A 144,179-nucleotide genomic window follows, 5' to 3' on the forward strand; every position below is an offset into this window, starting at 1 on the left:
TACAGTTATTACCTATAATTTATTATTTTTAATTAATATTAAAGTACTATATATATATATATATATATATATATATATATATATATATATATATTAGTTTCTTAGTGTTGATGTAGTTAAACAACAGCTAGCACCCAACATCCAATTTACCAAACACTACAACTCTAGTCAAACAGCCAACTCAAAAACCAATCTAAACAGCTAGCCAAACTAGTCAACTAAAATAGCTGACAACCAACAGTCAATTGCCAAACATGGCCATAATATTTTTAATGTAGCTTTTTGCCAAAAAAAGAAGTGTAAAATTTATTAAAATATGGTCGGATTTGGTAAGTGTAACACTATTAAAACACGGAAGGAGTATATACCATGTTCACCTACACTTCATACCCTTGGTAAATTTTAAATGCAATAGTTTAACTGATACGAAATTACGAAGTACTCTCTCCGTTTTTTAATACTTACTCCATTTCTTTATACACGGAGCTTTAGGAGAAATTAGAGAAAGTAATAAAATATGGAGATAGTGGGGTAGTTAAAAAGATTAAAAAAAAATGTAAAATATAAAAGTAGTTAAGAGAATTGGAGGAGAGAGAATATGAAATTTATAAAGTACTCCCTCCGTTTTTAAATACTTGCTCAATTTATCTTGGACACACATGCCGATGCTAATCTTTGATCACTAATATCTTGAATAATCAATAAGTATAAATTCTAACAATTGAAATTTAATAATCTAATCATTGAGATGATTCCAACAAATACCCATAAGACTATATTTTTTCTTATGTATAAATCACAAACATTGTAAAAGTAGGACAAATAAATAGTGCAAAAAATAGAAATAGAGCAAGTATTTAAAAACGGAGGGAGTATGATTTATGTTGGGTTCATTAGGTGAGAAAATGAATTAAATATTGTAAAACCTTTCCAAATAAGGAAATCGAGCAAGTATTTAAAAACGGCCAAAAGTGGAAAATTGAGCAAGTATTTAAAGACAAAGGGAGTACAAATTAAGTGATTGAATTACATTTGTGAAAATATTATTGTTAGCTTAGAGATATGAGATCAAATTATATAGCCATTAATAAATATTATTGTTAGCTTAGAGATATGAGATCAAATTAGAGATATGAGATCAAATATTATGTGAATATATTATATGAGATCAAATTATGAGATCAAAAAAACAAGAAGAAAAGGAATTTCATTAATAAAATATAGCCAAACAGCACTTACATATAATTCCTAAAAAAACAAGAATTCCAATAGAAGTTCACACCTTAAAACTAGATATATCGTAGATTTGATTAACAATTGTCTTAATAAAAAAGTTCATCTAAAGCAATACAATCTATGAGTTTGCACTAATTCGGCTTGAAATCCACTAATGCATAGTCGTTTGAGTAAAAATACTCATGTGCTCCTCCGGATTCTTGTAGAGATTATGAAACCCTAAATCTTCAATTCTCATCAAACAAACACAAAAAGAAAATAAACTCAAGAGAAAAACCATCATCACGGATGAAATCTATTTATTGAAAGCAATTGAAAGGTTTTTGGGGCTTACTTCCGGTAAAATAAGCAGTGGAAGCCCCCTATAAAGATTCACAACTGAAAACAAGAGGAAAAAAGATGGTAGAGATGGAGAGAAAAGGGTAAAGAGAAAAGGAAAACCTTCAAAGAAATTGAAAAAACCTAGGAATGAAGGCTAGGAAAACCCATACGAGAAAAACCTTGGAGGGAACAAAAAAAACTCTCCCAAGGAGCCTAGAGGGAAAGATTTGGTTAAGATAAAATATTCAAATCTCTAACAATTTTACTCTACATATGTAAGGTTTGTTGAGGAACGAGGAGTGGAAGGATGGTTAGTCCTTCAATCTCTCTCTTATAGTCTTATGTGATAGGGGTTTAATTCCTCATCCCCTCTCATGTGATAGGATAAGAAAATGATGCATTTAAAAAAATTGTCGTTTGAAAAAAAAAATTGTATTATAAAATAAAAGACCAAAGTGAGTATTTTATAATAATTAAGGCCATATTTATTATTTTTTTTTTATATTTTTTACAATTGGTAATTAATATATTAACGATTGAAATACCTAGCGTTAGGAAATGATTTTGACACACCACAATTGATTTTGGCACACTTTGTATATGAGAGCAAAATTTTCTATGCTCTCTCACATAGAGTGTGCCATAATTAATTAGTGGTGTGCTAAAATCAATCTCCATGTGAAATAAAAAGGGTTGCAAATTAAAAAAAAAAAAGAAAACATATATTAAAATAAACTTAACAACATATTAATACTTACATAATTTTTTTTTTAATTTATTTATTTATTTATTTATTTATTTATTTATTTTTTGTGTTTTTATATCATCAAGATGGTCATGTGAATCGTACAATAATGATGATATGAGTAATTAATTTTTACATCATATGTGGAACAGTACAACCACGTATTAAGTATTTAAGTTCACTAAATTACTCATAGGAGTTTTTATTAGCTTCAATATTACATACAAAGATTACAAATAAACTACAAAACAACCGGCTATGAAAGTACAAGTGTTTGCCTTCAAGAATACTTCAAGAGATACTAAATACTACAATACTTGTGTTGGTTTTATATTCCATTTTTCGGTTAAGCAGCCTAGGGAATGGACATAAATACAGGGAGCAAAGAGATTTTGGAATACACTAATTCAAGCTCAAAAAAGACACCAAAAGTCTTGAACGATAGGTACGTAAGAGGGGTGTAGAATATAAGGCGATAAAAACTTGACAACACAATTTGAGTCACTTTCACTATCTCATTTTCCATTGAGTTTGGGAAATGATCAGAAGTATAATTGACTTTGTGCCGTTAACTATAGGCACCTTAACCCTTTATAAAGAAGAGACCATTAACATACTAACCCTTGAAAATTTCTATACATGTAATTTGTTGTACGTTGAGAGTGTAGATAAAGTTAGCAAATGATGAATATTACCTCAAATAAATCTTTACATTCTCGCCTTATCCAAATACTTATTCCAATCCAAATTTTAGTTTTATTTCATATATATCTATTTTTATTGAATTAGCCAGACTTAATATTTTTACTCCACATTTATTAATACTAGATGAAGTCCGTGCAATGCACGATTTTTTTTTTTTTTTTGTAGTAATGTGCTAAAATTTGTCATCTATTTAGATAAAATTTCTAATATTAAAAGATAATACGTAGTATATAATATTTAATTAGTTTAAACTAAAAAGTTCATTCGCCTATTTTGCTTACGTGGTATTTGAATTACTTAATTCTAAAAGAAATTAATAATCTCTTATTTAATTGGCTACAACAAAAATTTATAATCCTATGAGGCGCACTAAGAAAATTAGATCCTACATGGCTCTCTAAAAACTCGGGAAAAAACTCCGCTTTATATATATAATATATATTAGATTACCACCTCCACTATCTCTTTATCGCAAGTAATGTGAAGTAGAGGTAGTATTAAGAATGAGGAAAATTGTAATTAGTGATAATAAAAGAGCAAGTGATAATTAAGCAAGGTAGAAGAATGCAAATCCGCAGCCGCGTAGCCGACATGATGAATAGATATTGCGTCAAGAAAAAGCTAAGATTTGACAGCTGAGTGGGAGCATCATTAGAAGATAACAGCAGCATCAGCTGTAATATTTGACCGTTGATTTAGGGGGTGAAGATGGTGAAATCGTAGCCGTCCATTTGTATGATTAATACGACTTTAATTGTTTTCGTAGCGTTGAGTTGCAGCAACACTCTTAGCCAATGTCATCCTCGACGCGTGGCATTACCCCATCAGTGCTCCTACTAACTGTTGCATATACTTGCATTATGCATATGCTCTGTACCCTCTCTGTTACGTTTAAATTGTTTCTCCACTTAAGTTTTTAGAAGTGGGCATGTCCGCATGTGGCAATGGATGATTGTCATCTGTTTGGTTTGGATTGGGTCATGTTCGGGTAATGGAGTATTGAGTTGGTTTCGTTACATATTCATGTTATATGAGCATTATATGCCGGTGTAATATTTTTTGTTATTAGTTTCATAACAACATTACTTATTTTTGTCAAAGATTTAAAGAAGACTAATACGAAGTACATTATAAAATGAGGTTAAGGATAACTTACCTAGTCGATAGAAAATATAAAGTAAAAGAAATACACTAGAAACCGTGAAATATAAAGATATAAAGTGGTAGTGTAACTTTCATGAATGAACAAAAGAAATACTTTGTTTTTTTTTTCCTTCCTATGTAGTAATATAAAGATCAAACAAACAAACCTACCTTTGTTCCTTGCTACGATTCTATGAACTAAACAAACAAAAAAACTTTGAGAGAGAACAAAAATAAAATAAGTTATTCCAATGCCGACATACTAGCAATGTTTAACATTATTATTAGATAAATATTTAAATAGATAAACAGATATATCAGATATCCCAACAGGCCAACATTTTTCTTAAATACATATAATGGAGTATATTAATTATTATACAAACTTGCAACAGCCTAAATGCTCTTATATAAGTATACAACAACAATATTATATCCAACATTCACAGTGATAGTGTTAGTGTATCCTTCTATGGAGAGTCTCTTAATTGTTATTTATTTTATTTTATTAATAATAATTAATATTATATCATTCATTAATAACTAATTATAAGAAACTTATTACTTGTATGTTATTCAATTATCTCTACAGCTCTACTCCGTATTGGCGTATTGCATAAGTAAAGTAATAATATAGTGGCAAGTCCATCCCAATCTTAACGGCCTAACGGGGCCCTGTGCTACGACAAAAAAAATGGGCCTCGACCTATTCATAAATGAAAATAATCTTATGTAACTACATTTTTTTTTTGGCTTTTTAATATACGTAATTACATTTTGTTTTTGAGGTATAAGATTTCTTCCAAAAAAAAAAACTAATATACGTAGTATATATTTAGGGCCTGTTCAATTTACTTAATTTCAGTTCAGTTCAGCTCCAATCAGTTCAGTTCAGTTCAGTCCAGTTCAACTCCAATCAGTTCAGTTCAGCTCTAATCAGTTTAGTTTAGTTCAATTCAGCTCTAATCAGTTCAGTTCAACTCAGTTTAGTAAATGTGAACAGGCCCTTAAAGGGGAGTTTTTTCCCGAGTTTTTAGAGCGCCATGTAGGATTTTTATTTTAAAAAAATTATTAGAGGGCCACATATATAAATATTTTTAAAACGCTACAATAGGATTATGCCACCTAAGATTAATTAACGTGCCACAGATTATAAATTATAGTTATATCCATTAAATAATTCAAGGGGAGTTTTTTCCCGAGTTTTTAGAGCGCCAAGTAGGATTTTTATTTTAAAAAAATTATTAGAGCGCCACATATGATAAATATTTTTAACACGTTACAATAGGATTATGCTACGTAAGATTAATTAACGTGCCACGTAGGATTATAAATTATAGTTATATCCATTAAATAATTCAAGTGCCACATAAGCTTAATTGACCAATGAGATATTAATGGTTACATTAATTAAATACAAAATATTATCTTATAAGATTAGTAATTTTATCTAATATTTTAAACAAATACGAAAAAATGATATATTGCGTACAACTAATAAAATACGGAGTAACAAATGTAATCACATAAATATAAAAAATATTTTTGTCAAATATATATATATATATATATATATATATATATATATATATATATATATATATATATATATATATATATATATATATATATATATATATATAATATTTTTTTTTAAAAAAATATAAACGATCCGTGCATCGCACGGGCTTCATCTAGTACTAGTATTAACTAGGTCCTTGATCTATTATTCACCTATAAAAATGTAAATAACAGTATTAACATATTTTCAACAAATATTAAAACTTCACCTATAAAAACGAATAACAAATTAACATATTTTCGTAAAATATTGAAATTTGAAATAAAAAAGAATTCACAAATTTTTGTATGCGGCTGGCCACATGGTGCGGCAGGGGTTACTTGTATGGTGTTATTGTAGGTGTTACTTGTATTTTAGGGTTACTTGCATGGGTGTTACTGGTTTTGTCAGGGGTTACTTGTAGGTGTTACCTGTATTCTGGGATACTTGTATGAGTGTTACTGGTTTTGGTCAGAGGTTACTTGTAGGTGTTACTTGTATTATGGGGTTACTTGTATGAGTGTTACTAGTTTTGGTCAGTGGTTATTTGTAGGTTGTTATTGGTTTGGTACGAGGTTTTGGTCTAGTGTTACTTGTAGGTGTTACTCAACCCATTCAAGTAATCCATACAAGTAACCGTAGAATACAAGTAACCCACACAAGTATCCCCAGAATACAAGTAACTCCAGAAACAAGTAACCCAGAATACAAGTAACTCTACCGTACTAGAATTAGGTAGAATTATAATATTTTGTATTCCATAGGGCATACTGAATTAAAACTTTCATCATTCTCGTCAAAAAAAAAAACTTTCATCATTCTCTTACAAAAAAAAAAAAAAAAAAAAACGCAAAAAATAGAATCATCATTCATTATAATGGGCCGATGGCAAGCCATACAACATAAAATACATGCCAATAAAGAGTAACGAGCCATAACGCTCCAAGTGGAATTAATTTGGGCTGAGATGCTACACTACTCATATTTTCATCAAACTTCTAAGATTATTTTTTTATTTTTATTTATTTATTTATTATTTGAAATCTATTAAAGGCCTGTTCACTTCAGCTTAATTTCAGTTTTGTAAATCGTGTTATTTGTGTTCAATAATTTTTTTTTTTTGAGTTTGCGCCACCCGGTTCACAAGAGTTTAGCTCCAACTACTTCCGGATCCGACTCGGGTTGCACATCTTGGCTTATGGTGAGTGAGTCTCCCAACAAGAGTATTCTACATTCGGTGAGGCTCGAACTCAAGAGCTCCCTTAAGCGACATCAAACTGCTTACCACTTGAGTCAACTCTTGTTGGTATTTGTGCTCAATAAGTCCTAAGTTTTGTTGAAGTATATCCTACCAAATAACACATATAAGTGTTGCACATTGGTTGATAAGGAGAGAGTTAATAACTTTATAATGCTAAGGGGCTACTCTTCCTATTGTATAATTTTGAAATGGAATATCCTTGGACTTGTGAAGTGGACTCTCTTTCTTGGTTTGCGAGTGCAGCCCAGACCCCATTTAGGTTCTGTTCATATTTACTGAGCTGAATGGAACTGATTGGAGTTGAACTGAATTGAATAGAGCTGAAATTAATATTTTATGGGGGAAGGAAATTAAGAGCTGAAGTGAACTGATACTTTTGACACAAATTGAAATAAGAGACGTACTAAATTCTTAGAGATCAATGTAAAATGGAGCTATAGAGCAAAGTAAACATGCTACAACTTTGATACAAAAAATCAAAGAACATGACTAATAAAAATGGATAAAAGTCAAATATATATCCAATAAAGATTACAACCTAGCTTCACTTATTCAATTTGTTGCAAGTTTCTACAATTATTGGTGGATCTGTCACATACTACTCATTCTTTTCCAACAATTGCTAGCAGAATGCACCACCATTATCGTCTTTAAAGCTCTAGTGGCTTTTCTTTGAAGATGCAATAACCTAGTAGTCGCCGTCATTACTTCAATGTACTTTATCAAGAATTATATCATGAAGGTGGTTGAATATATTTGTACAAACAATTATTGCAATAAATAGTGTTTCTGTTGTCAATAATCTTATTCGCGAATAGATGTTCAATGATGCTGGAGTTTTAACGGCCTAACAAGTTACCAATTACATAAATGTTCATCAATACTACTCCATAGTACAAGGGCGAGTTTTTCGCCATGATATATCTCACGTCTCATTAATCAGGGGTTCTTATTGTTTGTTTTTGTTTATCAATGGCGGTATAAATTGAAGAATAACTTTACGTCTTAACATATGGGTCGAAGGCGTATGGCATTAAAGGAAGTATAGTTACACGTAAATTTCACCTACATCATCTGTTCTTTGTACTCTTGGAACCTTAAAAAGTGTTATTTCTTTGTTACGGCTTACTCCCTTGGTTTTTGTCAGAGAATCAAGATTGGAATTAAGATTGGAATTAAGAAGTCTTGCTAAGAGACTATACTTCTGATTTCAGTCCATTGTCAATCTTATACTCGTACAATCGTACGTGTAGTACAGTGAAAGTAATAACCAGGACAAAAGAATGTAATGGGAATTTGGAAATGACAACTTTTATACTACATAAACAAGAACATTATTCAATTTTGTATGATGTTATGCTTGGGTGAAAAATAGAATTTTTCTAGACAGTAGCTTTGTCTCAGTAGGAAACTTGTCCTAGTGTGATGTAAGAAAACTTTCCAACTTTAAGGACTAATCTTAAAAAATAATGTACTACAAATAGACCTGAAATTGGCATTGCTTGGTCTTGTAAGGCATCAATATTGCGAAGTAGAATCATTATTTCTTTGAAAGAACAAACAATAGATACATGCAACCGCACTTTGTCTCTATGTTTTGTGCCTATAAAAACAAGAAATTGAGCATAAACGCAATTTTCGACGATAGAATTGAAGCATAAACACAATGCAGGGTAGGGAAGCAATTTGTTGTATCTTACAGGGCCTGTTATGAGACGTAAGATATCCACACACGTCGTTACCCTTATAATTCGATGGCTAAAATTATGCTCCCTCCGTTTTTTATTATTTGCATCACTTCCCATTAATAGTTTGTTTTTTTTTTTTCTTTTGTTTTTTTGTTTTTTTTATTATTGCATCACTTCTATATATAGTAGAGAAAATTGTGAAAAATGACCTTTTTTTTTTTTTTTTTTTTTTTTTTTTTTTTTTTATAATAAAAAAAGGACCTTTTAAGTGAAAACTTGTGAAAAAGAACCTTTTAAATTGTATTTTGTTTGTATGGGATACTTGGGCGAGCTTGCATGGTGGTCAAGGCCTGAGTTTCGAGGTTGACTATCACGTATTAGTCACGTATTTTTTTTTTTACAAAAATAAAATATTTTCCCAAATTTCCCTCATTTGTCAACCTAACCCTTTCATATAGTATTCTCACGGAGGTCGTAAAAGGGGGGAAATTTGGGGATTTTTTAATTTTTTATTTTAAAAACAAGTCACGTGACTAACATGTGATAGTCAACGCCTGAGCTCGAGCGTTGACCACCTCGCAAGCTCACCCTACTACCCCATACAAACAAAATACAACTTAAAAGGTCCTTTTTCACAAGTTTTCGCTTGAAAGGTCCTTTTTCAAAAAGTCGACTATTTAAAAGGTCATTTTTCACAATTTTCTCTATATAATAACTTTATACAATATTTTATTATTTATCTCTCTTATTTAAAACCTCACTTAAATTAATTTATCATTTCTCTCTCATAGTCCCAACAACTCTCTCTCACATACTTTCACTTTCATGTCCCGGTGTCCCCACATCACTTTTACCATAATAATTTACTCCGTATTCATATCACCCACTTACAATTTTATACGAGTATTACTCTTCTAAAACTCTGTACAATTTCAAGTGATGCAAATAAAAAAAAAAAACAAAACGGAGGGAGTATTTTTCTATAACAAAGTTTAAGTACAGATTGAAAAGACAAAAATTGAACTTGTTGTAAACATCTGAAAACATATATAGTAAACAACGAGCTAGTGAAACACGTACTTGAACTAGTAACAGAACTATTATTGTCCAAATTCATGTCATCTATCTTCCTGGTCTTCTTTTGTTCGACCTGTCAAAATGCACAATCAAGAAGCATATGATATACTACGTACTTTGTGTGATATATATGCTTAGTATTCATGAAATGATAGTAAGATAGTAACTATACAGAGAGGTTAAATTGAGTAGACTAATGATTTAATCAAAGTCATGTGCTTAATATTCATGAAATGATGGAAACTACAGTTATCTGACATAATTCAGCAGTCTGATGCACAATCAAAGTATAAATAGATGCCATCCTTTCCTAACTTTCTTGCCTGATCAGCTACATATATGTTATTATGCAAGACAAGAAAAACATATGATATTTGCATGATTTTGGTCCGTAATGAGTGCCATACCATGTCTAAAAATGAAGAGTCCGAGTAATATTCTTAATCATCAAGCAAGGGACGCAGCATATCCATAATGAAGTACAATGTACCAATGTGGTCTAGACCTAGCTTAGTGATGACAAAGACTGAGAACTGGTGTATGATAGGTCACAGGTTCAAATCCCCCCTTCGGCCCTCCCCCATTTGTAATTTGCAACGCCGTACAACTTTGTTCGTAATTATCAAACGATATCAACTCGACAACTCATTCATTTTTTGAGATTATTAACACTAATTAGCTTAGGCTTTGTGAAGTGTAAGGTGCTAATCCACCTTCAAATTCTTTTGTAGGATCCACTCCTAGTAAAGCTAATAATGAATAGTAAGTAAAACAGTGAACCAACCATAAATGATACTTCCTAAATCAAACTTTTAATTAGTAAAAGATAGTTGAGTTAGCAGTCTTATTAGCACAACCTTTCACTTATATTAGGTCTCTAATCAACTTTATTATTGAACGACCATGAAGTAACTCCACCATAACAACCAACAAGATTTGATCTGTGGACCTCAATTTAAAGAAAATTTGTCTAATTGGCCATCTTATCCATCGTTTAAACATGTCATTAATTAGCTAGTTGTTCATAGAATCATAGATTCATAGGATAGGTATATTGAGTTTCTATAAGATATTTTCTAGTATTAAAAATAAAATATTATAGAATGGTCGAGATATTATATATATATATATATATATATATATATATATATATATATATATATATATATATATATATATATATATATATATACATAAAGCTACATACAATATACTCCATTCTTTTTTATTCTACTCATTATTTTTTAGTGCATCAAGGCGCATCAGACCTATGTATTTGGCATATACATAGGAGGATAATCTAGAGTTCGATGGTACATTTTCTCTCTTTTAATGATACAATATTACATTTTTGTGTACTATTATACATGTATGATGTACCATTAATATATAAGTTGTCTGAATAGTACTTTTTATATACTATTATGCATGTAGTGGTACTTTTTGTCATCATATTTTTCACCCTCAGATTTCCATTATTTACAAAAATGCCATCCTATTTACTTGTCAAGTACATAGGGCTATGGGCGAAGAGTTTTCCATTTTTCTTTATCGTTACTTCATTCTTTGTCCAACTCAATTTGATTTATTCTATTCGAGAAATTACCCCAAACCATCTTACTCATGCTCGTTACCTCTCTTTATCTATATTCATAGACCATTCCACAATTTATATTACCTTGATCATTTATAAGATGGCAAAGAGAAGACAAGAGGCAAGGAAGGATATTGGCATGGTGAAGTGTGTCAAAGATAAGAACCAAATGGTCCTAGTGCAAGAGGAGGGCATCAAGGACAGGTGGAAGGGGTACTTCGATGAATTATTTAATGGAAGTAATGGAGTTGTGATAGGAGATACCTCTATGAGTGATGAAGAAATCAACATGGAGTATGTGCGAAGGATTAGGAGAGTAGAGGTGGAGATTGCACTGAGGAAGATGAAACCTAAGAAGGCGGTTGGCCCTGATGGGGTACCGATAGAGGTGTGGAGGTGTTTGGGTAAGATTGGTATTGATTGGTTAACAAACCTTTTCAACAAGATATGGACGGCTACAAGGATCCCACAAGATTGGAGGAAGAGCACCTTGGTCCCGGTTTATAAAAACAAAGGAGACGCTCAAGATTGTTCTAACTATCGAGGAATTAAGCTTATGAGCCATACTATGAAGTTGTGGGAAAGGGTGATTGAACAAAGGTTGAGGGCATGCACAAGCATTTCAGATAACCAATTTGGTTTTATGCCTGGGAGATCTACTATGGAGGCAATCCATTTGATAAGACAAATGATGGAGTTTTATAGGGTAAAGAAGAAAGATCTTCATATGGTCTTTATTGATTTAGAGAAGGCATATGACAAGGTGCCAAGAGAGATACTTTGGTGGGCAATGTTGAAGAAAGGTATCCCACGAAGGTATGTAGACCTAGTTAAGGATATGTATCGGGATGTGTCAACAAATGTGAGGACATGCGGAGGGTTGACAAAAGATTTCCCTATTACAATCGGATTGCATCAAGGGTCTGCATTAAGCCCTTTTCTTTTTGCAACGGTTCTAGACGAATTAACTAGACCAATTCAAGATGAGGTTCCATGGTGTATGCTGTTCGCAGATGATATCGTTTTGGTGGATGAGACTAAGGATGGGGTTAATGTCAAGTTGGAGCAATGGAGGCAAAGGTTGGAATCTAGAGGGTTTAAGCTAAGTCGGAGTAAGACTGAATATTTGGTATGTCGTTTTGGCACTCAGAGGGGGACAAGCAATGAAGTGGTGAGTTTGGATGGAAAGGATTTGACCATGAGTGAATGTTTTAAGTACCTAGGGTCGATCATCCAGAAGAATGGTGACATTGATCAAGACGTGACCCACAGGATTAAGTCAGGGTGGCTTAAATGGAGAGCGGCCACGGGAGTGCTATGCGACCGCAGCATTCCCTTAAAGTTGAAGGGAAAATTCTACAGGACTGCCATAAGACCAGTGTTGCTCTATGGTACAGAATGTTGGGCTTCTAAGAAAGAGCATATTAAAAAGATGGAGGTTACGGAAATGCGCATGTTAAGGTGGATGTGTGGAAACACTTTAAGAGATAGAATCAGAAATGAGGTTATTCGCAAGAAAGTAGGTGTGGCGGGCATTGTAGATAAATTAAGGGAAAATCGTCTGCGTTGGTTTGGACATGTAAGACGGAGACCCGAGGGTGCACCGGTGCGAAGAGTGGAAGAGTGGGACCATGGAGGGATTAAACGAGGAAGAGGGAGACCAAAGATGACTTGGTTGGAAGGAGTGAGGAAGGATATGAAGTGCATGGATTTACGTGAGGATGAAGTTTTGGATCGTAAGGGATGGAGGAGAAAGATTTATGTTGATGACTACACGGAATAATCAAATTTGGTTCATGTTAGCCGACCCCACTTTTGAGATTAAGGCTTTGATTGATTGATTGATTGATACATCTATTACACTTTACCTTACTTTATCCAAATATATCTTATACCAACTCACATTTTAAATTTTTTTTAATTTCTTGAATTATACATTTACATTAATATACAAAAAGTAGTATAAAGAGTATATATATATAGTTGCATCATATATGAGTCTGATTTTTCAAAGAATATTCTTTGGACAGAGTAAACACTCTTTTATGGAACGAGACAAAACTGTTGTGATACTCTCAATAGGCAAAAATAGCTTAGAAAAGCTAATCACAAATCATTTTGGAATAGATACTTTGATGTTTATTAATTTTTGAATGAAGGGAGCATCTAGTGTTTTATGTTACTCTCTTCGTTTCATATTGATGTTCTCACTTACTAGTTGATATATTATAGTATACAAATAGAATCCAACAATTTGTGCTCTACCCTAAAAAAATGGATATATCCTGTCCTATAAATGCATGGGTTCACTCTAATTACTCTAGTACCAACAAAATAAGGAGAGAGACGAAGAGAGTGTATAAGAGTGAGTTATTTAAAAAAAAAAAAAATAGGAGATATAATTTTGTAAAAAAAAAAAGGTAGAAATAATAAAGTTTTATTTTATTTTATATATTTTTTAAAGAAACTAGGGCTAATGTTCTAATTATTGTTTAGGGAGACTTGATAGAAAATTAAAACTATCATATTGGCGAAGCCAAAAAGTATGTATGTGAGAGTAACTCGATAAAGTCATGCATGGCCCCTCATTATAGTCATCAATGTTATGCATATGAATAATGTGAATATGTGATAAGCTCAAAGGGATAAATTAATCCAAAAGAAATTTGGTGCATGCCATTTAAATAGGGAGTAATTTATAAATGGCGTGTAAGAGGAAGATCAAAGGACAGGAATTTAGAGGAATGACTTAGACAATTAGATGTGAGAACTTCCAACTATTGATTAAGTGCAATTCGCTAAATGTAATTTAACTAGTTTTGGCATTAGCGATGCCTTAGGTTAACCTATGTATTTTTAAAAAGAAAATTTATAATAAAACTAGGTGAAATATAAATATAGACTAGTTTAGTCCTCGTGCATTGCCCGGATTAAGTAGCTATTATTTGTTTAAATAATTGTCCAATTTTATATTTAAAAAAAGTGTAATCATAATCTCATTAATTAATTTTGAAAGAAGTATTGTATTTATTTAGTTTGGAATAGTCCTCTAAAAAAAAAAAAAAAAAAGGAATATATGAGATAAAAAAAAAAGAGAAAAAAGGATGATGTTAAAAATAGTTTAGGCGGGAAAATTTTTAATAAAAAAGTGACATGTATCCCTTTATGATGTCAGCAAGTTTTGTTTTAGTAATAGTTAATAGATTAGTAACATCAATTTGGAGATTGGCGTTTTCTCATAAAAACAATCATTTAAATTTTAATTTTGTAAATTTATTGCCCATCAACTTTCATTATCCAATATTTAGAAACTATATTTATTATTAGTTTACTTAATCTATCAAAAAACCTGAATGTTTAGGGTTCGTTTGACATTGTTGTGGTTTTCTGTTTTTTTTTTTTTTGTTTTTTAAAAGCATATGATATATGTCACATAATGAATTAAAAATTATTTAAACTTATTAAAAACATGATAATTTTAAAAACTGACAACTAAAAGTGGAAACATTTTCTTATTTCCTATTTTTGGTTTTTAGTTTTTTTTTTAAAAAAAAAAGAAACTGAAAATAAAAAATGATGCCAAACAAGCCCTTAGTTCTTTAGTTATTATAAGAAATTCCTATAAAATCAACATATTTTATGAAAAAAAATTTGGTTATAATGAAATTACAATACATTTTACATGTTTTAATAGCTAATACCCTTATATGTGTGAGTAAATTAAAAAAAAATCAAAGTTGAACACTTGAACTTTAAATTTTAACCATTTATGAACATGATTTGATGACATAGGCTGTGTCATTGGAGTGGTGGTAGATGTTTAGCTCAATGAACACGAGGTCATGACGTGAATTTAAATATCAATGTTAACATTCTTTAGTTATTTGTGAAACAATAGTAATCATTAATATATATAGAGTATGGCATGGCACCACGTCATCTTCTATCAACTAATTAAATATCGATATTATACATGGCAAGATGAATAGCCTTGCCATTGATCTAAACTTGGGTGCACTCTATGCAATAAGCAGGTTACTTGCAATTGATTGAAATTTCAAATCTACCGTACAATATATTAATATTAGTATACATTAAAATGAGTTTTGTAAGTTTATGTGCCACGCGATACTTCATTTGATTTACATATACATGGTATAAAATAAATCTTGATTCTAATATACTTTAGCAGTTTAGCCCAATATTTCAAGTTTAAACACACACTCAAGCCTTTACGGATAATGTATGCCATTAGTTTGAGATTAATAACAAAGCGTCATTTATAATTTTACTAGATTAGGTTCTGTGTCATGCACGGTAATTTTAGTTTAACACTATATTTGATTATACAAAATTATCAAATTGCAAATTAAGATGTAAAATTTGTAATACTAAAATAAAAAATTAAATTATACCATACTAAAGGAAATATTGGAGTATTACATGCATGACTAATAAAAATAATTATAGATTATGTCACAAAGTTATATGTAGGAAAATATTATTGCATAGTATATAATAAAAGAATAAATTATTTCCAGATTGTAATATAAAGAAAGAAATCATTTTAAGCAAAATATATTATTATTAATAATAATAAGAATTTTTTATTTGTATTATAATATATAAATTAAATATATATAATTTTATTGTCTTAAATAAGTTGTAAATAAAAAAGATACAAAAAGAAAAATCAAGTTAGAATATTTTACTTTTGGAAAATAGTTTTTGGAGGGAAAAAACAACACCAGGAAATGACATGTGTCTTCCCGGTATCTGTTTTATTATAATGTTATGTTATGTTATTTATTGTTTTTAAAGCATGTTTTTTTTTTTTTTTTTTTTTGGATAACTTTTTTTGTAAAAACATTGCTTAACTAACAATTAACAAATCAATTTTAATGTAGTCCCTTGATCTGTAAAATCTTTTACTAGTAATTTATTTGTTATTATTATTATATCTCTATATATATATATATATTTTTTCTTTTGTCCCTTATTCAATTGCAACCTATTGATATAATATGTAGCATTAGTTTGCAAATTTTGTTTTACTAGAGTTAGCAATTTAGCATCTAGCTACTACCAAAAATAAAAAAAAGTTTATTGTACGAAGTACTTGTAAACAACATTCCAAACTATACTCCATAGTATTTTTTAAACAACTATATATCACATGCATTTAATTTAATTCTGTATATTTCTCAAAAAAAAAAAAAAAAAAAAATCTGTATTACTCGTGCAACACTATATGAATATAATGAAACAATCATGACTATAATTGCTCTTTTAACTTGGTGATGGATAATCAAATTAGCATAAGAAGACAAAACTAACAATATAAATATATAACTCAAATTCAACCATCAAATAGAAATACATCCATAAATTATTAAAAACCAGAAATCTTCAAAACATATACTTATACAAGTACTTTAATATATATTTTTTTCTTAATACATAAGCTTAAAGAGTAGCTTAATTAAGACCCAATTGATGAATATAGTGATGAAGAACTCTCGGTAGCAACCTCAGTCTGAACATCTTGACGATGGAAGCTCCGGTGACAGCCACAAGCGGCGCAAACAAGCGCAAGATTCGTGCCCTCGTCTCCACTAGCCATAAACTCTCTACACCCATCTAAAGCATACCCTCCAATATTAGCCGCATGGTTCTTTTGGCACTCCATATACCTTACACTTCTATAAGCAACCGCGGAGTTGGTTGAGTTTCTAGAGTCTTCCACAACTCTCTTTATCACCACTTGCCTCTTCCTCATCCTTAATTACTCGATCTGAAACCCGAACTCTAAATCACACAAGTTATAATAGTAGGTATATGTACATAGAAGAATGTTTAGGTTTTTTACATATCATGTATATATTATATTCATAAAATGCATATATATAGGCTAAATTTTGGCATCTTTGAAGGGTTTATTATGGTCCACCTTTTAAAAAAAAGTTTTACTATATCATTTTCACTTAGAAAAAATTATGACTTTAATTCTCTTTTAACAAAGTAATAATCTTGAATGATCCTCCCTTAATTGAATTGATCGTTCAACTGCCCACCGCAATAGTTGTGTCTATTATTACTTTTAATGCTTAGTTAGCTTTTTAAAATTTTTGGGCTTAAAATGATAATGAAGTTGTTTTTTTGCCCTAAAATTGTGATTATATTCTTAAAGAATAATTAGCTATGTTGGGTGATTTAATGGAATAAACCAGTTATGTTGGGTGACTAATTAATCGAAACAAATTGAAATGTGGACCCATAAAAAACTAAGAACTTGATGGTGAAATTAGTAGATTAATAGTAATTGATTAAAATATATATTAGCAAGTTTAGGCTAAACATATGGGCCATGATAGTAAGAAAAAGTTTAAGCACTTAGCTTAAATGAGAGATGAATGTAAATTTGTAATTGGTTAGAATTAGCAAGTTTAGACATAAATGTAACTACTACTGGTTGTAAATTTAGCATAAAAAATTCTGATTGCATGCACTTTATATCTGGCTCTTAAAATTTTGTAATATCAAAAAGCATAATTATTGATTCTAGTTACACATGTGAGTTACAAGGGTTCGTTGTTACTATAGTTCGGGTTTGTAAAATGTTGTTGTTTTACTCCGTATATATCATTGATAAAAAAATTAAAAGCACGTTCAAGAATTCTTTTTTTTTTTTTTTTTTTTTTTTTGGTGAAAGAGAGGGGCAAGCCCCAAGCAAACAAAACAAAAGCGAAACAAAACATAAAGAAAACAAAACAAAGCAAAAAGCAGAAACTAAAAGGGAAACTAAGCTAAGCTATCCGGCACCATCCTAGCACGCGCCACCCCACTCAGGTCCTCCAATAAGACGGCAAGAAGATCCTTCGGAACCGCCTCAAAGTGAACAAATTTCTCATTCAAACTCACTCTATAATTACCTAACCAATCCGTCGCTCGATTAGCTTCTCTATAACAGTGAGAGATGGTGACCTCCTATTCACTTTCGAAAACAAGGGCTTTGCATCTACGAATGATGTGAATATAGGGAGAGTTAGTGGGGATTTCCTCCACCAACATGCGCGTAACAGCCTCAAAGTCTACAGAAAGTTGGACTCTTCTATGACCTCCTTCCCACATACGCCACGCTTAAGCCTTTTAAAACAATAGCTAATTCGGCTCTAGTGCAAGTGCAGCGCCCACAATTCATGGAAAAAGCCTTATGAACTTCTCCTCTATGCCCTCGAATGATACCTCCAGCTCCAGCATCACCAGGATTACCCTTCGAGGCCCCATATGTGTTCAGTCTCACCCAACCTTCTTTTGGAATTTCCACTTGATAAGCTTTTCAACTCTCGGTTGCTTCGAATTTTCACCATGAAGTTGCATTCTCTCCATTGCTCTTATAATTTCACCCACTCTCACAAGAATAAAACTAACTGGATCAAAGGGGATATTAGGGATTTAGGGGTATGTTGAAATATGCCACCTCCATAACCACCAGCAAGCAACACTGAAAACCCGAGGCCACTCACTTCCCATGCCAGCCTTCTGAGCGTCCAAGTTGAGCAAAAGCCACTGTTCCAGACTTAAATTCTCCCTCATGTTCACCCTGCGGGTCTTTATCTTACTCCAGAGACTTCTAGCATTAGGACAAAATCGCAGAACATGCAGCATTTTCCTCAACCCCACCACAGATAACACATCTTGGATCATCACTCAAATGTCGAATAAATCTGGTGGTGTTAGTCATTAATCTGTCTTGAATAGCTAGCCAGAGAAAGAACTGAATATGTTGAGGAACCGGGGCTTTCCACAATGCATTTCAGCCCTCTTTAACCTCATCACACACACCTTCCAACTCACGAACAATACTCATAGCAGATCCCAAGGTGAAACCCCCCAAGGGTGATCCATTCGAATATACTGAAGGAGTTATGTATTCGTCGTGTGCAATTACTAGATATATAAATGGATCAAATTATGGAGATAATTAAGTTCGGACATTTGGGTCGTCGTTTTTCCATAGCTAGAGGTACTTACGATCTTTGGACTAGTAAAATAGGCCAAAGCCCAATTGGACGGATCCTATAAGGTCACACAAAGGGGCTAGATCGAGCATTAGAGGACGAGGCCCATCATGGGCCTCATCACTCTAGGTGGCCGGCCATGTAGGGGCTTTAAGAGGCTTTTGGGCTTCGTGCCCTAGTCTAATTATAATGAGATTATAAATAGACCAGGTGCCTAGGTTTGCATGTAAGAAATTTATTGATCTTTTGATCAAACCCGAATTAGCAAACACGAAACCCAACCCCTCTCAAAGTCCTCTCTCTCACACGGTTCTCTCCTCCTCCTAAGTGCCGGTGGTGTCTCGTGGTGGTGGTGATTCGTGTGGTGGTCGGTTGTCCGAAAAGGTGGTGATCGCGGTTTTCCTCAATAACTCGACCAATCTAGTATTAGTGGACGGCTCGTTCGAATCTTGTGGACTAAGTAGAGGAGCAACACTTGGGGCTCTATTCTCTCCCTGATTTTCCTGTCGAATAGCTACGTGGAATTCACGCTTCAAAGGTATGATTATGTGTCTTGTGTGTTATGCATGTAATTCTTGGGATTAGGTTCTTAATTGAATATGATTCATATTATTTCCGCTGCGCAGTACTTATAAACTCCTACATATACTTCATCTATTTCCTCTTCATCTTCAATTAATTCATGAGCTGCAATTTCCTTTAGGATATGTGCTGGAAGGAAGTCCGCAAATTTCTCAAATTTCCAGCACGTCTCCTTATCCCACAACTCTCTCACAGTCAAGTCTTGAACATCTATGGGAGGTTCGGTTGAAGCATAACTTAAGAGGGGTTCTTTGCAAGCCCAACGATGATGCCAAAAGAAAGTACGATGACCATCACCCACAACCATATTCAAACCCTTTCAAACCACATCAATGCTACTCATAATCCCACGCCAAGCATTCGAGGCATTAGCTTTATCTTTGAACATGTCGATATCACACCTATTATCGCAATACTTAGCACGCATAACCCTTGACCAAAGAGCATTCGGTTCTTCCAAGAGACGCCAACCCAACTTAGCTAGGAAGGCTTTATTTGACTGCCGCATAGAACGCAAACCTAACCCTCCAGCTTGTTTTGGTTTCGTGATGGTGTCCCAAGAGACAAGATGCATCTTGCGGACTCCATCATTCTCCTTCCACAGAAACTTTCTGACTTTTCTGTCAATCTCATCGCAAGTCGACCTAGGGAGCTTAGTAGAATGCATTGTGTATAGAGGGATAGCTGTCAAGGTCGATTGAATAAGGGTCATCCTCCCTGCCATAGACATAGTTCGATTTTTATACCCAGACAACTTACCATTAATCTTGTCAACGAGATATTGATAATCTCTCTTAGAGGTCCTACCATTAATGGTAGGCACACCAAGATACTTTCAAAAGTCACTTGTTTCCTCCATTCCAAGAGTGTTGCAAATGGCTTCTCTGACTTCGAGATTAGTATTCTGGGAAAGTACACTCTGGATTTATCGATTCTCACTTTGCTCCCCGAAGCTTTGCAAAACCGATTTAGACAATGCATCATGATCTCGTCTTGATCAACCGAGGCTTGGCTAAACAAAATTAAATAATCCGCAAAAGCCAAATTGGATATGGCCGGGCCATTCCTAATAGCTCTAACCGGTATCCACGCCCCTAAATTAACCGCTCTCTAAATTAGGTGAGCTAACCGTTCCATGCATATAATATACAAGTACGGTGAGAGAGGGTCCCCTTTCCATATACGACGAGATGAAGAGAAAGGTGCAGTGGGTTCACCATTCAATAAAATTTGAAATCTAGTTGAGGAGATACACTTCATAACAACTTCAGCTATGTGGTGAGGGAGCTGCAATGCCATTAGAGACTCTCTAATAAAAGTCCATCTTAAACAGTCGTAAGCCTTTTCAAAATCGATCTTGATAGCCATACGACCCACCTGGCCACCTTTCCTTGCTTGTTCCTCATAGAATGGATCATCTCTCGAACAATAATTACATTATCTATAATTTGCCCTTGTAACACCCTAGAAATTCCTTTCCTTTAAAATACTGCTTTACTCTTTAAAGCTCGAAATTGGAAAATCTAAGACATTACCGCCACCGTGAAAATGATTATGGCAACTATCAAAGACACACAGCGGAAGGCTAAATTCAAACCATTTAAAACAAGTCAACTTAAAAAGTCAACCAAACGAAAGTAAAGTCAAAACCAAAGTCAAACGAAGTAAAATAAATTCAACCTACAACTTAGAACCATTGTAGGCCCTTATCAAAACCCAAACAAACCTCAAACTTTATGTTAGTCTCATAAAAAATAATATCATAAAATAATTAAAGCATAAAACACATCATAAACTAATAGAAACTAGCATGATTCGCTTTTCACTCATGCCCCGTCTTGAATATGCTCCAATCACTTGAAAATATTCTCTCTACTTGTTTCCACTACTCTCCATGAAAAATGGGTCATCATAGGGCCAAGGTAAAGACAAGACCAATAAACACACAATCAGCAAAGCTGAGTACATAAGAGTATATAAACACACTAACATGTTTTCACCTATCAATACACACTTACCTCAATGCACCTGTTTACAAGCACACAACATTCAACAACACTTCACAACTAGACAACTAAATAACTTATTTAGCGTTGATTATGCATCGAACGGGTTTCCCACCTAACCTCCCCCAATAATGGGGTTACTGATACGGGAGCTAACCGTGCTAGCATCAATAACCACTCGTAAGTGGCAAAATTCATGCGCGTAATAATATTAAAAGGAATGTACATCGTCCTGTAGTACTGCCACCTCTCTAAAAGATCTTCTCAACTTTGTCAATCACACATTTTGCGTCAAAGGGTTGCAAGTTGTTTCACCACCTTCTGCATCTAATCAAGGTCTTACTCGTCATCGTGTGGCATAGGTTAAGCCACTTGCCTATCGAGGTAATTGCAAAATTTCCGTTTATTATTTCTCATATTGATTAACAAGTATTGTTCCTCATGGGGGTATTTATTCCTTTTTTTAAAAAAATATATATACACTTTACTGTTGAAGAAGCTAAAAATCATAATTTTCATAGTCCAAATTTAACAGAAAATACTTCAAAAAAAAAAAAAAAAAAACAGAAAATACTCCCAATTGAATAAAGGGGTGGGCGGACCAAAATTGTGGAAATGCGTATTTGTGCTACCTATTAAGGACTTAAGGTGGTAGTCATAGCGGCGGTGGGTGTTGTAGTTGTTTTCATTTTTACTATGTTTTGGTTGCAAATTGTGTTAAGTTAGCCCGTCAAAAAAAAAAAAAAAAAACAAAAAACTGTGTTAAGTTGATTATTAAATTAATTTATTTTTGGTACGGTTTTTAAACACTAGAATTATACAGTTATACTTGTATGTATTAATTTCTACATACTGTATTTGAATACAGTATCTGGAACCAAAACCAACTTCCAGAGACTGAGAAAGAGAATGCTACAGGGAACGTGAAAGAATTACCTATCCTTCAATTTTGTAATATAAATTTTCGACACAAACTATCTACTGTAATTAATACCACAGCATTTTACAATTACAACTATACATAACAGTCAACCTTAACTTATCCTAGTCTATAGAGCATTAAGGGGAAATGTCCACAAGCGGACAGAGTAACTCGAGTTTTGTTAAACTGTATCAAAAGCCGAGGAAATGCACAAACGACAATAGGCAAAAATGTCATCATCCAAAAATGTATGGATGGCTGTGTATGGAGCATATGAAAAAAATTTGATACACAAGTGCTGCAATGGTGACAGAATGCATCCAATCTGAGCAGCTTTAAGGACCAGCAAGCATAAATCATTGTGGTAATAGAGTGCTAAGTTGCCTCTTGAAAAGTTCACCGAGTGCCCCACGAACATCCATCTGAAACAAGCTCAATGGTCAGAATTATCACCATGTAAAAAAGACTTCAAAGTTAATCTACATTAGCTGGACTGCAATGACCTCTATGATGCGTAACTTTTACATACCATCTCATAATTCTGAGCTCCACTTGATCAATGTAAACCAAACAAAGCACACAATTTACCTTTAACACAAAACTATTGCTCAGTTTTTTCGCACTACAAAGCTTCCCTCGATCTTCTAGTATGTGAAAGTGATAAGTGTCTTGGATTTTGATTGTGAATTATTAGAGTTTCATGGGAGTTACAAGCTAGTGCATCAGAACAACCAAATTAAGCATTCGCCAAAAATAAAAATTAAAAAAAAAAAATCACACTATGGCCACAACAATTGGTGCAAAGGAAGTGAAACCAGTTAGGGGATTTATTTGATAGACATGTTGGTACCATAAAGAGGAGCTAGGATTGTCAGGGACTCTGGGAGCAATCTTAAAGAAAGGTGGCAGTGGAGGCAAATATGGACTCCACATACAATTCCAAATGCACTCACTGGCCAAACCTCGACTTAGGGTACCCTGTGAATACTACATTTTTCCCCACCTACCAAAACAGGGAGCCTACTTCAAAAATAAACAGCCAACTTCCTAACTAGAAATAAGTTGTTCAGGTCACAAAGCCCTACATGCAAACCATAAAATTCTTATGTATCTAATATTCTAATTACTATCCCAGAGAGCAGCACCCTGATAGTGGTTTAAAACCAGGTTGCAAATCTAATTACTATCTCAGAGAGCCTGAACAATAGCGGGGAAGGAAAAAAAAAACAATGAAACATATATATTTATTTTTTACACTGTGATGCACCCCTTCGTAAAAAAGCAGTAAACTGGATCCATTTTTTTATCATTGGATTGTTTCTAGCAAACATCAGTAGCAAAAAACTTTGGTGCTTGCAGCTTAATTAATACTGTAAAAAATACACAAGGATAGATTTACAAAGAATACAATACCAAGTAAGATGATCTACCTGATCACAACACACAAGCTTGGTAAGCAATGGGTAGAACTCTCTGAGGTGTTTTCTGAATACATGACTATTCATAGAGGACATGCCTTTTATGACCTGCAAGTCGAAGGCAGAGAACTCTCAGTTTGAGCATAATAAATTTAACAAAGTAATTACTCTGGAAGAAATTTAAATTGTTTGGAGATCATTGTAATTTATATATTATTATTTTTTTACTTTAACAATAGCTACTAAAAAACAGTGCATAATTTCATTCTTTAGATGGATTAAAAATTACAGAAAGTCCAAAATTGGCAGGATCTTCACGATCAGATGAAGTACACCTAAAAATGAAGTTGGTAATTGGGAAGACTCAGGAATGCTGAGGTTCTTCTCTTTAATAACAGTTACTGTAATTCCTAACAAAAGCTCAAAATAGTGATCAAAAAATGTTTAACCAAATGTTAATTGCTTGTAAGGCATCGAGCACAATCAAATATTTTGCACTTCACACATGAACAGCAAGCAATTAAACAGGAATTTGAATCTAACGGTCACTTGATTAAGATTTTTGATTCAGTGGCAACTGCTTATATTTCAAGAAGGCTGGAAGCACAACCATATAAAATTAAAAGTGATGCACTTACCCTCACAATTACAGGAGAACGCAACTCCAATACCCGATGAATTTCCACATCAGTAGTCTCTCCAACAGCAGACTGAAAATCAGACGCCTCTTTCAGCATATGTCCACAAAATGATACCAGTTTCTCTTCAGCTACCCGGCCAAGATTCTCATCTGCAGAAGAATAGGCCCTTGTATTTAGGTCACTCTCAGTTGGGGACACATTTGAAACCTGAATGTCATTTGTTCCAAGATTGTTCTCTGCGGTAGTATCAAGTTCTGAGATGGTTTTATGTAATATGTCCATGTAAATACAGGTGCTTGCTAATTCCTGGCGTAGAAGGTTCAATGGAGGCCTGCAAGATTCAATGTGTGTTACTAAATGTCCTTATCATTCAAGAAAAGATAATTTCAATGCAGCAATTACGAGAAAGAATCAACTATCAAACGTTTTTCTCAGGTCATGGGAAGGCAATGGCAAAGTAAGCAACAATTCAATAAAATCGGAGATGAAAGCCACTGGATCCTTATGTTTCTCCAAAATTATGTGATAGATAAGTAGAGGCAACACACACATTGCTTAACTAATTATACAGCACTGTAAAATTTTAATTGGCAAACATAAAGTAAGAGTTATGTCACGAGTCAATTGCATCACACTAATACATAAGTTAGGAACTATAGATTTCCATAACCTGGAGCTGTATTTTCCATTACAATATTGTTTTTAGACTTTGAACAGTTTACACGGAAAAATTCTTTGCAGAGCAATTTGTTAAAAAAAAGAAGTATAGTCTTGCATGTTAGTTGAACATGCCAAAAAATCATTTCCAAATCATACTGCATTTTTACAAAGAAAATTATTTTATAAAATCACGTAGAGGGAAATACAAGCACTGCATCATACTGATAGTAATCTTTTAGCAAATGGAGATAGTATAAAAGTAAGATTGCCAATGTGCACTGTAGAGCAGCACATGAAAGAGGGGAGCCACTAGGACTTAATGAGATTGAATCTAATTAGAAAAAATTGTTTTCTATACTAAGGATTTTCGACTGCAGGATTAAAAAATAAAAGTGATGTTCAGATCATCATTTTCTTTAGTGTACACAGATGCAAGACTGCAAAAAAGTCTGCAGAGTATCAAGGACTTGAAGGCAAAAACAGGTTACACTAGAGGCGATAAACCTTCAAGTCAAGCCCAAGAACAGGTAGGCGGCTCATATTGAGCTTGATAAGGTTTAGCCTAGCTCAGCATGAGCCCAAAACCCGGCAAGCATAAATTTTTTGAGCTTGGCAAAGTTGAATTTTAAAAGCAGCTTTAATGTAAATTCTTGAAGCCCAGCCCACTTTTAAAAAATACGTCAGCTCAAGGTAAAAGTTTGCATTATATGCAGGTTGTGTAAGAGACTCAAGTTCCACACAACCCCAGGCCCAACTTATGGCTAGGTAACATAGTGAAACCTCTTATTTAATCAGATTCTAAATTTGCAACTCATCTTTTATAGCACCTTGTTATCCATCGATTTGGGACTAAGCTACCTTGTAAGCATCTAGGTTGAAAAAATTTGATGGTTGAAGGTAAGAAGCAAATGAACTTGCTTGTATTATATATCATCAAGCAAAATAACATCCCTTTGATTGATAGTAGTGGGAGCATCATTGTAAGAATCATTATTAGGATCTCATATCTTACAAATCTATGATCCAAAAATACATGATCGATCCCTATTCTAAGCAGAATAATTGTAGGATTTTTATGATCCTACCAAGAAAATACTGTGAAAGATAAGGTTCATAAACAATTTTGCAATTGTACAATCCGAAGATCCAATATAACAATGACAAATTGAAATGATAAAATCAATTGTGTTAATGTTCACTAATTAGTTACATATATGACTAATAAGTATAAAAAAATCAATCATCAATACTATCATATTTACAAAATGAGGGTAAGATGAGTAGGACCTAAAAGAATCAAGCAAAGTAGAACAAAAAAAGAAAGGACAAAGATGGAAAGAGAGTTAAAACATAAAAGGGGGAAGGGAGAAATTATAGTAGCTTGATACATGTAGTGTTAAAGAATCACTGATAATTACTATATTTCTTAAATATATGAATGATCATGATTATATACCAACGACATAATTATATTCTAGCAATGATGTAGAATCCTGAATTTTATAATTTAGTTAGAAAACATGGCTTTATTATGGAATAATTATCCACATCAAAATGAATTAAATTAATTCAGGAAGAAATTATTATTTACCAGCTCTGTCAGCCCACTAATATTCAAAAGCTAAGACTACCCCTATCTTCAGTTATATTTTATCAAATTAATTGTCCAATCCAACTACAAGGTATATATACAATAGCGTACTACTAATATATTATTACGTTAGTCCCACACTAGTTTATACGCTTTCCTTTATTAAAGGTACTATTGTATATACTTCATTAATACAGTTTTTTTTTTTTTTTTTTTTTTTTTTTTTTTTTTTTTTTTGACTTATATATTTTCGGAACACACCCCCCCCCCCCCAACCTCTCTTCTCTTCATTATCTTACATTTTAACCCTTTTTTATATTACGAGTACTAAAGTTGTGTTTAGCCAAGCTCAGGCTTACAGGGTTTGGCTTGTTAAGATCTCAAGTCAAACTCAGGCTCAAACCTAGTTTACACATGAGTAATATATAAGAGTATTAGGGCTGAAGTGCCAAAACATGAACACTTCAGTTCTCTATAGTTCATAAAAGCATAACTGCATATTAATGTACTGAAAGTAAAAAAAATGAAAAAATTCAAAGCAAAGATGATAGTCTCCTCATTATAAGAAAATTAAGCAACTAAAATTCATCTTAGAGCTTGAATCAAGAAGAAGCTACCTTTCCACAGGAATATGGCGCATGCGCAATCGAAGATTAGGATATGAATTATATGAAGCAGCAAAATCCAATATTGATAGCAAAATTTCCATGATGGTGACCTTCTGCTGGGCTTTTAACTTGGGCCAAAATTTTTTCTGCACAAAAAATCAAAAATAAAGTTTAGTTTGTAGACTAATATAGCACTAACTGTATGAAAATGAACAATGCATATAGGACAAGATGTTATAAATACACTAATTGCAGCATAAAAGCCAGGGGTAAAGATATTTCAGATAATAATCAAAATCCAATAAAATCTTATCCAATCCAAGTCAATGTAAGAGCAAGTTTAGCCCCAAGTCTTAAGACTTGGGATGACATCATCATTTTGAGTCTAAGATTTATACTTAAGACTTTTCCCATTTTTCTTCAAAAATCTCAAGCAAGTCTCAAGTCGAGTCTTGAAATTTCAAGACTCAACTTAAGACTTGAGATTGAGACCCACTTCACTTTTATTTTTATTATCCCTTTTTTTTTAACACTTTTCTACATATAATATGTCAAATATTTAAGTCTTAGGGCTAAAGTGATAAATTTGTGTAAGTCTTAGTGAGTCTTAACAAGAATTTGATGACATCATTTTCAATGGAGACCACAAAAAATGATGTCACATCTAATATGTCAAATATTTAAGTCTTAGGGCTAAAGTGATAAATTTGTGTAAGCCTTAGTGAGTCTTAACAAGAATTTGATGACATCATTTTCAATGGAGACCACAGAAAATGATGACACATCTAAGTCTTAAGACTTGGGGCTAAACTTGCTTTAATTCAGATTGATTTAGAATCCATTCTTGTTAAATTTTCTATTATAATTATTTGAAAATAGGATTTTGTGATTAGATCAAATCAAATGTGTACGAATCCAATCTATAACCAAATTGACCAAACTTTTATATGAACTATCTTTACAGTTTTTTCAAAAACTGAAATTGGGGCCCCCACAGCCTGTATGAAGGAAATCTATTAACCCTGAAGACACCCCTTCTCTCCCAAGAGTCATTTTACTTATTCCTCAGTCTACTTAGAAAACAGTGTCTCATCAACTTTCATATACTATCCCCCATACTCAGGTATATTCAACCTCTCTCATTCTCATTATTTCTCATCTCCCTATCTCAAACCCTCACTCACTCATGTATCCTCCTTCATCTCATTATAAGTAAATCATTAGATTGGAGAAAAAATTTGCATATGCAATACATTGTTCATTCATTTTAATCTGTATAAATTTATTTAAAATCTATGACAAAAAAGTCGCATATGTAAAAAATTCAATTTCATTTTATGGTGTAATCACTAATCAGCTAGCCTTAGTAATTATTTACTATTAATGACTGATATTGTAATTGTGGTTGAACTGCTCTTTTTTTAGTTTCATTAAAATTCTTTTTTTTGTTTATTAAAGTATTGATCAGCTTTAAAATGTCAAGTTGGACCTGAATAACCACATAGAATTACCAATTGGATTCGACTGTATTGTAGTCCTAATTTGGTTTGGTTTATTTTGTAGTCCTGAATATCAATTGAAAACAAAACCCAATTATTTTGGTTTGAGCCCTAATTTAATCTGTACTACAAACATTCACCCTAAATTATGATAGTCAACATATAATGAATTTACAATTCTAAAAAATGCTTTTAAAACAATTAGCTTTCAACAGGGTTAATGTAAATGCAGAAACACATTGTTTCTCCAATTAACACTGTATGTACAGCTTCCTAAGAGCTTAACTATCACTCAGAAAATGATTGCGCTAGATATAAATCTTTTAAAAAAGATAGCATGATTTTAGCATAGCCTTAATCTCATAATTCAACACATAATTACAAAGCTCCCGCTTTAGAGGAAGAGGAACGCGATAGGTAATGCAGAACTCCTTGGATAATCATAATCTGCCCAATATAGCAAGGTTTGAATGGCTCAAGGCACACTAAGGCGACAGGGTCCTAGAGCATACAAGAATACTGCAAGCATGAGGCGTGCAATACATCAAAGTGTTCAATTTTTTGAATTAAAATCATGTCTCTAAAAAATGGTTAAATATTATTGCAGCAATTGTGCCTTTTTAAGTGCCTCATCAAACATGCCTAGCCCAGGGGTTGCAGCAGCTTAAGCTTAAGAGCCTAGGTGTGCCTTTCAAACATGACGGTAAGACTTATAGTGCTTTCGAAATCATCTAATCGTAAATTATTCTTTCCTACAGCCAACAGGACCTCTTTTATCTACAAGGAATAATTATCAAACATTGCACATATATAATAAATGAGCAGTAACAGTTAACTTTAAGTATATCAAAGGAAGAAGCTTCATACCTGAATACTATCTATTGCACCGAGAAGCAACAACTGGATGATGCATTTACCCCTAATCGTTGTTAACAATAGGCTTTCCGCTTCGTCCTTTGTATCAAACTCTACTGTTTCAGGCAACTGATGTTGAACAGGTTCAAACCAAAAACAAAAATATGAGTTTACATTGAAATAGTAAGAATCATGATAGTAAGAGAATCATGCGAATACATTCAACCAACAGGTAACAATATATGTGCAATGTAATTGGGAGTAATCTAGCTGAAAAACAACAGCATAAACATGCAGTTTGCATAAAACCACAGCATCTAATGAGGGAGCCATTTTAATTAGAAAGATTTATAAAGCTCAAACTTGTTGAAGGAACCCTTATAAATGAACTCATCGGTTTTGTAAAAAATTATAAATCTACTTGAACCCACATTCCATATAAAAGTCCTATGTTTTTAAGCCTCATAACTGTATCAAAGTGCTTGAATTACAGATCTAAGGTTTCCATTTCGGGTTCGTCACCATGAATGGCTCTTCTTAGCAAAGGAATAATGATGATTTTTTTTTCTTTTTTCCTATTTTTTAAATTGGCCTGGATTAAAACTTTACTAAATCAAGAATTCTAGGACACTGGGAAAAATACATAGAGTGAGCTAGTGGAGTTGAGGAATTAAATCAAGATCGTTTTTGAATGCAGGGGTCATTTGGAAAAGGATTTTCAACTAGATGTTCCACAAAAGTTGTTCAGTAACATGTGTTTTAAATCACACCACAACCTCGTCATAGACATTTATGTTTTAGCATGATTCAACTGATCACTAATGACATTATGCATATTGATATTTGATACTTTCATCAGATATATAGATACCTTTAAATTTATATTTTTGCCACTATAAATATTAATAATAATAAAAAAAAAGGGTACTATATCCTGTATTCATACTCTGAAATAAATGTTCCAAACAGTGAAGAAATAGAATTATTCCCAATTTGTCAAAACATGTTATTACTGCAATTGCAATTTTATTGTTACGATGTGGACCCCTGAAATTACAATCTAAGGATTTTTACAAACATCCAAATTCTTCTCAGATATTTGAGTTACATGATTACCTCTGTTTGAGATTGCACAGCAACATCAACTTCGTCGTATTTTGCCTTGGAAGTGAAGCTTCTGAGAAAACGATTTTCCATCACATTGCCCATTATTCTTTGACTAAAGCTCTGATTCCTCTGCTGATCCCCAGAATCAGTGGACTTCTGAGACGGTGATGGTAATCCTGCACAATATAAATTTTTAGCTTTACTTCACATTCCATTGTGATTAACGAGTTGCTATGAATGCTATCAACATGGAATTGGAAATTGACCTTCAGATACTTCTGAATGCAAAATAGCACCATTAGTGTCCCCTTTATCACCATCCATCTGTCTGCTATCCAAAGACTCATGGCCAATGGAATTAACAGACACCCCATCACCTACATCAGTCTTCGAATCCCCCAGATGTTTAGGTGTATTTGATTGTTTGAAACCCAAATCATTCAGCAGTTCAAGTGGTTGTGTAGTGTATGAAGCATCTCTGTAGGTCAAAGAAAGCAATGGCATAACTTGAATTGAATCACAAAAAAAATAAATAAATAAAGAAACACACACACACGGAGAAAAGCAGATGCAAACCTTATGCTTTTTAATAAAGTGTCCCAATCAGTATCACTGAACTGATGTCCGCCAACTTCAATGAGATGTACAAGTGCACCAAGTGCTATAGATACTACTGATTGGTCGGTCTTCTTGGCGCAATCCAGCAGTAAGCTAAGCAATGGTGGCAGCATAAAAGATACTTCCTAAATAATAGAAAAATTAATACTTTATTATGAAATAGGCTTTTGATTACCAATTGATTTAATCAGCATGTAGTAAGCATACAAAATTAGAGAAAGTGCAAAATGGTGAGTCACATTCTAGAAGCAGAAATAGAAAGAAAAGTGTAAACATAAACTAAAAGCAACATTCCAGCGGCCAGCCTCTGTGAAGTCCAGCCAGCACACACACACATACTGAGGTATTATTTTAGATTCTTAACAATAGTTTTAGCTTATTCTCAGTATTTCATCTAAACCTTTATCTAGAACTGCTTTTATTTTTTGTCCATAGCAGCAAACAATCAGGACATCATTTACTATTAAACATAATTTAAGGTATGAAAGGAATAATTTTGGAAAATTCTATATGGTGGCCCTGTGATATTGCAATTTTTATTTGGTAAAGCAAATTCTTTTTTGGGTACTTTCTCAAGTGACCTTGTGATATTGAATAAATAACTAAGTTGCACAAATTATCTTCTTTGTGGCTAATCCATACTTTGATGGCTAATTTTCTAAGAATAAACACTTAAATGATTAACCTACCCTTCTAATTAAAATCTCCAATCACCACCCCATCCAAAACAACACCACCACCTAGCCCCACCAGCCCACACAACAGCACCATCTAACCTCACCAGTCAACCTAAACCACCCTGCTAGTGGCTTTCTTCCTACAGTCAATCTTCTATCATCTTCTCAATTCAACCCGATTCAACTCTTCCATATCCTCCCCTTTCTCTTTGCTCATCTTCCAGTTCCAATTTGACTCGCCCCATATTTTCTCTTCAATTAATGCTCACTTTATGCTTCAAATTATATTGCTCACTTCGTCCACTATTATTTGATTGGACAATATTTCAAGAAATTCTCAATTCAATCCTCGTCGTGAATAATGTAATTTGGCTGAATTTATACAGAAAAAGCAAAACCCATAAACTACATGTATTCATGAACCAAGAACAAGTCCAAGTTTTCCATAAGATCTAAGCAGGAGCATCATTCTTTTAGTTTATTCATAAATAAATACTTAGCTAGCTGTTTAATGAACTGATTCGGGGACTGGGGAATGGATAATGCAGCAAGTATTTGATACACCTAAATGGTATGCAATGATATGAAGCAGCTTTATGAGCTTTATGGTGGAGAAGGCTGTATAAGAGGAGGGGTTGGGTTTTGTAAATTGGGATGCATGACAATGTTGATCATATGAGGAAGAGGGGAATATAGTACTTTGTAAATTAAGAGAAATGGAGGACAAAAAATAAAAGTTAGGGAGGTAGAGGAAGAATAAACATAGTGGGGATTGACTATGGAGGATGATAGATGAAGATGAGGGTAAATGGGGAGGGTAGGTTAGTAAATTCATTCATTTGAGCACAAATTAGCTATTAAACAGCCAATCAGGGCATTCTAATGGTAGTGCAAACTACAGGGGCATTTGAGAAAGTCCACAAAAAAAGTGTGTACCACATAGAAATTGCAATTTTAAGAGGCCACCATTTAGAATTTCCCATGAATCTTTAAGAGGATTACTCTTAGACAGAAAATTAATTTTCTTGAGAAATCACAAGCCTTACATAATTTGTAAATTATCATAATCAATGACCATATCAGCATTAAAAAAATAAAAATAAAACCCCAGATATAGACCGAAGGTGATAAACTGGGAAGGTAATATACAGGCAGAAGATCAGGATTTTCCATCTGCTACCTAGCAAGAAAAGTAAATGCAACTGCCAGCTACAATGAATTACAGATTCTCGGTAAAGAAATAAGGAGGCGAATTAGGCTAATTGGACTTTCAAATACATGACAGCAAGCATATTGTGCCTTAGGACTTGCTAAGTGACTAATTATGTTACAGCAGACAAAAATATATGGAAACTTAAGAAATAATGAAATGCTAGGCTGGTCAAAGTGTGACCTATACATATACCACAGTTTCTGCAAAAAGACTGATATATATCAGAAACAAGAGAATCTTCAATGTGCTCAATAAAATGATTAAAATCAGATCTGATTTTCATTTTTGACCAAGACAATTAAGCTAGTTGTTTCACTAACAAAATCAATGTCTCATGTTAACAAATTTGGCAGGATAGATATTCCTAAAAAACATAAAAAAATAAAAAATAAAAAAAGAAAGAAAGAAAGAAAAAAAGGCAGGATAGTGGATAAAAAAGGTCTTTAATAAGACTCAGGTTAGAAAGAAAATATTCCATCTTTAACAAATGAATCTAAATTCAAGCAAGGTATTGTCCAAGGGAATCATGATGATCAAATTCAAATACAAAACTTGCGAGAGTTCAATCACACATAACGGAACAGCCTTAATATTGGTTCATGACTTTTACATGTTAAGACTTTAAGAGAGTAAATAAAATCCATTAAAAGAACACACTTGGCATCAATGATGGAACACATTAATTCAGGTTATTCCATTTCCATGCCATACATGCTTTAAAAAAAATCACGAGAGACAAATAAAAGAATAGCTAAGACGATTCATACCTTGTAAAAAGTGTTGAAAAGGTTACACAGCAGCTGGAGTGAGTGAATGCAGGTTTCATGGAGCCACTCATCATCAGAAGCAGTCTCCTTTCCAGCATGCCTTACATGATCAAAGATAGGAAAAAGGACTCGGCGAAAAATACTCTCCCAGAAAGATGGAGAGAACTTGCTACCCCTCTCATTCAATAGATCAAAAAGAACTTCTAGTGCACAATTTCTGACCTCAGCTCTTGGATCTGAAGTAAGATCTGATAAGCCAGCCAGCATTGGGAACCAGTAATGTTCAGTCACATCAAAACTTTCATCCGCATTAACATCAATAGGCTTTAGAGCACCGCCAGGCACAAGACCCTTACATATGACAAACCAGCCAGTCCAATTAGCTTAAAGTAAGGTAAGACATAATCACATAAATGAATAATGCATGATACACCACTTCAGAATACAGTTACGCTAATGCAGACTGTCACATCTTATTATTGAAAATCCTTTGGAAACGGGAAATGATATGTCCCCACAAGATCAAACTAGTCCACACTTAAAATTACTTGAAATGGATGAACAGGGATGGAGAGAACCAAATTTACAAAATCCAGCCAATACTTAAATGGAGCTCCAAAATTGACATTTTACATAAAAAAAAATCAGTGAGAAAAAAGGAACCAAAGAGTAATAGGATTTACAGAAACTATGAATCAATGGCATAAAGTGAACATTTAGAGCTGTTGACAGCAATCGACAGAGAAGGAAAACAATAATGTTAGACAGCCGACAAATCCACAATTCCACATCACTAGTCAAAACAGATTGTGCGCAATGCTAAAGCAACTCTCATAAAAAAATGTTGCACAGAAACGGAATCAGAAATCCAGAAACAGTGACACGGAGAAACATCTAATAAACATGGAAAGCCATTTTCTTATTTATTAAGGACTCGTTTGGTTACCGTGGGAATTAAATTACCGTAGGAAGTTTTAATTCATGGGAAATAAATTCCCTTGCTAAATGTGTAGGAAGTGAGAAATATCTGTTTGGTTGACACCATGGGAAATAAATTCCCATGGTCAATTACTTTGTAATTAACCCCAAATTACCCTCCTCTATATCCTCTTCATTTCTCTCTCTCACTCCTGCCTCACCCTGCTCCCTGCATCTTAAAATCTCATCCTCTCCTCATCCCTCACCTCCACCGCTACAGCCACCACTCACAAATAAATTATACTTCTTTCTTTAAATCTCATCATCTCTCCTCATTCTTAAATTTCCACCCACAAATTATACTTCTTTCTTTATTAATCTCACAAAATATTACATACCAACTTAATTAAATCAAAGTTTGAAGCTTTACAACCAAAATTATAAAATTGAATTTATATGTTAACTTCAATTTGTTGTCTCAAAGTTTCGATTTTTATCAAGGTATCTGCAGAAAGTTTTGATTTTTAAGATTTTTTGAGCAAGTTTTGATTTTTATTATTTTTTGAGGATTTTTATGATTTTTGGAGGAAGTTTTGATTTCTAATTTTCTATGATGATTTTTGGAGTAAGCTTCATGAATTTTGGAGAAAATTTTTATTTTATAACTTTTGGAGAAGTTTTGATGATGATGATGATGATGAGGTGATGAAGATGGAGACGTTATGGTGATTAAGGTGGATGGTGATGATGATGATGATTAAGGTAAAATGATGATGATGATAAAGGTGGATATTAGAAGCAAATAAGTACAGGAATTTTGATTCACCGTGGGTGGGGGGGGGGGGGGGGGGGGGTCGGTGAATCAATTCCTCCATGTTGTGGGAATTTCCATTTCCCAGGAAATCCCATTTTCCACATCTAAAGCCAACCAAACAACAAGTCACAGTTGCATTTCCCAGGAATTATGATTTCCACTGGAAATCACTTGCAACCAAACAAGCCCTAAGTTTATTTACAAATATAACAAACTTCTTTTTCTTTCATTGAAATAACGATAAATAAATTCTTAGGTGGAGTATTCTTTGTAGGGCACTAATTCTTATAATTCTTTTTAAAACTATGATGCCAAAACAGAGGGTTGGATAGAAAGAAAAAGCTTAAAAGAAGATATGTTCAGACTTCCTATATGCTCAAGATTTTACGTGTACTATTTATGTGTAAATGCATATAATACCCTACACATTGAAATAGACAGGATAGGTACCCGTACACGATATTTAATAGTTTCTCACAGTTACCAGGAAATGAAACAGTAGCAAATGATGACTGCAGATTGCAGACCAGCAGTTACCAAGAAAGATGGCCAGTAGCAGATAAGCTAAATCTCAGATGACCATACACAGAAAAGCAGCTAAAAAATTCATGATTGCTGGTTATTGAGTAATATAAGTCAAACCTCTGCAAGTCGGTCTTCACAAATACGCAATAGTGCAATAGCCTTCAGACTTATGCGATGGGAGGTTTTATTGTTGGCAAACCCAATAAGACAGTTGACACAGTCCATAAAGCAATCCCCGACAACTTGATCAAAATGTTCTAAGATCACTGAAAGTCACATGAGTGTCAGATAACATCCAATTACATCTGATAAGTCAATTGAAGACCAAAAAAAAAAAAGAGTCAACAGCAATGCTCACCCTGCTCCACATTTTCAAATGCACTTTCAACAATGGGTTCTGATTCATCATCTGCAGCAGCAGTAAAAATCATAAAGACACTTCGCCAACCTGACTTTATGCTTCCCACCTTTGATTTTATCATCTGTGAAATACAGTCATAATGTAAATTATAAAACATTAGAAGAATACTCAAATATAAACCTGCCAAAACAGTAAATGCAAGAGAGAGCAATTGAAAAGTTCACTTGGCAACCTGAACAATACAATCAACAATGAGCCTTCTCGTGGATTCACTTCTACTATTCCGCATAAGGACAACAAATGGCTTCAATATGTCATTTTGGAATGTAAAGTTGGCGAGCTCCTCACGTTCTAAGTACTTCATACCAAGTTGTCTTAGAGAATCAATAGCATACATTGCCACCTTCTCGTCATGATGACTTCCAGCAGAAATAAAGTGATTGGCAAGGACAGACCATATTCTAGCCCACACCTGAAATAATAATTTTAACATCAATCCCGCACCCAATCAGATACATCTTCATGAAATAAGCTTTTCGAATATCCTCTTAATCTAATAAAGTTCTGATATTTAATCATAACTCAAAATCAAAAGAGCACTTTGGAATGCCCACCAATGATATCACTACAAAAATAAGAACACTCAAGCATGCATACTATAGGGGGCAGAGAGAATACCATACGTATGCGGGCCATGTTGTAATAGCTTATTTCAACGAGTTTCTGTAAGCTAAAAACACGAGCTGGTGTTTGTTTTAGTTCTTCTGCAGATACGCCACAAAGGGCTGTAAAAAACTCAACTATCACACTACTTGGCAACCTAACACTGTTCAAAAATACTTGCTCCGTAGGTTTTCCTGCCAATTCCCTAAGAGATTGAAGAAGTCCATCCCTAAATATTTGATTTGATCCAAGCATCACAGTTGCAGCTATAGCAGGATTTGAGGTGATATACTCTAGTCTAGAAATGCATTCCAGAACAGCATTCCATGTGTCTTCAAGAGAATCAGTATCAGACTCACATAATGCTAGCAAAGTCCGCAAAGCTTCAACATTTTTGCTCCGCATTTCCTTAGGTGCATGCAAGAATGTGAACCTGTAGGAAAAGATCAACCATACAAAACTGAGAAGCTTTGAAGAAATTCCAAACAAAATCAAAATACACATTTGAGCTGGTAGTAAAAAGAGATAATTTAAACAAACATCTGAAAGGTCCATCATCTATCAACAGAGTAAAAGTTTGCTCCGCATACAATATGTTTTCCAACAATCAGAAGCAACAGTGTTAACGACATAAAGTTTCATCACATGAACAGCATTTAAAATATCAATATCCACCTTCCAGCTATCTAGTTTTATATGTTTTGAAAGGAAAGATAACTTATGGTCATGTAAGAGATTCTCAGAAGATGATATCAAAAATCACGAGAAAACATATGAAAAAACGTTTTCCTGGAAAACCCACAATCTGTATTCATTAAGAATTCTGACAACTCCCATAAAACCCATAATCTGATTCATACAGGATTCTGAAAACTGTTCTCAGAGAATTGATTCGAGATCACAAAGAAACAACTGAAAGTAATAATTTCATATTAAAAAAAAAAAAAAAAAAAAAAATCGCCCATTTTAAAGGACGAATATCTACCCCGTCTGATTATGAAGGGTGTCATGTCTATCGGGGGAAGGTGTAGTGGTAATACTCGCAGCAGCATCTACAGCAGGCTCCCCTCCATTAAAGAGAAACATTCTAAATAGTCTCAGACTGATTTCAAGATTAAGAATAAATCCAAAGGCAACATTCAAGGGAACCCTGTCTAAAAGTAAACAACTGCAGTAGTTCATGTTCTTTAAGTTGAAAATTCACACAAAACACGAGGAAAGAAACAAAGAAAGAGATGTCTAATAGCCAAATGCAGTGATGCAATCAGGAAAGAGTTTAACATCTTATAGTAAGTACTATAGCTTGGCACAAGTAGTTACCTGACTAATGATGTTAAGAAGGCATAACGCATTGTATTCATTCCTAAGACATGAGTAATGTGAATTCCGGACTTAAATCCCTCCATGCATGCCAGAACCTTTGACTTATTATCTCCTTCCTCCATTATAACCGAAAATGCAGCAAGTAAAGGCCATCCTACAGCTTCAACCATGGGCTTTACGTGTTCAATTCTCTGTGAGGTATGGAAAACCCCCCTTTCTGCAGCCTTACTTCTGAATATGGCTTGCGTTTTCTTAACTATAGCAGCAGTCTCAGATTTTGATTCTGTTGAAGAACTCCTAGGAAGAGCCAAATTAAGGATGCTGACCAGGCGCCCTCTATCTTCAGCTTCAGGTTTCTGTCTGCTATTCTTACCAATGCTAGACAGCTCATCTTTCATTTTAATTTCTTCTTTTACAATAGAATCATATATCTCTTCTAAGAGCTCCTGAGGTGCAGTCTCTTCTGCATCAGTCATAGTATTCATACGTACAAAATCAGCCTTCGACATTTTGGTTGGCACCACAGGATTATGAGCATCTGTGTTCAGCATAATGACTGCATAGGCAAGAACATAAGCTGTATCCGCATTCTTAAATAAAGATGGATTGTCTGCACAGTATCTGTAAGGCACAGAGTTCAAAGATTGATTAAATAGCCAGCACAAGCAATACAGAAAGGCATTACAAAAAATTTAATAAAGGCTGGTAGCAAGAGGGAAATATCACAGTAGACACAAATAGAAAAAAGACATCACTTGGCCACAACATTTGTACAAAGTGGCCATTTACATCCAAATCATAACCTTTTTGAATGGATAAAATTTTAAATATTATATATATATATATATATATATATATATATATATATATATATATATATATATATATATATATATATATATATATATATATATATATATATATATATATATATATATATATATATATATATATAGAGAGAGAGAGAGAGAGAGAGAGAGAGAGAGAGTTTATGTTGTCATCTATTTAGAGTTATCCAATGAGTTTATACAGCAATGGGAAAAGCCCCAAATAAAACCAGCTGACAAGCTAGACACTCCCACGCAAACATTTTAATACATCCCTCCATCAAAATAAAAAATTTCATTTTTCCAAAGGAAGTGGTAGACATAAGAAGGAAGATCAAAGGGTTAACTGTTAACATGTGTTACACATTCAAGAAAATGGACATTAAGGAAGCAATATGAAATCCTATGATGACTCTTAGAATGGCAGATTTTGAATAAGGTTCTTCTACAAGAGGGACAAAGTATAAATTTCTATATATGTTACTACATTCCTGATTGCTTGTCTACTTAACAAAATTTCCAATCAAATCCTATGGTGACTCTTAGAATGGCATTGGTTTGATATTGAAGAAGGGTCTTCTACAAGAGGGACATAGTATAAATTTCTATATACTACCTCCATTTCATATTATTCGCAACGATTAGACACTTTGCACTCACACTTTATGTCAAATTGTTGCAGATAATATGAAATGGAGGTAGTATGCTACTACATTCCTAATTGCTTGTCCACTTAACACTACCTTCTTGCGAATAATCAAATTCGATGATTACATGGAATAATCGAATTTGGTTCATGTACCTTCTTGCGTATAACCTCGTTTCTGATACTATCTCTTAGAGTGTTCCTGCAAATCCACCTTAACATTCGCATTTCTGTAACCTCCATCTTTTAAATGTGCTCCTTCTTAGAAGCCCAACATTTTGTAACATAGAGCAACACTAGTCTTATGGTCCCCCCCCCCCCCCCCACATTTCATTTTAATTACTCTCTCTCTCTCTCTCTCTCTCTCTCTATTTATCTCTCTCCACAATAACCCACTAATATTTTTTCTTTTCTTTTTTTTTTTTTTTTATAGTTTTTCCATTTTGATACTTTTTCTACTAAAGCTTTGTGAAAGTCAAAGCAGAGCATTTATTAAATAACGAAGTGAGTAATTGAAAGTGCATTGGCAAGCATGAAATGAGAAGTGCTGCATATAAAAATAAATATGTAAAACAGAGATACTTTATATCAGTTGTCTCGTAGAATGCAACACAGTATTACTTGTTAAAAAACTTGCGCAAATATAAATCAACTTTGATTACCAATGCAATGACTAACTATTACATAATCTTCATGCATAACCTTATAAACACTTATAGGAATGGAATAATCAGAAGGCTAAGAGGCCATTACAGGTCAGCACCCAAACAATAAGGCCATAAATTAATGTACTTAAGCCTTTAACCCTAAGGCAGAAGATTAAGTCCCCAGAACCAAGTAAAGGTACATCATGAACATGAAACTGCATTTTGGGAGATCACAAAATCTGTGCTACACATCAAAAACCATTCGTAACAAACTCATATTCCACGTGGCACTCTCCTCATTACATAAGTCTTTAATTTCATGTAACTTAAAACATAGATTTCGCAAGATTTGAACCTGTAACCTCAAGTCTTCAACTTTAAACACTAAACTGTTAACCACTAAGCTATAAAGTTAACTTTTCAAACAAAATAGAAATACATGAAAAAATAACTGTAAAAAAATTGATTATGATATTCGTGAAGTAACCTAGACATTGCTTAGGCCTACAAATTATTTGAAACATGATTAAAAGGGAATTATTCAGAAAGAAAAGCTAAAAGTCAACTAGTAGGTCGCTTGAATGGGATTCATTTTATTTAGCTAGGTAAAAAATAAATTTATAAAAAAAAAAAAAAAAAAAAAAAAAAAAAAAAAAAAAAAAAGTCTATCATAGCTAGCATTTACCAGAAACACCAGGTGAACCCAAATTTTGGATAATCAAAACAGAAATACAGCTACAAATACCCACCGTTCAGCAAATTTTTCCATAATACGGTCAATCTTTTGAGCTTCTCCAGGAAGTCTAAATCCATTAAGAAATTCTCTTATCGCAGTACCAAAAGGCATTCCCGAAAAATTCATGGAATCGACGTAAGCATGCATAACAGACAGAGGGAATTCCTCATGTTGGCCTAAGTAATCACCAATCATAGCCTACAAAATGGAGAGCATCATTAACATTCTTAATTCCACACTTGTACAGACAATATGTTCAAAAGTGCTAACTATTTTACCTTGTTTAAATTGGATGTATTTTTCAAAAATTCTGCAACAGATTCAGGTGTATTCTCCACCAGCTTGTTAGATATTAGATACTCCACACCCTTGCTGGGCTGCCTATTGAACTGAAGCAGCAGAAATAAAAATTCAGACATTAATGATGAATATCATAATATAGACCTTGTTTTAGGTTCCAATATGTTGTGCCTGTTTCAAATATTTCTATTTACCATACTACGCAAACTTATTTTTAACTTTCCCATACAAAATACCATACATCCAAAATATAATTAAATGTCACTATTTACAGTGTGTTTGGATAGATAATTGGGAAGGGAAAGAGGGAGGGAGGGAGGAGTACGAGTGGAGAGGGGAGGGAAGAATGATGAGGTTTTCTTCCAAATCTTCCCATTTTTGGAGAGATTTCAGTTTAATCCCTCCAATTCCCTTATTTGTTATCCAAATGAAAGATGATACATCCGTTCATTCCCCTTCCCTTCCTTTCCCTCCATTTCCTTCAATCCAAACAAAGTGTTACTTATTTTACCTTTCCTGCATAAAATATCCCGTTTAAGAATATTACACACTCCCTCTAATACCCTTAATTCCCGTGAAAAATGGGAAATGGGATGGAGGGAGTACATCACTAATAAATCCCATTACCAGAAGTCCAGAACCAGCTAGCATTTTCACATATTCTACTCACTGACAAATATTCTTGCCCTCATAAGTTATTGCAAAGATCTATATTAATGCATAACATACGCAAAAAATAAGCCAAAGTCCGTTTAAGATTCTGATTCTAGAGACAGCAACTTACAGACCGATAACCAGTTCTCAGATCTTACCAGGGATATTGCTGCTTCCACGGTGGATTTATGAGCCTTTGCCTTCTCAATATCACTAGAAAAGTCCTCTTTATTTTCTATTCTGACTGAATCTTTGCCAGAAATCTCATCATCAGGGGAATTCCGCTTTTCTGATTCTTTAAGTAACTTCTCCCAATCAACCAACGATTTAATTACATTTACAAGGCACTGCAATGAAAGTAAACCTGAGGGTATGAGACTCCAAAAAACAAAGGAAAGTCAAAACACTTGTTGGCACACCAGATAATCAAGTTCTTCTGTGTAACAAAGCATGTGCAAGATATGGATTCCAAATATTCTTAACAGTATAAATGGTAATTAACTGTCCGAAAGACTGCCTCGATTGATAGTTGTAGAGCAATGAAATTTCAGAAGAGTTGCAAAAGGCTGACTTTTCAAAATCACAAATCCCACCAAGTTATTCTTATTTCTTGTTTGTAAAGAAACAATTCTAATCTATGGCTGGTCAGACAGGGATAGCATAAAAAGAATGGCTGGTCAGACAGGGATAACATAAAAAGAATGGCTGGTCAAGACAGGGATAGCATAAAGTTCACCCAATCGTTTAACAAATCACCCTGCTCCCTGGTCATCATGTTTAACTTAAGTATCATTTGCAACATTAATAGCATAAGGAAAGCATTTTATTTTCATCAGCAATTGGTATAGCTCCAAATTTTTTAAACAACAGAAAAGTAAATACTCAATAGCAGAGAAAAGATACATAAATAAAACCAAGAAGATAGACAGCATGGCATAACTTGACCAAAAAAAAAGTTGAGCGTATAAGGAAATGTCAAATGAATCTAAAAAAGCAAATCTGATGCCTTGTAAAAAAATACAAGGCATTACAAAGGTTAGATGGAAAACCAACTTAACCAAGTACAAACTAATTCACCTGCAGTGAAGAGCCCTTGACTGATGCATTTTGAGAAGCAGCAACAGAATTTGGATCTGATGCTTGAGTCCCTTGAGATATTTTTGACAAAGTTGTGACCTAAATTTTGTATTAAAAAATAGTCAGGAGGAAGGAATGATGTCAAATGAGCAATAAAAAAAATTACCAACTAAAAAGTAGACCAAAGCTAATACCATGCGTTCAAAAAGGTTTGGTGCATCAAGGTCACAATCATAATTAACATATATGTCCACAAGCATCTGTGGATCCTTGCACACCTTTTCAAGCATCCTACAAAACTCTTCCTTGTGAGACACCCATGGAAATGAGAGCCAGCGCCAATAAGAAAACAATATTATGGATGACAGATGAAATACCAAACAAATTTCACACCTAAAGCCCTTACCTAAGTACACTTAACCTCTGGTTAGGTGGACATTCTGCATTATCCAAGTACCTTAGCACTAACAAGGGAAAGAAGATCCCTATCTCTCCCTGGAAGAGAAAAGCAAAGAATCCAGGTTGAAAATCATGGAAACGAACACTTTAAGCTGAAGTAACAATAATAGTACCTTAAGACTCTCTCTAAACCGTAACAATAATACCGCAAATATTCCAGCTGCATGCTATCAAACAAACAAAAGAATCGTTATTTTTTATTAACAGTGATACAACCATTAGCCTCATTTTACTTGCTCATTTGACCAATTTTTGTGAGAGCTTTATGGTCAAAATGGAGCAAGTAAACTGATACTAAGAGAGTACTGATAATATCAACATAGGATCAGAAAAAGGCATGTAGATAAACCTGGAAGATAACAGGGGATGATGAGACACATGCCCGCAACAAAGTATAGGAAAGATATGCTTTCACTGAGTCAATGAAATGGAAGTTTTTAGTAAATGCATGGCTGACACCTTCCAGTAACCCCTGCAACCAAATTTAATACTTAAAACTGAATGATGTGTATAAATGCACAAATACATAGATAGATAGATAGATAGATAGATAGATAGAGAGAGAGAGAGAGAGAGAGAGAGAGAGAGAGAGGTTTTAACAGAACAAGATTGAAGAATATAATCCAAAAAGATATAACTACTAGGGTAGGGTATCCCCAAAACACTTCAATAGTCAACCAGACACTTCAATTATCCACATTCTTGTAGAATATGAAATATATTAATACAAAAAAAAAGGGGGGGGGGGGGGGGGGGAAGAAGAGAAATTCATCAGTTATAAGCTTATAAAAGTACTTAAGATCAGAATTTTAACAAGAATTAGCATACTAATTTTAACATGAAACGTACAGGCAAAAGTAGTATTAAACCAGGAATGTGTATCGAAAATGTTGTGTCCTCCCACCCATGTCAAAATTTAGGACGGCGCTTCCATGTCTAAAATTTGATCCCTAACGTATACTGACACTTTTTCACCCATGTCTGAACATCAAACAATCATCAAAAGCCTTGGATACATCTGACTACAATGAAAATCTTATTGATAAGTTTGGTATGTTGGCTTTATCTTTTAAAAATGGTCTCTCCACCTATCCATAGGAGCGAACCTGTGCACACCAAATCACCAATACCTCTCTAGACCCCACCAAAGCATTTGGTTTGTTGTGGTTGTAGCTTATTGTAATTATAGCAATCGTTAGCTATCTTTGTTGAAGAGGTTTGGTCATATCTTCTGAAGGGTCTACATCAGGATGATTTTAGTGTACTTAGCCTCCTTAAATTCAAGCAATAAGACCAGGTGATATACCTTGTGAAGATTAAACATAGTTGCAGACAATTTGTATCTTGTAGCTCTTGGAGTCTGATCAGTAGGGGTTGGGCAAAGTTGCAAAGAAAAGCTTTGGAGACAATTAGACAATGGGAACATTAATTTCTAGAAAACACCTTTTCTGCAGTTGTTTTGCCTATTCATTAATAAAAGTGATAAGTGATTGATGAAAACTAATTTACTCTCCAAGATACATCCTATTCGCACTTGATATTGGAGTACCTGTCTTGATAATTAATAAGGGAAAGGGAATTTCAATTCTCACTACATTAACGACCTAGTCAAAATATTCAAGGCCTAGTTCCCAACACAAGCACAAGGTTCTTACCATGTAAATCTGCAAAATATCAACTCTAACTATAATTGCAAACATAATGATGTTTATCATATAAAACAACATAACATCATGGTCTTTTGTATTGATGGAAAATAAAATATACACTAAAGAAAAATTCAACTTTTCATATAGAAATTTTTTCCACAATCACTAGTGTCCCCTGAGCGAAATATAATACAAAATGTGCACTTTTGAACTAGAATAGGAAAACTAGGTTTTCAAATGGTGTTCCCATACCCTTTCCACAATCAGGTAACACTGCATTGGATTGAGCAAGCATCCAAGGAAATCAATGCTCCATATACAGCACCACTTATGCATCCAATGCCCCTTAGGACAATGGATTCAAATCCAATAACATCCACTCATGCAGTAATACAAATTATTATATGCAACTAACTTTTACATTATATGCCAGCCAAAAAACAATCCAAAAACCAGACCATTACTTCTAATTGGTGCGAAACTACAAAACATAGAACTGGAGATTGATAATAACCTGCAGAAGCTCTAGGGACAAAATGCGTGTCTTTGTAGCAATTTCATCATTGTCTTCCTTCATACCCATCTGAAGACAGTTATAAAATTAGTGACTAACCTGGGAATATGCAGAATTCAAAACAGTTTGTAAAATACTAACCTTGCAAAGGGTGCGGAATAGCAAAAGGGCATCACGATGCCCAATACTCATGCTCTCAAGATCCATACCACTTTTGCATTAAAAGAATGGCATCAGGTTACCATCACAAAATAATTCTTAGCAAATTAAACAAACACAACTTCAACAGAAAAATAGCTCAGAGCTGCATACTGTTTTGTCTTATTCCCATCTTCAAGATGCACTGCCTTGTCAAGCATAGCCTCTAAACCCTATAAAACCAATACAACTTCAGTTAATATCCAGAAAGTAAGGACAACAGACCCTCTGTATGTGGTACAATATGTCCTCTAAAGGACCTCTAAAGGAGAGGACAACAAGATAATAATTTAAGATAAGCTACAAGTGAAATATGTCATAATTTTTCAGTAACTACCTTTATATCAGCACCACCAGCAAGATTTTGAAGTTCCTCTACAGATGCAATAGATTCGTCTTTAACTGGGTTTTGAGAAAGTGCATCTCCTAGTGTCATCTCTTTCTCACTTTGGTCATCCACAGAGCAGGCTTCTCCACCTTTTTGTGAACTACTAGTAGATTTATCTTCTGAATGTGTATCAGAAGAGGTTGGGCTACGATCTTGAATCTCCTTAGAGACATCATTGATACTCTGAAATTTTTTTAAAATAACATAATTATTGTGCTCCCGCATTCACTTTAAGAATAAACAAACAAAAGTAGATCAATATCATGTTTCCTACCGAATCAGACTCCATTCTACGAAATATGATGTTGATCATTTGGGTCAACATTGCCTTTGACGTTGCTTGATTAACAGGGCTTTTGCTGCCATCACAGTAGTTTCATGTCATCTCCAAATTAAAATAAAAGCTTGCGTGTGAACAAAATAATATGTAGGCTAGAAGCTGAGTGGTCAGAAGCTAATTTAACAATAGTTTGAAACTCCACCGGGAGATAAGACCAGCAAGTATTTTCACTAGCAAAATTTATGGCACTGTACATAAGATAACACTTCAATACCCATATTCACAATCTATTTATCTTTCTTACAGCATTTATATGAAGGCAAAGTTCCAAAGTGGATGAAAGATTTTGCTTGATATGCTAGTTTGGGGAAACAAACAAGGCTTTTTCTAGTGAGGAGACAGGGAATCAAAATATGCATTGCCATCAGGTGATGTTTTTGTGAAAGAGATTGTTGAGTGATTTGAGTTTGTTAGGCATTCATTAGGCTGCTCCACTTACTGACATGATGTTATATGTCATTACAAATTAAGTATATGAAATATAGATGGTGGATAGGGCATTAAAGTTTGTGGCAGGCTGATTCCTTCGCTACTCCGAGGACTGAGGATGCTTTGGTTTGGGAGAAACAACAGAATTTTTCATGGTCAGCAGTTTTCTATAGTTTCAACTTTCAAGTTCATGGGGGTTTGAATGTAGTAATTAGCTTCGCTTAGGGCTCATGTTCATGGGTGTTCCCTTGTGTGCCTCTATTTAATTCAATGCAAACAATCTGCCACCCAGAGAGAGTGCCAATGGGCAAAGCATCCAAGGATTGAAGGCCAGTACAGATGGTTCGTTTATTACTCCTCAATGTCTCTCTTGCTAAACCATAAAAACAAAAACAAAAAACAAAACAAAAAAAAAACCAAAAAAAAAAAAAAAAAATGCTACATGAGTGTGATTTCCTCTTTTTCCTTATTACTACCTAAATACATTAAAATTTAAAACCAATATTTCAAAGTGATAAAATTACCTGTTCAGAGCAATATTGTAACAAACTCTAATAACTCCCAGCAAGGATTCCCCATGCACTGCATATGATGCAAATATTAGCAGACTAGGATGGTATCATCAAGAAAGAGATAGGATAGTTTTGCCAAGCATCCTAGGTTGTAGAGGAATGACACCAAATGACCAAGACATAATACTAAACATTAAACACACAAAATTAAACCCCTTAAAGTTCCATAGGTAATCACGCTAGTTCATAGTACTTATACATCAAGAAAAATCAATGGGAACAAACAACAAAGAACAAATGCCAATGCCAAACCGAATAAAATGGATACATTTGACACCTATTCCTCACCTTTTATTGTACTCCTCCATTTTTCTTAGTTCTACTCATTTACTGTAGTTACGCAAACCAAGGACAAGTGGAAGTGGGGACCATGCATGAGGGTACTTTTGCTATAAAGAAGAGAGAGATGGAGAGTAAGAAAATTGGGCTCCACAAAGTAGGGTTTAATATAATAAAAAATGAATAAAAGGTTGTTATAAAAGGAATAAAGTAAAAGTGGGTAGAAAATGGATGAAAACAGAAAGTGAGTAGAACTTAGGAAATGGAGGAAGTACAATACTTTTACCATTAGACTATTAGAGAGAGAGAGAGGAAAGGTCATTGCATTTTGACTCTCCTCCTCTATAGCTCCCAATACTGAAAAAGAAAAATGCAAGTAGAAAGATTTTCTAACTTGCACTAAGCTACTGTCTAAACAATGGTATTCAGCTCTTACCCTTAAGCCTTAGGAAATTAAAGTATTTTGAAGAGTGCTCACTATACAAAATCAAATATTGGATTACTGATTATAACTTAATCAAGCTCTCTAGAGTGATATTCGAGACTGAGTTGATTTTTCAATATAGGTTTTCACAAACTGCATCTTTCCACATCTATATCTATACTTATATATTAAAAAGCGTTCCTAAAAACGTTTATGTGCCACGTGGCACCCTTGCCATGTCATCTTTCAACTATGAGCATATTCTAATTAATAAAAATGTATATCATGATTCGAACTCATAACCACAAAAATATGCATTAGGTATCTTACAATCTCATCCATATATTAATCATGCTTTTATACTCGACTCATAAATATATAAGTATATGGATTGGATGGAGATAATAATTGCAATTCTTTAAAAAAAAAAATCAATCCTATTTTTTGCTAATTATGCTAATCGAGGTAATACATACAAGCAAGAAAAACTAACTATTGTTATAAGTTAATTTTAGTTATTTAATTATTTTGATAATAATTATGTCTTTATTTTCATTATATTATAAATTATAAACAAAGGACATGTTTATATAATTTTTTTTGACAGGAACACATTTGTATATTTAATCAATAGTTGTTCCATAAATAATTTATTCAAAGGTTTAATGAAAAACTATTATAAATTATAAACAATTGTTTCAAAAAAAAAATATGTTAATTATAAACAATATAATGAATAAATAAATAATAAAGAATGAATATGTCTATTCAATTACAAGTGCTCAAAAATAAATACCCGATGCTCTGGGCCACACACTAGTTTTCATTGAAAGACATACATTTGAACTGGAAATTTCTAAAGCATTAATTCTTTGTTTCTCATGTAGGTAATCTGTAATTCTACTCTTACTCCTGTACATTTTTGTCTCTAACTAATGTAATTTAATTGTTTTAGCCAGAAGAAAAACAAAAAACTTGCTATACAAGATTCAAGCTAAACACTCATACCTCTAAACTTCGCTGATGCTACAGCTGTCAAGAGCACTTTCAATACTTGCAAAACAGTACTGTAAATACAGAGAAACCAAGTTAAGAAATTGCATTCACTTTAGAAAAACAAGTATACCTAAAAGTAAATGTTACAAATTTTACATGCCTGTCCAAGGATGAATTATCAACGCAACTGCAAACTATGTTTAGGATGTCGGCAAACAGAGGCGCATTTTTTCCACCATCTATACCAGGATCACCCTCCAAATGGTCATAGGCAATAAGTTTCTGCTCCAAAATGAATTACGTAAGCAATGATATTGGCAAAATAAAAATAATTAGTAAATGATTTTTAACAAAGACTTCGAGGAGTTATCAAACTTTATATGAAAAAAAACTTAAACGTACAACAAAAGTATTAGCAAAGGGCTAATCCATAAGCCAAAACCATGGGAACAATTAAGTTGGTTCAGTAAGTGAAATTCGAAAATAGGATACATACATGAAGACAATCTAATGCCAATTCTACAATTTTTATATTTTTTGTCTCAAACGCAAGTCGAAGTGGGTTTAGAACAAGCTCAGCTTCAGCTCCTTCTAAAGTCTGTCCTGCATTGGACAAGGCTGTTGCAATTGAAATATTCATCCGTGCCGAATTCTCAGCTTGTTGTTCCCCCTCCGAAGTTTGTCCATGAGATTCATCAGGCTTCACATTTTCATTGTCAACACCTTCGTCAGAACCATGTTCACTGCACGGAGATGAATAGATATATATATATATATATATATATATATATAAAAAAAAAACCGCATTAGCAGTGAAGGAATCGAATATTAAAGATAGCACTTAACCTGACTGAATTCAGCAGCAAGTATATTTTACTAAAAGGTCAATACTAGAAAAGGTAAATAGTTACATCCTGTCAGGCTCAAATTAGTTCAAAGTGTCTTCTCCACCCCAAGGCCCCAACCCTAAATTAGGAAGAAATTAAAATTGGAAAGAATATAGTATCCACCACTACGAAATAATGAACCAAAAAAAAAAGTTGTTTCACGGCCCATGATGAAGAAACAATATTATACTCAACAGTCTAGAGTTTTAGACAGCCTTTCATATTCATTAGCATAAGATGGAGTAAACTATAGATTTCAGTCATTTATTTATTCATAACAATCTTGATCAACTAAGAACAATCAGTTAGTGAATGAACCATACGTCCAAATCTTTGCAGTGACCCTAAAATGATAGGTGCCAAGAGACAATGTGACATTCTCTCTCTTTATGGCATCAACTAATACCTACAACAAAATTTTGGCTGTTTGAAAAGCATGGAGAGGTTTCATAATAAAAATGTTAAGAATGTGGTAGGTTGACACCACTAATCAGATAAAGTGCAAGAAACCAACAGGAAGTAACAGTATTAGTCATCTTTTACTTCTCAATTCAAAAAAAAATATATATAGATTTACTTCCATGTAAAGGGTATGTCATTTTTTCATTCACTAGAAAATCCCTAGTCATTTCCGCACCCACAAGAGAATTTCATGTCATTTGCTTGTTCAACAAGAATCACCTGATCACTATTCACTAGTTCACTACGACATAGCTTCCTTATAATACTTTGCATAACAATTGCTTTACTCTCACTCTACAAAGCACATTGCTCAAAGAGACCACAGTTTTCACCACATTGTTCTCAGGCAAGGTTATGGCTCAATTCTAGAAGTAAAACTCTTAAGTTCCACTAGTGAGCTACATTACTTCTCTAATCTATGATCACAATTATAGCATGAACAGCATCCCCAATGCCAGCAATATCCGAATCAACACGTCAAAAATCCAACCAATTTACAAAATACGAAGTTTGATTTGCCAACAATCATACTTTCCAATTCATCAATATAATTGAATTTATCAAAGATCAAACAATAACACAAGAATCCCAGTATAGATCTAACCTCTTCGGAGCTTCAGCCGCGGCAGGCGCTGGCACTGATTGAGCTTTCTCCTCTACATGGGTGTGCTGATTTCCTTCTTTAATCCCATCTACAAACACATCAAAACCCAACATTCATATCATCAATAAAATCAAAAATCAAACAAAACCCATCAAAATTTAGCTAAAAAAACACCAACCCAGATAAGATTGAATTGCAGATTGAAGTGAAGTAAGCTTTTTGGCTGAACATTCCTTGAGCATAGACTCAAATGCCCGAGTCACAAACCCACCCGCAGCACCCGCCATTGAAGGCAGCTGCGCAATTCAAAGATGGGTTGATTGATCTTCTTCCTTCTCAATTTCTTCCCTCAAATTGGGATGAAAAGAAATTAGGGGAAAACCCCAGTCGAGATCAAAGGGTAAACGAATCAATAATGGAAGATCCGAGAAAAATGGGGTTTGAAGAATTCGAATGCAGCGGTTTTTTGGTGGTTTCTGGTGAACTCCACCGTGGTATGGTGGTGAGATTGAAGAAAGTCGTGAGTATGAAAATTCAAAGAGTGAGGAGAGAGAGAAATGGAGGTAATAAAGCTTAATTTTAGATTTAGTTGCAGATCAACTTTTTGAAAGAATTAATTAAAATATTTTCAGAGCAACTTAGCATTCACATAATCGCATTTGCTTTTTTTCAATTTCAAGATTTTTTTTTTTTTTTTTTTTTATAATGGTAAGAAAAAAAGAAAACATTAGGAAACCCTCCTCACGAGGGGAATTTCTAATGCGTCGGAAGAAAGGATGGGAAATAAAGAAGAATTATTACAAGGAACTATATCCATACTATCACTAACTAAATGACCAACATTTGCTATCCAGTCCGCTGCTTGATTTGCCTCTCGAAAGATGTGACGAATGCTCCAATTATCGAAATTGCTAAGAAGTGAACAAATGTCTTGAATAATATGATCAATTTGCCATGGTGTTGACCAAATGCCATTAACGGAGTTGATTACTAAAAGATTATCACCTTCAATTATGATATTTTTGATCCCATGCTCAAGAGCTAGAAGAATGCCTTTATGAAGAGCCATGGCCTCTGTTATGAAAACTTTGGTAGTGCCGAGGTTGAAAGCACGAGCTCCTAAAACTGCCCCACTACTGTCTCTGATGAGAATCCCTGCTGCTGCTGATTTGTTGAGTACTGGACCATCAAAATTGAGTTTGTAGAAATTTGTTGGTGGCGCCTCCTAGGAAACCATGATAGTGTTTGTTGGAGAATGAGAAGGAGAAGATGAGGATCTCCGAAAAGGAGATCCCGATGAAGAAAAGGTATCGGTGAGAATTCTGTAGTGCCACTCATTGAACGCAAATTGCGCTCGGTGGAAAATTCTAGGAATATCAAAGGATTCTTGGCGAAAAATTATAGAATTTCGCTCTTTCCAAATACTCCAAATAAGGAAGATAAATTTCCTAATAGATAGTTTGTGTTTTTTTAAACATAAAAGTGCTTCAACTAAATCAGTGTAGGGAACTCTACAATCCAACCAATTCTTAACTAAGGTATGGTTCCAAACATCTTTAGAATGAATGCAAGTGAGAAAGAGATGGTTCACTGTTTCACTATGAATATTACATAGACCACAATCACTAAAAGGAATTATGTTTCTTTTGTAAAGGGTATCACGAACGCTTAGACTATTATGAAGAACTTGCCAGAAGAAGATTTGGAGCTTAGGAGGGATATCTAATTTCCATATCCAATGATGTTCCCATTTATCATCAAGGTCAAGATTATGGGCAAGCCATGTGGCGGATTTTACTGTAAATGTGCCAGACGAAGTAAGACCCCATACCAGCATATCTAGCATCGTGCTGCTAGGTAATGGAATTCCTAATATTTGAGAAACGATATTGTCTGGGAGAAAGCAGCATAGCTTCTGTCTATCCCATTGTTTGTTGGGGAGAATGAAGTCTGAAACTTTTGTGTCTAACTCAACTTGATTAGGATCCATACGAAGTAGTTCAAGTAAGCTTTGGTTGGTTACCCAATTATCAATCCAAAAGTATATATCCATTCCATTTCCAATCTTCCATCGAATTCCTTTTCTTAAAATTTCCCGTTGGGCAAGGATTTTCCTCCAAATATGAGAATCTTTAACATTTGGAGTGCATTCAAAGAAGGATTTATTACATAGATATTTATCTCTAATGATTTTAACCCATAGACTATTAGGTTCGGAGATAATTTTCCACCCTAACTTTGCAATGAATGCCTTGTTAAGAGGCAGTGTACGCCGGAGACCTAGCCCTCCTGCATTCTTTGGTCTACAAATCTTATCCCAAGCGATAAGGGGGATGTTGTTTTTAATCTTTCTCTTGTCTCCAAAAGAATTTTCGGTGGAGGGAGTCTAATTCTTTAGCTACATCATTAGGAAGGAGGGAAGATGAGCATAGGTAACTAGGTAAAGCTTCTAAATTGCTTTGGATAAGCGTATGTCTACCTGCCTTTGATAAGAAACCGGCTTCCTAATGTTGGATACGCTGTTCAGTTTTTTCCATGACATTTTTATAATCTTTCTTCAGCGGATAATAAGAACTAAAGAGAATGCCTAAATATCTACCAAGTGAGGCTTTAGGGGTCATGTTAAAATGTGCAGCTAAGGATGTTCTTCGGCCATTAGGGATGTTTCTTGAAAAAAAAATTGAAGATTTGTGAAAATTTACTAGCTGGCCAGAGATGTCACAAAAAGAATCTAGGATCTTCTTAAGATTAGTACAAGCTGAAGCGGTAGCTTTACAAAAAAGTAAGCTATCATCTGCAAATAGCAAACAAGGAATAGTAAAGGACCTAGGACAAATTTTGAAGCCTATCCCAGATTTGCGGTTAGAACTTTCTAAACAAAGTTTCCTAATAAGAACTTCCATGCAAAGGATGAATAAGTAGGGGGATAATGGATCCCCTTGTCTAAGACCTCTAGAGGGTTTAAACCATTCGGTTGTTTCACCATTAATTTTTAAAGAGTGTGAAACTTTAGTAACACATTCTTGGATCCAAGAAATCCATTGGGAAGGGAAGCCAAAAGCTTTTAGGCATTCCCACAAGAAATCCCATTCTATTCTATCATATGCCTTTTCCATGCCAAGTTTTAAGGCGCACCAACCTGTTTTGTTTTTAGATTTTTGGAACGTGTTTAAAATTTCTTGGACAACGAGGATATTATCGTGGATAGAACGGTCCGGAGTAAAAGCGTTTTGTAGCGGACTTACTGTTTTTTGAAGAATAGGGCATAAACGATTGACCAATATCTTGGAAATTGCTTTGTACACTGTGTTCACTAGGCTGATCAGACGAAAGTGGTTAGGATTCTCGGGCATTTCCGTCTTAGGAATAAGAGTAATGATGGTGTGGTTTAATGCTGGTGGAAGACATCCATGTGAAAAGAAACTTTGGATCGCCAAGGTGATGTCTTTTTCAATAATTTGCCAATAGGATTGAAAGAACTTAGCTCCAAACCCGTCAGAGCCAGGGGCTTTGTCTGGGTTCATGTTAAAGAAAGCGTTTTTAATTTCTTCTTTAGAGACCGGAGCAAGAAGAGAGTTGCAATCTTCAGTTGTCGTTATAGGGTCTATAAAGGATAAGTCTAATTGTCTTGTAGTATTACGAGTTGTCTTAAATCTTGAGCGAAAAGAGTCTAAAAGGAGGGTTTTAATCTCATCACAAGTATCAACCCAATCATTATTTTCATTTTTTAGCCTATGAATAGTCGTTGAGACTATTTTTTTCCTCATTTTGTTATGGAAAAAACGAGTGTTCCTATCTCCTTGAATTAACCATTTCTTTCGATTTAGAGAGCCATAATGTCGTTGTCCATAAAGGAGGAGTTTTTCACGCTGACGAATCATTCTATTAATATGACTTACTAAAATAGGATTAAAAGGTTGTGATCGAAGGGCACGATGAAGTTCTTTTATTTTTTCTTCATTTGCCAATAATTTATTATTATTGTTTCCATACCTTTTACGTGCCCATGTCTTAAGCTCGGTCTTTATTCTAGACATTTTTTGTTGGATACGATATAATCGCGAACCTTTAATAGGGTGCGGCCATATTTTTTTAACTATAGAATGAGATTCCTCCTCTAGAGTCCAATAAATTTGGAATCGAAACAATCGTGGCACAAAATTAGCATTGATGTAGCGAGAATCAAAGAAAAGAGGTGCATGGTCCGACACCGTGAAGGTACCTTAAGATATCAAGTTATTAGGAAACATATGGTTGAAAGATTGATTGCTTATAGCCCTATCTAATCTTTCATAAATTACTCTATTATTAATACATTGTTTCCAAGAGAAAGTATTTTGAACACAAGGAACATCTACCGCATGAGTGTCTATAAGGAATTTCGGAAGCCGACGAAGTTGGTTACTAGCAATTGGCCTTCCTCCAATTTTATCAGAATGAGTCAACATTTCGTTAAAATCACCTAAAACAAGCCAAGGCAAGTGAATATTGTTGCTAAATGAAGTTAAGTAATCCCAAAATGGGTCTTTATCTACCTCTTGCGCTGGGCAATACACCCCCGTTATAGCTATATCTTTATTTAAAGGTTTAAAATTTACAAAGAGATGAGCACATCTATCTTTAAGGTCCATGCTTTTCACAATAACATTATCACTATTCCAACAGATCCATAACCCACCCGAATGATTTACAGGATCAATTACAAGTTTATTCTCAAAGTGTAAGGCCTTTAAGATTTTTTTGCTATTAATAGTATTAGTCATAGTTTCTAATACAAAAATTATATCAGGGTTATACTTATACTTTAAGTGAATCAATTCAGCAAGAGCCTCGGGCTTTTTCCCCCCTTGAATATTTCAACATAGGATTCTCATCTTAATATGTCGTAACCATTTTGATGTGACAATGTCACATAGTAGCCATAGCGAGTGTCAAGCACTCGGTTCCAGGAGGGTTCGAGGCCCCTTTTTTCTTTTGAATAAATGATATGCAACCTACAAAAAGAGACCTTGAAAAAAAGAATCACTGAAAAAAGAGGTACTACAAGTAACCCAAAAAGAGTAACCAATGACCCCCTTGTTTCCCTTCTCAACATCAAGTAATGTTCCCAGTATAAGCTAACCACAGCAGGAAAAGAAATACAAATTTTCCTGCAGAAATAACGAACAATAATTAAAAAATAGCAACAGACCAAACAAAGGGACCAGGAGCAATTGATACAAGATCGTAACAAACAACCAGAACTACCAGAAGCATAACACAACCAGACCATAACATAGGGAAATAAAGCCTGCATGCATTCCATATGGAATCTAACCTGAGTACATAAGGTACAATTCAAAGAAAAAAGAAAATTGGAGGGTGAGGAATAGTAGGTTAAAATAGCAAGCAGCCAACAGACGTACAAAGAAAACAACATATTAATAATTCCATTAGCATGGTAGTGATTACAAAAGTAAGGAGTATTACACAATAAGCCCATTGACAAAAGATTACTCCTTAAAAGGTGCCATATAAAAATTAAAAGTAATAAGAAAGCATAAGCAAAATAAAAACAACTGAATCTCAGACAAAAGATATGGCACACTACATAGGGAAAATTAATCATGGATAGTGAGCAGAGTTAGGGGAGCTTGAGTCTCCCTCTTCCCTTCTCCTGTGCTTGAGACCATCAGAAATACCAAAGCTAGACATCTCAGCATCCAGATTAATGTTGGGATCATGATGAATCACACCCAATGCACTTAGAAAAGCATCATCCAGATCATCTGTATCCATGTTTAAACCAGAAGGATCTCCTAGCTCATTACTGCCAGGAGGGTTAAGGGTGATAGTATCACCCGACATTACTTGATAATCACCAAGGGTAGCAAAAGCATTAGACACAGGAACAACAACAAAGTCATGGATCTCATTAATGGTGGGAGAATGAACAGCAGTACGGATAGGAGAAAAATGCTCAGTAGCACCAGCATTAGGCAGTGCAGAAGTAGAAACAGTAGTTGAACGAGGGACAGGTCTGTAGAAAGAACCCCTTCTCCCTCTAAACCCTCTCCCCATGACCCTAGGTCTACCTCTACGCTTAGGTTTGACTCTAACCCAATCCAAACCAGCAGAAGAAAGTTGAGCACAGTTGGTTTCTAAGTTACTAGCCTCAAGTTGAGCAACCATAAGATCAATGCATGGTTTAGGTTTGCTAGGGCAGGAACTTAGGGTATGATCTTTTTTTCCACACAAAGGACACACCTCATGCACACCCTCATAGGATAAATAAAAAAAAACAATAGAATCCTCCTCATTTCTCATAGTAATGGTACAAGGCACAGGTTTTGAGATGTTAATATTGATGCAAGCTCTAGCAATTTGAGCCTTATCCTTATTTTGCAAGGTGTAATTATCTAGCTTAATCAGGGTCCCAATGCAAGAAGTGAGAGAGGCAATATGATCCCAAGACTAGTATTCGTTAGGAAGGAAAGGGATTTTAACCCATTGATCAGCATGGGTAATTTCATTAGAAAAAGGCCTAAAATTAGGTTTCCAAGGAGTGAGAACAAGATTAAGGCCTTGGACAAACCAGGGTCTACGGTTCCAAATATCTTCTCTATCCATAGGATTGGAAAACTTTATAATGAACCACCCATTTGCTAGATGTAACACCCCAATAATTCTCTCTTAAAAACCTGTGAGAAACCTGTAAATGACCTGAACAAATCCAAGAGAATTACTGGTGTGCTACCGCCACGTGTTCAAACGTTAAGGCTACCTCAGAAATTAGCAGCGGAAAAACCAAAACAGTTTTAAATAAACCTCAAAGCAAAGCATTTAAATCAAAATAAGTATTACAAGTTGGAACCTTTAAGGCCCTTATTCAAAACCCAAAAGTAATAGTAAGTAATTAAAATTCAGTGTTAAAAACAAACTTAAACCCAGAGAAATAGTGTCAAATAAAATCGAGTCAAAATAAAATCAAACTTGCAAGAAACACGAAAAATAAGCAACCAACTCTCTACTCAAGATCCCACAACCCTGATGAATGCTGCATGTGAGAGAACCTGCGGTTATTCTGCTCCCCAATATTACAAGTGTAAAAATTGGATTGTCACAGGGTCATTGAAAGGCGAAGGCCATGACCAAAGAAGAACACACACACAAAAGCACGCAATCAGCAAAGCTGAGTACATACAAGCTGCATAGTAAAATAAGGAAGTACTTAACATGCTACTAATAATCAATCATACGCATCATTAAATCACAAACTCAACACACGACTCGATTATTTAATTTATTACGACTCCACTAGCTAATAGTAGCTAACTCATTTCAATTTATTCATTGGATTTAGCAATAGACAAGGTTGTCCAACCCATGTCCCATTTGGAACATCAATAAAGAAAAACCCCATGCCTCCTTTCGGAAACATCAATAAACATCCAACGACCACGGGCGCGACTCCGTGACCGTAGTTAGTATGAGATCTCACCTAACTCCTAGTTTTGAAAAATATTTGAAATAAGAGACTCGTAGATCAGACGGCCTCGAGAAAAGTACACGGCTAATACCCCATGTACCCCAACCCCTGATTGTCATTACAATAGAAGTGCACCAATCCAGAGTTTTATTGCTCATCCATCTTGCACTTTACGTGATTTACAGGTTTAGACTTGGTGATGACTCACATGCATAACAATTCAATCAATCCAATATCAATTCAATCAAGTAAGACAACTTTTCAATTTCAATTCTTGATTTATTAGTGGCAAGCAACATTTATTATTTATTCCTTTACTACCTCGGTGTATAAACACCTTGAGTGCATAAGGCACCCCAAACTCTTAACCTTGTCTTATAAGACATGAACCATTCTTTTACTCATCCTATTCCATTAAATCATGAATGAGTAATAATTAAATCGTTTCACCAATCACATACCTTTGCCTCTAAGCACACCTTGCATAATTAGTACATAACCGATAATTGCAATAAGAAATAGTGCACATCAAATGAAATTCACAATGTATAACCAAACAATTTCACCCAGTCATCCCTAGACATGATACTAAGTTCTCGATCCATCCTTAAACATACACCTAAAGGCAAGGTTTTGTAACTTGTACGTACCTTGAGTAAACAATTCGATTGGCCACTTTAAAGACTAGAAATCACCTTCTACAAAGTCCTCTCCTAAACCAAATAATAAAGAATAAATCAATACCAAAGCAATTAAAATTACAGCAATACTAAAGTATTTAAAAACCTCTCAAACCATTAAAATAAAGTCCTTAAATTAATCCAATTAGCCAAAACTAATAGTACAACATCCCAACTACAAGTTTAGGTGTTAAAATCATGAAAATATAGTGTTTAATAATAAATTACAGCAACTTTAAAGTGGTAAAATAAATCTGAAAATTTGGTTTAAGCATATAAAATAATCCCATAAGCATAATTATTTGAAAAGGCCATCATATAGCAATTTAGTGTGTTAAAAACCCAAAAATACATCAATTCAACGCAATTAGAGGCTTCAAAATAGAAGATACAAAATCTGAAAATTTATTAATAATCAAAATAATTGAACTTAAACATAATTTACATATAATATAATTAGATAACTTAATTAGTACGTTTTAAACCCTAAAACCATGAAAAATCAACATTTAAACCCTAAATTTTTAATTAAACCAAATCTGAAAATTTATTAAATAAATTAAACATGATGAAACTCATAAATTTATAAACTTTTATAACCCAAGTATAATATCAAACCATAATAATAATAATTCATAAACAAAATTTCAATAAAGATTAAAACTTTAATTAAAAATAACAAGAATAAGAGAAGGAGAAATAAGGGGAAGGAGAAAGGAGGAAGAGGCAAACTGCAGTGGTGGTTCGGCTGGGCGGTGGACGGCGGCTGCTGGGCGGTGGACGGCGGCTGCTGGGCGGTGGACGGCGGCAGGGACGGTGGTGCTGCTGGCGGCAGCACTGTAGCAGCAGGTTTTTTTTTTTTTTTTTCTTCTTCTCTTCGTGAAACAGTAGGAGGAAAAGAGAGTGAAAGTTTTTTTTTTTTTGTACGTGAGAATTGAGGGAGAAGGGGTATAAGGGTTTTTATTTTGGGCTTTAATTTCCTAATTAAATTAGGAGTGGTATTCCTAAATAGACTAGGATTATTTGTAAATCAATTAAAAAAAACACTACTTTATTTTAAATCCTTCCATAAAATAATTTATTTAATAAAATTACCATAAATATAATTACAAGAATAACATATAATTAAATTATAATTAAGTTAAAATGTGGGGGATTACACTAGATATCTAATAGACACCTCACCATGGATAAACTCCCAGTCCCTTCTAAGCCTAGATATGACAGCAGATGAAGGAACAAACTCACCCCAAATTTTAGCAAATAAGACAGTAGCCCTCAGCTCAGACTTAGTGGTTTCAGAGAGAGGAGGGGCTTGAACATCTACATTGGTGTGAATTGGATCTGGAATTGATGAAGAAGAAGGACATGCACTGACTGAATGGGAGGGAGGGGCAGGATGAGCATCACCGTCACTTCCCAAAGGGAGTTCGGGTTCAGCAATTGGGTTTGAACTGGTTCCACTCGAATTATTATCCATAGGGGTAATTCCACACTTAGAAGGTCTAGATTGGGTAGGAGGAAGGGAAGACGAAACATGCATGCTTGTAAGAGCAGATGCATAACTAGGAGGAGGGGGAATATCAGACATTAAGAGTAAAAACACACGAAGACTAGAATAGCACAGGTAGTAGACAAGAGAAACTAAAAGATTGTAAGAGAATGAGCTGTGAATATGCAGAGGGGATAAAAGGAGGTATATATAGTGTAGAAAGACCTTTCCCCAAGTAAAAACATAATAAAAAAATTAACCAACAAAGAACATGCAACTCCGATAGTAGGAGTATCCAACAAGCACAATCACTTCAGTTGACAATATCGAGGGTGAGGGGAAGCCACACAAGAATACAAAGGGAAATCGGACATAACACCCAGCATAATAAATAACATAGAAAGTAACAATTATCCCAATAACAATTAATTAAAATAAAAATTAGAAGGCAAAACGACTTCTTTGAATTGAGATGTCCAAGAAGCAGTCTAGAGAAGGTAGTAGCTGCAGCAGGGTTGAAACGAAGATACCTCCGTTCATTGGCGGATAAAACGAGGTCCGTAATAATTACACCTTTAGTAGCTTGTAAATCTAGATACGCAACCAACAGAGCTCGCTTAATCTCGATATTAAAAGTAACCCAAGGGATTTGGATCGTTTGATGGGTATCTAATTGAGGGATTAAAAGTAGATCTTGGTTGAAAAAGTAGTAAACTTTCGATCTAATGGCACAGGTAAATTGGCAAAGGCCAATAAATGGGCTTGAGATGCAATGATTTAATGTCTTACTCTTGTTAATTAAAGTTGTATAGCTTTGAAATTGGGCAAAAATGGTGGTCTTGGGAAGGAGAAGTGGGTGGCGGGGTTCTCTAGGCTTGTACTTTAGGTGGGGTGGCGGTGGGTTTTTCCATTTAGTTTTTTTCTTTCTCTCTCTATAATTTCTCTTTCTCTCTCTAGGATTTCTAATGTCTCTCATGTTTCCTTAGATTTTTTCAATTTCAAGATTGACCGTATGTCCGTATATACAAGATTGACCTTATATACTCACACTCCCTGATAGGGATGTAAGTGGGATGGGTTAAATAGGAAACCGTCCCATAGGTGGGGATGAGTCCTAGTTTGACGGGTGGTGGGACGAGGATGGAAATGAAAATTATATCTGTCATGGATGATGAGCCGGGTAGATTTTGGGTTGTGCTCAAGAAAAATTAATTTTTTAAGAAAAATTTTAAGTAAAAATTAGTTATATACAATATTTCAAAATAGAATCATATTACACTAATGGAAAGTAAAATATATTACGTATTAAGTAATTTTTTATTTTCTTGTGTAATTTATATTATACTTCGCATAGCTTTGTTGTACTTTGAAGGCAAGATTAGGTGAATCTTGGGTGGGGATTAAGTGGGTTTGAATTTCATGTGAGAGTGGGGTGGGGGTGGTTTTGGAGTTGTATCCAATTAGGGTGGGGATGGGGATGGATTTTGGACCCAACACGGGGATGGGGATGAGAATGTAATTATATTATATGAAGTACATGCCTACACCCAAGTGAGGTTTACCTACACCCTCATCTACTCACCTATCAAATTAAGTAATTTTTTGTAAAATATACTTCGTAGATAATAATAATAATAACAACAATAATAACAACAACAACAACAACAACAACAACAACAATAATAATAATAATAAATTATATATCACCATCGTTACTTTCTAAACACTTCATCCTACCCTTTATCTCTCCAAAAACCTTCATCCCCCATTATATCTTTCCAAAAACCTCCATCCTCTCCATTTTCTATCTTCAAAAACCTCTATCCACTCCATTTTCTATCTTCAAAAACCTCCATCATCTCCATCATTTTGAATCTTAAGATTATATTTTACTTTCTTGGCCCATTTTCTTTAAAACTTTAGTCGTAGCATCCCTCAAATTAATTAGATTCATGATTTATTTCGCTTTCTTAAAGTCACTTTGCCTAGACTCCTTCCTAATATAGTTTTCTCGTTTTGGAATATTTGAAAACATCGTAATGCAATTATTTTGAGAATTCTTTTGCTAACGTTCATAGTATTTTTATTCGAGCTTTCTCTATGTTTAAGGAATGGGAGTCTCGATCCCTTCTTGACGCCATCCACTTTCGTACTACGACAACACCACCTCCTCTTGCCCCCCCACCTATTATATCTTGGTCACCTCCGCCATTTGGTTTTCGTAAACTTAATTTTGATGGCGTCGTCTACCAGGATTCTGCTACTATATATGTGGTCATTTATGACCACCTAGGTAGTCATGTGGCCAGTTGTACGTATAATCTAGGTTCTTGTTTGACTTTCCTTACAGAGGCTATTGCCCTTCGCAATGGACTCCTTCTTGCTAGTGATTTTTGATATTTTTGACATTTTTATTGACAATTTCACAGCTATTAATATTTTTCAGGGTCATTTCAAGTTTTCAACTGTACATGGAAACTTCAGCTTCTTATGGCAGATGTCAAAATTATTCTGGATTTTATTTTATTTTTAAAGTTTTCAAGTGAGACATATTTATCGCTAAGGAAAACGGGCAACAGACTATGTTGCCTCTCTTGGCTACTCTACTCTAACTCATCAAGATATAGATCCATTTTTATATAGTAAATTTGCTTACTTTTTACTCTTTAAAAGTGTAGCTCACGGTCTTGTGAGAAAACGTACCTAAACTCGTTCATGTATCTTACTTATTAAAAAAAAATGATTGATATGAAGTAATGTGGTCACACGGTGAGATTAGCCACATACAAATAACACAAGACTTATTGATTTTACAAAGTGGGGCATTAAAGGAGTACTTTTTTTTTATTTATCTTTTGAAAAATTGACACCAACATAACTATGGCCGATCTTGTTTAAAAGATTCAACTATCCATTAACTCAAAGTGATCCTAATTAATAGGTCATTCTCAAAATGGTCCCAAACATATTTCTACCTGATCAATTTGATCGTTTAATAGTGCCACATATCCTGTTTTTGTTAGGCGTAATTAACAAAATCAATCCACCACCACTCTAAACACTCCTCCATTCCGACCTTGTTCTCTTCGCCTCAAATGACTCAAACACAATAATTTTTAGTAAAATGGAGCACTAAATAATATTCAACACGCGACTATTTTTAATTAGTTTATCTGATCATAATAAGCCATGGTCTATTTTAAATAGACCTCTTTGAGATTGCCCTGAGACATGCTCTCATACGATTATTTTCAGTTTACTTCAGTGCAGCTTAGCGCCTAATTTTCTTGTCTTATAAAATTTTTAGTTCAGTTCAATTCAGTTCAGCTGAGTACAATCAATGAGAATAGACCCTTAGCCGATAATTAGAACCTTTTTAAGAAGAATGTCCATAGTTAGGACCGGAGGGGTAGTGTCAAATTTATTTTTTCTTTTTTCCTCGTTTCACTTTATCAGATTAAATACAGAGTAAGTAAATTAATCCATCGACTCCGGAGGCTGTTGCAACTCATAATTCCTTTACACGAGTCTTCCACCCATCAAAATCACAGTACTATACAAAGATTTCAAATTTTCTTGACTTTGATTACCAAAAACTAAGTCAAGAATCAAACAAGGTGTGATTTATTACCCTTTTCATTTTCTCAGTTCCTGTTATTGATTTGATTATGATTTATTATCTTTTTATGTTTGATTTATGCTCAATAATTGGTTTAAATTTAGCTTGCTTATTTTTTTTTTATACCCTAGGAAATTATATTATTGTCAAAATTGCTAGATCACCTGATACCCATCTGATTTTAATTTATATATATTGTATTTTTCTCCTCAATATGATGTATTTGTTTGGCAATTATCATATGATCATGGTTTTTCATGAAAAGATGAATATATATGAATTGGGTCTCATGCTACTAGCTTAAGTTTTGATTGAGTTGGTTTTTGAGGAATTAAAAAGTAACAAGTCTATTATGATATCAAATCTTAGGTGGTCTTAATGAACTAAATTTGTTGGCCAATGTATGGGGAGGTTATGTGCAAATGTTCAAACCCAATAAGCATTCGTGTCAAGGAGCGTATTTTAGATAAACCGTATGTTGAGCTTCCGGCCTGCCAGCTGCTTACGATTTTGTCGGAGTTGGTTCTCTCCCGAATACAGATGGACCTTCAAAGTGATATGACAACAACTGTGGGGAAAATGGAGGGTTTGGTTCTGTATGAGTTGTTCCTCTTTTGATTGTTGTCACGTTACTTGAGAACACAAGCCTTCTAGTGTACTATTGTAATTACAAAAGAGAAAACATAATTCTAAAGTGTATGCAATGAACGCATCTGTTGGTGTATGTCAAGTAAGAAGTAAACTACCTAAGTGGCCTTTAGAAGAGCTTTGTAATTGATTCTTACATTTCTTCTTAGAATTTTCTGCATTGCATTGATTTGCATTGTGACTTTTAAGCAATTTTTATGAAATTTAGGAAGGCTTTTGCGGAGTGCCTTTGATAGGAAATGGGATGATTCCCTAGGGTCGGGAGTGATTTGATCTGTCTATCTGTTTTGTCTGTTTACATCTTTTTTTTGTGCAAAATCTTAATAAGATAAAGGAAGTACAAAGTAATTTAGTGTTACTGAACTCACTCATTATCCTTTGCAAACCGCAATCTTGAATCGTTGGATTAATTTGTGGTACTAGTTTGACAAATTAGGTTCCTTTGCCAGTTAAATCTACTAGAACATTTTGTGTTCTAAGTAAACAAAATTTAAAATTTAATCTTCTGTGGGTGCTATCCATTTCTTATTTCAGACGGGTTTGTTTGGTCATCAATTCTCATCAAGTATTCATTGTCCTTGTTGACCTTTTGTCCTCAGGTTACGGCAGCAATGGTGACCAGAAAGTTCTTTGTAGCCTCGATATGCATGTGGGCATTTCCATTTGCAATCTTATACGGCTTTCAGCATGGCTGGTACCCTGGTAAGTCCTTTTATCTCTAAGCTCACTTGTAGATAAGACCCTGTAACTCTGTCAAATTCGCTATGAAGTTGATAGTTATGCTAGTTGCCTTTCAATGTGGAAAGTTTTTGGTTATGCTTTAATAGAAACTATTCATATCACTCTGGGATTTGTCTACTCATACTAGGATCTGAGCCTTGCTGCGATACCATTTGACTTTCAGGGATCTTACTCTATTTACATTAGGCCCTTGCAAAAACAGGGCTAGCCCATAAAGATGCCATTCTTATAAAAGTCCACACCTGCATTTAATGATATATGATGGTCAAAAGTTTTTCATAAGATGATGAGTGTATTCCAACAATTGATTATCTCAGTCATGGAGAATAGAGTTTGGGACTTTGGGTCACAATACTTGGCACTTGGCAGTGAAGATTGATAAGATGGGGAAAATCATTATATTTGATGATGATTTCTCTCCCTTATAGTGCAAGTCATTATGTTAGAAGAATTGGGCCACACTTAGAAGCTGAGGATTAAATTACCTTACAATAATGAGCCAAATGCCCAGATTATAGAAATTTTGTGAGCACTGGCTGGTTCACTCACTAGACTAACTTTCGATTAGTGGTCCGAAATTTGTAACTTAAGGTTTTTTTTTTCAAAGGATTCATGATTTTGTCTTGAAAGAATCTAAAGGACCTTTGTGATTTGAAGGAGCTTGGTTGAAAGATGGTTTCTCAGCTTGAATTTCAGTTGTTGCTAGTCCCCTTCTCATCAACATAATCAGCTCCATAAGTCATCAACACAATGTAAAAAGCTAGGAGCTCATGGTAGGGTTGGCCCATCAAGTATTTGGTTGTACTCCTGCCAACTTGGATATGAAGGATCTGTGCCCCAATGATACTAAATTCTCAGAACCTTAACCCCAACATGAAGGGATACGACATACGGTCATGCATCAACTACTTTCACTCTAACAGTGGTGGTTTCATGGAGAACTTTAAGTAGTGGATTTAGTCAACCCCCTTCTCTTCTTACTCTATGACATGAACTCTGGGGGCTAATAAAATTTCTCTTCACCTTTCTCCACATAGATAACTAAACATGTGATGACTTTTAGTGACAATGTATTAGGGAGATGCCTTCATTGTACTTGCATGAGGCCTTTTCGATGTCATTAGCTGATGTGGACAAACTCCAGTTGTTTCTAAGGAAATTTACAATCACCATTGTTGATGCTACTGTGTTGTTAAAGGGCATATCTCTTGGTGAAGGACCCAAGTTATGGTGGTAGTAAGTTTAGTACCCTTCAACAAGCTCTGTATTCATGCCTTCATGGTTATCTAGTGAGAAAACATGTAATCTTGCTCTTTTTACTCTAATATCTACCCACTATCGTAGTATAGCAAGTAACAATCATCACGAAAGCGCTCCGTGCGTGTGAGTAACTTTATTACTTATTAAAGATAAATTAAAATGGAAGTTCTCCATTCATGGTCCTTCGTGTGAGAAAAATGGATACTTTGCTCTGCTCATCTTAAACTCAATTAAAGACCCTGCTTTTCTTCCCTCTTCCAGGATCATACTTTTAGGATGAAAAGTTGATTCAGAGTATCAGACATTTATGTCATTCAATTTTTAATGGATTGCCTTCAGCATGTAGTTTCTTGGGAAGAGTAAATATTTTATCTTTTCTGATTCTAGATTATTAGTTGACGTAGTGGAATTAAGGTTGTAATGATGTTAGCAAAAAAGAATTTAATTATATTATCAGTCCATATTATGCTGTCCTGTTTCTTCTTACTCCGTAATTATCTGGGGACTACAGGGAAATTTCAGTATATGCATACCCTTGTCATCTACAAAAATGTTTTTGTTATAAACATGAAACTTTCTTTTGTACAACATTTGCTAATTCAAAAGGCAACGATGGACTTTTGGACAGCGATTTACCATATTTTGTCACCTAATTGTCTTGTTCACAGAATCGAGGCATATTATTGCTCTTAATGCTTGACATTTGTATTTGAAGCTGCTTTTGCTTAATTGTTTTTATTCCTACTGTTTATTTTGCTCGCACCCTTACATCCTGAGTGGGTATTATAAGACTTCTGGAATATTGCAGCACCTTTGTGGCTTTGTGACAGCCACTAACCTATTTTTCCTGTCCTTTGGATCGAGACCAATTACTAATACTAATGCTTAACATTAGGATTTAAGCTACTTCTGCTATACTGTTTTCATTTCAATTATTTAATTTGTTTTAATTCTCTTGTGTTAGATATACAAAATCACAACTCATACTTTTAACCGTCGTTACCTCTGCTAATGCTTATTTATGCATAAATTTCAGGTTTCTCAAACATATCACCTTCTTCTCAGACACTGCTAAGTGGGTTTCTTGCTGTTGTATCAGTAAATATAATGCTTGCATTTTACATATGCATGGCAATGAAAGAGCCTATTGGTAAGCACGAGCCAGATCCTGCTTTTGTAGCCAAGGCTAAGGTTACAATTAGCCAAAGTAAACCCAGCGGTGGTGCTAAACTGGACTAGGCATGTTCATACAGCCTGAAAAGGACCTCAGACTGCAAAGTGGGAGCACGAGGATCTGAACAATCCAAAGCGTTGATATTTTAGGAAAATTTTGACAGCCTGTAATGAATGCTATTTGTACTATTTCTCTCAGTTGTTATTTGGTAGAATTAGAGTCTTTGATTTTCTTAAGCAAAATTTACTCCTTTTGGTTTATAATAATTGTCTTACCCATTCGAATGGGCTAAAATACTGCTGCTCATCTACTTAGTGTAGTAGAGCTTTTATTTATCTATTCTTTTATTAATTTTGAGACGTTTGTAGTTAACTTTCTACTATTTCTGATTCTATTTATCCTTGCCATAATGGAGCTAGTAAGTTTTACAACTACAAGCCTCGTTATTCTGCATTGTACGTGAACTGTTTCACACGTTTTAGTGCGATAATTCAAGAATGAATGCAGGATTATAAGAGTTCAGCACACAGATGAAGTAAGGACATAGATCATGAACAATGGGAGAAAACTTTCGCTCCATACATTTACATAATTTCATTACATAAAATTTCCCTACATACACTATCAAAACTGATCATGAACAATGGGAGAAAACATTTTCCCACCCCATACATTACAAAATTTCGTTACATGAACTAACCTACTGCACTATAAAAACTAAATAATATCTACTATAACAAAAACCGTTGCATTAACCTCATTCCTTCCTTTCTATAACAAAAACCGTTAAAAGTATTAATATAGGCCTTCCTGCGAATCACTGCTAAGGTGTCGACTCCTCAAAATTTCGCTGCAATAACCTTTAAATTGCACACCAACCTGGAAGCCTACTCCCAATTTCTGAAAATCCTGCAGTGTCCACTGAATAGCAGTTTCTAAGCACAAAACTTTATCAAGGGTACAGGACGGACAAGGAACGACTATCGAATATATGCAGAGAACCAATTAGTCTTGGCTTATCAAAGAGCATAAAAGGCAAGCAATGACTTCCACTTGCACTGGTTAAAAGACTAGAATTGGTTCATTTCTGCTTAAGATGATTTTTCGACCAAAGAGATGATGGTGTGAGTAGTGAGACAGCTTAATCATTATCCAAAGCACACACTATTCATTGATGTCAAAACAGAGCTTGGCCTCATCCCATGGACCATTTATTTCAAACTTGTATTTTTGAATTCTGGTAAGCCAAAAAGGACAGATGAAAGTGATAAAAACCAGCAATCCTAGAAGTATGCCGAAGAAAAACCCTTGCAGTCTGTAAACTAGCACCAAAGTGAGACCCATCACTCCCAGTGAAAACCATAGATAGAACCAGAATGAGTATCTCTTGATACAGTATGCAACAAAAGGAGCAAAAAGGAAAACCTGCAAGGAAAACAACACAATAGCAAAAACAAGTTGCCTCAATTGGAGTTGGGAAGCAATCAAAACCGAAGCAATGATGGACATGTTCAAAGAGATATTGCTACTTAAAGTAGGATTTGTCAGAGAACCAGGATCTTTCACAGTGCACCCACTGTAGTCATGCAAAAAGAGATGGAGGACAATAAGCATAGTCGTTAAAGCCCAAATGGAGTCTGAGCTAATGGATTTCGTCAAAGTGTGGTAAATTGGAGACAAGGCATACAACCCGGTTATGAAATACAAAATGTTGAGAACGTATTGGGCGAAGAGTTTGAGGGAAATCATCCTGGCAGTTAAAATGAGAACTACGAAGCCTGAAACTAGCATAGTAATATCAAGAAGCAAGAGGGACTTTAAACTAATAGTCGAGGCAAGAGTGTAGGTCCAGACCAACACCACAAGGATGACGGTGCAAAGATACTGGGAAATGGACACCGAATCAAGGATCACCTTACACAAGTCCCTCTTGACAACATTAGCATTTGTGACCATATCCTCGAGGAATGAATCACCGGTATAATTGTCATCAAAACCCGGCTGCATACCTCCATAGGCTACCTTTCTCCATTTCCACGGAGCAGGGGACGAATCTTTCTCCATTCTTGTACCTAGAATCAGACTACTATTTCAGGAATATATTTCAAATACCTCAAACTTCACAATTTGTCTTCAGACCCAAATTCAAAAATGAAATAAAAGGCAACAATCCAGCTACTTTAGACCAAATGAGCGGAAACATAATCAAACTTTGATCATCATATCCACACCCATAATGTAAACCTAATCCCGAAAACCCGGGAAACATATCATAGCCCACAATTCACAAGAGATGAAACAGATTTGATCAATCACAGTCACTAATTAAAGACTGCAAATCAAAAATTCACTGTAGATGAATCAGAACCAACATTGGCAACTAAATTGGACTCAATTATGAAATTAGGTTCCAAAAATCAAATCAAATTCCTTTTGCTTAAGATTACGTAAAATGCATATAGTTCAATAATTCACCTCAGAAGAACCCTAATTTAACTATAATGACAATTAAATTAGCAATAAACCTTAGATTTAAAATTAATGTTCAATGATTAAAAGAATGAAAACAAAAAATTACCTCAGATTCTGTACCAATGGAGGATTAAAGCTTAGAAGCCGCTACAATGGAGGATTCAGTGAACGCGCTTCATTGGAAGGGATGCAGAGTGAAAAAGCTACAAAGGAGAAAAGCTAGAACCGGCAAACGTGTGTGTCATTCTCATGTTCTTGTTTGAAGTCAAACGGGTTGAAAGACCGTGAGACTAATCCGACCCGTTTTATAAACGTATCGTGTTGTATTGAACCATTTAACTAATTGTGTTTGAAACCTTTGACAATAATCCACTTTTTTCGTGTCCGATTTGTGTCGTATTATCATGTTGTAAGGAGTAAAAATGTCCGTCCATTATATGTATTTATCATAAAATTTATAAATTATTGATTCTTTTCTTAAACGGGTTAATTAGTGTTAGTTTCGTGTTGGAATTTTAAACATTAATCCGACCTATTTAATTGAACCATATACTCTGTCCCAGATTGTTTGTCGGCTTTGCCTCATACTCATATTTTGCTTTTTTAAGTTTTGATTGAATGGAATTAATGTGATAAGAAAAGTGGTGGGACCTAAAGTAATTGTGTGAGAGTAAAGTAGTGGTCTCCATGCAATATTTAAGAGACACCCTTTAATTAAATTGGAGCGAACAAATGGAGACAAAGGGAGTAGGTTTGAACTATGTATGTGTTCATCGGCCATTAGGTGTGAAAGTAGAAACTAGACATGTTCTTTGTTGTTTTAGAGGTTCATGTTCATTTGTTTTAAGTATTTAACTCTTTCATTTATAAAAGGTTTTTGTTTTTTTTTTTATAAGAGTTTCATTCATAAAGGTTAACGTTACAATATTATTAATCATTTGGTGCATATTGAGCATTGTGCACCACACCGGGTGCACAAACAAATCAATAATTGCTTAAACCAAAGTTTAGAGACTCTTGTTATGCTCCACTCCACGCACTCTTGTAATAGGTGCACAATCATTAGAAGCCATATTTAGGTATTTGATTACTTGTATATCTAATACAAGTACAAGATTTACTCCACATCAATAAAAAATTAAAACAAGCTAAGTCAATGCCTTATTAGTTGTTCTTAATATAAAATGATGGTATGTAAAATTGTTATTAAATTTATCTTAGTCCTTAAATCAATGCACTAATAACATCTATCATTAATTACATCTTCATTGATCTTTAAGCTTTCTATAATGGCGTTGAGACGAGGCATTTTCGGTGTTTTTTGGATAGTAATATTATTAATGTTGGTTGCTGCAACTTCTTTGATCTTAGCTTCAGTGGAATCTTCTGATTATCAAGTATGTATATATTTCTCAACTTCTCCATGTTCATGGCTTTTGTTTTCTATTTATTCATAAAACTACGCCCTTTGTTTTTAAAAGAATCTTCTAAATTAAACCTGATACGTAAGTAAAAACAGTCATGTAGGATGTTGTTTGATATTTCAATTCGTTGTAATGAATTTTCTATAACTGCAAAATAATCATTTTGAGATATTAGTGATCAAAGATGTGCATTAGTAAACGTATAAGTCAAGCATCTTAGTTTTTAACAAGTGTGTTCACAATTTGTTACAATGTCTACAAAGTTAATAATATTGGCATGTAACAACTTCTTCAGAAGCCTAAATACCAAAGTAAATGGCTAAATCATGGAGGAGACCTCCAAAATCAGAGATACGCCGAGCTAGAGACGAAAATAAGTCCGAAAACAGCCCCAAACCTCAAGCTAAACTGGAAATTCGAAGCCGAAAGTTACACAACAGCAACACCAGCTATATATGAAGGAACCATATATTTCACTAGCTTTGATGGTAACGTTTATGCTATTAAACAGTCGGATGGATCGCTTGTTTGGAAGCAAAATTTGCACGAAATAACCGGGTTTAATTCGACTATAATCTTGTTCAAAGGGACTCTAGTTTTGTCAAGAGCAACTCCAACTATAGCTAATGACTTAGTGATTGTTGCAATGTATGGCCCTGCTGTTGTTCTTGGGTTCAAAAGAGAGAGTGGTGAATTTGTGTGGATGACTCGCCTTGAGGATCATCCTGATAGTGTTATTACCATGTCTGGGACTTACTATAACGGGTAAACACATACAACTTTCTCTGCTTTGATTTCTGCTTTTTTTTTTTTATTTAAATTAGTTGACAAGTTTTGACTTTTGACATTATTCATAAACTATGCTTTAACTAGAATTCCTGATTAGTGCTCTCTAAACATGTATTATTAGTGTGCCTATCGTTCTTGTATTTACTATAGTCATTAATATTTGAACATTAATAAAGTTGTATTATTAATGTGCCTATAGTTCTTATATTACTTCTTTAATTAAAACTCCACTTGTTCTTAGAATTAATGTGAAGATAAGTGGTTACCTGAATAATGTCTGACTGACCTGAATATAGTATTAGGTATTTGAAAGAAATGACTAAAATATGTAATCTACTGAGTATGACACATTAATTTTCTGCATGATTCTCTTAGAAAATTAGGAGTAAATAATATGTATGTGATCCAATTTGAAATAAAAATATTACTGCTAAGTTCTTTATTAATAAACTATAGATTTCTAATCTGATCATTAATAATATGAGTTGAGATCTGGTCTATATTTCCAAAGTACAAGTAACGCCACTTAAATTAAATTAAAGATAATGAAGTATTGATAAAGCAAGCGTTAATAATTTATACTCCAATTGGTAACTAGGTAAGTCTTCTTCTAATAATCGTTTGACCTGTCTTCAAAAAAAAATAAAAAATAAAAAATAATCGTTTGACCTTGGGAAAATGAATGTTTTACTGTATAAATGGAACACAAAGTATTGGGTGTTTGGTTATTCCGTTTTACCGTGAGTATATATAAAACGTAAAAAACTGATATATATTCAATAGCTTATACATGTGAAATGTCCAAAAACTTATATGTAGTATATATTTTAAATTCAGAAGTCAAGATGTTCATAAACTTATATGAAATGTCCAATAACTTATATCACTCTTATTATGAGTTTGGACTCATACAATACTTTCGCTTAATGTAAATTCAGTACTTTAATTTGTATAATTTATACTTTATATAATTTGTACGTGACATGATTAAAAAAAAAAAAAAAAAATTCTTAACGCGACAATTAAAATTATTTAAATTGCATGTGCAGGGCATATTATGTAGGAACATCTTCACTAGAAGAGTTAGCAAGCATAGACAAATGCTGCACATTTCGTGGTAGTTTTGCAAAACTCGACGCAAAAACAGGAAAAATCCTATGGCAAACCTACATGCTACCAGATAACCAAGGCAAGCAAGGAGAATACTCAGGAGCAGCCATATGGGGGAGCAGCCCTGCAATCGACGTGTCGCGAAAACTCGTCTACATTGCGACAGGCAACCTCTACTCGGCCCCAGAACGAGTAGAGGCATGCCAAGAAAGAGAAAACAATCAGACAGTTCCTACACACCCTGAGGAGTGCATAGAGCCCGAAAACCACGAAAACTCGATTTTGGCACTAGAGTTGGAGAGTGGTGACATTAAGTGGTACCAACAGTTAGGAGGGTATGATGTATGGTTTGCAAAGTGTATGAATCTTTCAACCCCGAATTGTCCTCCGGGGCCTAACCCTGATGCTGATTTCGGGGAGGCGCCGATGTTGTTGAGCGTGGTGGTGAATGGTTGTCGAAGAGATGTTGCTGTTGCTGTTCAGAAGAGTGGGATTGCTTGGGGTTTGGATAGAGATACCGGGGATGTCATATGGAGCACGGTACGTATGTGTTATATTTTTTATATAATTTTTGTAACAACGTAATAAAAACATAGGGCGTGTTTGGCAAAATTAGTTGTTGTAATATATGTAAGCTGTTAGAGTAAATGTTAGCTATCAATTAGTAAGGTGACTGTCAAGATAGTTGTCTGGTGAAGGTGTTCGACACAAATTAACTGTTATGTTAAAATAGTTAAATAAATTTGACTAAAATTATGACAAACACGAGGTTTCGTACTACTCCAAATGTTCCTACTGCCTATTGTGATTTATAAAGCACACTTCAAAAGCTAAAAATTTCCATCTACTACTACTTTGTAAAACTATTATATGAAAAAAGATGTTGTCGAACACGTCCATATATATAGTAGCACATATGTGATTGATATTCTTCCATATTATTCATGCTTTAACAAACTGATGATCAAGTAGGAGGCCGGACCAGGAGGCATGAAAGGAGGAGGCATATGGGGAGCCGCCACGGACGGAAAAAGAGTCTACACCAACATAGCCAATAGTGATGCGAAAAACTTCACTCTAAAGCCATCAAACATAACCACAAAAGCTGGAGGATGGGTGGCAATTGATCCTCGAGGTGGGGAAATCTTATGGACCACCGCGAATCCTAGCAATGGTGTTAGCTTTGGGCCTGTGACGGTTGCTAATGGTGTAGTGTTCGCCGGATCATATGACAAGCAAGGGAACATATATGCAATGGATGCTAAGAATGGTTCTGTTTTGTGGTCTTATGAAACTGGTTCAGAAGTATATGGAGGTGTTTCGGTTGGTGATGGATGTGTGTATGTTGCTAATGGGTATTGGACTGCTGGAAAGTCATTGTTTGCATTCTGTGTTTGATGGTGCATAAATGTTGAAGAAAAGAAGAAATTATAAACTATAGTTTTAATTAAAGGTATGTGATTATTCTTCCTCACAAAAACAGGACTTGAGATTAAGGGTGTTATATCTTATATGTATTGTTGGAATTGTTTCTCTAAAAAATACAAGTATACTATATTACTATATGTATTATATATCTGCTTTTCAATTACCCAAACCTTATTGTCTACCTCATTAAATTTACTTTTTGAGGGCTTAACAATTTTCATGAGAGGCTTTTTTTTTTTCCATAAAGGTAAATAAAATAACATTAGAAAGCCCTCCTTACGAGGGGAAGTACTCCTCGTTCAATACTGGGAGGGGAAAGTATACATTGGACAATTTTGATAATGTACAGTTTGTTTCATGTATACGGCTCCCTGTGTCATAACAGAGTCGAATCATCGAAATATTATCATGTAGGCAACTTCTATCAAGTAGATAGATGAGGGTCAAATCACATTTAGAGGTGGGATGTTGCTTGCAGAGTTGCAGCTCAGAATAAGTGTTACTAATAGATATTCCATACAAGGTATTCAGAAATTAACCTGAATCAATTTTATTCTTCTACAATAATGCCGAATCGCATTGCAGCGTGGACAAAGATGAAATTAAAATAGGTATGATCCTTGGAACAAATAATTACTATCTGAATATTACAACAGTGTCAGAACAACAGCATCCTCTAAAAGAGTTATTACCATAATTACCCCCAGAAAAAATATAGAAGAAAATAAAAAAATTGTACTAACCATACTTTAAAAGAAACAAATAAATCAAATTCACTAGATGTTTTAAACAGCTCCTTTCTCACCAACATTTGAGGTCAAAAAAGGGGAAAAGAAGGGAAGAGACTACATTCATCTTAGACTTTTAGTGGCAATATGAAACATCCATTTTAGTTTTTGGTTGTAGGAGAGCTACAAACACAAATTTTTCCCGGGCTTCATTCGAGCACATTGTAAAGAACAGAGCTGCACCCTATCTTTTCTAGCAGCAGCCAAGGCTAAAAATAATAAACAAAAACGAATCTGTGGCCGGTGGTTATAAATAATCAGAGCTGTGACCTAAAAAAATGACCTTGATGAAATCTGTGACAGCAGCTGCAGGTTTAGGAGGCACTTTTGAGTCAACACAGAGCAAACGGGCCACGTTTAATTTACTGTTGGTGCTGTAAGGGGAAAACGGCCTTCCGCCCTTCTCAAATATCAACCCCAAAAAAGTTAGCCAAGCAACAATATATCTTCCTCCTGAGCCATCTTTATGCATAATACATGTACAAGCTATTTGCCGCGGCACAAGCAATTGAGTTTTCTGATGGGTGCCAAGCTAGGTGAAGCAATTTTGTGGTGAAGTCAAAAGAATTTCCATTTGAATCAACACCAGGACTCTCAGATCCTGCCATATACATTCCAATCATTGAGTGAAAAGGTCTTTGCAAAGAAATAACTCATCTGAAAACTTAAATGGATTACATAATCCTAAGCTTGCAGTAAAGGGAAAAAAATAAATAAAGATAACCTCGTCTAACAACACGTGTTATGCTGCTCAACGACCTGGAGGGTCTTGATGGGGTTTGCACTTGTCTCCTGCAATAATCATGATCATATTAGTAGCTAAATTTTAGTATTAGACATACAGCTAGTTTCCCTGCTTTATTATCAAGAGTACCTCATGGGATTTTTGCTGGCCTCCAAAGTGGTGGCTTCTGTGCTTCCAGGAGCACAACCAAACACACGGAAAAGATTGCTGGAACACAAGAATTGCTTCAATAAAGGGTTGCAAAACCAAAACAATATTATCCAGAAAACTGCGTCAAATATATACACTCATACCTGTAAGAACCAGTGGCCACTCGCTGCCCATCACCACTCAGACAACACTCAAATTTATCAAAGATAGAATCATTTTCATATAAGTCACACAGCTGCAAAAGTAATCATCAATTAGTAAGATTCTTTGACTTAACCGATATCAGATCTAAATGGGTAACAACCTCAAACCTCACCTTGGGTCTTAAATATTCATGGACTTGAAAGGTTGCTACAGGACCTGAATCCATATTGATGTCCCATAACTGAAATACAAATATAAAAATTAACAAAAGGTTTTGCATCATAAACAAGGGGTAAAATAAGGTTTTAAAACTCCTCCCTCAGCCAACACAGGAGCTCATCATACTCAGGTACACAATAAATTTCACAAAAAGAAATTGATTTTGCTACCAGATTTGGTAAATTGGACCAAAAATTTATCACTTCCCTAATACACTTCGCTTTTTGGAGTTTGCGGTTCAGTGGGGGTTGAAAGTAAATTAGAAAACACTGGGAATAACAGACAGAACATCCTAAATGGGGTGTAGCCCTTATTCTGAGCAAAGTGAGCAACATTGGGCAGTTTTTATCAGACAAGGGTCCAAATTGTGTTACTTCCATTAAAGTATAAACATTATCATGAGTAGTAATTTTAAATGCCACTACAAAAGGATTCAGCAGGAAAAGGCCTTTGTCTAGCATGCTGTATCGAACCGCTTGAACTCAATTGTTATACTCATGTTTTACTTTATGCTTTCACACACAAGGTCTTCTGTCATGAATCACCACCAAGACCCAAAAGTACAAGGATCACTGTGATTCAGGAACATACAGGTCACGGATGATAAAAAATTTAAGGGTTGCAGTAAGAAGCTACAATCTTAGCATCATCTTAATTCACAAATAATGTTGGACTTTATTGAGCGGACAAATAGCCAAGTTCCCACCATATTTTAGTATTGAGGGTTGTTGACAGGCAACTATGCTTATCCCAGAGCACCTTCAATGCCATAATAAAAACACCTTTGACAAATCTCTGTCCCCAAAAATAAAGGTCCCAACAGCTTTCTCCTTTCGAACAACAAAGCAGGTTTAGGAGGATGAATTTAGGGAGATATGTTAAGGGAAGGATAAGTTATTAGGACAATGTCTGAGTGCGCCTTTTCGTAAGCGTAGGCCTGCCTTTATAAAACTGCCTCACCTAGGCAATAATGGTGCTTGACCTGCCACCTTGTGCCTCAACACACCTTTTTATACACTGGTTCAGAGGGGTTCACACTAGTGTGTCACTTTCCCTAGGCACACACAGCTTAACCTCTAGCCATACTCCTAGACAGCTGAGAACACTATCTCTTTATTGCACTTCAAAAGTATGCTGATGTGCTCTCTCTCAACCATCAAGCTACTCAAAACTCAATCAAGTTTACTTCTTGAAGAAATATTGAGTTCTGATAAAAGAAAAGGAATAGAGTAACTTCAACTCCTTTCTACAGCTTATGGTTAAGAGAAAATTAATAAAAGATTACTAAACAGCCCTTGTACATGAAATCATTTGCCATGAATGAAGAAAGACTAATATCAGCAGCCAACCAATCCTAATTTTTCAAGGAGATTTTCATTCTCTTCTTTACTCCGGAGGCCTAGTTTGCAAAAACTTTTTGTCAAGTAAACTCCCTTAAACCTGCTAAACAACGTCTTTCTCTCCAAACACGGGGAAGTTCAGACTAATAATAAGCAGAAGAAATAAAAATTCAAACCTTAAGAGTCATGTAATCACGACTAAGTATATGCCTCCCATCTTTTGCAAATTTGATATCTGAAATGGAAGCAATTATCTCTGTAAAAAAGGATCTTGAACCAGGCGCTTCTTGTTCCTCAAATCTGCATGAACAGAATGTCATCATCTGAGTTGATTTTTTTTAGGAAAATACAAGATCAGACCATAACTCAGATTTATTTACTATACACTTTAATTACTCATTTGGACCCCCTATGCAATGACACATAAGGAGGGGAGACAAAAGTCACAAAAACGCCATCCTCTTTTCCTTTCTCATCATTCTTCAAAACAGCAAATATCTCCCACAAAAAAAGAAGGAGCAAAAACATTTAACCACTCACAATTTTGCGTGACTATCACATAGTGCTGATTGCCGCAAGTCAATGAGGCGGATAGATCCTTTTGAGCTACTATATGCCAACGTATTACAATGGGATGGGTGAAACTCAGCTGACGTAATAACCTCTGTAAAAAACAAACAGAAGCGTTCAGAAGACCCTCTACATGTAAAAGTTAAAGCCACCATGGTCACGAGTTATAAAGAAAAAAAAAGCGACTTGTGAGGGGTTCAAGACAAAAAGCACATTGAAACAATTATCACTAGTCAATAATATTCCACAACCTTTACTGTTTCAATAACAATAAATCACAAGTTCATTACATAGAAATAACTTCCAAACATCCTAATGAACAGCAATTCAATCAGAACCACAGACTAGCATATCAATTTAAATCCACAAACAAGTTATAAAGTCTCATTTCTCAGCCTCCAAGTTGATTGTGGAACATTGCAACTGTATCACAGAAAATAAGAAGTGGAATACAACACCAATATCACAAAAAAATTGTTTTCTTTTACAAATAAAACTCGCCAAGCACAAACTTTGTTTGGAGTACAACACAAACTTTCATCTAGCTCAATATATTTTCAGCTCCCTTATGACACACCCAAACAATTGCTAAAGGAGCTAGCAAGTGGCAATTGCCTATGTACATTTGTTCATCATGACTTTAGAATAATAATCCCCAAAAGTAACTTGGACTATTGTTCATCATGAATTTGGAATCATATTACCCATAAATAACTTGCAAAAAATCTATGCAGCAATATCCTTTCTATTCTACAAAACCCTCTGAAGTTTAAATATTAAATGGCAAAGATACTCCGACCTAATGCAAAGAAGAGCTTTTTTTATATCTATACGCAGTAAACCGAAGCAAAACTTGCAGAATAACAAGTAAATTGACCCACAACCAAAACACAGCCAAGTGAGATGTTGGCATAAACCTCCATGCAGTGAAATATAAAGGGGAAACAGTGAAATCATATATACCAGTCAGATCCTCCATATTTTGGGGCTTTACATCAACAATATTGAAACTCTGATTGCTTATTTCCAAGTTCCAAAGGTTTATTCGCAAATCATCTGCTGATATAAAAGTCTCTCCATCACTGTAACAGAGATAAAACTGAATGTCACGGAAACCACAACATAACACTCAGCAAAATAACAATTGGTAAAGGACCTTCTGCATAAACTGCTAAGTTCAGATTCCATGGTCTCTCATAGGTAAATGTGAGTCAGTGATCTATCCACAGTAAATGGCAGAACCATATTATTGTACAAGCATGCAATGACATAAGAATTAGAAAGGAGGGGAAATAACAAGAAATTTAATTTTCTGTGAATGTCTGGTAGAATAAGAATTGCCATATAGTACTTTATTACTCATAAAGCTAAACATATAAGTTTTAGATGCAGGTAACAAATCAGCAACAGGAATACTATACAACAAAGCAGGGTAACATAAAAATTCAAGTAAACAGCTTTATTGGCCATACAGGCATACCAGTTCCCGCCACGAAAACAAGGGAAATAAATACAAAGAGATAAATTCTTTACTTCTCAATAGCTACCTACTCAATGAGCAATAGAAGATGCAAATATCCTGATTTTTAAGCATGTTGCAAGGACTTGGATCATACCAACATTCACTATCACTCTACAAGCACCTATCATTTGTTGCGACAAGATCAAAGAAATTGCTTTATTGAAGATCCATGGAAATTACTGCACACATATAAATGAAGCTCTACATACAATTATAAAAGTACACATGCAAACAGAAACAGATAAAGATAAATCCATCCTCACTAGGTATCACAAGGGTATATATGCATAAACAACTTACAAGAAATACAGTGAAACAACTTAAGAAATGTGATATTATAGCTGTATATCTGAGGAACATTTACCTGTTATTTGAAATGGAATTAATGTGATAGTCATGAGCATGAGCATATACTCTCCGACATCTAGCAACAAGGCTAGTCTCATTGCTGGTGACCTACATATTCACGGCGCACATCATTAGCATATAAAAAATACTGAATGATTAAGTAAAAAGAGAAAGAATGAATAGTTGCATGATAAAAAAGATAAAAGGTATCACAAAAAGACTCAATTTGTAGCTGTACTAAATCGTTTTAGATCTTATTCAAGTTAAAGGACTGACTGAATTACCTACATCCAATAAATTAATATACAATATGCATATTTCTATACACATAATGGGTCATTTAGAACCTAATAAAAAAGTGAAATTACCAAGTATTCCGTAACAAAGTTAGTTAGCAAGAAACAGACTGAGGAAACTTCATTCCTAACATAGATGGGGAACAATAACCACCCACTGTCACATAAAAATATATATAAAATTAAAAACTAGATGGGGTACAACTACCACTGGTAAACGCAGAGATGAGATCCCTCCTGGTGGGAAGGACTCATTATTCAAAGAATTAGGCAATTTGTCAGGATATCCTCCATTCACAAGATATGGCTTGGGACTGGGTGGAACACTTGAACTAGAACCAGAACCATTATTCCCTGCAGTTTTGGAAGGGTCCATACTCATGTCAGCTATCTTCTTTACCTTCTTTTCTTGAACCTGTCAAATGAACAATCAAGATACAAAGTGATCAACAATAGAAGATGTATAATACAAGCACAATTACTGTACAAAATAGGAAAAAACAAACCGCCGCACAAATGATCTGCTTAATATTCATGAAATGAAATGAGTCATACTGAATAACCTAGCAGACAACATTTCATTTAAAGGCATAGAGAAGGTATAGATCAATCACTTTTATAGTCATTGCAAAAAACATTGATGGCTACAAAGTACTAAAATAGATATATAAATTCCAGCCTCTCCTTATTTCTCGTCTTGATCAGCAACTTGATTTAACAAGACAGCTCCCACATAAATCTTCAATTTCTTATAGAAAAAATAAGCAAAATGAATGAAAGAAATAGGCCTTAGAAAGGGATTATTAAGAAAAATCAACCCACATAATCAACTACCACTTCCAAATCCGTCAACGAAGGGACCTTTTGACCAGGCAAACATAGAGATGATAATTGACAGACCATTAAACTTCAATCACGCACTAAGTGAAATAAATAGGTGGAGACAGTTTCAGTAACGCTGCAATGTAACAATGGCAAAGCCTACCTTCCAAAACTTAATGGTCTTATCATTGGTAGACAAAAGAAACAAAGCACTGTTAGCAGTTTGGCACCATCTGATCTTGTTGATTTTCTCCTCTATTTCCAAACTCTTCAGGTAGTCAAACTGATCCAAGAAAGTCAAACCCATCATTAACAAATTGAGGGGAAAATCATCATAAAAATTGAGTCCATACATCCAACAACCAAGAAAATAGAAATCCGGAGTTACCTCAGGCTCATGACTCTGAAACTCAGTTTTATAACGAAACTCTGGATGCCTACTAATTGGATAGTCCATCCTCTCCATATCCCTTCTACCAATACCATGCTGTACAATGAAATATAAAACGAATGAAGATAAATCTCATATAACGTTCAAATTGAGATAAGGTAATACATAAAGGACTTACATCCTTTGTGTCTGTTCTCTCAAATAAAACGACCCTGCCCCCACGGTCACCAGTAGCTAAATGGTCTCCAGTTTTATCAAACTCTATAGCTGAAATGATATCAACTGCAAAAAAGAAACACAAACGTCTGAACAAATAGCCAACTATATATTAAATTCACACATTGACTAAATGTTAATAATTTATATGTATAGCATAAAAAAAATTACTGGTAACTTCAGGAGAAATTACATATGGTGATTAAAGGTAATAAGCCATAGCAGTTAGCACAAAAAACATTTTACTCTAGAGAGTTGAAACTATACAACAAGAAAGATGGGAGCAGGGCGATCCATCTTAAACTAGACTTGAGAAGGAGATACAGGCTATGAGAAGCATTTTAACACATTAATTGAAGACTCAGATTTTGTATTGCAACTTCGTGAATAGTTAATGCGAAATTGTTGTAGCAGGCGCATCCACACATTTATTGTAAAGAAATTAATCCAATAGGAGAAGGGGCATCCTTGATTATAAAATTTCTAGTTTTATCCTTAGCAGTGAAAACAAGATTACATATTTTAATATATTTCACTCTCTGATAAGCATCTCCTCTATTATCTACTGATGATCCCCATCAAATTTATACTACATAAACATCTCTTTTATGCTATCCACAAAACAGTAACATACTGCACACAAATGATATTCTGTATGCTTTCCAAGCTATGAAGTTAAACAAATTGCTAAACTTGACCAATAACCAGCTGATTACCAGATCTGGTATATTTCTCATCCAAAGTCCAAACAAAGATCTACAAAAATACTGCTCTTGTAAAAGGATGCAAGAGTTTATATGCTTTTGAGAAACAAATTTCTTTCTAAACTAGACAACTAGTCAAAACAAATTTCCAGGAGGTTATTGGCTGCAATGAATACTGAGATCAAGCGTAATATAAATTAAATATGCTAAATCCAAGAGTGTATTTGGATGAAAAAAACAATACTAGGGGTAATGGAAGTGGGGAGGGGCTGAAGGATCTAAACTCCCTTGTTTAGAAATGATACATGAAGGGAATTGGAGCAGTCTAATTTCCTTCCCCTTTTTACAAACTAAATCCTTTCAATGTTGATATAATTTGGAAGGAATATGCTAGCACACTTCTTCACCCCCCCCCCTCCCTCCTGTTCCCCTTCCCTGTAGGACTGTAACCAAACACACTCTAAAACCCGTAACAGAGTTCCCAGCTAATATATTTGCCTCTTCTGGCTTCAATGAACCTGAGCATTCCATATGATTGCTTAGACAAGTATAAGTTATAACACAAGAATAGTGGGAAGGGATGCAACCTCAACAAATTAAATTCTTATACACAGAGTATCCACAATAGAACAGGTGTGAAATAGGAGAAGTAGTAACGCCATCCTGCCTGGCATCAACAAATAAAATAACAGATACATTCTTATCAATCCAATACCTTTCGCCCAGCTCTTCCCATAGTGGGATTGGGATAAGAGAAAACTATTTCTGCATTTATGAACCACTCTAGACTGGAAAAATATCAGCCAACTCACACTGTTCCCTTATTTTACCTGATATAATCCTTCATCATCCAAATATCCAGTAATACTATTTTAAAGGTCTATCAAAGGAGGACTCATACCTCACACTGTTCCCTCCAGTACAATAACTCAATTACCACCAACCATATCACAAACGGCAGGCTGATGGTTATATTAGCCACTAATGTGTTTAGTATTTACAAAATGGTCTTGATTGAAAGGCATCAACTAACTCAACAAACAATAAGTTGGCACTGATACAAGACCGTAGTTATCCGAGTTACTTCTTTGCAATCCAATAATCCAGTACTACTACTTATAGCTCTATCGAAGACGGACTCATACCTCACACTATTCCCTCCAGTAGAGTAACTCAATTACCATTAACCCAACGGTTCAATCACTCCTAGCTCGCTAGCTAAGCGGAGCTAAACATAAATTTCCTCCCATATTACAAGCATATCCAATATCCACATAGTAATATCAACCAATTGCTAAACATCCCTGATTCATTGCATGGTAAATTAACATCAACATCAAAATCAAAACTTTTTCAATCAACTTCACTGATTAAATTGACCCCAAAAAACCCCTCAAATCAAAATCCCTAAATTCAACATTTCAATCAACAATACCCACAACCCATAAACCCACTCCAATCAAAACAAACAAAAAAAAAACCAACCCAGATCTTAAAACAGCGAAAAAACTCAAACCCTAATCATAAAACACAATCAATTTCCCAAAAATCAATAACAAAAATCAAAAAATTGGATCTAACCTTCCTGAACTTCTTCACCAGCTGCCCTTTCACCGAAGACCTGAGAGAATTTCCAGTCCAACGGAGAAGGCGGTGGTCCGACGCCGGAAACTTCACCACCAACACCAACTCCGGCACCTACATCGCCGCCGTTCATCGCTTTTCTCACCTGATTTTCTCTCTCCTAGGTCAAAATCAAAAGGGGCGAAAATTCTTCAGAGTTTCACTACTCCTCCTTCATCAAGAAATAGTTGGGATTTTTCGATCGAATTGGGGAAAATTATAGAAAAGATGAACCAAAAAACACAGCACAAAAAAGGGTTAGCGGATTTCTATGAAAAATGTCAGCTTTTCATTTCCAACATTCCCAACTATCAGATTTCGATTTCTCTCTTTCTCTCTCCTCCACCCTTCTTCCTCTCTTTCTCTCTCCTCTCTTTCTGTCTTTTTATTTTTATTTTTATTTTTCAGAGGATAGAAATTGAAATTTTGGGAATAAATTCAACAATTAAGAAAGTAAAAATAAAAATAAAATAAATAATGGGAAGAACAAAATAAAATAATTACAGTAAATGTGTTTGTGGAATTTGGGTTTTTTTTTTTTTTTTTTTTTTTGATAAGAAATTTATTTTTATTGTTACTAGTACATGCACTCTATTTTGCTCTTCTTGTCTTTTTTCTCAAATCCTTATTCCATTTTACTTTGTATTTTTTTTTTCTTTTTTCCTTGTTTGTGTATGATTCTTTTTAATTATGTTTTACTAGTGTTTGTCTATTTACATGTTTATTTACTTTTGTTTTACTCTTGTTTGAGAGTTGATAGTTTGGAGTGCTGTGAATCTGTGATGAAGTGTTGCAAAAACAACTCTTAAATTATATAAAAGATGTACACTTTTTATTGCTAGATTAACTCCAATGGTTGTAGTTAGGGACTTGCTTGCAATTTTAAATAATCCTTAGCTATTAGCTTGACCATTAGAGCAAAAATATGTAATTAGCTTAGTGAAGCAAATTTGCTTTGCCAAGCTAATTTGCTTGAAAAAAACTTGCCAAAAAGAAAATGCTAAAAGTCAATTAGTAATTAAGATAAAAATAATAAATTGATAATTTAAATAGTAAGCTAATAGCTAACCATTGGGGCTCAATCTAGCTACAAAGATAATTAGCTTGAAAGCTTAAGTGGTATGACAAGCTAATTTGATAATTAGTTTGCCATTGAAGTTGCTTTAATATCTTTAAAAAGCACGTTCAGATTACTCAATATGAGCAACAAAAGGTGTTACTCAAATGGCATTGTTATTGTTTTTTATTAGATTTGCGTGCAATATTATTAATTTATTCAACTTAGCTAGACCGGTGAAAGACAGTGGGTTAATGTTGAAAACGTCGATTTGTTAACGCCCCAGCCTTTTCCCGTCAGTTTCTTCTATCTTTATTGTCCTTCCTTCGTCCCCCCTTCTTCCTTCAAAACTTCATTTCTTAACACTAATGGCGGATACGACCTACCACCAACACAAAGTTCAATCCCAACACCACCATTTCGGCAACAAAATAACAAAAAAAAACCGTAAAATATATATTAAAAAATAAGGACAAGGTTAATCCCAAAGGGAAGGTATTTAACATTTGCTTGTAAGTTTTCCCTCCACCATCAATTTTGTTGAGAGCTTGAAACCCCAAACTTTCTAACAAACCCTAACCTTACTCTCAAAAAACGTTTGCTCCACAATTAACATTAGTTGTGTTCGTCTTAACAACCTGTTTATCAACATTGCCAAAGCTCATGCTCTTACCCCCAACTAAACTAAGGAAATGTCAATAGTGTCCTTTTGATAAACTGATGTTGTTACTCATATTGAGTTACTTTGATAAACTTTTGTCCAGATGAAACCTCGAGTTGTTGATTAGATTTTTGGCACTTTGTAAATTTTTTTTGTTTGAATATCAAATTGTAACACTCATCATTAATATAAGTAATAAATCATAAAAAATAATCATTTTATCCTCTATTTTGACATAAAATATCATTGATTTATTTATGTAGGAACAATATTTTTATATAAAAAGTTATTTTGCATATAAATAACAAAGGCGTATTTTTTGTATTTTCACAATTATGGTGAATACATCCTAGTACTTATATTTCTCTCTCCTCTATTTTTTATTCCACTTGAATATTGAGGACTACTCAATCAATTGCTTAAGGAATTAGCTATGTACTGCATTATCGACCACCATCGGGAAATGAAAACTCAAATTATAAATTGCCGTAAAAAAATCTTGGAAAATAGTAGCTTTTTATGGAGTTTGTGAAGATAATTAGATTGATTTATTGGGGCTATAAAATTCATGTTGCTGAGGTGATGTTGAATTTTTACTTCACTAGTTCTATCCATGAAGTTTGAATGTAAGAAATAGGAAGGAAAGAAGACGAAGAAGAATCATTTTCACGGGGAATTTGCTTTATTATTGTAAAAGAGAGTAAAGATTTGCTCATTTACTTAGTATTCAATTGAGCAAAGTGGTTACTTATTTGATAACCAAAATAATCGCTCATTTGCACAAACAAGTGAATTTATTTTTCTTATATGAACAAATGAGCAAATTTATCTTTACTCACATCACTATTCGTCATTCTTTCATCATTGGAGAATTAACAACAATGCTACGAGTAGTCGAGTATACAACCATCTCCACATAATGCGTAACAATAATTGCATTAATCGACTTTTTCTCTATTATTACCTCCACTATTGACGTATTCTTCCTTTTATTCTCTGTTATCTAATTTCTCATTCCGTGCCTTTTTGTCTTTTATAATCTATCACTTTCTCTCTATCTCCTTCTCTAAATTTGAACAATTGTATTTTCTTTACTGGAATTTTGAGAGAATTGATTTTGAGTGTGTAGACACCCATTTGTGTCTCCCCAAAACCAAACCCAGTGATGAATGTCTTTCACGTCGAACCATAATCGAATGAGGTGAAAGTGGTTGAAAGTCAAGTGTTGCGGTTTAGTTTTGTTAAAATTCTCTTCTCTCTGTTTTCGAAAATAACTCTATTTATTTTAAAATAGCCAAACCAGTTTAGTTTGGTTCGTAATTAAGGTCCAATAATGGTGTAGTTGGATAGGCTTGAAAAGACCTTTAATTTCCAACGATATATTATAAGCCCAATTCCGATGAAAAATGAGGAAGTTATGGCCAAAATACTAAACTGGGCCCAAATCGGATTTTACTTACGACCCAATGATCATGAGGAGGGTCCAAAGTTTTAATCCTATTCTTAAACTAATTAGGATTTATTAGAATCTTCTATAGGTTTCTAAAATATCTTAATTATCCTTTTTTGAAAAGATAAGATCATGGAATTTGATTTGAATATAAACTTTCCTTTTTTAAAACTTTCCTAATTCGATTTGAATTTAAAGATGTTCAAAGATAATCATATATTATTTTCGTGCCTCATATTTTTTATCCAAATTTATATGGATGAATAGATCTTGAAATTATCTTTCCAATGATATATTATAATATTAAATTCGAGCTATAACGAAAAAGATATGAAAGCAATACGAAACTCTATCCAAAACTGACACCGTCCTACTATTTCGGCCATATCTTTTTATCTACAAAATATTTTAATCTGATTTTAATTGCATTAGAAAGTAGACTTCAAGAGCTTTCCAACGACATATTATATGACTTATTTGGACTTCTAGATCAAAAGATATGATAAAAACAAAATCCGCAAAAACTGTCTCTGTCGCCAAACGACAGGTTTGTCGCCTGGCAACAAGATAAATTTCTGGCGACAAGGTCGGTTTGTTAGAGACAGAGTGGAATTTTATTCCTTATCAAATTCTATGATTTTTCAGACTGTTTTCTTATAAATAGGGTCCCGAACCTCTGTTTTTATTCATCAATTCTCATCGATTCTCTCTATTCTCTCTCAAGAATTACTTAATTCTTATTTTCTTTTCTCTCTTTCTAAGCCAACCTTTTTACAAACACAATATTCCGCATTCACAAGACTTAGAGTCTCTTAGCCAAGTTCGAAGTTGCCTTCGCCCTAGACGTGCAAGGTTTGATGATTTCTGAGGGTTTGGTCCAAAACTAGTCAAAACTATATTTAATTTGATTTCGATTTAATTATTTAATTATTGTTTATTATTTTCATTGAAATTTACTAACTTGTGTATTTTGTTATTAGAAAGAGGTATGAGGCTTCAAAGTAAGTAGATTAGCTTAGTCTCTATTTCTTTCACAATGTAGAAAGCATGCTTATTATTGTATTTAATTCCTAGTATCATGTTAGGATATTATTTATTGCTTTCTAGTATCATGTTTAGGGTGCCTTTACTCTTTCTAATATCATGTTAGTACCATGTTAGGTTAAAGCTTTGATCTTTATTGTTTAGTGACATGCTAGGATTTGTTATTAATTTTGTTAGTATCCTGCCTAGGATCTTGCTATTATATTTAAGCTTTATTATTAACATGCTCTTGATTATTATCATTATGCTTATTATTATGTTGCTTGATTATATTTTATTGTTACTGCTTGATCACACCTTTTATGCATGTTGAAAGGAATTTGTACTTGAAATCACGCTTAATAAGATAATTAATAATTTGGTTTAGTCTAATGTGATTTTAACTCAAGTGATTGCCAATTATAGTCTTATTTGTGCATTAATATTCAACCAACATAGGTAAACAGGTTAGGATTAAACCTAATGTTTGTATGTTATTCGAAAAGCGCACATGAATACGAGCAGAACAAAATAAAGGCCTATTTTATAGGGCGGGTCCTTTCTTTTGTAGATTGGATTCGTACTCTCATCCCCGAACCCTGTTTGGTTCAAGACCTTATGGAGTTGATGGTCCTTTTGGATTGTCTTTTGGGTTTACAAGTTCCTAAAACTTGTTGGCGACTATTTTGCTCTCTTTTCCTTCCCTTTGGAACGCCACCGTACTTTAGTGTATGATCATAGTGGGGTTCAAGTTTGGGATCATAATGCTTGAAATATTCCCTATAGAGTGTAAGCGTGAGATTCTAAAATTAATGTTGTTTTCATTATATTTACGGTTGATTAGAAAGGAAGGCAAATATTCACTTATTATGTTAGGCTTTGATGATTCCTCTATCCAACTTGAAATTGATTCTTATTACCAGCTTTTTGTGTTCTTATTATTAATTCTTATACATATATACTTTTAGCTAGAGAAACTATTGGGTGACACTTGAATTGCCTCACCAATAGCTTCATGAGACAAACCTAAAATAAGGAAAACCCAACCTTTAAAAATGATAATTCAATTATAATAATATCATTTAAGTAATAATTATTGATATCATCTAGACAATTAATCATGTCATCCAGCCAATTACTCGTATATCATCTAGCCTAGACAATTAAAGATATCATCCAAACAACATCCAGCCATTTAATCATAGCATCTAGCCTAGACACTTAAATATATCATCTAAAAGCTAAATTTGTATGGATCATAATACCATTGTTGCTGCCATTAAGTAGAAGAGAGATGTGTGAGGAACAAGATAGAGATTAGAGAGAAAGAAAGAGAAAGAGGAAGTCATTGTTAAAATATTCAACCATTTTGATTTAATTTTCTTAGCGCCATGTAGGGTTTAATTTTCCTAGTGCCATGTAGGATTAGAGAGAGAAAGAGAAAGAGGAAGTCATCATTACCACATCCCGAGTTTTTAAAGAGCCACGCAGGATTTAATTTTCCTAACGCCATGTAGAATTATAAAATTTTGTCGTAGCCAATTAAATAAGAGATTAATTTATTTTAGAATTAAATAATTCAAATGTCACGTAAGGAAAATTAACGGATGAAATTTTTAAGTTTAAATTAAATACTAGATGAAGCCCGTGCGATGCACAGGTCGATCTATTTTTTTAAAATTTTTCTTTCATATTTATGTGATTACATTTGTAATTTTATTAGTTGTACGTAATATATCATTTTCTCCGTATTTGTTTTAAAATATTAGATAAAATTTCAAATCTCAAAATATAATATTTCGTATTTAATTAATGTAACCATTAAAATCTCATTGGTCAATTATGCTTATGTGGCACTTGAATTATTTATTGGATATAACTATAAATTATATTCCTACGTGGCACGTTAACTAATCTTAGGTGGCATAATCCTATTGTAGCGTTTTAAAAATATTAATCCTATGTGGGGCTCTAATAATTTTTTAAAAATAAAAATCCTATGTGGCGCTCTAAAAACGCGGGAAAAAACTCCCCTTTATATATATATATTAGATTATTCCCTCCAATCCTACATTATATTCCTACTTCTCTCTATTATGTAAGTAATAAATGAAGGAAATTAAATGTAATTTAATGGCGAAGGGAGTATATATATTATCTTTTAATATTAGGAACTAAATAGGTACCCGCGCGTTGCACGGTGGTGATAAGTAAATTTTTTGTGTTTCTTTTATATCTTTTATTGTTAATAACTTTTTAACATGACTCGATTCGTTTTTTTTTTTTAAAAAAAAGTTTGTTTATAAATACAAATCCTTTTTTGATGGTTATAATTTCTTTTTTTAAAAAACATTAAATGGTTATAATTTAATGATACATCATAATATTTATTATGTTATTGAAAATATACTAAAATGATTGTTAGAAAAAATATGTTTAACATTGCATTATCTAAAATGAATGAAATGTCAAAGTCAAGATTTAGATTTTTAGTTTCATACCTACTTGATCCTAATTTCTAGCAAGTAAAATGAAAAGGCTAAAAAAATAAAATAAAAAAATAATGACATCATATATGAATTTGGAGGGAAATTTTTTAATGAGAGTTTGACACATAAGACATTTTAGGAATTGATGACATCAGCATGTTTTGTTTTAGTATTAGTTAATAGATTTTATCAAAATATATAACAAATTTTAGCACATTAATACCAAAAAAAATTATTTTAAAAAAATTAAGCAAATGGGATTCATCTAGTATATTTATGTAATATAAATATTGAATTTAGGCTTGTATAATCTATTATTATTATTGTTGTTGAAACAAAATTAAATATAAAAAATTAAAATTATTTATATATTAACAAATTGCGTGAAATTATTATAAAATAATAAATTACGTATAACTACGTAAATATTATATTGTACAAAGTCCACCACCAAGAAGAATTGAGGGTTTTAAATTAATCCTTATTATAATTCTAATAGAGTAAAGGTGTAATTAGAAATAAAACACATAATATGTACCTACGAATCATATGGTATACACAAATTAATGGACATTATTAAAGAAAAAAAAAAGCAAAAAATTAAAATAATTAAGACGTACATATACACAAAATATAATGATTGGTCTAGACGCATGCAACTGTGTCCACCTTGTAGGAAAAGAAGGGTTTTAACAACCCATGGAGAGTGTTTTGCCTTTGAGGCGTTGAAAGGGGTTTACACCACCTCATTTTCTTCCCATTCAAAATTTCGGACCAAAAATCAAACTCTTAGGCTCTCTCTTTCGCGTTGAGCACACTAATATCACTTAGCGAAAATAGTGATCATTTTTCCGATAATCTTTGCAATTTAACTCTAAAAATTCGTTTTCGGCAATGATTCTTATCCGTTTGTTTTGATTTTCATTTTAGGTTATTCGGGAAAAGGGGAAGAAAGAGGTCACTTAAAAAGAAAATCTTCTTGTGGTAAATTTCTTTTTTCTTTTTAATTTTTTGAGAAGGTTTTGTGTGAGTCCGTTTCACGTGAGTCCAGTTTATAACGCACTCCCCTTATCACAAACCGCAACCCTTGTGGCCACACACAACCCAGAAACAGCCACCCCTTCCTTCACGTTGGCGATGATGCCGCCATCTCCGACCTACCCACTGCCATCACCCTCCCTCTCCCCCCCTAAATTATGAATATTTTTGCTACGATTCATTGAATGGCAAACGTATTTGTAGTTCCCATCACAAATGAAACATTAAAAGAGATGAAAGAATATCAAGACAAGAAGACGCTGAACCAAAATGACCGACCTAAGGCAGCAGTGTTAATGAAGAACATTGATGGTAAGGATGTGAGTGCTCACAATTTCGCCGCAAATCTGGTTGCTCGTTGTGGTTGTAGCGTTGCTACTAAGTCTATAAGTGTATGATTTACAATGCGACTGGAGGTCCTATAAGTCTATAACATTGGAAAACTCTGTCATTGATGCAGCACCTTCATCACGAGGAAAATGTGTCTAATATCTGATCAATACGGTCTAATATCTGATCAATATTGTCTAATTTCTGACAATTAAAACCTGAAAAAAATACTATCAGAAATAAGATTTTGTTAGTCAGGAATAAGTTAATTTTCGTCAGGAATTAGATGTTTTTTGTCAGGAATAAAATCATTCTAGTCAGGAATAAGTTAATTTTCGTCAGAAATTAGATATTTTTCTGCTTATATGATCGGACTCACATGAGTCCGTTCTACACGATACTTTACGTAATTTTTTTGATTATTCATCATTTGATCTTGAAACTTTGATTTCGGCCAAGTTGAAGTGAGAAAAAACAAAGGGAGAGAAATTTGGATTATCCTTTATTTCTTGATTATTCAGTTTGGAAGTTCATCTCAAGGATAAGGACGTTAGTGATACAAATGAGCTCAATTTGCTCATCAGCTACAAGGGACCAGAATGAGTTCGTATCTAAGTCAGTCACCTCAAAGCAGAAAACTCGGAATCAAACTTCCCATCCAGCCGTTACACCAGTTAGAATTTCATATTGCCATTGGGTAAGTTACATAGATTTTTTAATTTATATATTTTAGCACTCTGCCCAATGCCTTTTCAATGAAACTATGTCAAAAGACAATGATGATGATGCCTTTACAATATATTTTTTGTGAGCTTATAATCTTAAATTATAATGCTTAGCAGCTTAAGCATCCCTGTGGCCTACAACATTAGTATGACAAATAGTAAGTATTTTACTTACATAAAATGTTCAAATAATACTGTAAATTTTATAAAAGATCTATTTAAAGAATATATAATACCATACATATATAATATCTCGTTGATATATTTAATTTATATATCTCGTTGAAAATAATCTTGAGTTATTTGATATATTTAGGGGTGGAAAATTAAGCGAGAATTTTTTTTATTAAGAGTGACATGTGTCAAGGTGTAGCTTGAGTGTCTTCTGTTTTAGTAGAGGAACATGAAATGGAGGAAAGTTATGCATTTGTAAATGCATAACATTGATTAAAATATTTTAAAAACACATGGTAGAGAGAGGAAAGAGGAGAGAGATAGGAAGAGAGAGACTTGTAGGTGGACCCCACCTATTTTTTGGTCGGATTGTATCACGTGATGGGGGACCACATGCTAATTGTTCCACTGAAAGTTTATATAGTACCATTGAATCCTTAGTGGTACTATTTACGCATAAATTTAGTACAACTGAATGCATATATAATACCATTATGTGCATATATAGTATCACTATATATTCAGTGGTACCATTTGATCATCCAATGATACCAGAGTATTTATTCGTTTGTACATATGCATAATTACATGAATACCCCTTGTTATGCATTTCTAAATGCCTAACATTCCTCCCTTTAAAATTCCTCGTTTTAGTATAATTATAGATAGATAAATTGGTTGTGGCCTTGTAGGGCTTTGCCACCTCATGTGCACCAAAAAAGAATATATATAACCAATTAGGGCATGTTCTCATTGACTGAACTGAACTGAACTGAACCGAGCTGAACTAAACTGAGCTGAGTTGAGCTGAACTGAACTAAACTGAGCTGAGTTGAGCTGAACTGAACTAAACTTATTAATTAGTGATTTTTAACTACAGATTAGTGATCTTTGATTATTTATTATTATACATATGTGTATATACAAATATATACATATTAAAATATTTAAGAAAAATATACTATTACTATTATTTATTGATTATTATTATTATTTATTGATTATTATTATTATCATTATTATTATTCTTATTATTTATTGATTATTATTTATTATTATTATTATTATTATTATAAAAATATAAAAAAAAAACCTACAAAGTCAATCAATTTACAAGAAATTAGTGGGAAGCCGAGATAAAATCTAGCCCCCACCCCTCTAGCTATAACGAACCCGATCCTGCTGAAGATGTGAGCAGCTGCACGAGCACCAATATCCTGAGTCTTAGCGAACGCCTGAACCCGCTTCAGCAACGCAATAGCATCCTTCTCTAATTCCCCCAACGAAGAAAAGGAGAAAGGAAGAAAACCGTAGCCAATAGCCCTGCAACGCGCCCCATACTTGTCCTGCTTCTGCTGAGCCGCCATAGACACAACACGACCAGGAATAAAGTCAGACAACCCCGATAGTGTCAAAGGTGAAGATCCCGTTAAGTCAATACATACATCAAGGCCTCTATCCCAAGAATAAAGCAACACATCTGCTGGTCGAAGAGCCCCGTCATTCCCTCCAGTTAACCTAACGTTAACCTCCTTTCGAGCTTATTATTATTATTATTATTATTATTATTATTATTATTATTATTATTATTATTATTATTATTATTATTATTATTATTATTATTATATCTCAAAAACAAAAGTCATACAACCTACAACAAATTAGTGGGAAGCCGAGATACAATCTGGGCCCCCACTCCTCTAGCTATTGCAAATCCTACCCTAGTGAAGATATGAGCTGCAGCACGAGCCCCAATGTCTTGCGTCGTCGAGAACCTCTGAATCCGCTTCAGTAACGCAACAGCCTCTTTCTCTAATTCCCCAAGCGAAGAAAAGGAGAAGGGAATGAAACCATATCCAAACGCCTGACATCGAGCTTCATACTTAACCCGCTTCCGATGAGCTGCATCAACCACAACCCGCCCAGGAATGAAGTCAGATAGCCCTGACTGTGTCAAAGGAGAAGACCCTGTCAAATCAACACAGACATCGCGACCACGATCCCATGAATAAAGTAACACATCCGCAGGTCTGAGGGCCTCGTCGTTCCCTCCAGCCAACCCAATGTCAACCTCTTTTCTCGCTGAAATCCCAGAACGATAGCAAACATCAACAAGAGTATCCCGAACAACATTATGTCGATGTTTAATACCCACAATACCAGCACAAGACACCGCGTGATCACCGAAAATATCTCCAGCAAAAACCCTCGAACAAGCAAAGCACAACGTCGAGATAAAGAACAATGGAACACCCAACCTATAGGACAACACACAACGATAAGTCTTGGCGTTCATCGTCTGACCCAACCCCGAAATAGGAACCGCCCGAAGCCAAGCAGAGGTGTGATCACCCTGCTGTGATTTCCATAATGCTGATTGTCGAGGAGTTAAAGAATAAGTTGAATCTACAGAAGCGGTAACCTTTGTGAAATACATATCAGCCAATTTCTTCATGAGTTTTGGGGCAGCGACCTCACTAGGATTACTCAAAATGTCAGACTCCACTGTTCCATTAAACAGACTCAACGCATCCTCAAAGGCTCGTCCAAGACCAACAATGCTAGCATTCCGAAGAAGTTGTGTCTGCAACCCAGCAGACTGTAACCGAGAAGCAAGAAAAGCATAGTGACGAACATCACCAGCAGAATAAACACCAAGCCCTCCAAACGCAAATGGTAAGGTGGCAAGCCGCCACTGCCAATCACCAAACCCAGGCCCCGAAGCAGTAACAATACGCTCCAAGGAAGACCGAAGAGCTCCATCAAAAGTGCGCTGAGCCACCTCAAAAGTACTAGGAGGACAAGTACGCAATGCAAAGTAGAGTTTTGAAACTCCAGTACATGCCCTAAGTAACAACAGCTCACACTGAGGATCATCGAGCATAGCGACCTTATCCATAAGGGCAATGGTCTTGGTCACCCTCTGCCTCACAAGCTCACCACTAAAACCAGAATCGGAACTAGCGGGACCTCCAAGCAACCTAACACCACGCAAAGGTCGAGCAATATTAGGTGGAAAGACACCCACCAGCCTGCTTCGAGGGTCTTCTGTAGGCCAGAAAACTTCAGATTTTTCCACATTAAGACATAACCCAGAACGAGGTCCTTCCTCCATAATCAACTGCAGAACTTGCCCCACCACCAAAGTGTCACCAATAATCGTGCCGTCATCTAAATACCAAGCCTGAAGACATACATCAAAAGTCTCTCTGATTTTACACACCAAGGGTTGTAAAACCAAAGAAAAAAGCAAAGGACCAAGGGGATCACCCTGCTGCACCCCTTGAGATGACCATAAGGTTTGATCCCCATAGTACAACCTGGCTGGATTAGAATAGCAGAATTCTACCCATCGCGAAATGCCCGGACAACGACGACGTACCTCACGTAACATGACCGAACGATCAACCAGATTAAAGGCATTTTGAAAATCCACCAACAACATAGATAGACCAACATCAGAACCACGATCCTCAATCAACCGATTCACCGCATGAAGAATTGCCTCACCACCTGAAGAAACTCCAACACCAAATTGAAGGCCATCAAAGTAACTCCCTAAACACTGACCAACCATAACAGCACCCACTTTCGAAACGAGACGCCGCCAAACCGTACCCACAGCAATAGGTCGGATACCACCACCAGGCTTGACAAGTGGCGTAAGAGGAGCACTAGCAATGTACTCTCCTAATTCCGTAGGACATCTTCCAGCTAGAAAGAGATTAACCAAAGTATGAGAACAGACCTTTAACGTATGAGTTAAGACCCTTAGTTGTTGGTACAGTGGTGATTGGGGTTGCACTTGGTTAGGAGGATCACGTGTTCGGTCATCCACAACAACAATTGAGAGGGAAATGAAACTTAACTACTCAAAACTGACCCCGAATCCTGATTTGTTTAAAAGGTGAATCGGTTTTGAACAACTGAAAAAAAAAACTCTGTACTTATAAACAATTGTGCTCATACCATGTGACTAGCCACACATAAGATGATAAGACTCATTCATTATTTTTTTTTTAATATTTTTGGAATACATAAAAATTACTCCGTAAAAAGAATTGCATAACGGATCATTATTATAGTATGAACCGAAAATAAGGTGATCCAAATAAACAGAAAACACAAAAACAGCATTACACGCGCTAAGAAACGGGTAAGAATGATTAAAGTCTGGAAAGAAAGAAGCAAAATTAAACTTTAAAAATACCAAAAATTTCCACTGTTTTTTCCTCCTCTCTTCTTCCATTATGTTTGTTTGTACATCAAATTAATTGCACTTTGCAAAATCCCACAAATCAAATCAAAATTCCAATCAAAATCTTCAAAGAGAGAGGAGAGAGTGTGTGTGTTTTTGTGAAGTGGGAGTGGTTAGAAAGAATTTTGTACTCTTGTTGAAGATTTCGATCAATTTTACCAATTTGGTTTAATCTTTGAAGTTTGATTGAAAAAGAGGGATTTTTGGGTGTGTAAAAGTGTAATCCTGGAAAACCCATTTCTTGGATTTTCAAAGTTTTCATCTTTTTCCTGGATTTTTGTGGTAATTTGGTACTTAAACTTAATTTTTGTTTCTGGGTATTTTTTTTTTTTTTATCATTGTCTGTACATCTGTTGTTTCAATTGTTTGTTAAATTTTGATATTGATTATTGGTTGTGGTTTTAGCAAATTAGATGTTAATTATGTTAAGAAGATATGTCAATTTAATTTTATTTCTTGGTTAAAAATTAGTCTGTTTTGAGTGGTTTTTCTTTATAATTGTTATATGAAAATCGAAAATTAAGGTAGAAGGTTTAATTATACCATTGGCAAGTTTGTTTATTATGTTATTTGCACTGTAAAACACTTATTCTCAATTTTTCATCTCACTTGGGGCAAAGAAGAGTTGAATTTGGGGGATTTGGGGGGGGGGGGGGTGTTGAGGTGGGGGGCTGTGAGCCTGAGAGTGGTCAGATTGGCACGCCCGGGTGTACCGATCCCGAAAGAAATTGAATTTAGATGGTCTTGAATACTTGTGCTGATTCATTGATGTATAAATTTCTCTGTGATTCATGTATATCAATCAATCAATCAATCAATCAAAGCCTTAATCCCAAAAGTGGGGTCGGCTAACATGAACCAAATTTGATTATTCCGTGTAGTCATCAACATAAATCTTTCTCCTCCATCCCTTACGATCCAAAACTTCATCCTCACGTAAAAGTATTCTGTGATTATTCTGTGATTCATGTATGATTTTTGGAATTAAAAGTATGGACATTGCATTTGTTGAGTTGAATGAGCTGTGTGTTGTTGGCAGAGTAAAAGATACTGGAGGTTGGTTAGGATTGACATGCTGAATGTTGCTTCCGGTGAGTGGGTTAGGGATGAATTCTACAATGGATGACATGAATCTGATCCAGCAGAGGCATCACTTGGTAGTTAGAGAACTTGGAGTAGGAGAAGAAATCGACTTGGAAATCGGTCCTGTGGATGATGATCCATCATTTGCTAGTACTGCTCTAATAAGTGCACCACGTGAGCCCTCGGTTGATGAGCAGGATGAGACTAAGCAAATACAAATTATGCCGTCTCTCCAAGATGATAGTCAAGATTTATCAAAAGGCCAACCATTGAAGAAAAAGAAAAAGGTTGTGAAACGATGGAGAGAAGAATGGGCTGATACCTACAAATGGGCATATGTTGATATCAAGGATGGAACTGCAAGGATCTTCTGTTCTGTATGTCGCGAGTATGGCAGAAAGCATAGGAGGAATCCCTATGGAAATGAAGGCAGTAGAAATATGCAGATGAGTGCGTTGGAAGAGCATAATAATAGCTTGTTGCATAAAGAAGCTGTTCGGCTACAAATGGCTTCCAAGGATAAGATTGTTGTTGATAAACCTATGTATGTTAAAGGTCAGTTTTGTTTTTCCTATTGATTTATTCGTCATTCTCATCAACTATAGGTTCCTATTGTGCATTTTAGTAGCCGGACCCAATTTATTAGGTGAAAGTGTCCTATTGATTCTTTAGTATTCTGTATTTATTTCATTTTGTGCAGTGAAAAAGCTTATAAGATGAGATGGTGCTCACTTAGATGAGAATATGTAGCAAGAGAAGAAAACTTGATGGCATGGATGTAGAATTCTCTGTAAAAAAAAAAAAAAAAAACTAGGTTTGCCGTGTGCCATTTGATTATTTAGCACATAGAGATGTTTAAACTAATTTGAGACAATAAAAGATATTTGGTGTTTTCTGTATCTCTAAGTCTCTAACTAATTGCATTTTTAAGGAAAACGATCTTCGATAACCCTCTATATAATGACAGTATTATATCGGCTTTGCTCTCAATACACGAGTTTACGCTTCCGGTTTTTCTTCTACTCTAAGATTCTAACTAATTGCACTTTAAATGAAAATATCTATGATAACTATCAATTTAGTGATGAGATTACGGCTTTGCTCTCAACAAATGAGTTTCCACTTCCGTTTTCTTCTACTTTAAGTCTCTAATTAATTGCACTTTTAAGGAAATTATCTATGACAACTCTATTTGGTGCAAGATTATCTCAGTCTTTATGCATTCCGTAAATGAGTTTCCGCTTCCAATTTTGGTTGACATGCATGGTGTTTCTATCTCTCATTTTCAGCTGAACGATGATCCTAATATTTCGACATGTATGCTTTTGTCTATCTTGTCAAACTACAGTTGCATTTGCTTATTCAATTTTTCTTTTGTGGATTTTGTGTAACGTTTTCTACAACATGTAGCTTTAATGTCAAAAACAGCTGGATCAATTGTTGAAGCTGTATTAAAAAGAGATCCTCATGAGGTGGAATTTATTCAGTCAGTACAAGAAGCAGTGCATTCGATTGAAAGAGTAATCGGAAAGAATTCACAGTAAGTTAGCTACTTCAATAATCATTTGTTATGCTATGCTCATAAAGACAATTTATTATCTGAGTTAGCTGTTAACTTCTTATGTTAATTTTCATTTCAGTTATGTTAATATAATGGAACGTTTGCTTGAACCTGAACGTGCAATTATTTTTCGAGTTCCATGGGTTGATGACCGGGGTGAGACACATGTTAATCGAGGATTTCGGGTGCAGTTTAATCAGGCATTAGGTCCATGTAGGGGAGGAATTCGTTTTCATCCATCGATGAACTTAAGTATCGCCAAGTTTCTTGCTTTTGAGCAGGTATAATATATTCTAATGAATGTTTTCCCATTTCTACCTTGTCTAAATCTAAATGGGGATTAATGACAAGACAAAATAAATCTGTAACTACTAGTATTTTGTTCAATTCTGTAATTTAATTTAAATAAGTTGTTAATTCATTGTTCAAAATATGTTTCAATGGTATATGGTTAGTATTTTTTGTTTTCCCTCTTATATGTAACTATCATCATTACTTTCTACCATAAAGTAAATATGTGCTTTCTTAGTGACATAATTCCTCCACTGTTTTTAATCGCAACGCTTGATATGTTACACACTTACACCCCTCTTTTGACTATTTTTTGTGATTTAATAGTTTAAATGTTAAGAAAAACATAATTATGTGGCATCTTGTTAGATTCGTCTCTTGATGTATGCTGACAATACCAATTTTCTATAATATTTACTAATATTTAATTTAAGATATTAATGATATAAGATGTGCATTGACAAGTGTAAAACTTCCAACGTTGCAATTAAAAGAGAACGAAGGTAGTTTGGAATAATTTTTCGTCATTTTGGCGTTGTAGTTACATATTCAGCTATGCTTTTGCATATCTTCACTTGTTTAAGAAAGGTTTACTAAGGAGCCTTTTGGAAAATCAAAAGGGGAAATTATGAAATCGAGAAAGGGATAGGGGGAGAAAGGAAAGAAAAACTCCTAGATTTTTCTTTTATGTTTAAAGAGGAGAAAGGGAAAGGAAAAATAGAAGCCTAAGCGTAGCACGACCTCTATCCCTTTATTGCGCCTTGATCCTTTTTATACATTGGGCGGCAATGGTACTTGTGGTGGTGGCAGTGGCGGGGTTAGTGAGGGTGATGGCGGTGGCGGGGCTAGTGATGGTGGTGTACGGTGGCGCCGATGACATTGGCGGTGGTAACATCATCGTAAAGGAGTTTGGGGGGAAGGAGAGGGTAGAGGGAATGATTAGAATGACATAACAAACAATTAAAACTGGCTTTTCCTGTTCATATGATATAGAATAATACATTCATTTAAAAGATTAGAAGTAGGACAGCAAATTTGCATGTAATTGCCTGCCTGTTCTTGCTAACAGTTGATTCATATTGCAGACTCTAAAGAATGCTTTATCACCATACAAACTGGGAGGGGCGGCTGGTGGAAGTGACTTTGATCCGAAAGGGAAAAGTGATAATGAGGTACTTTTGTTCATATCCTTGTGGTCTAGTTTCCGTATTTCCTTATTAGTTTTGTATTCTTTATCTCCCTAAATATTTTTTTTTTCATTTATTATTATTATTTTTTGTTTCACATTTGATGCCATAATTCATTCATGAATTTACTTGTGTCTACAGATTATGCGCTTCTGTCAAAGCTTTATCAATGAGCTGTACCGGTATTTAGGGCCTGATCAGGTAATCTGAAGCTTTTTGTTCCTTGTTTGCTAACATTGTGCTCTTTTTATTTATTTATTTATTTTTTTTTATTATTATTATGATTGTAAGTCATGTCTGGTCAATCTTCATATATAACAGGATCTTCCTTCTGAAGAAATGGGTGTTGGTGCTCGGGAGATGGGTTATCTTTTTGGGCAGTATAGGCGCCTTGCTGGTCAATTTCAGGTAAATCAGTCATTTAGGGTAAATGATGTTATTTTATTAAGGAGCATTAGTTTTATTATGCTACTGCTTTCGACAGATTACTATTATTTCTATCTTTTTGTATTTGTAGTTTCTATACAATTTTTTAGCTCTTAGTAACCATCTAAACAAGGATTGTTCTTATTTTCTCACTGTTTTGATTGGCTGAAGCCTGAAGGAAAGGTTGCATACCTCTTTTGACCTTAGTTTATCATATTGAAAAGAAGGGGGGGGGGGGGGGGGGGGGGGGGAGGGTTCTCTGTTCTAGTCATGGTTCCAAAATTCAGGTTCAATTGCATCATGGAAACAGTTATGGTGTCGGGGGATAGGTAGATATGGTTCAGGTTGCGGTTGTCGTGGTTCTGGGCTTTAGAGTTTAGTTTTTAATACAGTATGTGTTAAAAATTTGCTCCCTGAAAATAATAATATAACCTTAGTTTTTTAACAATGAAAATGTTGTGGAAGTAAACTCCTTGAAATGGCCTCATGAGAAACATAAAACCTGAGTCACACTCAGTTATTGATAAAGCGAGTTTTAGGTTTATATTTCCATTTTTTTCCGAGTTGTCCTGGTTGTGTGTTAGCTGAGAGCAACTTGCTGTGAGCTGAAGATGCATTGTGCTTGATGATAGAATTATAGAAGATAAGGAGTTTCCTGTGTTATTAAGGAACATAGATTATTGTGGAATGTTGCATTAGCTTCCAACTTGGTCGTATATGCATGTTGGTCTATCTATTACTTGGAGACAGCCCTGAGACTTGTCTGCAAGTGCATTAGTAATTTATTGCCCAGATAATCATCAGTAGATATTAAGTTATTAATAGTGACCTACAAAAGTTTATATGCATCAAATGGTATCCCTTGACAAATTGTTCAGTAACTTAGATTCCTAAAAATTTCAGCATTATCATCCATGGAACTAGTCATATCTTATAGACAATTCTAGTATTTATATGTTTCTTTCAAGATAATTAATGTAGACACCTTTAATTTCTTTGCCTTTCATTTCATGTCATCTACTCTGCTGAACTAATGCCTACAATTATTGTGACAGAAGCAAATAATCTCGCATTTTTCTGTTACAATTGCTTTCTTACGCAGGGAAGTTTTACAGGATCACGGGTTTTCTGGTCTGGTTCTAGCCTACGAACAGAAGCTACTGGCTATGGGCTGGTAATCTCTCTTTCACTTATTATGCTTTGCAGTCTACTCTGAATTTTCCATGGGACTTTTGGGTTTTTTTTTTTTTTTTTTATTTTTAGTATCTGATTTTCTCAATTGGTTGCATATATTCTGACCTAACTTATCTCCATTGTTCTAATTTTGAGAGTTGTTTCTGGTCAACTTCGCATATGTCATTCAGTGGGATTGATAAACGTTCTTATATCTACAGGTTTTCTTTGCCCAGCTCATTCTAGGAGATTCAAGCAGAGAATTGAAGGGATTAAGGTGTTGGATATAATTGATGAGATTGAAGTTTTTTTTATTTAAAGTTATATAACATTTTAATGATGCGTTTAGATTTGGGATCTGCAGAGGTCTCTTGCTCTTTTTTTTTTTTTTTTTTTTGAAAGAATCTTTTTAAATATGTGGGAAAGAAGAAATCGATACTAACTGTAGATATGGATTGATCCTGATTATGATTCACTTTTCCAGGTGTGTGGTAAGTGGCTCTGGGAAAATTGCATTCCATGTCATAGAAAAGCTTCTTGCTTATGGTGCTGTTCCTATCACAGTATCAGGTAAAAGATTTCTAGGAGATTAAACCTAAGCCAATTTGCAATGTGCTGAACACATTTTTTTTTTAAATAATAAAATTTACAGACTATCTTCTCAGTACAGTTACATTAAATTACCATGATGTTAACTGCTTCACATTTTGGAATAGTTGTAAGTTTACTGAGATTAGGATATTGAAGGTCTTTGTTGCTTGATTCATTTATTCATTTGACATCATGGTAGACATGGACAGCTCAGCATGTGTTAAATTAAGCTCCTGCACCAACTTCTGCTCTGTTTACCGTATATTAGTGTTCTTTATGGATGTACTATTTGTCTATTCTAGCTCAACGCTGACTGTTTCTGGACAATTTAGATAGTTATTCTGAGATGAACTTCAGTAATGATCACAATATTTCTACTCATTAGTTATATTCTGTTTGTATGTGACTCTACGATGTATGTTATATTTCTACTCACATATCCTTGTGCTGAAATGCATGTTACAGATTCAAAGGGCTATTTGGTAGATGAAGATGGCTTTGACTTCATGAAAATTCAGTTTCTCAGGGATATAAAAGCTCAACAAAGAAGTTTGAGGTCAGTCTTTCTAGCTCTTGCTTTTGTTTTACTGTAGATGCATTTTAATTATTAAATATATATTTGGTGATTATTAACGTCTACGATGTATCTTATTTCTTTGGGACTGGCAGGGATTATTCTAAAACCTATGCTCGATCAAAGTACTATGATGAAGCAAAACCTTGGACTGAGAGGTGTGATGTAGCATTTCCTTGTGCTACACAAAACGAGATAGATCAATCTGATGCCATAAGTTTGGTCAATTCTGGTTGTCGTCTTCTAGTTGAAGGTTCACCTTTTATTTTGTCAAGTCTCTTGATTTTTTTCTGTAGTAAATTCCTGTTACTGATTATCTGACTCTACCTTAGGTTCCATCATGCCTTGTACCCCGGAAGCGGTTGATGTCCTAAGGAAAGCCAATGTTGTAGTTGCACCAGCCATGGCTGCTGGTGCTGGAGGGGTAAGACTACTGTTATGCATATACTTGGTATTATATTGGTTGCTATGATAAATAGTTTAAGAGTTGACCAAGATAGCCTTTCCGACTAGTTAAACTTTATATTAAATGAGACACAAAGTTCACTGCCATAATAATAAGGATGAAAGTCATGGAATTAGAGAATTACTATTGCTTTCCAGATTTCTCCATGATGCTTGTGATTTTTATGTGTGGAACTACATTGATGTTGCATACAGGTTGCTGCTGGAGAACTTGAACTAAATCATGAGTTCAATCTAATGCAATGGTCCCCTGAAGACTTTGAATCAAAATTACAGGTCAGCCATATTCAGTATGATGTATACCTCTATATAAACCTTTATAATTTGTTTACGGTCTAAAGTTCCAAACAGATCTCAGTGGATGGCCTCTCTTGACTTGATGCCTGAGCATCATGTTTTACCAAGTTTGATGTTTTTTGTAAAACTCTTGCTGTGAGCTAGAGACTTGGTTAAATTTTTTTCCATACTTTTTGGCGATTATAATTTCTTTATATACATCGTATATAATTTTTATTTTGTATACTTTCAACTTCAAATTATGCTATTAAATTGTGGTTTAGTGTAAAAGAAATCAAACTAGCTGGTTCAATAAAATGATCAAACCCTGACCACTCTTGATTTTGCTTAACAATCACCTGATGATTCCTTCATGTTGTTGGTCTCCCTAGCTTTTCCAAAGCAATTGTCTTCTGCCTATATAGTTCCTTATAACGGTATCTTTTTGCCCAATTCAGCAATTGTCATGAGAGTTTTTCTTTGGATACCATGGTGTTCTTGACTATTGGACCCAATCTAATTTTTTTAGTGTTTGTGGACTATATTGCATCCCTATCCCTATCCCTACCTTATAAATAGTTTAACAAAGCTCTTATGAATAGTGCATGGACATTTATATCCCTAGAAGTGTTTTTTTTACATATTTGCCACCATTTGATTTCAAAAGCCTTAAAATTGTCTTTTGAATTCCGTGAATTGATTTAAAAAGTTATGTTTACTTAATATTTAAAGCCATCTTTTATTATCTCGATTTAGTTATTACTAGACAATTATATTTCTATATCGAACTCAATTTCTTTTTATCGTTCAGTCTTTAAATCAAAGTAGCACAACTAAAATTTTAAACAATATTGCACAACTACACAACATCGATCCAACACATTTGTCGTCTACAAGCAAATAATTTTAATAAATTATTATGTAAACATGCATTGATGCATATATAGGGTATAAAGGCTATCGATAATAATTCTTCTCAAAGGGCTAGCCATACCGCGCACATTGCGCGCGTTGGAATCCCTAGTACTATAAAAATGTTATAATTCCATATGTGATGAATGCTAGCAAAGATATTCCAATTTGTTTTGAAGAAGCTATGGATCTTGAAATGCTAGCGACTTTACTAGATGGTAAAAGAGATGCTCATATGAAATCCTGGCAATGACCAATGTAGTGCTGGAAGTTGATCTATGGTGGAGCCTGTCAGTATGGCATGCTTGAATTCTCCCATACCGAACACCTCTTGTACATTTTTACACAAATTTTTCTCTCTTTTGTGCTGGTCCTTCTATTATATGCTCAAAAGAAGAAAAAAAAAAAAAAAAAAAAAAGAGGATAAGTTCAATTATTGAGTTTGGTAAAATTTAAAGTATAAGTTACTAAATTTGAAAGTGGCTTTTTATTTTGGGATGCCAAAAGATTGAAATGTGGTCTATTATTAAGGAAAAGGAGTGGACCTGTGATATATATTAATATATTATGTAGTTTGTATAATTCAAATTCTGCATGAAATTACTGTTTTATATCTTGTTCCATGTTTTATTAAGATTGAAATTCTGTGAGATGCTAAGTCTTTGTACTATTACTATGACAGGATGCTATGAAACAGACATATCAAAGAGCTTTAAAAGCAGCAACAGACTTTGGTTATGAGAAAGAAAGTCCCGAGTAAGTTGCAATACCAATTACAGCAGCCCTTTTATGTCCTCCAGATTCTCTAGAATGTGTTAATGGTGTTGAGAATTAACGTTAATTGTGGTAAGAGGTTAAGGTAGTATAGTTCTTTTCCTGCTCCTTAAAAATTGATTAAATTATGACCCTCCCTTGCCTATCTGGAGTTGGAACCTTTTTAGATTATACCAGACCTTAAACATGTATTAGACCTCTCGTCCTGGGTCAGTGGTCAGGTTATAATTGTCCTACATTCTTTTCCATTACTTAGCCCACCCAACCTTTCCTCTTTCTATTCTTGATGACACACAGTATATAATTTATTCTTAAACATTGTTACTGCCTATCATTTCCTCTGGATCATCCTATGAGGATGTCATATCTTTTGATATAATCCATTCTGTTGTATTATTTATCATATAAGCTGGTGTTAGACTTATTAGTTGTTGATATAAGCTTGTGGTGAAGGTTTTGAATACAAAGACAATATATATTTTTTTTAATTAACTAATGTAGGTTTCAGAATTTATTTGAAAAATTGCAAGTGTCACGTCACCATACACCCATGTGAAGGGGCGGTTCATTTAAATTGAGGGACATAGCAAGTTTTTGGGGGGAAGTAGCACCTTTTCATATGATTTGAGCTATTCATCCTATGATTTGCACAGTAACTTTATCTAGAATTTCATCTATGATTAAATAGCTTAAAAAAATTAATTCTTTAGCCTAAAATAATACTTCCTCATTTTTTTCAGTAAAATTGCAACACTTGCAAATGGTAAAAAATTTCTTTTTTAAGTCTTCATCTTCTAAAATCTTCTATTACAAGAACACAAGGACATTGAGAGTTTATTTTTACTGAGTGTAGATTTCTCTGACTTTTAAGATTTCTCTGAACTTCTAGTTTGGGTTTGCTTTTGTTAGGTAATAATGCTAATGTTTGTCATTTGCCTGAAGATATTTTTTGTTGTTAACATCTGTACTCACCTGCCTTTACCATTTCAATCTACCTGGTCTGGCTTCCCTCAATTTATGTGATAAAGATTTCATGTGGATTTGTTTAACTTTTTAAGTCAGTGCACTTGTGTGAATGCAAAGTTGTTCCTTTCTAATCCTAAGTTCTTATACCAAAGAACATTGGGGTCAGTTAAATTGCATTAGATCTAGATAAGTAGTTTTTAGTGTGACAAACATGCCATTGTCGTTAGCTGCTAATTACTTATCTACCCCTTCTGAGCTCTGATTACTATTTTTGCAATTGCCGAGAGGAGTATGAAAGTGACATTTGAACCATTACAAAATATGTTTGTATGGTTGAAGCTAGGCCATTACGTTACCTTCTATAATTTATTCATCAGTTGAGGGTCAATTTACATTTGATTATCTTATTTTAATGTATTTCCCTTCTGATTTGTTAGGGTTCTGGTGTATGGAGCTGCCATTGCTGCATTTCTAACTGTTGCACAAGGTATGACTGATCAAGGATGCGTGTGAAGGACGACACAAACCGACCTCGAGGTATGACTTATCAATGATGACTTGCCATTTGCCCCATAATGTGCGTCTCCCTGCTGATGTGCTGGTGGGAGATTTAATGGCCGAATATTCTCTCCACTCTCGAAGAAAGTGGTAGAATATTACAATCTGATGCTGCAGCACATATTCAGTACTACATCTTAGCATACTGTAGTGCATGTGTAATTGATTATACATATAGTTACAATCTCTTGGTAGAATTAGGATCTTGGAAAATGATCTGGGAGATAAGTTTCACCATATGAGTTCGATATATTGCCTGCAAACTCCTGTTTGCTTGTGTAAATGGTGTACGTTGATGTTAGCTGCATTAGTGTGCAGGACAGAAATGTAAATTCTTAAACCAGATACAAGCTCATGAAAGGAAGAAAGTCGATCATTCTTTCTCCAAATTGGTGAAAAGGGTTAAGACAACTTAAACCAACTAGTCATTGGGTCATTTGCAACCTTTGTTCCGCCTCGTCCCCTAATCAGTGAACTATATTTGTCTCTCAATGCCACTAGTGCCATAGTTTGCAAGAATATTGGCTAAATCTGTATATGGTCTGGCCAAATTTAGCTACCACAGACAAATTATCTTTTCTTTGTCCCTTAGAGAGAGAGAGAGAGTTGGAGAGAGAGTGTTTAATTGGAGGGAAAAGGGTGTGAAATTAGGCAAAGTGGGGTGTAATTAAGAAAAAAGGGGTCATGTGTGTCGCACATGTAGTAAAACACGTGGTCAACGCCGGAGAATGGTGAGTTAACGTCGGAAAGTGAGTTTTGGTTGTCTTGGACAAAAAAAATTTTTTAAAAGGTTTTCTTTGGCCAAAAAAATTTTAAAAGGTTTTTTTGGACAAAAAGGTTCTTTAAAGGTTTTTCCTGACAAATTTTCCTTTTATAAATTGTAAAAAACATGGATGTATGTAGAAAAAACGTCATTGTATTGCAAAGAACGTGTATGATACTGAGTTCACCCTATACTTATAAGTTTTTTTAAAAATGTCACAACAAGCCCTTAATGACAAGCGTCGTTAATTTCATTAGTCATTAAGGTTAATTTTGCCATGTGGCAACCTCTGTCAGGTTAAATAATATAATTAATTACTTAATTAATTAAAAAATTTGATTTGAGTTTAAGTTGGGTAAAATCGGTTTCAAGTTATGTTCAAATGGGGTCAAATTGATGTCGGATTAAGTCACTTAATTAACAAATTGATCGGGTTTGGGTCTTGAATCTCTCATGTCAAATCAGATTGATTTTAGTTCACAACATATGGTATTTTTACAGTCAGATCGGTTTTGACACCTCTAACGCTGAGTAATAATAATAACATACGAGTATGTATACTATAGTGTATAGGCATATGAGATACAAATCTGAACATTAACAAGATTAAACAAATCATGAAAACCTTTCACACACACACTTTATTTAATCATGCGAACAACAAAGATTATAGAAATACAGTAAATTCAAGTACAAGAACGTAGCTCATATAATTTTTAGTAGCCTGTAACATGATAAATACAGCATAGATTATTATGGTTTGATCTCATTGGCACACACCATTAGCCCACTCGCTGCAAAATTAGCTCCCGCAACATGTGCCAGCAATGATACAAGTCTCCCCAAGATTATTAAAAGTCAAGTTTCGACCGATAAACCTCTAGATCTGGAGTTTTTATGCTTGAATTCGACCATTTAAAGCCACAATTCATCATATATATAAATTTTTTTCTTCATTTCACTCTTGATCTATTTTGTAATTTTTAGGGCTGTGGGTTTGTCAAATATGAGTGTTGAGGCTACACGCTTAACAAAGAGAGAGAGTCCGCTGCACAAGTCCAAAGAGATTGCATCTCTAAATCATATGGCAACTTGATATTACCATGGTAAGTATTTAATCTTATTTTAGGATTGATTTGTACTTACAAGTAAAACTTCACAATGAAACATACTCGCATTCTGCTCAATTTCAATTCTTACTGTTGTTTGATGAAAAATACACTGCTATTATGTTATTACAAACATGGAAAATCGACACTACACTCTTTATGTTGCGCGAAAAAAGTTTATTCAATCCCTCATCATACAATCAATATATAATGATAAGATAACCTACCCAAATTCATAACATTATTCGTGTAATTAAAGGGTTCTATGTTCTATTAAGTCTTAACCTACGCCAGAATCAGCTCAAAATGCAACACATTCACTTAACTTGGGGCTAGTTCTGTTACTTCTGTCCCAACATACCAAAATCATACATGAAGCCGAAGAATAATAAACACAATATGTTACAAGTATACATACACAATCCAGCTGAGTAGAACGGTTACTTAACTTGATTGACGGCCCCTATATCGACTTGTATTGAGACAATAAAGACATATCATTATTTACTTATAATCAATCAAACTAAAGCATACATTTCAGATATTCAGGCGTTCCACACTAGTAAAATTTGATCTCGTATGTACTTGAATATGAACTGTTACATGGGATGAAAAAGGAGCAAAAATTTTACCTTGTAATAACATAATTGCATTTTCCAATGCTATACTTGTTCATGGGCAATAAGACTTCAATGATAAACTTACCAAAACATGGTGTAATTATTTAACAGTAGTTCATCACTTCATCGTAAGAATAGTAATAAACACTATACAACAGAAATACAAGCTATTAATTTTTCATCCATTCTGGAAATCTATTACCTGAACTTTCAGCTGCTGTGTGCTGTCTTTTTGGCAGAGATACATTTTTCGAATGCAGGACGACTCAATGCCAAAGACTCGATGCAAAATACTATGGATACATTAAAGTGCATTACAAGAAAAATAAGGTCTCCTATATGGTAAATACGCCAACAGCACAACTACTATTGGTTCACGTAATTGAGTAGCGAAAAGTTTACTTGTACAAACGAAATGGAAATTGATTATAACCTTACCGTTCCAGATGACAAAAATGGCAAACCACAGCGATAGCCTCCTATATGCCTTGACAATCAGTGTGCAGACAGGACATCAAAAAGTTTCTGACTAGCCTAGTATGTTGACCAAAGGAGCATAAATATTGCTCTATTAGCAAAAACTATTGAGCAGACATATTCGAGGATAATTGTAAATCTCATTTCTCAGCCAAATAATGCTCGAGCATGTCTTCTTCTTCATCATCTGGTAATACAGAAAGATATTTCCTTCAATATTATATTAAATTCAGAAAAAGGAAACGCAAATTACTTGTGCCATTTTGAGGGAAAAAAGGCTTTTCCCGAAATACCATAAAAAAATCCGTCCGAGTAAATTCCCTGCTACGTATATGAAGTACTATTCAAGGATATCTGTAATACTGATTCTATAATCAAAACTGACTGGCAAGACATGCTATACCACCACATGAAGCTTGACCTTCTTCCTCTATAGGCCGCCTTTGCATTAAAAAAAAAAATTTAAAAAAAGGGGTGGGGGGAGGGGGGGGAGGGGGGAATGTACTAGTACTAAATTCTAAGCATGGAACTTCCAATTTAAAAAGCAAAGGAATTAGCTATCTAAATATTATATCAATAACTAACCTACTAAACTATGCATCTGATAGCTAAAGGAAAAGCTTAATAGTATGTTTGGATAAAGACGGGGAAGGAAAAGAAGGGGAGGGAGGAGAAGAGGAGGGGAGAGAAAGGAAGGGGAGGGAAGAATTGTGAGTTCTCCTTCCAAATCTCTCCATTGTTGGAGGGATCAATTTCCTACAATTTAATCCCTCCATTTCTCTCCCCTCCAATTCCCTCCCTTCCTCATTTGTTATCCAAATGAAAGATACTCCATCTCTTCATTTCCCTTCCCTTCCCTCCATTTCCTTCAATCCAAACACACCGTAAACAAATTTAGACAAAGGTTATACACCATTTCCAATATTCTTACTCATAAGCTAAGGTCAAAGGTCTAGTTAGCTTCCTCTGTGATATAACATATCAAGGGGTCGACCACCACATTTGCACAAAATTAAGATGTCTAAAACATAGTACTTAAAGTGATTCTTCTTTCCGCTTTCTAGAAGATAACACTCTTTGATTTGGAGAAATATCCTTCGTATATAAAGGGATAGAGATGGTGATGATGAATGGACGCCCATCAAACCTGCCCATCAGGGAAGGGGGGTATGAGTTGTGATGTTTAGATTTCTCACATAATCGTGTCGACACTTGTAATTGAGTGGGTGAAGTTATTTGCATAATCTCCCTCCCTCATACCGGCCTTCCACTCTATCTACTATTGCCTCCGTTTTGGAACAGTTCACATGTTTCCTTGGGCACGTAAGTTAAGAAAATAACAGGTTGGGACCACAAAATGAGTGGTTCATGGTAAAGTTAGTAGATTTAGTAGTTTACATGCTTGTTTGAGTCATTTTGCCATTGTTCTCCTAAATGACATGTACAGCTGCGGATACACAAAAAATCTGTAGCCATGCAGGAAATAAGGAAAATAACCATTACACACACACACACACACAATATTTAAAACTAGTCTTACCTTCGAAGTCATCATCATCAAAGTCAATGTCTTCTTCATATTCTTCTTCAGAATCCTCCTTACTTGTCAATGCACCTCTCTGCAGAACAATAAGGTGCTTACAATCCCGGGGAAAAAAAAAAAGGGTCTTTCAAAGACTTTTTTCTTTTCCACACAATTGTGGGCTGATCAAAGTACTCTTAAAAAAAAGGTGGGCAGATCAAAGTTTTTTATTAGCAATAACTTATAGTTGAAGTGAAGGTAGGTGAAAACATTGTTTTGGGGGGTTAGGTTAAGATAGGTTAAAGCCCAGTCTATCTTGACCTAGTTTCAATTAAATAGGGTAAAATTTGTCGGTATTTTTTATCTATACCAAATCTAAAATGCAAATCTCTCATCATACTGTAAAAAAGTTTGCGCCACATAAACCTTAACCAAGTTTATCAATAATCAGCCTACTTAAACTGCATAATAGCCGATGAAAGACAATATATACAAAATCTGTTCTCAACAAACTTCCTTTAAAAAAAATGAAGGGAAAAGAAATCCCTAAGACCAACCTAGCTTACCGCCTTACCTTCACCCCAAAACAGAGCCTTTAAACAATTTTTTAAAAAATTCCCAAAACTTATTATCTTGTTTCACCACATCATCTCATAAGGAAATAAATCTAAAGAGGTCAGGGTCAGAAGCTTACATACTTATCTAAAAGATTGTGGATCCCTTCTCAATGATAATCCTATTTCACATTTTGCACACTTTCCAATGCAACATTACGCTAAAGCTATCTTCAAAAACAAATTATACGAAGTTGATAGTTTATACTACCCATTAAAACAAATCAAACAAGATCTCATATGGGTATTTTTTTTCTTAAAATTCATTGAGTAAATTTGGAGTATGAGATTTCATTTTCATATGAATCCATAAAAATTTCAAACAAGAGTACAAGACTTTTAAGTTCTTCCCACTTTCCGTCAAAGTTTAATCCTTTAAGTTCTTTCCTAGAGCACATTCTTTTCTTTTATAGTAATGAAAAATCTCTTTTTATACCCACCTTTACCTTCAGTCCACTTAATCTATTTGCATGTTCCCATATCTCTAAACTTCTTCTACTTCCTACCCAAAAAGTCAAAGAAGGATTTAATCCCTTTGTTCTTAAAAAGTTCATTACTTTTCCTTTTGGCATGTTTTCCAATGCACATATTTTATCCCTACTATTGTTTAATTAAATGTTACTTTTTTTTTTTGACGAACGAAAAACTTCATTCTTAAAGTATTCATTCAGACGAATCAAACAAGACCTCACATGTTGTTTACCTGTTTTTCATGTATGTTGGAAATAATTTAGCAGATTTTCTTTGACTATGAATAGTGGCCAAATCCCAAATGGGAAAAACTTTTAAGAACGAAGGGAATAATTTCCATCAACTCCCTCAATTCCCTTAGTTTTAATTGCTACAGTAACAAAGGGGAGCACCGGGTCTCTTCTTGTCCATCACAAGATCTAAGTAATGTACATATATAATAAGAGGAATAATAGCCCGAGGAAGGGAAAAAATCATTAAAAAATTTTTTTAAAAAAAAAAAAGATATATGGCCGAGCAAGAAATAAATACCGCTGCAGCAACTGCTCGCCCACTTTCAAACCACTGCCTTCCAGTGAGCTTCTTTTCCTTGGTTGTTGTAAGAGCAGAATCTGGCATTAATCTTAAAGCAAAAGAAAATCAATTAGTATCAGGAACAAAAGTTGAAGGGGAGTTGACATCAGACTTTCAGATTTAGAGTTAAATGCTTAAACCATCTTATAATATTACGATGAAAAATATCACAGCAAGCCTTTTGTGATGAAGAAACATATTAGCCAGAAAAGTTTAGTAGGGGGTTGGCCGGGTGGGGGTTAAAAAATGAGGTCGGGGAAAGATCAATAAAATCCTAACAAGCTAACCTTAAAGGGGCACTAAGCAATTAAGCATACTGGGAAGCCAACATACAGCAATACTCTCAAACAGAAAAATCAATCATGACCTAATCTCTTAAGGCAAGGATTGATAAGCTATGTTCCAAATGTGGACTTAAGCAACAAGTAATCCTCAAAACATAAAAAGAAGAGAAGAAACTGAACATGAAGACCTAATCACGAAAGGATCTCTAAGGACACCCTTGTAAATATCCAGATTTCTAACTTAATCATACCCGAGACATGGATCTTGAATCTATAATCATCTATTGCAAAAGGCACATATACATTTTCTCAAGGAGGATTTCTATATGGTCATAGAAACCTTTACAGTGCAGATCAATAATAAGATTCCTAAAAAAAATACTAACTTACTAGATGAAAAACTAAATCCTAACTCATCGCATAAATCACAGCAGCAACATTTTCTTCAGATACAATAAATTTTCAATTTACACTACAGATGTTAACTGAAAAGGCAACCTCCACCTCATTAAAGATTCAAACTTCCACTTTTTTTTTCAAGAGAGATGAGATTCTCTTGGATCCTCCAATAGCAAGACATCAACACTAATCCAGCTGGAATCAATCCCTTACTCCCTTGAATCATTGCCATAATTGTAAAAAAAAAAAACACCTCCTTAAATTAAGTCCACGTCTGTATCTCAGCAAAGGAACTATCACATTTCTCATCATTGAAAAATTTCCAGATCTGCTAGACAAAAACTAAATATTGACATGAATGTATCCTCTCACTTTCTCACTAGCACCAAAATAGCAATTGAACCCTTGATATATCTTCAGAATAAAACTTCAAGACCCACTAAAGAAAGCTAACATATTTCTATCCTCTTACTTCTCTCGCTATCATCACATTAGCACTTGATGATAGGGGAAGCCTCCATTTAAAGATTACCATTATGAACCTCTACTTCCATATTCTTGTAATTGTAAGGTAGATAAAACCACACCACTCTATCTACATTTAATATCTTCCTGGGTATAGCCATCTACCACAATGTTCATACTCAACAATCTTTACCATTTCCTTCTTTCACTGCTGCCTCTGTATAGCCCACCAATCTCTGAGCCGTGCTACCAAAAGGCTCAACCTCAAATTACCTAACTCCTGGAAAAATTCGTGAGCTACCTACCGCCCTACCCATGGGCACACCACAGCCTTGTCACTTCAACAACTTTCTCACTAAGCATTATCTTACACTCCATAAAACTATCAAACATAAGCCTCCCTGGAACAAAAACTATGCTGACTGGTTGCCTAATATCAAATTTCCAAAACCTGTCATTTCAATATAATTCAATCTTGACACAATCAAAAAGAAATCCTCCAAACCTCCTCAAAAAAATGATGCGAGTCTCACACACCCACTTCCCATCAACACTACCAACCACTAACTTAACCATTGCCCATTCTCCTGAACCTTAACAAAACCTCCATCTCTAAGATTTTCAGAAGTCAAAACAAACCCTTTGATCTGAACTGCATAGCTACAAAGATCCATTGCTTTAAAGAAAAGGTTACAAAGATAGATTCACAGTCTCACAATTAAAGGTTGTTAGTATATTAGTGATGAGAGGCAAATAATTTAGAGAAATGCAAAGCATGGCAAATCAATAAGAACTCACTTGGCTCGCTCTAGTGCAATTTCTGCTTCAAATCTCTCTCTCCATGCCAAGAAAGTTTCAACAGTGACAGGTTCTCCATGTGGTACTATAACCTAATGAAAATATATAAAGATGTCTATTAACAAGAGCCAGCAGTAACAGCAGATAATACTTAATATAATTAAAATCATAACAATAATTGATAATCTTACTCTATTTCTCTAAGGCTTAAATTTTTCAATATAGGAGCATTTTATTGGTTATAAGATTCTAATGCATATAACAATAGAAATCTTGCTAGTTTTCAAACATAAAGTTTGAGCTTAAAACACAACATATAATGCTCTAATGATAGGATTCCATATCCACTGAAAGAAAAACATTTATATTTGTTTGTTTTTCTTTTTTTTTTTTTTTTTTGGGGGGGGGGGGGGGGGGTGGGGGGAGTATGGGGAAAAAAATTGATTTAGGATTAAGATCAGAGAGAGAGAGAGAGAAGGCATGTTATATGTTCCAGAGAGCTTCCTTTAGTTTCACTTTGTATTTGGGAGAGAACAAGCCTCTCAAAATCTTGTACAGCTGTACCTATCTACAATTACTGTTTGTTTTGCCAGATTCAATTACGATATCTTCTTCTCCTTCTCTTAACCTTCACTTTCTTCCAATTAACTCTGCCCACTTGCCCAGCTATGTCAGTTCATAGCAATCCCTTATCAAAAAAGAAAAGAAGATAGAACTTCCCTGAAAGAAGTATTTTCCCTTCCCAGCAATCACTAAATTTCCATTACAATCTCAGCATTAAAACTCTAAAGATAAGGAGTGAAGAATACAAATTGACATCCAAAGGAAGCAACATGTAAAAAATCAAGAAAAAAAAAACACCATACTTCATCTTTTTCCTGTTCATCATCTGCAGCGCCATCATCCAAACTATCTTGACCAAATCTTCCACTCAGCCATTCTTGGGCAGATGAAACTAGTGTATACACCATAGCCATCCCAAGGTTCTCGGCTGCCTGTTGTTAAACAAAAGGTAAAGAAATGTACCGGTAGAAATTACCACATATACTTCATAGCAACATTAGCATACATTCTTTTTATTATATATACTACCTTTGTTTTTGAAATTTTAGCACTCTAACTTTTGGCATTACTTTTATCCAAAAGCTCCAATTTGACAATTGCTTGTAATTTGCATAAGGAAAAATATATTCATGTGGAGACTCGTAAAATTTATCTCAATATGTATATTCAAAATATCAACTTTTAATAACATTTTAGAAAAATATTAATAGTCAAAGTTTTACGTTAGCAAGCTTGAAAAGATAAAGTGTTAAGATTTCCCATAACAAGGGCAATAAGGGGTTAGTAATTAACAGCACAGTAGCTTACCTCTTTTTCGAGATTTTCTTTCAAAGTTCTGAGATCTTCAGTTGGTATACCCCGTATACTGCAAATTGCACACACTAATTAGCCATAGTGGACATTAAAGCGCATAACATTCTATTCTAAAAACGAGCACACTGTCACAGCACACACTGACCATATGGCCCAATTGATTGATTCAGACTTCAGTATTAGAGCTATCACTTACATAATAGTATATTATAATAAATCATAGAATTGAACTTCGTGGTTTCAGAATTTTGGCCAAAGTATAGGAGCCAGAGGCAACTAGAATGAGGAGCTTATTAATCAATAAAATTAGCAAATCTAGTGGGTATTCAGAGATTTCAGAAGCAAGCTTTGATCCAACCAACTCAGTGATGGCTAATTAGCTTCACAACATTTTAAAAAATATTTATAATTACTTGTGTAGACCACACAATGAAGTTACAGATCTGACCTTCTGACATTAAGCAGTGGAGGTTCATCTGGATATTTTTCTGTGTGTGAGAAAATCAATGCTAGTTGAACTGCAAAAGAAGTTTCACCTCAGCTAAATCAAGGAACTAAATCAACAAAAGACAGTAGACAAAATTGTCCATGATCAATGGATGGATTTAATTGAAGACAAAAATAATTTCAACATGTTCAGAAATATAAGATAGTAAACCTGGCATTGACACCGGTTCATCTCCTTCATCTTCCTGTAGCATAACAATATTAGTTGCAGTAGCTATAACAATTCTAAACTTGGAAATTTTCCAGTTAGGTAAAATGCACATGGGCACCCAAATTAGTAAAAACGCTTAGATACTCAGGGACAGGCGGACAGTGTCCTAGTGGTGATGAATTTTTGGGATGAGCAATATTAGGTCTAAGTAACAACATCACACTAGCAACAGAAAGTAACAAAAAAAAAAAAAAAAAAAAAAAAAAAGGAAAAGAGAGTGTGAATTAGGAAAGGAAATTTGTCCATGTTAAACATCCTTGACTTTGACATGCCATCATTGACTTAGTGCAGAAAAATATGACGTAACACTTTTTTACACTTATATCTTGCAAACGGAATCATGAGCTTTTTTTTAGGATACCAGCCAAGACAGTCATTATTGAAACTTCATGTCATAGAGGATTGTGATTCCTTCCCATTAACTGCCCATAATGGCCATACATACTATTCGTGTAAACTATAATGTATCACCTTATAATCAAGTGTTTTCTTCCAATCTCAGACCAGGTAATTGAACTGTATGCTAGTGCTACAAAAGCCAAATTTCTAAGCTATATACAATTACAAATAAATAAATAAATAAGAATAAGTAACAGATAAGCATAGCTAACTAACATCAATAATCAAAGTATTGTGTCCTCCAATTACAGTAAAAAATAAATAAATAAATAAAAACAAAAACCTACACATTTAATATTGAACAGCATGAGTAATTAAATTAGTTCATGCAAAACACAAAAAGGTGTCTGGTTAAGTACTGAAACCAGTGTAACCCTTGTGATTAATTGACAAGAGGTTGAATCTAAATAATCAGTGATAATACAGAGGGGGGTTAGGTGTAAATCAAACTGTCATTTATATCCTAGGCAACACATGTGCTGGAGTGGCTGGGACAAAAAAATTAAAAAATACAAACCCACAAAGGTGAACTGAATGAATAATTGCTTAAGCTTAAATTCATCCTTTTCCCTTAAGAGCCCTATTCTAAGATTGATGCATAAACTCGAATGTAGAAGATGGGATTGTTTGTCCACAAGGCGTCCACCTCAACATATCTAATGAATCTACACTTCTGCAGGCACGCATGACAAAACTACCAAACACAAAGTCACCAATTCACCAGTAGATGCCATAATGGTAGTAGTAACTATTTATAGGTGCAAATGGAGGTGGAAGATTCATACACCAAACATATCAATGCAATGAAATAATTAGCATACTAATTTACACTTCCATGATAAACTCCAAAGCTGTAAAATAGGTACCATGTGGACTCCTCTTAAAGCTTGCATTTCTTACCAGTAGAATCCAAACTGCCAAAATAACAGTTGACCCCACCCTATCATTGAGAAGTCAGCATGGGGATGAAATTTCAGCTTCTCTTCCAAGGAGGTAGACTGATATTTTTGGAGAGCATTCTATCAAAGCTTCATATCTACTTTGTGTCTATATTAATCATCTGCATTAGGTTCTTTTTTTTTTTTTTTTTTTTTTTTTTTTTTTTTTTTTTTTTTTTTGGTGTGTGTGTGTGTTTTTGGGGGTGGGGGGGTGGGAATGGGTGAGGCTTATGCTGATCACCTTGAAAAGCTATGAGATCTTATAACTCTTTGCCTAACTTAAAAAACCACAGAAAAGGAAATGGCTTTAGAGACATGCTAAAGAAAGATGCTCTTTGGACGAAAGATATCCTTAACCCAAAAAACAAGATGCTCTTTGGACGAAAGATATCCTTAACCCAAAAAACAAGATGCTCTTTCTAGCATGTGTCAAGATGATCTTTAATGATATGATGCCACTGATTCTTACTAGTGCAACACATAGATGTCTGGCATTGAAGTTACTAAGGGTTTCATTCTTAGGGGTGGAACGATTACTAAATTTAAGGGACAAGATAACTGAAAAGCCAGGGTATTAACAATGAAAAGCAAGTATTGGACTCTTGGAAAAAAATATCATAGGCACAAAGTTCAACTGTATTCGCTAACCAACGACCAAACAGTCACCAACAATCCAAAAATGGATCACCTTTCTTCTACGAGTAAAGCCACAAAATTCCATACTATTTCCTTGCAAATTGATGGTTAGATTCAGGATATGTTTTATTCAAGAAGACGATTTTTAGTATCAAGACGAAATGTTTACAGTGGTTCTTAGACTGCCAAACCAAATATCAAGGAAGATCCGTGTACATTTGGCCCTTCCTAAGTCTGACAAATATCTTGTGTCTATACCCACTCATTTATTGTCAAGATTCCAAGTTCATTGCATACCTCATGTACTGTTATGTCATCAAAAATTTTGGGTACTTAAAATGGTTGTAGCATTTGAAATTCCCCTTCCCAAGGGCCAAGGCTCGGAGATGCATAACCTAATTACCCCCAATTGAATTCCTACAAAGGCATCCACCACTAAAAAGCATCCACCATTAAGAGGCATCCAAACTTCCCAAAAGGCCAAAAAATTTCTCGAATTACTTGTGCCACCTAAGAGAAAAATTAACTAAAAAAGATAGTTTATCTACCATAGAATTTAAACATTTAAAAAGTAGGCAGACAATAGATCGAACATAATTACATAAGCACATTATTTGTTTGTCTTCACTTAGCACATTTCAAGAAAGCCAACAAAGGGGAAATTTTATACAGAAGAACAATTCTACTATAGATGGTACACCATACAAATCAAAGCCAACAAAAGCTTCAGCTCATATCATGATAAAACTATATATTAAAGTAAATTAAATTAACAACATATTCACATACCTGTGGAGTTATCGTGATACAATAACATTTATTGGAAGTGTTTAGTCCACTTTCCCCTGAATGAATTTCTGCATCAAACATAATAAACAATCAAAATTATGATAGATTAAAACATAGAACACAATAGCCCCAGCACAATCAAAGCCGAACAAACGATAGAAAGTGGCATTAAAAGCACAGACCTTTAAATTCATCCATAAGGATGGCTTCTAGTGCTTCAATTTCCATCTCCTGCTCCTGTAAATAGTCTACAGCCCAAAATAATAGAATTAATTTTTTTTTTTTTTAATTAAAGGGTGATGCCAATAGACTGAGACCAAAATGATTCTATAAATCCAAATTCCAAACACAGCATATAATCTCTCAAAATTTAATCTTTCGTATTCGGGGCGATAATCGGAAATTCCACTACCATCTCAGAATACACCATTTGAGTTTGAAATTCAAGGAAGTATAATTACCAACATTTATATGCAAGTAATTTTAATCATATTGCCAATCAAAATCAATTTTTGCAGCAGCTTAAGCAATAATTGTCTATATAATTGCATCAAGTATATGTAGAATCAACAAATTATGCCCTCTAATTCAGAATCAAAGTTGCAAGAAAAAATTCGAATCTTCAATCATATATTGTTATCATGAAATCAAAATTAGGGTATTAATTAAAAATAGCAAATTCCAGAAATTGTTACCAGTCATGGCTGCTCACTGAATTGTTCTTGCACTCGCTCTTTTCTTCAGGAGTTGCAAACCCAGAACTTGAACTGAAACCTAAAGAAAGAGCTTAGGAGAGAGGGGAGTGCGCAGACATGAGAGATTGTGATGATTTTTTTTGGGAAAAAAAATGTTTTAAGATTTTGTGCTTCCTCCGTTTTTTTTTTTAATTGACCCGCTTTGACTTTTACACTATTCACCACCCCTCCTTTGACTATGTTTTGTGAATAATATGTAAGGAAAAACATATTCATATTGGATCATTTTGAATTCGTCTCAATAAATACTATTATAATATATAACTTTTATATTTTCTAATTGTGGAGAATTAAAGTTGTTGGTCGTTAAAATTTTGCATTGGCAATCGTGATAAAAGAAACAGGTCAAGTAAAAAAGAACAGAGGAAGTATACTTTTTCGGCTCGCTTCTAATTGCATCGGTTTAACTTTTGCACCTTACGTACCTATATTGGCTATATGACCCAATTAATTGATCTTGGGATTAGTTTTTAAGTCAAGTAGTCGGCCACTCGGGTGTGTTGTTAAGTGTCATATATTTTGGCCGATTAAAAATAATATAAAGGTGTCAATTTGAGTCACTATGTCGAATTTGATCGAGCCAATTGAATGGTTTAATTTGGGTTTGAGTCATGCTAAATCATTGTGCCCGTATAGGTCAATTTCTGGATCAAGTTACTTTAGAATCAGATTATGTCAAGTTATATTGAGTCAATTTTTGTCACCTCTAGGAACATATTTATGAATTTTCTACTCATTTATCGAATATCAATGTACTTTCTGATTAAGTACTAGTATGGTAGGGCAAAAAAAATGGAAAGTCATGAAATGGAATTTGATACATCAATTTTTTTTTATTTTTTTTTTGAAGGAATTTGATGCATCATTTGGTAGTTTACAAATTGTATAGTATCAAACATTTGCTATTTTCTTTGTGTTTTGTGGAGGATAAATATTCCTGATACCTCCTTGCTCTCCCACTTTACTTCCCCTATGTGTCGCTCCTCTTTAGTTTTTGTTTATTCCACCCTAGCAAATAACTTTTAGTTTCAAGTGCCTTGTCTTTTTTGTTGATTTTTCTTTATTTTTGCAATATGAAATCGAAGTTGTGTCAATGCATGAAGTAATGAAAGACCAATGAAACAAAGATATTTTTGCTTAAGTGAAGAGCTTGGCATTGTGGATAAAGGTGATCATTGGGTGGGTCGAGCCGAGCCAGCTTTGGGTAAAAAAAAAAACAGCCCATTCATCGGGCTGGTCCGGACCAAATTGCGAGCTGAAAATTACATGCCCAAACCCGCCCAAAATGGCTGGGTGTGCAAGCTTCTCGGGTCAGGGGAAAAAAAATACAACTAAAATTGCACAAAAACGTTTTCCCCATGCCGCCTAGATTTTTTGACAAATTGGGCCGGTTGGGCCCGACCTAATTTAAAGCTGAAAAAATCTGCCCAAATTCGAGCCGGGCTAACATTGATCAGCTCTAGTGCACAGACTCCCAGTCCTTGCACAAATTTGGACTTAGCTTTTATTTTCACTTACAATACTTTAATTAACAGGTACTATACTAGTATTTACATAAATAATACTCTATCTAACGTAGACTATATCATTTTGATAACTTTTTACTAACAAAAATTAGAAAATACTACGTATATATTTTATACTTTTGATATTTTCTAGCACATAGATGGCATTTTGTTCCTTAGATGGCATTTTGTTCGAAGATGGTGGGGGGCACTTTTGCAAAGCGTTGTCGGCTATACACGCAGAGGCAATTGCCTGTTTAATGGCGGTTAGATGGGCAAGTACTAAAGGGTTTCCTAGTGTCTTTTTGCTCACGGACTGCTTGAATCTAGTTCATGTTCTTGGAAACCAGCAGTCACCGGATGTAAACATTTTATGGACCATCAAGGACATCCAGAAACTGGCCTCCACTTTCAGAACGTGTGTGGTTTGGAAAGTTGGAAGGGACCAGGTGGGTAAGGCTCACGATCTTGCTAACTCTTGCAGGACTAACCTTTATAGCTTTATTAATTAGTTTGTTGTGTTTTGCTGTTGTCAAAAAAAAAAAAAAAAAAAAAAAGAAAGATATTTTCTAGCACATATTTTACTTAGCTTTACTCTACATAGAAAAACCCTTAAATTAAAATAGCATACAACTATACCCCCCACTTTTTTTTTTTTTTTTTTTTTTTTTTTTTTGGTTTTGGTTACAAAGACAATACTTTATCTAACATAGACTATATATGTTGTGCAATGATGGTTAAACCCTTACAATGGCTTGCACCGTGCAAGGGTTAAGATTTACCCTGCAAGAATTGCTCCGTTAATAATGGTGCTTGAAGTGCTTCATCATTGCAATATCTGGTGCTCCGAGTATGGAGATGCGAATTGGTTCTTCTTGGTGTATGTCCTTGGTGGTCTCCATCAATCTTTGGGTCTTTGCTTTCTAGAGAAGTTTTATTTCTTTTTACTTCTTCAAATTTTGTATTATGAGAGTATAAGTTGTTTTAGTAGTATTATTTATAGCCATTATAGACAACATTGATAAAATATTTAAATTCACCACTCTTTTTGTTTTATAGATGACATTTACTCAGCTATGCGCCAATGCTTAACCCATTTCGTTTTTGTCTAACTTTTTTACTTGTATACTTAAATGATCTTTCCCCTCCATTTGCCTACATTATTTCATTACTTCTGGAAGCAATTTGTAAGGATTATAAGGAAGACAATATGTATCAATCAAATTAAGGGCATGTTCACATTTACTGAACTGAGCTAAACTGAAATGAATTGAATTGAACTGAATAGAGCTGAAATGAATATTTTATTATTTTACGAGAGAAGAAATTTAGAAACTGAACTGAATTGAACTGATTGGAGTTGAACTGAACTGAACTAAAATTAAGCTGAAGTGAACATCCCTAAACAAAGGGAAAGTTTTCAAGATATTTCATTGAAGTATGTTTTTCCTTGAAAATTATTTTACATCAAGAATAGAGCCTAAATGAAATTAAGGTTAACATAACCAGAACATTTTTATGTACACCCAAATGTACAATAAAGTAAGTACACACGATGAAACGACGATATTTTTCCTCATCTATCTATAACATTATACTAAAGGCGAAACCAGGAATGACACATGTCATCTCCTGGTTAAAAATTTTCCCTCCAAAAGCGCATTTTTTTTTTTTTTTTTTGGCCAAAGCTTCTTAGAGAAGTTTTTAATACAAACTATTCAATAATATTTCACTTCCTATTTTATAAATATATTCCATTTGTACACAATCTATAACATTATACTAAAGGCGAAACCAGGAATGACACATGTCATCTCCTGGTTAAAAATTTTCCCTCCAAAAGCGCATTTTTTTTTTTTTTTTTTGGCCAAAGCTTCTTAGAGAAGTTTTTAATACAAACTATTCAATAATATTTCACTTCCTATTTTATAAATATATTCCATTTGTACACAATCAAACAAAGATATAATTTTTTTTATACAATATTATGCAATAATTGTTTTCTATCTATAACTTTATGATGTAATCCACAGTTATTTTTATTAGTCGTGTATATATTATAATTTTTTTTTTTTTGGTGTTAAGAGAGCAACAAGGGTGGGGGTAAGAATTGATCCCAAGATCTCCTGGAACCGGGAGGGAGCTCTAACCACTTGAGCTATCCCTCACTCGAATCTATAACATTATACTAAAGGCGAAACCAGGAATGACACATGTCATCTCCTGGTTAAAAATTTTCCCTCCAAAAGCGCATTTTTTTTTTTTTTTTTTGGCCAAAGCTTCTTAGAGAAGTTTTTAATACAAACTATTCAATAATATTTCACTTCCTATTTTATAAATATATTCCATTTGTACACAATCAAACAAAGATATAATTTTTTTTATACAATATTATGCAATAATTGTTTTCTATCTATAACTTTATGATGTAATCCACAGTTATTTTTATTAGTCGTGTATATATTATAATTTTTTTTTTTTTGGTGTTAAGAGAGCAACAAGGGTGGGGGTAAGAATTGATCCCAAGATCTCCTGGAACCGGGAGGGAGCTCTAACCACTTGAGCTATCCCTCACTCGAATTCTCTCTGTTTTAGTGTGATCAATTTTTTTAAATTTTTTTGTAATTACAGAAATTTTATCCTATTTTGCAATTAGGTTTAATTTTTTATAATTAAATAATAATGCTAAACTAATGATAAGTATTAAGTTTTAAAAATTACCGTGCATGGCACGGCATGGCACGGGATTTAACCTAGTATATATATCTATATTAAAACCCAAGACAAGAATTGTAATCATGCCACGTGTCGTCATGAATTGATAAATGCTGTGGGGTCATGTGATTCATGTCATATTAAAACTAATCATCAATTTTTCCTCACAAAAAATTTATGTTCATAAATTCTAATTTTTACTCCTCATTCTTTCGTTTGTTCAGCTGTACTTTGAAGAAAATTCATTTAACAAATAAAACAAACTAATATGATAATGAATTTTGTTAATGTTCAATAACATTTTAAAAAAAAATGATTTTTTTTTTAAAAAAATTATAAAATTATCAATAGATTTCATTTAATTTATTAAAGTTATATTTCAAAACAATTTACTATAATTTTTTACATAAAAAAATGACCCGGGGTATCGCCCGGGTCTCAAACTAGTTTCTTATTTATTTTTGTTCATTTTAAAATATTAAAATAAACATATACATTGTACTAGGGTCTGTTCTCATTGACTGAACTGAGCTGAACTGAACTGAGCTGAATATTTTATAAGAGGAGGAAATTAGTAGCTGAACTGAATTGAACCGATATGAGTTTAGTCCCTAAATAGGTAGAAAATATCTTTATGTACACTTTGCACCCGAAGTATCTAAATGGTTTTATAACAAAACCTGACCAAAATTTAAGTGAACAACGACCAATAACCAACCAAGCTCTTAGCCCAACCCAAATACCAGCCCATAAACAACCAAAAAAAGCCCGAATTATAAACAACAAAACTAGGGTTTTGTAGAAACAAACGACGATATAAAACCCTAATTTATCGTCCCCTTCATTTCTTTCTGAGATCTCTCCTATAGCCTCAACAACCCAAACCCCCATTTTTGGAGCTTAGGTTTTCCTCTTTTCCCTCTTTAATTTTACTTTCAATTCGTCAATTTCTTCATAATTTATGTAATTATTAATGCTAATTTTTATGGGTTTGATTGAAATTTGCAGGAGAAGAAAAATGGCGACAGTACCAGGATCTTTGGTGTGGGAGATCGTGAAGAAGAACAACTGCTTTTTGGTGAAGGAATTTGGGAATGGATCTGCTAAAGTTCAGTTTAGCAAGGAGAACAACAACCTTTTCAACAAACACTCCTACAAATATTCCGGTAACAATAATTTCTACTATTTTTAGTTGATTAAAATTGTATTTAAGTTTGTTTTCAGTTTGATTTGTGTGGTATTTTTCTGGGTTTTTGATGATTTGTATGATTAATTGTTATTTGTTGGTGTTTGTTTAACAATGTGTGGGTTTTGATGATTGTTTTCTTATTTTTATGTTGTTATTTGATCTGATTCATTGTTATTCTATTTAATTTTTGGGTTTTGTTGATTGGTTTGATTGTTTGGAGATGGCAAGTAAAGTGAAAAATCTTGGATTTCTGAGGGTTTAATTGGGTGGGTGTACATTATTGCATATATATGAAATTATTGTTGACTGAATTGTATAAAATTGTGATTTTGACTAGCTTTCATGCGTAGCTTGCTGCTTTTTAGGGTTTTGATGTGTGTTTAAGTGGGATTGGTTTTGACAAGTAGCTCTGATCAAGTGATAGACTATTTGAGGAGCTGTAATGAAATTCTACTTCTCCAAATATGAAGGGTTTTTGTGCTGGGAAATTAGGAATAGCCTTGATAGTTTGTAATTACAGATTCGGGATTCATAACTCGTTCATTTACTCCCATTGATCATTACTTTCCTGCATTTCTTAGCGCAACTGCCTTCTAAATTCATGTTTCCTACCATGTTTTTGTTTATGCTGTGATTGGCTTTGTAGTAGTACCCTAATTTAAGATGGGGTTGTGCTGATTATTAATTTTTCTTGTATGTGCTATCTTAGGACTTGCAAACACCAAGACCGTGTCTGTTCAACCAGGAGGCAAAGACTCAGTTGTGCTTGCTACAACCAAGACCAGGAAGCAGAACAAGCCCAGTAGTCTAAAACACAAGTCTGTGATGAAGAAAGACTTCAGCAGGATGGTCAAGGCTGTTGAGAACCAGGTAATTGATTATTTGTTTTTTTGTATTAAAGGCGTGAACTTGAATTTTCTCATGTTCCTCTTTTAAATGAATATTAAGACTAATCTCAATTTTCTATAAAGTATTTAAGTTTAGTGATAAGACTAGGCTATTTATTTACCAGAGCATTGGCTTGCTTGAATTGGAATGCTATGTTTATATTTCCTATTGGATAGGGAGGTTTGTGTACTGTATAGTGTTGAAGCAGTATCCGTGTCTGTTGTTTGGGAACGTTGAATTCTCATGCCCCTCGACTGAAAGTGTTCACTGATAGTCTGATGCATTACATGCATACCTTAACCCCTCATCTGATAATGTGCTAAACCTGGTTTTCTTTAGCTTCTTATTATTGGATGAGTTGCTGGAAGATGTAGTTTAGCCTCTTCTCAATTAAGTTGAATGCTGGCCTATGTCGGTTGGTTCTTCACAGGCTATTTGTTAATTTTCAATCTGTGGATACTGAGAGGGAGATTGGGGTAATGTGCATTGTTGAAAAACTATGAGTTACCTAGGATAACACCCTTTGTAGGTGTATTAGAACACTGGCTGCATTAGTCACTTGGATGCTCTGCTACGATGATTGTAGCAGCATTTAAGATCTTATTTTGGTCAATCTGCATTTTTACTCCTTGATCTTAACATCTTCTGCTCATGTATGACAGGTTGCCGACAATTACTACAGGCCTGACTTGAAGCAAGCTGCCCTTGCAAGGTTGAGCATTGTGAACAGAAGCCTCCAAGTTGCCAAGTCTGGTGTTAAGAAGAGGAACAGGCAGCCACCTAAGCTCCGTGGCAGGAAGTGAATTAGGTGTTGAAATTTTGTCATACTTTTGAGTAGTAGTTCTGGATGACTCTTCGACTCTATATCCTATTTTGTTTCTCTGTAGTTTTTGTGGTGTGAGACAGTATTATTTTCAATTTATGAGAAATAGACGACTTGGTTTCAACTGTTTTTGTGTACAATTATGTGTTTGTGGAATGGAAACATAGAAGCAAGCATCATCATTGAAAGATGTTTTTTCATCCACCTTAATTTTGGATGGAAGCAAGCCTTCATCATTAAAAGATTTTATTTCATCCACCTTAATTTTGGATGGTTAATTTCCTTTCCATTTTTGCTACTTGTGACATAGCATGTAATCTACTACGGCCCGGGAGTATATGCATTATGATTCTAGTTGATCCGTTCGTTTACCTTGCTGATGGATATATCCAATGATGCCTTAGTGTATAATTTTGGCTGGTTGGCCTGTTGCAATCATTAAGCGCACTTCCCAGTTGCCATTCCATATCCATTGTCAAAATTATTATTGAACTAGTACCTACCGTGTTCACGTAAAATAGCTACACAAAGTATCAAAAATTGTCAAAACTCTTTGGCAATTTTTATCTTTCAAAAATCAAACCAGTACTTAATTTAATTAAATGTGCAATATAATTGTAGAAAGGAGTAACTAAACAGATGCGAAGTATATGATTATTTGTATAACATGTAAGCCCTGTTGAATGGAGTGATTAAACAGATTAAATAATGTTATAGTTAATATAAGACCTAACTTTTTTTTTTCTTTTCTTTTACTGAAAAGGTTAGAAAATTTAACATAAGAGAAAATTAAACAATAGAAAGCCCTCCTCTTGAAGGAAATTCATAACTGGGTGTTGCAAACTACTAGATTTATCTATGTACTGGGTTCAAAGGGGAAAAGACGAAAAGGCCTTGGCAGTACAATTTTTATCATTTTATGTAATTATGTATTCTAATCACTTTGACTCTCCTGCAATCACGAATATGAAATGTGAAGTTCATCTAGAGGGCTCGACCAAAGTTTATTTCCTTACCGAAACATGGGGAAATAGACGAATACATAGTAAAAGAAATTTCAAGAATGCAGCATTCACAAATTACAGAAAGGGTGACTTAAATCTTTGAACATAAGTTTTGTTTTGACAATTTTCTGCTTTATGTAGGAGCCCTTAGTTAAGAACCAATATAAAGTTCAGATTCTTTTCTATGTACAAGTAAACATTGCTAATCAATAAGCTGAGGTGTGATCTTAATGCTGACTGTAGCCAACTAAGAGCAACAGCTAGAGTTTTGGTTGACTGGTTGGCCACGAATTTGCACACTGGAAGGCTTGTCTGCACCTGCTCCAGGTTGAGTAGCCATTCTGCATAAGAAGAAATAGAATGATTGACCTGAAATTTACTTTAGTACAAAGAATAAAAACTAAAAACATGAAACATACCGATTCTTTATGTCTGTTGTCATGGTCAGAAATGCCTGCTCAACATTGGTAGCATCTTTGGCACTGGTTTCCAGGAAGGGAATACCAATTTCATCGGCATATGCCTTGAAAAAATACCAAAGAATAGTTAGCTATATTATGCTTTTAGCTTTGCACCTCCGGACTATGCAGTACTGATCAATTGATCATTAAAATCATTGGCATACCTTAGCAGTTTCATAAGGAACAGCTCGATTGGCAGTTAAGTCGCTTTTATTTCCAACCAAGAGCTTGTTAACATTATTGCTTGCATAACGATCAATTTCACTAAGCCATTGTTTCACATTATTGAAGCTTTCTTGGTCTGTGATGTCGTAAACAACCTAGCAGAAAACAAGGGCAAGTACTGTCAAACCTGTGTAAAAGTTGGAACATTTTTCAAGGTAGGTAGGCTTAAGCTTACAATGATTCCATGTGCTCCACGATAATAGCTACTTGTAATTGTTCGGAAACGTTCTTGACCAGCAGTATCCCACTAAATCAAGCACAATAAAGGTGTAAGTTGACTTATATAAATGCTTGAAACAATTAGCGAAGCTGAAAAATACTTACGATTTGCAGCTTTATGGTCTTGTTATCCTGCTCCACAGTACGAATTTTCTAAAGCACAAAGAAAAATAAAAGTTAATGATAATCAATTCACAGGAGAAAGTGTCCAATTCAATTTACCAACAAAATGTCATTACTCACAAAGTCAACTCCAATGGTGCTTATGTAGCTGTCCAGGTATGAATCATCCTTTATTACCATAAAAGTAGTAGTCAGCCAAAGTAACATAAATACACAGAAGTTCAAGGGGTGCTTCAGATGAAAATGTACAACTGATGGTACATTAGTATGAAGCAAATAAAAACAGAAATACAAGTTCTCAACGGCAGCAGAACTATTCATTATCATTGATGTTCTTAACCTGAGGAAAGAAGGAAGCATAGCAGACATCACAATGCAAAAAAGACAAAACAAACAGCTAGCATAATTAACATACAAAAGAACCAGAGAGAATCAGATGGCATTATGCTACATAATGTGTACTATACTCTAAATTTGTTTTCTCAGAAAAATAAGGAAACCACAAATCAGTGTGGAGGTAGAAAAATTACACTTTATAGGAAGTTCTAACTAGACATTTGTTGGAAAGAGAAAACTTGGCAATTGGATATTACAGGAGTAAAAAGGTCAAAGGGATAAGAAGTTTTCAGGGCTAAACAATGGTGTGTTTCAATTATTGTTGCATTGTTTCATTGCTTGTCATAGAACCAACAAGAGAAACTTCCAAACGTCTAACAGACACATTGGCAATATCTTAAGGGGTCAGTGATCGGGTGCCACACTGCCACAATTCTACAATGCTAGTTCTGCATTCCACTTAGTGACTAGATGCTTGGATTCCAGAATCCTTGCAAATTCATTGACCTCAAATAAAGCAAAAGTTGCACTATAAAGAAAAACAACATTTTTGTCAGTATGTTGAGGAATAAAAAGAAAGCTTATAAGATTCGTAAAGTAGAACTTAAAACGCCTAGTGTTGAATTCCTGAAAAGAACACTTTTATTATGCTATATCTCAGGGATGAATTGATTACACCAATACTGCTAAACCTCCAAAAGTCCTATTATCATCTAATTTGTCCGATAGAAATCAGAAAAAGGGCATTTATAAAATACATGTGAAGGCTTATAAGACCAAGGAAACAATATCCCTAATGGACTTCTGAGACTGTCAAACTGTGTTCCTGTATGGAAAAAGAATGGAATGAATAGACCCACAAATGGTTGAAACTTGACATGCTATAGTGCACTAGAAAGTAATGCCACCCTACATCACTTCTGGAAAATCTGTAAGAATGCTTATGTAGCTTACAGTTACTACATCCAGTCATACTAAAAAAGGGCTACATAACAGAACTTTTCCATAACTACAATGCTGTATCAGAGAGCTAAAAAGACAACCTTTAAGCTTAATTTAAGGCAAACTTCTTCACACTAAATACATTATCACTGAAATCAAAAGCTAACTTTTATAACAGTTATCTGGCAGAGGTCCTACTTGTTACAAGATGAAATCCAAACATTGAACTGAAACATTACAAGCACAAGAAGAACTGACATACCGCAAATCTCAGTAAAAGACATGATTTTCCCACTCCAGAGTCGCCAATGAGCAAGAGCTTGAAGAGATAGTCACTGCAATGATTATACAGTCAGATTATGGTAAAAGGCTAACATCAAGGAAGATATAGATATATAGTCAAATGTAGCTGAAGAGTCCTTGAATAGAAACAAATGATTGACAATATCAAGCGCAACTTAATTTTTAGTTGTTAGGCAGTAGGTTTTTACAGCTGACCAGTCAAACACATACTTCATAGCAATTAGAACTTAGAATCAGCATAGTCCTTATACATTTTTTGGATTACTTTGTGTTTGGTTGGAGGGTAACTCCTGTAGATTCCAACATCAATGATTTATTTCAGACAAATACGTTAAGATTTTTGTGCGTCTAGCCAACTATCTCCAAGATAAACATCCTTTGTCCTCAGCCAAATGTCTCAATGTCTCATTTCCTATCTTACAATGTTCCATAATAAGCCTACATTTCCCTTGTGTTCGTCACTTAAATGACTTAATTGCAACATCCCCTATGACTTTTCTAGGATCACTAGATTGTATACAAGACGGATTCCCATGACGTTCATGGCAATAGCAACAAGTTTAGCAATGTTATATTTCCATCACAAATTAGGGGTGACTTTTTTTTTTAATCTACTTTACTCGAAACTCTTTATTTTATCTAAAGAACCCACATCAAATCAACACTCCAACACGAGTAAAGATACTTCAATACTTCATTTTGAACCTAGCACATGGAAATTATTCATAAAAATACCGAGTTTTACACTTGGACGCGTACTCTTATACGAGTTCCCGAGTCCAACCTCATCTTAAGTTACTCCATATAACACCCCCTCAAACATAATAAACCTCACCACTCGCCCCCGCATGGCCCTCCCCCTTCCCTCCCTAAACAAAGGGGATTCAATTTCAATAATTAGTACCCATTAACTATAAGCTTCATCCAATCCTACAGAAAATTTATTTTCAACTAATTTTCAAACAAACTTCTCCCTAATATATGATCCTAAAAATTCTAATTTCAAAATTTCCCCATTAAAAAAAGGGGATTTTACAAAGCAAGAAAATTTCAGCTCCGATCAGGGTTAAACCTTCATTAAATAATAACAACAAGAGTAATAAACTGAATTATTCAGGAAATTGACTTCAACAAATTAATCAAACAAAAACCCTAAAAACAACATCAAATGATACAAAATACATAATTAAATAAACTGATTATAAAGAGATATAGGAAAGAGCTTACTATTCGGGATTCATCGCAAGTATAAAAGTAAAATTCGGCTTGAGAAACTGCAGAATTTGGAGCAGAAATTTGAGTGAATTCAACTCTGGTTACGTATGAAGAGAGAGAAAAAGAGAGAAGGTTGGTTTGAATGATTGAAGTTAATCTTCAGTCAGTTGACAGGTATACACGTTTTTTTTTTTTCTTTTTGGCATTATTGTAGACGTAATTACTTGTTGGGCTTTCATTTTGTCCTAATAGCCCTAAATTCAAGCCCACTTATGTCCAACTGGACCGCAAATTTTTATGTGCACCTAGAAATAGATTCATCGCGTCTATAATTTTGAGCATTTTGTAAAAAATTATGAAGAATTGTAAAATTTGTACATTTTGTAAGAAAATCTGAACACCACAAATTTTGAACATTAGTTAAAAAAAATCTGAACAATCACAATACATCACGCCTATACTTATGAACATTTAGCAAAAAATTATGAACATTCGAAAGTTTAGAACATTTAATAAAAAAAAATATAAATTTGAATATCGCAAATTTTGAACATTTAGTGAAAAAAATTTGAACAATCGCAATGCACCCCACTATACTTTTGAACATTTAGTGAAAAAAATTTGAACAATCGCAATGCACCCCACTATACTTTTGAACATTTAGTAAAAAAAATCTGAAAAATCGCAAATTTTGAACATTTAGTAAAAAAAATGAACAACCGTAAATTTTGAACATGTAGTATATTAAACATAACACTACATAATAAACATCAATTTTTTGAAAGAAGTTTGTCTGACTCGTAATAATTCAATAGTTTTGTAATATAAACTGAACATTTACTGCATATAAAATGAACATTTCTTTATAAAATATGAACATATAAAATTGCAAATTTATGTTCAGTTTTTGTGACGTGTTCATATTTTTATACTAAATGTTCATTTTTTGTAAAGTGTTCAATTTTTTACTAAATGTTCAGAAGTATAATTGTGGTGCACCTATCGATCTCTAGGTGCACCATGGTGCACATAATAACTATTGCAACTGGAAATGGGTCGGGCAAACACACGGATCATATGGGTTTGTCATGAAATCAGCCTCTCGGCATGAGAGGCACCCTGATAGGTCATGACCCATAACAATCATAAGGCTTGTGCATGGAAAAGTATCAAATTTTGAATATAACCATCATAGTAGAGGCTAATTATAAGTCTTGTGCACATAATATCTTGACCTGACTTTTTTGCATGACTTGAAAAATGCCCAAAAGCCCGCATGGCCTGATCATTTTGGGCGGATTTGGGTATGCAATTTCCCGTATGAAGCTTGACCCGGCCTGAGAAATGGACAATTTTTTTTGGCATTGTCCCGGCTCGCACTTGATCGGGTTTATGTCATACGAGTACCTATATTGGCCTAGTTACTTGTTGATCAAGAAATTTAAAGATGAAAACATCCGACATACTTGGTTACTTGTTGATCAAGAGTGGATAATGAACATACGCATTTTTTTTAAATTTTTTTTTATTGATCTTTATTAAGCTTGCCTTGTATGGCAAGTAATAACTAAGAAGGGCATTAGGCATAACATGTTTTCAAGTCACGATTCTAAGTAAATTACAACGGTACAAGTTACACCCTGCCTTCGTCATAGCCCTCAATTAAAGCCCACACACCTTTTCTTTTTGTTGACATGATAAGGAAAAAACAAGTAAGAGACTCGTACATATATATACATATATATTATATATCCTTCGTGTCAAAAAAAAAAAAAAAAAAAAAAAGAAAAAAGTAAGAGACTCGTACATATATATATATTATACGTACACGATATGTAATACGGTACACCTATTTGTATGTTTCTTTTAAGAAGAAATTTATTGTGTTAGTGGTATTATACTATTATATGATTCCCTCACTTGCTATTCAAAAAAACAAAAAAAAAAAAAAAATTCCCTCACTCCCTTATTCCCTGTAATAACTTTTCTTTCACTTGTACTCCCTCTGCTTTTTTTTTTTTACTTGACATGTTTCATTTATCACGCTTGCTAATGCAAAACTTTCATGATTAACAACTTTAATTCTCCACAAGTAAAAAATTATAAAAATTATATACTATGATAGTACTTATTGAGACGAATTCAAAAGGATATTACATGAATACATTTTTCCTAATATATTATTCACAAAGACGGTCAAAGAAGTGGTGGTGAATAGTATAAAAGTCAAAGCGGGTCAAAGTAAAAAAGAACGGAGGAAGGCCCTGTTCTTTTGAGCTTCTGGACAGAGCAGAGCAGAGCAGAGCAGATTTCAGCAGAGCAGAGCAAAGCAGAGCAGATTTCAGCAAAGCAGAGCAGAGCAGAGCAGATTGAAGCAGAGCAAAGCAGAGCCGAGCAGAGCAGAGCAGATTTCATTATTACTACTACCACTACTACTACTACCACAACTACTACCACAACAACTACTACCACAACTACTACTACTACTACCACAACTACCACTACTACCACTACTACTACCACCACCACCACCACCACCACCACCATCACCACCACCACCACTACCACCACGACCACCACTACTACCACTACGACCACCACTACCACCACCACCACTACCACCACTACTACCACTACCACTACCACTACCACCACTACCACTACCACTACTACCACTACCACTACCACTACCACTACTACCACCACTACTACTACCACTACCACTACCACTACCACTACCACTACCACCACCACTACCACCACTACCACTACTACTACTACTACCACCACCACTACCACTACCACTACCACTACGACTACGACGACTACTACTACTACTACCACTACCACTACCACTACCACTACTACTACTACTACCTGATTTATTATTGTTATTAAATATTAAATATTATTATTATTATTACTATTATTATTATTATTACTATTATTATAATCATTAAATTTTATTATTAAATATTAATTACAATTAATAATATTAATATTATAAAATATTAATTATATTGTTATTATTAATATTATTATTAAATATTAATTATATTATTATTAATAGTATTATTATTAAATATTATTTATTATTATTATTATTAAATATTAGTTATATAATATTATTATTATTAAATATTAATTATATATTATTATTATTAAATATTAATTATATATTATTATTATTCAATATTATTTATTTATTATTATTATTAAATATACATTATTATTATCATTAAGTATTAATTATTTATTATTATTATTAAATATACATTATTATTATAATATATAATTCAAATTAAGTATTAATTTTAAGCAGAGCACAGCAGAGCAGGGCAAAGCAGAGCAGAGCAGATTGAAGCAGAGCAGAACAGAGCAGATTGAAGCAGAGCAGAGCAAAGCAAAGAAGATTTCAGCAGAGCAGAGCAGAGCAAAGCAGCTCTAAAGAACGGGGCCGAAGTATGAGTTAACCCTCTTCCGTTACACAAACTTTTGAATAAAACGGATGTTCAGTAAGTTACTGAACATCCGTTGTAAAGTGACAATAGAATACGCAAAAGTTACACTAAAATGCATAAAAGTTACCCTGATATATATGAGCTATTTATGCTTCATTAATAAATTTGACAAAAGTGACACTAAATTTGACAAAAATGACACTAAATGTGACAAAAGTGTACCCGATGTACAATACTTTACTGAAAACCGGGTGTATACAAAAGTTTTCCCTTCCGTTACATTAGCTATCTCCTCATAGTAGCTTTGTTCATGTAGAATTTACATCAATTGTGTCGTATATATTTTCTATGATATAAGAAATGAAATATTTTGTGTGTGTGTTCAACCTATGTCTTCATAACAAATCTACGTCTGTATGTTGTTAGTTCGTTGCTGATAACATTTGTTCATATATTTGGTGAAAGGGCACATGATCATAACGATATTTTTTCTCTACATTTCAACGGACCTTTAATAATTGACAAAGTACATAGATATTATTAGAAAAACGTTTTTAACAAAGCCAGATTCATAATTTCGTTTGATTAATTAATTAGACTTTTCCCAAATTATAAAATTACCAATAATATTCTTCCAGTGCAAGCCAAGAATTCAGAGATTTATATTTCTAACGTCATGTGGTGCAAACCCACAACTATTTGAGAATTTGACCAAATCAATAATTATAATAATAAAAAAAAATGATCCAGAACGAACATAATGTAATGAAAATAATCGATGCTAGGATCAATTATCTAGGTTTTGGTGTTTTTGTTTACTACACATAAATAAAGACTCAAAATTTGAACTAAATAATTTATCGCATAATATTAATCCAAATGAAATTCTAGCATATATGACCCAAAGGATAATATAATCATTTTTAACTTTGTTAAGTTTGTTCGTCTCTGATTAACACACTCAAACTTTTTAATTTATTTCTTTATTCACATATTCATAATTAATGATCAATGTTGTGTATCGAAAAGTGTATGCTAAAATATATGGAGGCATTTTAAAAGTTACATAGTTATATATATATATATGTCACAAATTTTGTATATATATATATATATATATATATATATATATATATATATAATATGTCACAGATTTAAGATATATTTGTATATATTATTTTGTATTCTCTTTTTTTTTTTGATATTATTTTGTATTCTTATCTTAAGAGGTTTCCTAACACAGGTAGAATTACTCTTGTAACCCTATATATGATGATTAATCTTTCGAAGTCTAAGTCAACGTCATCAACGAGCAATATTGATCTTTAAAGCAAATTGGCCAATGAAAGCCTAGTCGCCTAGATGCCGGCTTATATAGTCGTTCTATATATACAGTATTAATGAATTATACAAAGTAAGCTTATATAGGTAGTTTCAAAGAATTAACATTAGGAAAAATTATTTTTACGAGTCTAAGTTTTGTACATTATTCTCGAAGATACTAACGTAGGATTAATTCAATTCCTAGTAAAATTCCAACTTTACTATAGCTTAAACATATTGTATATATACATATATTTCTTTGGCTCGAGTCATAAAATTTCTTCCTACAACAAAAGTCAAAGACAAGCTTAGCTTGCCTAATAGTCTCAAGAAAACTAATTATGTCTATTAAAGAAGCCATTGATCCCGGTGAAGACGACAACAAACGGGTAGATTCAAGGGAAGATAAGTTGATGAAACGTCGTAGGAAGATCAATGGCTCCTCTTCTTCAAGCACTTCTTTTAGGGAGATCTCAACTAATTTCAAAGATGGAAAAGTACCGCCTTTTAACTCGATCGATGCAACGAGGTTTAAGGAGGATATAAAGAGATGGGCTAGAGATGTTGTGAGATATGCAAATCAATGTAGTAGGACTTAGCTTGTTCTTGTGATCAACACAACAAGGGTGGTATTGGGGAATATTGATTTTAAGCAAAACTAGGAAAAGGTGGCAATTAGGTTGATTTGAGAGTTGCATTATGTACATGGTTAAATTTATAGCAATTCTTTTATTTTGTCATTTTGATCAAAAATTTTGGCATGTTTATATGACATTCTCTAAGTTTGAGTTTTGTACCAAAATTTAATTGGGTTAACTTCTTGTGAGAGATTGTAAATGGTTTGAAAACAATTGTATATACAAACATGAAATAAACAATTTTTGAAAATGCTAAATGTCTAAGCATGTCTTTTATATTTTATTTGAAAATCATGTTCACATTGATATTTCTTAAAACCCAACGTTGGAGGCTAGCTAGTGTATTAGTTTTGCCATTGCCAGAGGCGGACCTACATAGTAACAAGGGGTAGCACTTGCTAGTTGCTACCCCTGAAAAAAAAAAAAAAAAAAAAGAAAAAAAAAAAAAAAAACTATTAATTAAACAGACCTGTTTTTTGAAATAATAGGTCTCTTTGATGATTCCATAGCAAACTGATACCTAACGTCCGCTTCCCCTTCAAAAGCTTAAGAGACCAGTTATGTATAAAACCGGTGTCTTAGGTTGTCTTTTAAAAAAAAAAAAAAAAAAAAAACTTTTTCCTATTTATTTATTTATTTATTCTTATTGTTACTTTTTACTTTTTCTTCTACTTGTATGTGTTGATGTGTGCATAATTTATTTTTAATTCATCCATTTTTTTTTCTTTCTTTCTTTATTTGAATAGTAAAATCTATGCTTTTTAATTAAGTAATTAATAATATAAATTTATATTCAAACTTTAATTATTTATTAAATATTGTACATAATGCCCAATATAAAGAAAAAATACATAAAATGAGTAGCTTATTCTCTTTATATTAAGACCCATGCATTTGATAAAATACTTTCCTTTTTAATTGTACTTCTCATTTCTTTTCAATGCACATATTTAGTAAGTACTCCCTCCGTCCCAAAAAGAACGACCCATTTGGCCAAAACTTTGTCCAAAAAGAATGACCCATTTGAATTAAAACACCCACCAATTTGCTACAATATTTGTGCAAAATTAGCTTCCCCATATAAAAATTTGATTTTCCATGTTATTTTATTACTTTCTCTCTCTATTTTTTTACAAACCCCATGTAAATTTATCTTTCCAATATACTTTTACTTCTTTTTACTTAACTTCCTTAATACCCGCGTAATCAACCCAAATGGATCGTTCTTTTATATGAGTAATAATTTCTTGTTACTTATAGTATAACAGTATAAATTATCATATAGTTTTTAACCTTATGTACAAATTTCACCCTATAAAGTATTTGGTAAAGTTATAAAAAGCATAAAATATATTTATATCATCTCATTAAATCTAATCTTTTATTTTGTTGATATATTTAGGGACGGAAAATTAAGTCTAGAAATTTTTAGTTAACTTATATTCTTAATTTAATTTTTAGTTATATCTAGTGATGATTTACATTTAATATACAATCAATAAAATCTTTTACTATGCACCAAAAAAAAAAAATATATCTTTTTCCAATCTGTAATATAAACTTGACTAAAATAAGTAGGATATAAGTTAGTTGAAGTATTTATATTATCTCGTTGCATATAATAATTATAATGTTAGTTGATATATTTAGGGGTGGAAAATTAAGCGGGAAAATTTTTAATCATAGAGTGACACGTGTAATGGTGCAGATTGAGTGCCTCTGTTTTAGTATAATTAATTATAGATAGATTATTGATTGATTGCAATATTCTTCCAAAATATTTAAGTCAAATAGACGAGAAAAACTGCATATAGTCCCCTCAGGCATATATATAGATGAGAAAAACTGCATATTGGTTTGAGTTATCAAAGCAACAAGAGCAACAAAACAAAATCTGGAAGAAATTCTAAGCTTTAATTTCGGCTTTTACTGTAAATTCTGATCTTTTCTCTTTGAGATTAAAAGAACCCGCGAGCATCCACTACCCACCTATACAACTTGAAGCAAGTACAGTTTCAAGCAAAAGACTGGGCAGAAAGATAACAAGAATCAAAAGATGAGACACTGATATAGGGCACAAACGGCAATGACATTTCCGTATAACTATATGTACCATCTACAAGGCATCCTACAAAACTTTTATATACCAATGTACAAGGCGAGCATTTTTGGTGTCACTTCGTTACTTCTACAGGGTTCAACATCTTTTCTCCACCAGAAATGGTCCTCAAAAGTTCTCTAGACACATCTTGAGTATGTGTTGCATTCTTCACACGACTTGCTCTAACCCATGCAGGCTCCTGCAAAATAGGAATTGCACGTTTATGTACTCATTATCTACGCTAGCACTTTCCTGTTTTTATTTTTTTATTTCTTATTTTTTAGGAACAGTACAAGACCACCATAGGTTTACCTCAGGGACAAAGCGAGAAAAGCCAAACTTTATAATTAGGAGGATATGCTCCATGACCAAAATTGCTGCAAGCCCTGGCTCTAATTTCCATTTCCCTTCCTTATCGTATAAACAAACCAAAAGTGCACAGTTGGTGCATATCGACATCACTATTAGAAACTGAAATTCAGAAAAAATAAACCATATCAAATCAGTAATGTAGTTTACTTATAAATGGAGAGCAGAAAATATTACATAAATGCTGACTGCTGAGAAT

The 144,179-nt window shown here is 34.1% G+C and overlaps 11 protein-coding genes and 1 long non-coding RNA gene across 16 annotated transcripts in view; 4 read left to right on the forward strand and 8 right to left on the reverse strand.

The window, feature by feature from the left end:
* Positions 1-22,897: 22,897 nt before the first annotated feature.
* Positions 22,898-52,796, reverse strand: LOC145619076 (brefeldin A-inhibited guanine nucleotide-exchange protein 5-like). The gene is made up of 33 exons (XM_081673675.1): positions 52,387-52,796; positions 52,209-52,296; positions 50,752-50,998; positions 50,416-50,537; positions 50,268-50,326; positions 48,509-48,566; positions 47,490-47,574; positions 47,165-47,398; positions 46,942-47,000; positions 46,771-46,840; positions 46,630-46,698; positions 44,816-44,938; positions 44,580-44,633; positions 44,414-44,502; positions 44,202-44,298; positions 44,008-44,106; positions 43,089-43,277; positions 42,255-42,365; positions 41,990-42,174; positions 39,118-39,741; positions 37,813-38,230; positions 37,367-37,606; positions 37,132-37,255; positions 36,891-37,039; positions 34,517-34,867; positions 31,818-31,984; positions 31,508-31,719; positions 31,251-31,417; positions 30,147-30,263; positions 27,790-27,926; positions 24,919-25,252; positions 24,293-24,388; positions 22,898-23,284 (listed from the first exon to the last, which is right to left on the reverse strand). Exons 1-33 carry the CDS (start codon positions 52,493-52,495, stop codon positions 23,219-23,221), a joined length of 5,349 nt encoding a protein of 1,782 aa, XP_081529801.1. The 5' UTR covers positions 52,496-52,796; the 3' UTR covers positions 22,898-23,218.
* A 139-nt stretch (positions 52,797-52,935) lies between these two features.
* On the reverse strand, positions 52,936-56,971 carry LOC145619838 (uncharacterized). Its single transcript, XM_081674531.1, has 5 exons — positions 56,524-56,971; positions 56,202-56,430; positions 54,911-56,090; positions 53,800-54,594; positions 52,936-53,433 (listed from the first exon to the last, which is right to left on the reverse strand). Exons 1-5 carry the CDS (start codon positions 56,969-56,971, stop codon positions 52,936-52,938), a joined length of 3,150 nt encoding a protein of 1,049 aa, XP_081530657.1.
* Positions 56,972-57,617: 646 nt separating this feature from the next.
* On the reverse strand, positions 57,618-62,844 carry LOC145620654 (uncharacterized). Its single transcript, XM_081675358.1, has 3 exons — positions 62,379-62,844; positions 60,327-60,389; positions 57,618-59,271 (listed from the first exon to the last, which is right to left on the reverse strand). Exon 3 carries the CDS (start codon positions 58,512-58,514, stop codon positions 57,813-57,815), a length of 702 nt encoding a protein of 233 aa, XP_081531484.1. The 5' UTR covers positions 58,515-59,271; positions 60,327-60,389; positions 62,379-62,844; the 3' UTR covers positions 57,618-57,812.
* A 2,464-nt stretch (positions 62,845-65,308) lies between these two features.
* On the forward strand, positions 65,309-69,647 carry LOC145621286 (uncharacterized). Its single transcript, XR_014108373.1, has 3 exons — positions 65,309-65,465; positions 66,715-66,817; positions 69,153-69,647. It is a non-coding gene; the product is annotated as an uncharacterized LOC145621286 (long non-coding RNA).
* Positions 69,648-69,848: 201 nt separating this feature from the next.
* LOC145621040 (phosphatidylinositol N-acetylglucosaminyltransferase subunit C-like) lies at positions 69,849-71,986 on the reverse strand. Its single transcript, XM_081675773.1, has 2 exons — positions 71,869-71,986; positions 69,849-71,362 (listed from the first exon to the last, which is right to left on the reverse strand). Exon 2 carries the CDS (start codon positions 71,352-71,354, stop codon positions 70,455-70,457), a length of 900 nt encoding a protein of 299 aa, XP_081531899.1. The 5' UTR covers positions 71,355-71,362; positions 71,869-71,986; the 3' UTR covers positions 69,849-70,454.
* A 1,065-nt stretch (positions 71,987-73,051) lies between these two features.
* LOC145619839 (uncharacterized) lies at positions 73,052-76,483 on the forward strand. The gene is made up of 4 exons (XM_081674532.1): positions 73,052-73,159; positions 73,482-73,951; positions 75,025-75,625; positions 76,058-76,483. The coding sequence occupies exons 1-4, from the start codon at positions 73,052-73,054 to the stop codon at positions 76,481-76,483; spliced, it is 1,605 nt and encodes a 534-aa protein (XP_081530658.1).
* Positions 76,484-77,110: 627 nt separating this feature from the next.
* Positions 77,111-86,785, reverse strand: LOC145619187 (serine/threonine protein phosphatase 2A 55 kDa regulatory subunit B beta isoform-like). Of its 2 annotated transcripts, none has more exons than XM_081673819.1 (14): positions 86,350-86,785; positions 84,027-84,130; positions 83,846-83,944; positions 83,621-83,740; positions 82,844-83,050; positions 82,356-82,447; positions 81,433-81,551; positions 80,440-80,563; positions 80,076-80,199; positions 78,513-78,581; positions 78,340-78,431; positions 78,176-78,253; positions 78,026-78,093; positions 77,111-77,902 (listed from the first exon to the last, which is right to left on the reverse strand). In XM_081673819.1, the coding sequence occupies exons 1-14, from the start codon at positions 86,483-86,485 to the stop codon at positions 77,766-77,768; spliced, it is 1,569 nt and encodes a 522-aa protein (XP_081529945.1). In that variant the 5' UTR covers positions 86,486-86,785; the 3' UTR covers positions 77,111-77,765. The 2 variants fall into 2 exon arrangements, with proteins under 2 accessions (XP_081529945.1, XP_081529944.1); XM_081673818.1 differs by having other exon boundaries at positions 82,841-83,050.
* A 12,688-nt stretch (positions 86,786-99,473) lies between these two features.
* Positions 99,474-112,441, forward strand: LOC145620770 (uncharacterized). Of its 4 annotated transcripts, XM_081675478.1 has the most exons (17): positions 99,474-99,878; positions 100,636-101,234; positions 102,090-102,219; positions 102,320-102,521; positions 103,617-103,703; positions 103,860-103,919; positions 104,040-104,126; positions 105,247-105,318; positions 105,539-105,594; positions 105,802-105,887; positions 106,374-106,464; positions 106,578-106,735; positions 106,815-106,906; positions 107,143-107,223; positions 108,818-108,891; positions 110,313-110,412; positions 112,184-112,441. In XM_081675478.1, the coding sequence occupies exons 2-16, from the start codon at positions 100,676-100,678 to the stop codon at positions 110,386-110,388; spliced, it is 1,911 nt and encodes a 636-aa protein (XP_081531604.1). In that variant the 5' UTR covers positions 99,474-99,878; positions 100,636-100,675; the 3' UTR covers positions 110,389-110,412; positions 112,184-112,441. The 4 variants fall into 4 exon arrangements, with proteins under 4 accessions (XP_081531604.1, XP_081531603.1, XP_081531605.1 ...); XM_081675477.1 differs by lacking the exon at positions 112,184-112,441 and having other exon boundaries at positions 99,474-99,886; positions 110,313-110,869; XM_081675479.1 differs by lacking the exon at positions 112,184-112,441 and having other exon boundaries at positions 102,108-102,219; positions 110,313-110,869.
* A 490-nt stretch (positions 112,442-112,931) lies between these two features.
* Positions 112,932-124,240, reverse strand: LOC145619482 (uncharacterized). Its single transcript, XM_081674181.1, has 11 exons — positions 124,081-124,240; positions 123,568-123,633; positions 123,386-123,453; positions 120,564-120,597; positions 120,354-120,423; positions 119,900-119,957; positions 119,395-119,523; positions 118,529-118,620; positions 116,541-116,631; positions 114,943-115,021; positions 112,932-113,589 (listed from the first exon to the last, which is right to left on the reverse strand). The coding sequence occupies exons 1-11, from the start codon at positions 124,085-124,087 to the stop codon at positions 113,543-113,545; spliced, it is 741 nt and encodes a 246-aa protein (XP_081530307.1). The 5' UTR covers positions 124,088-124,240; the 3' UTR covers positions 112,932-113,542.
* A 4,896-nt stretch (positions 124,241-129,136) lies between these two features.
* On the forward strand, positions 129,137-131,384 carry LOC145620912 (large ribosomal subunit protein eL28z-like). Its single transcript, XM_081675644.1, has 4 exons — positions 129,137-129,264; positions 129,369-129,526; positions 130,259-130,419; positions 131,100-131,384. Exons 2-4 carry the CDS (start codon positions 129,379-129,381, stop codon positions 131,238-131,240), a joined length of 450 nt encoding a protein of 149 aa, XP_081531770.1. The 5' UTR covers positions 129,137-129,264; positions 129,369-129,378; the 3' UTR covers positions 131,241-131,384.
* An 899-nt stretch (positions 131,385-132,283) lies between these two features.
* Positions 132,284-136,251, reverse strand: LOC145621232 (GTP-binding protein YPTM2-like). Its single transcript, XM_081675973.1, has 8 exons — positions 136,101-136,251; positions 134,833-134,905; positions 133,413-133,460; positions 133,275-133,322; positions 133,126-133,197; positions 132,890-133,045; positions 132,684-132,787; positions 132,284-132,605 (listed from the first exon to the last, which is right to left on the reverse strand). The coding sequence occupies exons 1-8, from the start codon at positions 136,112-136,114 to the stop codon at positions 132,512-132,514; spliced, it is 609 nt and encodes a 202-aa protein (XP_081532099.1). The 5' UTR covers positions 136,115-136,251; the 3' UTR covers positions 132,284-132,511.
* Positions 136,252-143,405: 7,154 nt separating this feature from the next.
* The window catches only part of LOC145619442 (anoctamin-like protein At1g73020), a 9,591-nt gene continuing 8,817 nt past the window's right edge, over positions 143,406-144,179 (reverse strand). The window contains exons 15-16 of the mRNA XM_081674129.1: positions 143,924-144,082; positions 143,406-143,810 (exon numbers count right to left, since the gene is read on the reverse strand). Coding sequence (XP_081530255.1) covers positions 143,685-143,810; positions 143,924-144,082 — 285 coding nt within the window. The 3' untranslated portion in view covers positions 143,406-143,684. The remainder of the gene's footprint in view (positions 143,811-143,923; positions 144,083-144,179) is intronic.

This window comes from Chenopodium album, chromosome 27 (assembly GCF_948465745.1).
Source record: "Chenopodium album chromosome 27, dcCheAlbu1.1, whole genome shotgun sequence".
NCBI classification, from domain to species: domain Eukaryota; kingdom Viridiplantae; phylum Streptophyta; class Magnoliopsida; order Caryophyllales; family Amaranthaceae; genus Chenopodium; species Chenopodium album.

Excerpts from the sequence above, each read along its gene's own strand:
- LOC145619076 (XM_081673675.1), bottom strand. The coding sequence starts at position 52,495 with ATGGCGGGTGCTGCGGGTGGGTTTGTGACTCGGGCATTTGAGTCTATG. Across the intron at positions 44,939-46,629 it reads TGTCCCTAGAGCTTCTGCAG|GGGTTACTGGAAGGTGTCAG; the intron begins GTTATTATCAAT and ends ATTTGGTTGCAG. Across the intron at positions 44,503-44,579 it reads GGTTTAGAGAGAGTCTTAAG|GGAGAGATAGGGATCTTCTT; the intron begins GTACTATTATTG and ends TTTCTCTTCCAG.
- LOC145619838 (XM_081674531.1), bottom strand. The coding sequence starts at position 56,971 with ATGACTAATACTATTAATAGCAAAAAAATCTTAAAGGCCTTACACTTT. Across the intron at positions 56,431-56,523 it reads TACTTTCTCTTGGAAACAAT|GTACCTTCACGGTGTCGGAC; the intron begins GTATTAATAATA and ends TGATATCTTAAG. Across the intron at positions 53,434-53,799 it reads GTAATATTCATAGTGAAACA|GAGGCGCCACCAACAAATTT; the intron begins GTGAACCATCTC and ends ATGGTTTCCTAG.
- LOC145620654 (XM_081675358.1), bottom strand. The coding sequence starts at position 58,514 with ATGAGAAATGAGGAGGATTCTATTGTTTTTTTTTATTTATCCTATGAG.
- LOC145621040 (XM_081675773.1), bottom strand. The coding sequence starts at position 71,354 with ATGGAGAAAGATTCGTCCCCTGCTCCGTGGAAATGGAGAAAGGTAGCC.
- LOC145619839 (XM_081674532.1), top strand. The coding sequence starts at position 73,052 with ATGGCGTTGAGACGAGGCATTTTCGGTGTTTTTTGGATAGTAATATTA. Across the intron at positions 73,952-75,024 it reads TCTGGGACTTACTATAACGG|GGCATATTATGTAGGAACAT; the intron begins GTAAACACATAC and ends TTGCATGTGCAG. Across the intron at positions 75,626-76,057 it reads GGGATGTCATATGGAGCACG|GAGGCCGGACCAGGAGGCAT; the intron begins GTACGTATGTGT and ends ATGATCAAGTAG.
- LOC145619187 (XM_081673818.1), bottom strand. The coding sequence starts at position 86,485 with ATGAACGGCGGCGATGTAGGTGCCGGAGTTGGTGTTGGTGGTGAAGTT. Across the intron at positions 78,582-80,075 it reads GTGATTACATGACTCTTAAG|TTATGGGACATCAATATGGA; the intron begins GTTTGAATTTTT and ends TTTGTATTTCAG. Across the intron at positions 77,903-78,025 it reads AACACGTGTTGTTAGACGAG|GATCTGAGAGTCCTGGTGTT; the intron begins GTTATCTTTATT and ends TGTATATGGCAG.
- LOC145620770 (XM_081675478.1), top strand. The coding sequence starts at position 100,676 with ATGTTGCTTCCGGTGAGTGGGTTAGGGATGAATTCTACAATGGATGAC. Across the intron at positions 101,235-102,089 it reads TAAACCTATGTATGTTAAAG|CTTTAATGTCAAAAACAGCT; the intron begins GTCAGTTTTGTT and ends TACAACATGTAG. Across the intron at positions 106,736-106,814 it reads TTGTCGTCTTCTAGTTGAAG|GTTCCATCATGCCTTGTACC; the intron begins GTTCACCTTTTA and ends ACTCTACCTTAG.
- LOC145619482 (XM_081674181.1), bottom strand. Across the intron at positions 119,958-120,353 it reads CCACTGCTTAATGTCAGAAG|TATACGGGGTATACCAACTG; the intron begins GTCAGATCTGTA and ends TGCAATTTGCAG. Across the intron at positions 116,632-118,528 it reads ATTGCACTAGAGCGAGCCAA|ATTAATGCCAGATTCTGCTC; the intron begins GTGAGTTCTTAT and ends TTTTGCTTTAAG.
- LOC145620912 (XM_081675644.1), top strand. The coding sequence starts at position 129,379 with ATGGCGACAGTACCAGGATCTTTGGTGTGGGAGATCGTGAAGAAGAAC. Across the intron at positions 129,527-130,258 it reads ACACTCCTACAAATATTCCG|GACTTGCAAACACCAAGACC; the intron begins GTAACAATAATT and ends GTGCTATCTTAG. Across the intron at positions 130,420-131,099 it reads TCAAGGCTGTTGAGAACCAG|GTTGCCGACAATTACTACAG; the intron begins GTAATTGATTAT and ends CATGTATGACAG.
- LOC145621232 (XM_081675973.1), bottom strand. Across the intron at positions 133,461-134,832 it reads GTCTTTTACTGAGATTTGCG|GATGATTCATACCTGGACAG; the intron begins GTATGTCAGTTC and ends ATGGTAATAAAG. Across the intron at positions 133,046-133,125 it reads GTGGAGCACATGGAATCATT|GTTGTTTACGACATCACAGA; the intron begins GTAAGCTTAAGC and ends GTTTTCTGCTAG.